The following is a 144,179-nucleotide window of genomic DNA, read 5'->3' as shown; positions in this document are numbered from 1 at the left end:
GTCCTACAGTATAATGGATTAAATAAATAAATTAAAAAAAATTAACACCCCGTTCCCCTGCAGTATTCTACTATTCTACTGTTTTCTCTCCGCCCCCTTCTCTTTCTCTGCATGTTTTATGTAGAGAGAGAATATGGAGAGGTGGAGCCAATCATTTTTTCCATTTTTGGAGGAGTAAACTATAATATATCACGTGGTATCCACACTTGTTTACCTTTGCCCCGGAACTTATTGGGTGGAGCACCCCACACGTCAAAATAACAGTTATAGATATGTACGGATATTTAAAATCCTGAGAATGATTGGAGGAATAGCCAAGCTGGTTATATAGTGATTACATCTTCCCTTCCATGCAAATAGGTAGGCTTAACTTTACGATCTTTCAGGTATTCGGGACTATTAAAGCTATATGCTTTAGCGACATGATAAATATAGTGTCAAAGATACAAATATATGAGAATGGATATATATGGATATTGAATAGATTAGGTATGACACTGTAACAAATCTGTTATTCTGATCTTTAATTATTTAAAAGAATCCTAGGTATGATTTCTCTATGTACGTGCTACGTAGGCCACGAGGGATCGCCCATGTGATCCTAATTACCATAATGATATATATATGGAACAGCAACATTTGTGTAGTGTGTATGCCATGACTAAGAGGTCTCTGCCTCGAAACGCGTTGGCGTTTTTTATTGCTATGGGCATCTAATTTTTTCTGTTTTTGTCTGTTCGTGGAGTATGTCTTCTTTCTTCTGCTGATACATGTATTTTTAAAACGAACCATTAAAAGTTAATTTTTATTGAAAAAAACGAGCCGAAGACATTGCGGATCAACTTTATTACATTGTTCTACTTGGAAACTTCACCCTTTAGGACTCGGGGCTAATGTGATCGTGCACACCTTGGGACTCGTACATATTGGTGAGTCTACAGCTTTTTTTCTACTTAAAGTTTGTGAGTATTCTACTATATCTGGTCCCAGAGGAGCAGGTGTGGTGTAAATAACGTCCCCACATCTTGTCTACTGCTCACAAGACAAAGGGAGAAAGGGATCAAATGGTAAAGCAGGAAGCCTATGACATCCTGCTTCACCACTCTACTCAACTCATCTGTGTCCAAAGGATACAGATTAGTTGAAGTCAGGAAAAACCTTCCACCAACTGGGACAGTGGAATCCAGGACTTTCTCATTGAATATGGAATGGTTGGGAGGTATAATGTACAGTGTCCGAACCCAAGACAAGTTAGCAATGTACACTGTCTACCAATAAGTATTTGGACACCCATGCAAATGAACATATCTGCGGTCAGGATGTACGTCACGCCTTCCGCCGTTATCTAGGAAACAACATTGGCATTAGTTGCATGCAAGATGCCACGAAGTTGCAGAGTGTCACCAGGCATCCAGGAGTATTGTGTCGATCAATCCCATCCATAAGGAAGCATCTGCTGTGTACTACCAACTACTGGATATGAAGAAAAGTTGTTTTTCTATTCTATCACAGGTGGCCAAATACTTATTAGTAGACAGTGTATTATGGTGTTTATTCAATGTTCTTCTCATGTCACTGACCAATGTAATGATGTATCGTTTTCAGCTTGCTATGTTTTCTTGCAGGTGTATTGTGTAAGACAGTACTGTAGTTGTGTTTAGGTATTCTACTATGGGAGGAGTGACACTGGCACATCTCAAGATAAGATCCCATCCTGGCTACATCTAGGTGCTGTATTTGTTCCAGGATTTCAGTCAATGTGGAGAGCACTTCAGAAGGGCCTAGTCTGTGAGTGTTGAAGGTAATGTCACCTTTAAGAACAGGAGTGATGCTCATCGCCTCTTGGAGATTCTGAGTGACCAAGGAGTGCTGTGACTTTGTGTAAACTGGATTTACTTTGTACAGTATGCCTTCAAATAAGCTCAGTAAAATTTCGGTTCCAGTATATGAAATGTCGTGTTTTTTGACGTGACTGCACTACACCACAGAGTGTACGAGTCATGGCCACAGGTAGAACATGCAACCCTTCATGTTGTGCGAGTCATGGCCACAGGTAGAAGATACAACCTTCATGGAGATGTTGTCCAGGAACAGATTCAACCCAAGTGAAGCAAGTAACCACTGAGCCCCTGTACCCAAACTGAAATGTAATTGGTGAAAATGATATAGATGGATAGAAGCGACACCAGCCCTAGGTTGCCCATGTCCAAGCTTATGACATCAGCGTAGGTGGATAACAATAGGTAGGTTAGTTTTAGGGGTCCTACCTAGGTTACTTTATAAAAATGGTACATTTACTGATTGGACAGAGCGGAGCTATACTTTAAAATTTCCAGCACAAAACTTTACTATACACGTACATTAAACTCCTTGGTTCCTTGAAATGTTGTATAAACAGTCTCTCACTGCTAAATGGTGGCCATTGACATTTTTAGTTTCTTGATACTCAGACATGGCCTTCGCCTTGGGCCTGGTCATTCCTCAGTTGGGTCTGCAGCCTAGTCGCCATCTTTCGGGTCTAGGTCTGCAATGTAGTCATCATCTCCATTCTTCTTACTTGCCATCATAATAACACCTAGCCACTGCTAGATCCCTGGGCATGTCTATCGAGTCCATCTATTTCCATTCTCCGGACAAAAAGCCGTTAAAGAAAATCACCAACAAGTAATGTCCAGGGAATAAATGGAGGTCGGTGACCACTTAGGGTGCACATTGACACAGGTTAAGGAGCACACAATTTTATTTAACAGAAAGTGTTGCATTGCTATAGTTAACCAATGACCACTTTCATCAGTACATCAGCGATGGAAATAACCATTGGTACAGGAGTCTTAGGTAGCAGTGAGTATGGTTAATAATGGCAATATAACTCACTGCTCTCCTGTCCACTCCTGTTTTGGGAACTGACCTGCACTGGGTTCTCATGCGGGTGTGTAGAAGTAGATTGTGCACATAACCTTAGCCAAGGTGCAGCATCTGTAGATTATAGCAAATATGGCACCCAAATCACACGCTGCAGAGTGTAACTCCATCCAAGTTCCAGGCCCTCTGCAAAGCGGAGAGTGAGAAGAGGTGAGTAATTTTCTGTAGTCCAAAATTAAATTTCCAATGTGATCTGTGTTCTATATTAACTTGGGATCTGTTCTAGGATCTATGTTAATTTTTGTTCTAATCTGGAGTCTCTATTTGGCGTCTGGTCCAGGGTCCATATTCATTTTTGCGTCTGAAGTGGCGTCTGCATTAATTGGGCAATTGGTTTGCATTCTGTATTAATTTGGGAGTCTAATCTGTGTTCTATAATTTCGAGTCTAGTCTTGGGTCTGTAATAATTTTTTGGGATCTGACCTTGGATCTGTATTAATCAGCTTTTGTTTAGGGCGTGTGTAAAAGGAATTGCCTAGTAATAATTTAAACTTTTTATGAAAACTGCTTATAATTTTATCTAATAATAGAAAACGACCTGCTCACTTTACTGGTTCCCTTGCACCTTGTTTAGGTAGTGACCTCAGTGGTGGTAGAAGGTCACCGACGTACCCAGTGATTGGCTGCAGCAGTTACCTATTCATGCCAGGATGTCGGGATCAGAGGTTTGTGGGGAACCAGGAGGTGTCAGAATGGGAGCAGCAGGGAGCGGTAAGGTGATGACTTTTTTCATTTTTATTAGGTGGCTGGAGAATCTGAATTAATTCTGGGTCCATATGAGTCAGAAGCGTAACCGGAATCTCCTCCGTCCCAATTCATAAACTTTAATAGGACTCCCATAGACCATGTTCCATTTATAATAAAGGTGCCTCTTGTAGCAGGTTCAGGCTCTAGAGACTGTGTACAACTGCATTGTGGGCCCCCATCAGTATGTCTTTGAAGAATGGGAGGAAATCCACGCAAACACGGGGAGAACATACAAACTCCTTGCAGATGTTGTTCCTGGCAGGTTTCGAACCCAGTACTCTGTCGTTGCAAAGCTGCAGTGCTAACCACTTGAACCGCCGTGTTGCCCCCTGGGCAAGAGACTTTGAAGTCTTAAAGGGATTCTACCATTAAAGAACTTTTTTTTCTAGGTAACACGTTGGAATAGCCTTTAGAAAGGCTATTCGTCTCCTGCCTTTGGAAGTGCTCTCCGCCGCGCCGTTCGTTCGAAATACCAGTTTGTACCAGTATGCTAATTAGTTCTCTCGCAGCCATGGGGGCGTCTCCATAGCTGCTCGAAAACCGACTCCAGCGCCGCCTCTGTCTTCTTCTGCCTCCTCCCTTCCTTCTTCGGCTGGACGTCGGACGCCTGCGCAGTCAAGCCAAAGAAGGAAGGGGAGGATGCAAAAGAAGACAGGCGGCGCTGGAGTCGGTTTCCGAGCAGCAATGGGGACGCCCCCATCGCATCTCCTGCGCTGGGGGAAGCCCCAATCACTGCGAGAGAACTAATTAGCATACCAGTACAAACCGGTATTTCAAACGAATGGCGCAGCGGAGTTCACTTCCAAAGGTAGGAGACGAATAGCCTTTCTAAAGGCTATTCCAACATGTTACCTAGAAAAAAAAAGTTTTTTAATGGTAGAATCCCTTTAAGGAGAAATCAGCATGGCAGTCTGGGCCAAAATGCAAATTTAATGACTCTAATTAAAAAAGATGTGACATCAGAATTACTAGATTAATGCTTAATGGTAACACCCAGTTGTCAATTAATTTATGCATTTCCAGGAGGACTAACAGAAGAAAGGTGCAATGCAAAGTTCTAAGAAAAGATGCAGATTGTTATTGTATAGGAAAATAATTTACTAGACGACATGTCAGGAGAGGTGACTGTCTTCTTCACCATATAGATAGTATACATTTCCATAATACGGTTTATCACGAGCCATCCATTCTATAAACTCAACAGGTAATTATTATATTAGCAAGGACTCAGAAAATCTGTTTGTTTTCAAAGGACACTGTTCTTTAATCGCGGAAAGTGCTGAGTCTTTTGTGTTCGGCCATCTGGAATGATCAAGGAAAGTGAGTGAATTTCTCATTTACGTTAACACAGAATTAAATGGGGAACACTTAATGAATTGAAGTAAAAGGCTTGTTATACTTCAATTAATTCTGCAAGCCCAGGTTAGAGCAGTCAGTATCTAAGTGAATCAGTCATACGGCTTCCTAGTGACATGGGCCAAACTGGCATATCGAAACATGACCATGGATTTGACAAAAAATAAAATCCAAAAACGGGACCCAGGTAGTGACTCATTCTGAATCAGGGCAAAGGCTTTGGACTTTTACGGCGTGACTTTTTGTGAACTTTGAAATTGTTAGGCGATTATGACATGGTCATGACCTCTTTAGAGCAAGGATAACTTAACACAGTGCTCCAAAGAGTTCATTTGCGTATTGACAAAAAAGTGATATTTTGGCAACGTAGGCAGCGATTCACGAGTAGAAAATACCATTCGAGTCAGGTGACCGTTACCGATCTGTCTGCAGGGCTTAGATGTTATGCTGGGTTCTGGTGACAGATTCCCTTTAAGGCTACATGCACTATGTCCAAGGTAAAGGGGTTTTCCAGGCTTTATAATTGATGACCTATCCTTAGGTCACTCGTTAAGGATTGGCAGGGGTCTAGCTCTCAGCCCCCAGACGATCCGCTGTTTGAAGAGGCTGCAGTATTCACGTAGCACACACAGTGCTATACATTTGTATACCGGCTGTACTTGGATCAGCCAATTCACTTAAAGGGGACGGAGCTTCAAACAGGCCATACAACCAATGAACGAGAAGGTACATGGCCTGTGAAGCAGCTTCAACCAGTTAACCACAGGGTTAGACCCTCACAAATCTCCAATTGTTAAATTTTGGTTCATCCCTTCAGCCTAAAGCCCGACGTTGCGGAAATGCAGCTTTTTTTGTTGCAGATTTTACTGCGGTCTTTTGAGCCAAAGCCAGGAGTGTATTCCCCCTCCCCACTTGCTTGCTGAATGGGACACTAAAGTATCACAATACTTATGCAGATCAGATAATATGCACATGCTTGTAGAGAATGGACTCAGTGTTATCTGTGTGTTTACATAGAGAGATAACAGACTTGGATTTATCAGAAAATTGCAATTAGCTGAACTGATTGTCCTGCCGACACTGAGTGAGTGACGTCACGTGTCCTATCTCATATAGTTATATCTCATATGGTTATAGCAATGCTTTGTAAACAATGGGAGGAATAAGTTCACATAGCAGGCAAACAAAGCAGCATTTCTAAAGCAATATATTTAGGAAGAGTCTTCAATTTACATAAGCTACCAGTATAGATAGGATCCTTGATATGGCACAACCCCTTTAAGGGGGTTATTCAGCTTTTCAAAAATAATAGCCTATCCTTAAGATAACCACAGTTACCAAATCTTTTCCACATAAGTATGGCTATAATTTTTTTTAAAAAAGACTAATTTTGGCACTTTTCTCAAAATGTATATAGATCTAAATTTTCAATGCAAGTCCAATGCTTTAGTCTCAATTTAAACTTAGGCTAAAGCCCCATATAGTGGGCCACAGTGAAAAAGTGCAATGGGAAAAACCATGGCAGGAACACATTGTGGTTTTACCTGCAGCGCTTTTCACACAAAGTCTGCCAAGTTTTCCTCTGCAGACTGTAGGGAAACCGCCAGCATTTCCGTAGGTATAGTTGACTTGTGGCAATTACCAATAATGCTACGGTTTTGGAAATCACAGCATTTACTCTGTGCATATTTTTCTACAATGTATAGATGGAATTCCCTAGAATCCCATCCGCTTTGCAGGGACTTTTGCCTTGGCGTTTTCCATCGTGGCCAGACTGCGGCATTTATGCCACGTGGGCCCTGAAAAATCATCCCCCATACTGCATCCAAAGGATCACGACACTCTTTTTTCGATCCAGCAGTACACAAATTGTACATATGACTCTCTAGGATGAAACTGGTGGTAGAATATAGATCGGTAATACAGTCGTGTGTATGAAGCCTAATAGTGTAATGATAGGAAGGGTTTTTACTGCGAATCTGTGTCTCCAGGCAGGTATGCGAGTACAGCAAGTCAGACGATCACATTGACAGAGAGCTCAGGTTTACTTCATTAGAGACTTAGAGCACAGGATGGAATTGATTGTTTTCCTTATAGGCGGTAGTATTTTTTTTTTGGCAGAATGCCGTGGAGTGTACGTGGCGTTTATTGCAGCAGTCTCCTCCACTTCTATCAGTCACTCCTCTCTCCTCCTGGTAATTGTTTCCTCTCACCGTCCTGTTCACAGTTATGTTCCACTTCTATCAAAATCTACTAATTTTATCCACGGCTCTGAATTATTTATTTCATTATTTATTTTTTCCCGTGAAAAAAAAATAAAAATCTGTTTTGAAGTTTAAGTAGCGGAAACACTATACATTATTAATTCAATATTGTGTTACTGGAGCGTGTTGCTCATTGCAAATAATCAGCTTACAGGAGATTTAGCCTACTCGGTGGGATCATATCATCAGTCATACATGGCTTTGAAAGTGCACGTGGAAGACTATGGCAAGTCATGTCAATTCATCCTGCTTAAAATGCAGCTTAGAACTATAGATAAGTATATTCAGGCACGTATATACACTATCAGTGGCGTAACTAGAAATGGCGGGGCCCCGTGGCGAACTTTTGACATGCCCCCCCCCCCACACCCGACCGACACCGAAGACCTCGACCGACCCCCTCCTACGCATTTCTGCACGTTCTATTATGCCCCATAGTGGCCAGTATTATGTCCCTTAGTGGCCCCTGCACACAGTATTATCCCCCATAGTGGCCCCTGCACACAGTATTATCCCCATAGTGGCCCTTGCACACAGTATTATGCCCCATAGTGGCCCCTGCACGCAGTATTATACCCCATAGTGGCCCCTACACACAGTATTATGTCCCTTAGTGGCCCCTGCACACAGTATTATCAACAATGGTGGCCCCTCCACACAGTATTATGTCCCTTAGTGGCTCCTGCACACAGTATTATCCCCCATAGTGGCCCCTGCACACAGTATTATGCCCCTTAGTGGCCCCTGCACACAGTATTATCCCCAATAGTGGCCCCTGCACACAGTATTATCCCCAATAGTGGCCCCTGCACACAGTATTATCCCCCATAGTGGCCCCTGCACACAGTATTATCCCCCATAGTGGCCCCTGCACACTGTATTATGTCCCTTAGTCGCCCCTGCACACAGTATTATCCCCCATAGTGGCCCCTGCACACAGTATTATCCCCCATAGTGGCCCCTGCACACAGCATTATGTCCCACTGTGGACACCCATAAACAATTATTATACACTGGGGTCTTTTCAGACCCCAGAGTATAATAATCGGAGACCCGGGGGAATAAAAACATAAAAAAACACTGCTACTTACCTGTCCCCCAGCTCCTACGCGGTCTTCTCCGCTGTCTTCTTCTCTGCCGTCCTTGTTCAATGACGTTGGACGTCACATGATCTGGGACGCAGGCCGGGTTCATGTGACGTCAGAGACGTCAGGAAGGAGGCCTGGCAGGATCGTGGAGAGGTAAGTAACATGTTTTTTTTATGTTTCTTACCTCTCCCGGTCCGCCAATCATTATACTCTGGGGTTCAAAAAGACCCCCGAGTATAATGATAGCAGCAGTAGCGGCTGTCACCGGGCCCCTAATGTCCCGGGCCCTGTGGCAGCTGCCTCCGCTGCTATGGCGGTAGTTACACCACTGTACACTATATGGGGGCACCCCTCTAAATCCTGACTTCAGGTGTTTCGTTCAGTCCCATTGCCTTTGGTATATAAAATCCAGCCCCTAGCCTTGCAGTCGACTTTACAGACAATTGTCATGGAATGGCCTGTTCTATGGAGCTCATTGAATAACAGCGTGGTCTTGTGGCTTCCGCTTCAGCAAGACAGTCCATGAAATTTTTTCCCCCAAAGGTATTCCAAAGCCAACTGTGAGTGGTATTGTTGAAATGGATGTGTTTAGTAAGGATGGGCGGATGATGTGAATCCCCTTTTCGGTTTGGTTCGAACTTGTTTGGATAGAACCAGACCCCTCAGTATAGTAGGAATAGACCCAAACCTTCCCTCACCTCTTTTGGGCTTCCTTTGAGGCCCTGACGTTCTGTTTTTTTCCTCCACCGGACATATGATGCCTTACAAGAGCGCCAGAGTTCTCTTTTGAGAAATCACAAGGTGGCGATCAATGTTGAGGCCCATGATTTGGCCTCAGTGGTGACATGGGCATATCGAGCCTGACGATCAAATCATTTCATGGTTGTCATTTTTGTTCGCCCAAGATGAATCCCAAATCATGATGTGCCCAACACTAGTGTTTAGGAACCAAAGAAAGTTCAGGATACCCATGAAAGGTTACACCGGGGGTGCCGACTACTGAGGATCAATGTCGAAAAGTCACCAACAGTCTGTCGACTCAATAATTACAGAGCTCCATATCTCCTCTTCCATTAACATCAGCAGAAGACCTGTGCCCCACCGTGAGCTTCATGGCATGGGTTTCAATGGTCGTGTAGCCACTTCATTAAGCACAATGCCAAGCTTTGGATGGAGTGGTGTAAAGCACAATGTCACCGCTGGACACTTCTCTATCTGGCAGTCTGATGGACCAGCCCAGGTTTGGCAAATACCAGGATGATGTTACCCGCCATCTGTTTGGCGGAGAAGGGGATAACGTATGGGGTTGTTTTTTTAAGGGTTGGCTTCTCTCCTCTTGTTCCAGCGAAGGGAAATCTTAATGTTTCAATATAGCAAGCCATTGCAGACAATTATATTCTTCCAGTGATGTGGAACTGTATTGGGCATTGCTCCGGCATGACTGTGCCCCAGTGCATAAAGCGAGATCCATAGAAACACGGATTTTGACTCACTGGCCCACACAGTGCTCTGACCTCAATCCCATCCAACACCTTTGGGATCAACTAGAACAGAGATTGTAAGTCAAGGCCTATTATCCAGCATCAGTGTCTGGTCTCAGAAATACTCTTGGACGAAAATTACCAAAATCTTGTAGTCCTTGAGGAGTGGGCACCTTTGCAGGCGAATGGAGACTTATAAAGCCATTTTCGCTCCACTAGGGAATTAGGGGGAATATGCAAATCTGTTTCCCAGGACGTAATTAGGAAAATAGTGCCTCTGTAAACTGCCTCTTAGGACAGCCCCCTTAACATCATGCATGACTTTTTCAATAAGCCTAATGACATGATGCAGGGCTTTGTAAGTCTCCATACACCTGCAAAGGTGCCCACTCCTCAAGGAGTGTTATTATCCCCTGACCCTGGTCTAAAGTGTTTCACCCAGCCAAACCAGTTTCCCTACGCTGTGCTGATGAGATCCAATTAGATTGAAACAGCGCTGCCCACAGCTGGAATACTGTTCCTTTTGGAATGGATATACTGGTTTGGCAATAACCCTGCATCATGTTATTAGGCATATTGAAAAAGTCATGCATGATGTTAAGGGGGCTGTCCTAAGAGGCAGCATGCAGAGGCATTGTTTTCTTAATTACGTCCTGGGAAACAGATTTGCATATTCCCCAAAATCTTAAAATCTAGAAAGCCTTTCTAGTGGGCCAACTCTAAACTAAAGCCTATTGATTTAGAATGGGATGTCCCAATATTTTTGTCCATATAGTATTTTAAATATATATATGTGTTTGTGGTGCATTGTCAATAATGGGGCAGAGGTAGCAGTCACTATGGGTCTATAGTTGACAGTCTTAGTTACTTCTGTTGTGAGTTATCACGCTGCAGATATACGTATATTATAGAGAGTAGATTGGCCTGTCGTGCTCAATAATGGATCTCGTCTCCATTGACACTTGACGTTGAGGTTTCCATATTCTCCATCACTGAGCTGGATGAGAAGAGACATCGACATCAATGGTACTTCTTCATGCATGAGAAGCTGTCACTAAAATCAATCGTTTCCCTGATCCGGTTATCTTCTGACACATCTGTCTAACCTGTCAGAAACCCCCTTTAATAGTCATACAGTACAAATTGTATATGTAGGCGGAGGGATGTTTTATAAAAGCCTGGTAATCTCCCCTCCTCCATCTCTTCCGGCTTACCATACCCCTCCACTTCTACCCATTGACAGTGATGGATATATCAGAGAGATAATGGACGAATTATACCGCTACGTACCACGTTTTCCTCATTTACCTCCCATCAGCATCGCACATGTATATAAATAAGAACCGCTTCATGTGTCATCTATACCGCTACTTACTGCCCTTAATGTAACTTAATGTGCTGCGTCTCGAGCCAGTAATCTATATATTGTGCGGCCAGATCTTAATTTACAAATGGTGGTGCGAGAATTCCCTTCAGCGACTCCCGAGAAGCAATTATTATTGACTTTTTCTGCTCACGCTCTTCCATTCCATTTGGAGGAAAGTCAAGGTTAAAAGCCAGATATGAGGCATGACATTGCAGAACACGAGGAATTTCACAGGGCAGAATTGCTCGCTATTTCGGATGCAAGACAAGGCTTCAGCCTTTATAATCCCCTGAATTGCTGAAATATCGCGCATCAGGGTATACGCAGACGGTTAATTAGTATAGACCTGTATCATTGGCCGTGGTTATAGGGGTTTTCATTCCACTAGAGCGTCGCTGTGTAGAAGCCGGCGTTTAGAGAGAACGGTATTAAATGCTAAATTTTATTACAGTGGAACAAGAGAAAATTACTCTGGGAGTCACGCATTGTGCAAATGAAAATCATTGAAAAGCAAAGACAAGAATGTGCAATGCAGATTTATTCGCCAAGGATTTATTTGTACGTCTTGGGGATGAGCACCATCTGCTGGCGAGGAATGGATAGAACCAAAGCTTACAGGGCTCACTCTGTATATATATACTATTTTATTTTGCTTCGTTGTACAGTATATTGCCAACATATTCCGCAGCGCATTGTCAATCTCTGACCCATGTAGGGTCAGTGTAGGAGGAAACCCACACGACCAGATCATAGAAACTCCTTGCAGATGTTGTTCTTGGTTGGATTGGAACCTAGGACTCCACCGCTGCAAGGCTACAGTGCTTAAAAACCTGCTCTTTACTATTTTGGATGAGCGAATTGATTCTGCAGAATTGGAATTCAATCCAAATTTCAGAAAATCTTCGATTCGCCTAGAATCTGTTTTTCTTCATTCTTTGATGCATCGAATTGCATTTTTTAATAAAATGGCCAGTGCATATGTTAGGACATGGGGCAGGGAACTCTGGAAACGCGGGATCAACCATAATGCCAACCGTGCAGCTAATCAGCAGCCAGCCGCGCCGATGAGGTCTATAAAAACCAGCAGCCATTTTAGGTACAGTCATTTCACATCACTCTTACTGTAGGGACAGACATCCTGACAGCGTCCTAACCTCCCAGTGTCAAGTTAAGGTCGTGTCATGACCAGCGACTTAAAGGGATTCTACCACTAAAACACATTTTTTTCTAGTTAACACGTCGGAATAGCCTTTAAAAAGGCTATTCGTCTCCTACCTGTGGAAGTGCTCTCCGCCGCGCCGTTCGTTCAAAATACCGGTTTGTACCGGTATGCTAATTAGTTCTCTCGCAGCGATGGGGGCGTCCCCATTGCAGCTCGAAAACCGACCGCAGCGCCGCCTCTCTGGTCTTCTGTATCCTCCCCTTGCTTCTTCAGCGTCTGTCGCACGCCTGCGCAGTACGCTCTGTTCGGCGAAGATTGCCAAACGTACTGTGCAAGCGCGCATAATTTCCCACAGTGGCCCCTTCACCAAGTATAATGTCCCATAGTTACACCTCAACACAGTACAAAGATCCATAGTGACCCCTTCACACAATATAATGTTCCATACTGACCACCATACAATATAATGTCCCACAGTGGCCCCTCCACGCAGTACAATGTCTCATAGTGGCCTCCATATAGTATAATGTCCCATAGTGGCCCCTCCCCAGGGCCGGCGTCAGCGCACGGCGTAGTCGGGCAAGTGCCGGGGCCCACAGAGCCTCTGGGGGCCCCCCGGCACTTGCCCACCCCAGCACTTGCCTGTCCCAATTTCCGACGGACGCTGATGAGATGAATACATAGGTGATTGAAGCAGGAGCTGTGAGCTCAGCTCCTGCTTTAACACTGTGGGCCGGCTTTGGTGTGTGTAGGCGTGATGTGATGACGTCACATCGCGCCTACAACTATGTGAATGGAGTGAGAGAGCGGAGAGAGGAGCAGCGGGGGAACGATGGAAGGTGAGTGTAAGTGTTTGTTTGTTTTTTGTGTTAAACATTAAGGTGGAACATAATGAAGGGGGCCCATGAAACTGGGGGGCAAATGAAGGAGAGGGGGGGGAACGGCATGACACTGGGGCAATGAAGGGGGGGGATGGCATGACACTGGGGCAGATAAGGGGGGGGGAGAACGGCATGACACTGGGGCAGATGAATAGGGGAACAGTATGACACTGGGGCAGATGAGGGGGAGAACGGCATGACACTGGGGCAGATGAAGGGGGGACGGCATGACACTGGGGCAGAGGAAGAGAGGGGAGAATGGCATGACACTCGGTCAGAGGAAGGGAGGGGAGAATGGCATGACACTGGGGCAGATGAGGGGGGGAGAATGGCATGCCACTGGGGCAGATGAGGGGGGGGGGAGAATGGCATGGCACTGGGGAAGATGAGGGGGGGAAGAATGGCATGACACTGGGGAAGATGAGGGGGGGGAGAATGGCATGACACTGGGGCAGAGGAAGAGAGGGGAGAATGGCATGACACTGGGGCAGAGGAAGGGAGGGGAGAATGGCATGACACTGGGGCAGATGAGGGGGGAGAATGGCATGACACTGGGGCAGATGGGGGGAGAGAACGGCATGACACTGGGGCAGATGAGAGGGAGAGAACGGCATGACACTGGGGCAGATGAGAGGGAGAGAACGGCATGACACTGGAGCAGTTGAGGGGGGGAGAATGGCATGACACTGGGGCAGATGAGGGGGGGAAGAACGGCATGACACTGGGGCAGAGACAGGGGGACATGAAACTGTGGGCAGATGAAGGTGGGAGAACGGCATGAAACTGGGGACAGAGATGGAGGGGGGACATGAAACTGGGGGCAGAGGAAGGGTGTATATGAAAATGGGGGAGAGATGGAGGGGGGCATATAATTTACGGGTGACTGTAGGAGGATTATACTGTGTGGGAGCACACGAAAAATGAATGAGAATGGGCGGAGTCAACATAAAAGTGGGCAGAACTAAATTTGAGCTACATTCTATCCCTCTTTCTACTCTTCAAAAGTTGGGAGGTATGGCGTTGGTGACGCCACACTCCTGCATGATGTCACTCACTTCATCTGTGACGTGCAGTGTCCCGACTCCCCCGCCTCCTCCACAAGGGGGCCCACTGAGGCTCTGTCGCCCAAGGGCCGGCCCTGCCCCTCCCCACAGTATAATCTGCCATAGTGACCCCCATAAACTATAATGTCCTACAATGGCCCCTTCTCCAAGTATAAAGTCCCATAGTGGCCTCCACACAATACAATGTCTCTAGTGGCGCCTACATTGTTTGCTACAATTTTTTTTTAAGTTGTAGGTCCAGCCAAACCAGAAATTTTTGGGGTTCACCACCCACAAACTATTATTATATTCTGGGGTCTCTTCAGACCCCAGAGTATAATTTTCCGTGGCCCAGGGAAGGTGAGCACACATAAATAAAAACTGTGGTATTAACCTCTCTTGAGTTTCTGCGCAGTCTTTGGGCCTCTTCAATATTGTTAGAAACTACTAAGCCTGTAATTGGGCCTCAGTGGTCAGAGGCGTGACCCATGAATCAAGGTTTACCAAACAGATACTCTAAGTGCCACGGCCCTACTTACTGATCCCTTCTCCTGCCCACAGGCGTCTCCGCTTCCCCTTCAGCCTCCAGGAGGTCATGTCTCATGGAGCATCTGCCCATCCACTCTGTCCCTCTTCCATGTCACCAATCAGAGTGATGGGAAGGATACACACACTCTGGAGACATCAGGTTTACTGTTGAGTTTGGTAACAAATGTTTCTCAGGCCCCATAGTTACAGACGCCATGTGTCACAGTATCAGGATCAGGAGTCCTGTGGTCGGGTAATGCAGAGGGGGCTGGAGACAACAAAGAGACGGTGACCTTGCAGCCAGCAGGTGTCCAGTTCCAAGGAACTAGAGGGTGTCCAGGCTGTATTTGGAATAAACAGAACACGATACCAACACAACAGGAAGTGTCAGAGTCACATATATATATATATATATATATATATATATATATATATATATATATATATATATATAGGCAACCCAATCAGGGTAATACAGGGCGGGTTCCAATCATTAGAAGCAGCTGATGAGCCTAAGGAGTAGGCTCCACACAGAAGTCCATATATTCAACAAGCCCAATAGCTCAGGAAGCAAGGTGACACCGGGCAAGATGGCAGGTCACAGGTTCAAATCCTGACACCATGCTTCTTCTGGAGCATGGGATGTGAAGCATGTCATGGCTGAGGATAGGTTCATATCTGCATTGGAGTCTCCACTGAAAATTCTGTCTAAAATTGGTAGAGAGAAAAGTCCTTCATACAGGGCTTTTCTCTCCAACGTTTTCAGTATCAAACCAGCGGAAATCTGCTGGACACTTGGCATACCCCATTACATTGTATAGGTTTCGCTCGCAGGTAACCATTTTTTTTAGTGGACGGGCTCCCCATTTTTTGGATCCCCTTGTAGACCCGAATGACGGAGAGACAAACACTTGTGAGAACCTAGTGTAAGCAGTATCTGGCTAATGACAATATTATTTAGCTAGACTAAGACATGCTATGTCACACTGTGCCAAAGCCATACCTTGGTCAAACCCCAAACCAGGCGTAAACAAGGGATAAATCCTTCCATTGCCTATCTACATAACTATGTATTCAGCCCAAGGAGAGAACAGCCATCTCTTTAAGGTGTACACCTTACCTTGCAACCCCTACAATAGATCTGATTGAATTCAGCCTGGTAAACAATGGACATTCAGTTAGAAGGTTCTCCAAATACAAAAGAATGCATGTACATGGGCGCTCAAGTGCAGCTCAGAGATACAGAAACCTCCATACAAGAATCTTAGTTCATTTGTTCTGGCAATATCATTGTCCACACAGCGTACACACCTCACTGACACATATACAACTTACACTAGGTTCACACTAGCGTTCGGATCTCTGTCGATCGGGTCCACATGGGGATCCAGAAGATGGAGAGCCTGTCTGCTTTTTTAAGCAGACTATAGCCAGGTGTTTGCTGGGTTTACACTGAAACCAGCAGAGAGCAAATTCTGGTTTTTGGAACCAGTTGTTGTACTGGCGACTGTGTCCCTCTCTCCACAAGCTCTCTGAATGGCTTTTTTTTAGCTCGCCTGACCTTGCTATTTGTTATGCTCCACCAGCGAGCCATCTCTCTGTCTTGTTGAGCCATCTGGATAGGGGATAACTAGCCATCTGGATGATCACAAAAACAGTGTGCCCACTGGCATGTCATGTATCTACCTTGTAATTACCAGAATGCTTCATTAAGGAGACAGCGCCACTCTAGGCCAGCAGTTGTGCCTGGTATTGCAGCACTGTCCTATTCAAGTGAATGGCACAATCCTCTGCACCGCACATTGCAATTCTCAAGTGATTCCTGCTCCATACATCTCCCCTTGCACTTGTTGATACAGTACTTCAATATTTATTTCACCTGACTCTCTCCGTCTTTCTATCTGCTAATGGCTGATGTTAATATCCTCTATTCACATTCCATATAATTGTCGTTCTGCTAATTATCCATTCTGGACGGTGTATTCTGCATGTTGCTTCCGCTTCTGTCATCTGCTCCTCCATCTCCCCTGTCACTCGGATATTCTTGGTTCATGCAGCAGCCATTGCAGTCTTGTTAATTGGGAAAATTGGACCATTTGCTCATTTCACAATTCTGTTTGGATTCCTCACTTGGTTTTCCATCCAGCATTTGCTAATTTGCTTCTCTAACAGATTTTCAGCTAAGCTGGAGCGTGCCGTTCCAGATAATAAACTAGCTTACCTCTGATGAACCCGCACAAATATATTCTGGTGCTTTATAAATAGGAATCCACAGATTCAGCGGTATTATAGAGGTACATTCACAGGGGGTTGTATTCAGACGCATTAAATGGGTTGTACGATGCAGTGATGGAGCCCTGGGTTCAAATCCATCCAAAGACAACATCTGCATATTCAATGGAAGTTATCAGACAGAATCCATGTGAAGATTGAGCATGAAACTTATTCTTTCCACTAGTTTAAAAAATCAGCTAAAGGATAAAATCAGACTCCCATCTAAATCAATAGACGGTGGTTTCAAGTGGAAATTGGAGCAGATTTTGAGGTCTCAAATTCAGTGTGAATATACGCTTACAGCCACTAATACCCAATTTACACCACACCTAATTTTACACTTGTAATCCCTAAACTAATAAAACCTTTATTGTACCACTAAGAAAAAAGATTAAACATATTATCAATGCCATTGTAGACATGTATTTCACTCTATCTTGTGGCTCTACTATGGCATCTGTGGCATGTACTATTAGAAATGATTAGAGATGGGTAGCTCAGATCCAAGATTTGTTTCACATCGAACAAGTTTGATATAACCCATACCTTAAATTGGCTTAAAGCGATCCTATGATTCACACACCATTTTTTCTAGGTACCACGTCGGAATAGCCTTAAGAAATGCTATTCGTCTCCTACCTTTCGTTGTCTTCTCCGTGCCGCCATTCGCCTGCAATCTTGTTTCTTGTCAGTATGAAAATTAGCTCTCTCACAGCACTGGGGGAGGGCCCACAGTATTGTAAGCGGCCATTTTCCCGTGGCCTGTGGGCATGCGCAAACTGCTCTGCCCAAGGACCGAGGCCTAGAAGTTAAAAGCCACCGCCGGAAGAAAAGGCTGAAGATGACGCTGCTGTATAACTGCACCAGTACTGCGAGAGAGCTAATTTGCATACCAACAAGAATCGGGATTGTCGGCGAATGGCGGCATGGAGAAGACAACAAAAGGTAGGAGATGAATAGCCTTTCTTAAGAAAAAAATTGTGTGTGAATGATAGGATCCCTTTAAATCACAGTGTAGAATACTGTCAGGGTTCCTAGAAACCTATCTATAAAACATAGTGTAGAACACTGTCAGGGCTCCTAGGAACCTATCTATAAAACATAGAGTAGAATACTCTCAGGGCTCCTGGGAACCTATTTATAAAACATAGTGTAGAACATTGTCAGGGCTCCTAGGAACCTATCTATAAAACATAGTGTAGAACACTGTCAGGGCTCCTAGGAACCTATCTATAATACATAGTGTAGAATACTCTTAGGGCTCCTAGGAACCTATCTATAAAACATAGAGTAGAACACTGTCAGGGCTCCTAGGAAGCTATCAATAAAACATAGTGTAGAACACTGTCAGGGCTCCTAGGAACCTATCTATAAAACATAGTGTAGAATACTCTTAGGGCTCCTAGGAACCTATCTATAAAACATAGAGTAGAACACTGTCAGGGCTCCTAGGAACCTATCTATAAAACATAGTGTAGAACACTGTCAGGGCTCCTAGGAACCTATCTATAAAACATAGTGTAGAACACTGTAAGGGCTCCTAGGAACCTATCCATAAAACATAGTGTAGAACACTGTCAGGGCTCCTAGGAACCTATCTATAAAACATAGAGTAGAACACTGTCAGGGCTCCTAGGAACCTATCTATAAAACATAGTGTAGAACACTGTCAGGGCTCCTAGGAACCTATCTATAAAACATAGTGTAGAACACTGTAAGGGCTCCTAGGAACCTATCTATAAAACATAGTGTAGAACACTGTAAGGGCTCCTAGGAACCTATCTATAAAACATAGTGTAGAATACGCTTAGGGCTCCTAGGAACCTATCTATAAAACATAGAGTAGAACACTGTCAGGGCTCCTAGGAACCTATCTATAAAACATAGTGTAGAACACTGTAAGGGCTCCTAGGAACCTATCTATAAAACATAGTGTAGAACACTGTCAGGGCTCCTAGGAACCTATCTATAAAACATAGTGTAGAACACTGTCAGGGCTCCTTGTAACCTATCTATAAAACATAGTGTAGAACACTCTTAGGTTCCTAGGAACCTATCTATAAAACATAGTGTAGAACACTGTAAGGGCTCCTAGGAACCTATCTATAAAACATAGTGTAGAATACTCTTAGGGCTCCTAGGAATCTATCTATAAAACATAGTGTAGAACACTGTCAGAGCTCCTAGGAACCTATCTATAATACATAGTGTATAATGCTCTTAAGACTCCTAGGAACCTATCTATAAAACATAATGTTGAAGACTCTTAGGGCTCCAAGGAACCCATCTATCCAATTTCTAGCCGTCTAAGGCAAAGACAGCCAAAGTTATGTCAAAGTGACTTCTGACCTCGGAGTATAATAAGTGGAGGAACAGGGGTGCAAAACAAATGTTCATAGTCACTTTCCTTTACATCTTTTGTGCCTCCTCACGATGTCCACTACTGTTTCTCCAACTCCATGGTGACGTTATGCACCCGGGGTCACCGCCTGTGACTGAGCATCATAACTCTCGGTGTACCCATGTAACCACTGGTGGTCCAATTCCAAGCCTCAGCAGAGACCCTGGGTGAATGACATCACAGCTAGGTGCCACACGGAGGTTCAAAAGAGGTAACAGAAAGTGAGTGTGAAATTTAAAAAAAAAACTTTTTATGGGGCCTACCTCAGAGTATATTGCATGACCATTTTAGTTCACCAGAAACAAATCTCCATTTGTTAAATTTTGTAAAATACAGAACAATTTGGAATGTTCGGGTCAAACCCAGCTGACCTATTGGTTCACACATCTCTAGTTATGATTCATAAGTGATAGTGTTCCAGGTCAGAATACAGTTCTGATCTAGCACATTACAGTTCAGATCTAGCACATTTCATACCAAAGATTTATCTAACAATCAATATTAGTGCAGCCCCCTTCCTCCAACATGTTTCACCAAAAGTGGTGTCTTCAGGCACCATAGACTCAGGGCCATTTTAATGCATATAGGGGCCCTGAGCAAACATTTTGAAAGTCAGCCCCCGAATGCCTCACCATAATTTAGTGTCTCCTGCCCCCTCAACCACTAATTTTGCATTAAAAAAAAAAACAAAACAGTGATACAACACCTGAAATGTGGGACAGTCCCGCTCAATCTGACACGGCTGAGGGGTCCCCCTCAACCACTGGCCCTATGGTTAAAGCGGCACTGCACAGATCCCTGAAGATGCTTGTAATAGGGCAATGTGAATTTATTTGCAATTACCCTCGTCCACCAGGGTCATTATTGGTTGTAATACCAGTTCAAATTTTGCATTGGGGCCCAATAGCTTCAACTTACACCTCACTATCTGTAGCTCCCGCATGCCACACCAGTAAACTCATCCAAAGTCAATTCCTGGCACCCCTCAGCTGTCAGCATGGCGCCTGAGCAATATAGGTTCCTACCATGCTAGTTGTCACAAGAGTATTGCCTGATTACTTGTATACTGAACCCAGCTTGCTACCTGACTTCATTCTTATTAACTGACTTTGCATTGTGTCGATCTTCTGTGTCTGACCCTGACTTGTTCCTGACCCACACACCTATTCTGCCCATCCAGATCTACTGCTGATTTCCAACTATGCATAACTCTCCCTGCCCAGACCTCAGTAATAGAGGTTACTGTCATTACACAAACATAAAACTATAAGCCATCACCAGTTGTGTCCTATAACATACAGATTGTTCCTGGACATATAAAGTTAGCCTGAAACGGCATCATATCATGTGGGGTAATGTGAGAGCAGGAACAGAGGAGGGTTCATTTTAGGGATTCTAATTATAGTATTGAAGGGTTTACATTAGGAATTGTGATAGGCTTGTCTGAGAAGATGTGTCTTTAGTTTGCGTTTGAAGCTGTAGAAATTTTGAATTAATCTGATTATCCGGGGTAGAGCATTCCAGAGAAGTGGTGCAGCTCGGGAGAAGTCTTGTATACGAGCGTGGGAGGTTCTGATAATAGAGAATGTAAGTGTTAGGTCATTGAGTGAACAGAGAGCACGGGTTGGGCGGTACACAGAGATGAGGGAGGAAATATATGGAGGTGCGGCATTATGGAGAGCCTTGTGGATGAGAGTGATAACTTTATATTTTATTCTATAATGCAGTGATTTTCAACCTTTTTTGAGCCACGGCACACTTTTTACACTTAAAAAATCCCGGGGCACACCACCAACCAAAATTGCACAAAATGACACTAAAACAGTACATATTATACATATAGTTAATATTATAGATTCTAAATGGTTGATTCTTTGGTTGAAATAAACTGCCGCAAAATCTGCAACAAAAACGCTGCGTTTATGCAACGTGGGGCCTCAGCCTTACGCCTTCTGCATACAAGTGGCACGCATGTGGTTTTCACTGATATAAACATTAAAAATTAATTGACAGGGCCACAAATGCAGACAGATATAGGGTAGGTATAGGACAGATATAGGGTATATATAGGACAGATATAGGGTAGGTATAGGACAGATATAGGACCTGCTCTATAATTTTCAGCTCTTCAATTTGGCCCAGATACACAGCCACAAAAAGAATGGCTGTATATATGGGTCCTTAGAAATGTATAGGTCTGTACTCTTATCCACAGTTGTGTATAAAAAGTCTGGTCATGTATATTACAGGTTACAACTCAATGTGCCTCATATTAATAGCAGTGAACCCCATCCTGTCCCTCACATTAACCCCCTGTGTGCTTTACATAAGGGATACTGATATGTGAGACATATGGAGGTGATAATTAAGTAAATATCTTCATTATATAGTACCCCCATATGTCACACATGTTATTAACTCTTATGTGAGCCACACAGGAGTTAATATGAGGGACATGATGGGGTTAATTGCTATTAATGTGAGGCACATGGAGTTACTAAAACTAAAGTAATAACCCCAAATGCCTGACATTAATGAGAATAGTTACTAACCTGGTGTTTTTTTTTTTTTACTTTCACTTTGTTCAGCTTCCTCTCCTCCTCTCCTATTCAGGGCTGCAGACGGCAGGAGCTCCTCCTCACGTGTAGCAGCAGGTCCAGGGAGCCCTTATCCTGTGCAGTGAGAGGCTCACCTCTGATTGGTGGGCAGGGAGAGAAGGGGGCGTGTCCTACACCTCAGCTCTAGCAGAGCAGTGAAGGGACGCTCCGTCTACATTTACACGGGGACTGGCTGCTGTGCCAGCAAAATAGGTCTCCCGTGCCAATCTTGGCATGCGTCTGGGGAACTTTCCCCGCGGCACACCCGACCATGTGTCACGGCACACTAGTGTGCCGCGGCACACTGGTTGAAAATCACTGCTATAATGAATAGGCAGCCAATGTAGCAACTGGCACAGACCGGAGGAATCGCTGTAGCGTCTAGCCTGATAGATGAGCCTGGCCGCTGCATTCAGAACAGAGGATTATGAAGCATGTCCTATCTGGATCCATGAAACGGAAATCCCTATTGAAATCAATGTAGCATAAAAGGCCCTCAGATGACATTCAGAAATTCAGAGCCCCTTTTCGCCTGGTCAGGTACATGAGACCTTAGGGTATGTTCACATGGTGGAATCTGCTGCTGATTTTGAGGCAGCTCTGCTTATGTCTCCTTTTGTTTTCAATGGGAGGCAGCGATCGGGCAGTATGCTGAAAATATAGGCATCCTGCTTTATCCTGCTTAATCATTGCTCAAACCATTTTAACAGCATTATAAAGCATTAAGACGCAAAGCATGATATATTGAGTCAGTTGATGAGTTTACATTAGTCACTAAAACTTTCCACCAGATGGCAGTATTGTACATTGCAATTTGTGGCTTGCACCATTGACTACGACTATATCTCCACTGCAGCATGTCATTGCTCATGAGTCACAATAAAATCACAGGACTCCTGCTATGCCACCCTAATATTTCCAGATGGAAAAGGGTCACAAGCAATTTTACAGCACAGTAAATCTGATATTGTTCTTGTAGATCTTGTTTTGCAACAGTTGTAGTCCATAAGAATACACAGAGTTCATGATATATTGTTATATTGCACAAGAAATTTGTCACTAAGGATCAGGCTCTAGGATAACATGGCAACTTTGTTCCCCAATGGGAAGCATTAAAGTTGAAGCCCAGGTCATGCCCAGGGAGAACAGCTACCATTGCCATCAATTAACACTCCCCTTCATCAGTGTCCAGTCTAGCCTTACATGGGCAGACGTACCACTGATACAACCTGTGCTGCTGTTCAGGGGCCCAGGAGGTAAAGGGGGTTCACTGTCACCCTAAATCAGCTTCCTACAGTCTATTAGATTGCATATACCATAAATCCCTGAGATATATATATATATATATATATATATATATATATATATACATACTAGCTTCTGCCCGCGACTTCATCTGCAGGTTGTTGTTGGTGATGAGGTGCTAATAATTAGCCAAATGTGGTTGGCGCTGATCCGCCTGCGTCCACGTGTCGGCTCTGTTACATCTGTGCACATGCGCAGTAGCCCCAGCTGTATGCACATCCATATGGAGAGCAGAGCAAGCTATGGTACCGCGCTGCCTGAGCTCGGCTACATCGGGCAATTTCGATCACAGGGATTGTCTTCTCTGCGTGTCCTAGCAGTGTCTGTGTTAGACACGGCTGAATGGCTGCTGGTGAAATTTGAGACAGTTCACCCTTCCCTCCCCCAGCGCGGTCTGAAGACCAACTCTACAGCCGATATTCTCCTCTTGGCAACACACAGCCTGTATGTTCTGTAGTCTCCTGATCTTGTATGAGAGTCCATTTTCTTCAGCTTTCAGACTGTCCGGCTCCCTCCTGTTTAGCTCCTCCCCCAAATTCATGTGTAGCTCCGCCCACCACATAGCGTGATCCTATGGGACGGCTGAAGGGCATGTGATGACGTCATCAAAGGTCCTCAAACGTAGTGTGTGTGTAAATTTGTGCTTAACGATCATGTAGTGATGTCATTTACCGGGCTAAAAAGTAGCCTATATTTTAATCGGGGTTCCTATCTATCTATGTGCCAAATTTCAGCAAAATCCGTTCAGCCGTTTTTGCGTGATTGAGTAACAAACATACAAACATACAAACTTTTTTATAATATTATTTAATAATATTAATATTAGTAGGATAGGATAGGATAAGATATGGAATATCAAGAGGCCAATCTACTGTTTCTACACGTGGGACTTGGACTGTCCACGTCTGCCACTGAATCTTTTGACATCCTTGCCAACTCTCCTGGAATGTTTGGAAGACTCCAGAAAAAAACAGGTGACTTCCCGAACTCCCAGAAAAGCAGGTCCATCATCTCATATGTGATTTGGGCACTTTAGGTGAAAAAAAGGGGCTTGACCAGCACATATCGTACCATGTCACAAGAAAGGGAGAGTGGCCTTGCCCAAAGGGGCATGAAAAAGTCAGTCTAGAAAAGTCATGGTCTCACCTCTGAATTTTCTGCCAGATGTTAATTCGCTAATGTTGGTATGTCTCTCCAAATACCAGTGCCTGGGTGAGACCTGTACCTTCACCCCCAATGGCAAACATGTATTCTTATTCCTTCATATTTTTGAAGTTTTAAAGATTTTCTCCATCATACCCAAAGTTCACACTAGGGCTGACTTACCAATCGTTCAGGTCCATTGGGGGACCCGAAGAACAGAGAAAACTGCTAAAACTGCTAAAACTACAGTTACACACGGAGCCCAGTGAACCCCATTGACTATAATGGGATTTGTCGGGTTCCAGGCTTTGAAAATGAATGCGGCAGTAAAAAAAGTCACCCGTGCAGGACTGTTTTCTCCGCCGATTTTATGGAGACTCTAACACAGATGTGAACCCAGCCTGTTGACAGTCTTTTTTCCAGATCGGTTGATACAACCATGAATGCAGGAACTTTCTATGATCTGGGATTTGTTAGAAACTTAGCCATGACAAGTCATGTATGAGAAAGTTAACCCTCTCTAATACTAAGCTGTTTTACGTCGGGACCCTGTGTATGGCCACTAGTGTCTGCAATGTCATGCTGCCAGCTTGAAGGGGTTAACCTTCACCTCCCTACATATATACAGTACAGTATACACCAATATCATGTGCACATATGGTGCACCTTCTTATGACACTTTTCAGTACTATCGCAGTAATCCTACAAACCATGAAACATTAGGCACGTGGCATAAATGTAATTTTTTTAACCCAATTTGTAATTCAAGGATTTGAGAAAATCGAATAAAACCGGCCAACAATAAAACCTTTGTACACAAATTTGGTAGTAAATTGAGTTCACGTGCAGCGTGGTATATGACACCCGTCAATGGGAGTACTCATGTTAATTTACTTCGGCCAGTAAATTCCTTATAAAAGTGAAAGCTGCAGAGTAATAGTGATTAATTCATGTCCAATCCCTACATGAATGGGATGCATTGTGGCCCTCGCCATCGCATGTGGCGCATTAGTCATAGAACGACACCGATGAAGAATTCAGCTGGGTTGCCCTTGATAGTAGAAGCAGATGTTGACAAGGGAAGAATCAAAAAAGTCAGTTTGCAGTTTGGACACTTTCCCAGCCTGCGCCATTCTCTACAGGAGCGAGCTGTGCGTCAGATAAAGGGGCCATTCATGATAACTTATGAAACGGGACAACAAATTAAGTTATAGGCAATAGTTTGTAAAAGGCTCCCATTATGTGTGCATGGTATGGACAGTCTATAATCTAGATCCATAGACATATACTGTACTCGCCTCTGCCCGTGACTTCGTCTGCAGGTTGTTGGCATCGATGATCCGGCTATATTCAGCAAATTGCTGCCGTCGATGGTTTGCCTGCTCCGGAGTTTCGGCAGTTCTCAAGCTGTCCTGCTGTTGCGCTTGTTCCTTGCACTGTGTCTGTGATTGTTTCGGCATCTCAGCAGCTCGCTGGAATGCCATATAATGAGCGTGTTGTTGGCGTCGGTGATCCACCTACTCTGGCATTTCGGTAGCTCTGAAGCTGGCCTGTGCTGACCATGTTCCTTGAACCGTGCCTGTGATTATTCCGGCATCTCAGCAGTCGGCTGGGTTGATATACTGGGTTCTGGTGACACTAACCTATCTATCTGTGGGGCTGGGTTGATAGGCTGGGATCTGGTGACACTAACCCAGGGGTGCTGGGTGTGTCTGTGGGCGGGGTCTGGCATGTGGGCGTGGCCGGGCGGATCGCGAGAGCAAGACAGCGGCGTTCTGTGGCTGCCCAGGGATCCCCGGTGTCTGCGTCTTCACAGCGCAGGCTGAGAGTCATCTACAGACACTGGCAGGCGGGGCTGCTGCAGCCCCAGCCTACCAGTGTCCGGAGATGATTCTCAGCCTGCACTGTGAAGAAGCAGACACCGGGGATCCCTGCATCCTGCGATCGACCCATACGTCCTTTGCGATCTACCAGTAGATCGCGATCGACGTATTGGGCACCCCTGCACTAACCTATCTATCTGCAGGGCTGGGGTGATATGCTGGGATCTGGTGACAGTAACCTATCTATCTGCAGGGCTGGGTGATATGCTGGTTCTGGTGACACTAACCTATCTATCTGCAGGGCTGGGGTGATATGCTGGTTCTGGTGACACTAACCTATCTATCTGCAGGGCTGGGGTGATATGCTGGTTCTGGTGACACTAACCTATCTATCTGCAGGGCTGGGGTGATATGCTGGTTCTGGTGACACTAACCTTTCTATCTGCAGGGCTTTATTGATATGTTGGTTCTAGTGACGCTAACCCATCTATATGTGGGGCTGCTGCTGGGGTGATATACTGGTTCTATTGACTGACTCCCTTTAATAATCTACCTGGTCTGATTTAGGAAATGTTACAACTTTGGGGAAAATATGTGTTCATTATCTTCCAGATTTCTCCTTTTTTGTATTTTTAGGTTGTGTGCCCCTTTCACCTTTCAGTTAGATGCAGTGGCTGAATTATAATCTAGAACTTTTGTGTAATATCACTGTTGGACTCACTAATGTATTTCTCATTGACTTCTACACAAACATTGGTATGAATTCCGGCAGAGTCTGCTCTGCATACATTTACATCATTGCAATTATTAAAATAGATGCATATTTCATGTCAGACAGCTGACGCCGCTCATCACACTAAATATATCAGCGCGTGTCGTATACTTGTCATTATCTACATATCTCATAGCCATATTGTTACAATGTGCGAATCATTAATAAGCCGCTTCTATCATCTGCTGAAATTTGTCAAGTCACTGCCACGGAGGGCGAGGACGGCAGCTGATATATTACATGTTAATATGCAGAATATTGGGATTACACAGCAATATATCTCCGGCTGTAACATCAAAGTGTAATAATTGATCATCTATGCGCTATGTACTATATATCCATTATACAAACTAACACAATTCTGAAGATACAGTATTAAAGGGGTATTCCAGGAGTTAAATATTGCATAATATTATTCCAATAATTACATATTGATAACATCTGATTGGGGGGGATATCCAATATCTGGAGCCCCCACAAAATGCTTCCTGAAGTGCCAGTGATGCTTTAGTGAATGGTCCTTCTATTTCTTCAGTGGAGTAAATGCAGGGGTGAACCATGGCTTTCTGCTGCCTTAAGCAGAGGAGGGGACAGGGCAGGGCCGAGCGGAAGGGGGCGGGGTGGGCCGAGCGGAGGGGGCGGGGCAGAGCGGAGCGATCGTCTTTAGCAGGCAGCGAGCAGGCACGGAGAGGACCTGCTCTCTGCCTGAGCATGAGGGGCGGCCGCTGGAGCAGCGCTGCTCCAGCGACCTCCCCAATCCACCGCTCAGAGACGGTGACCCTAAGCCAGTCCAGGACAGCTTGTCCTGGACTGGCTTAGGTCAGCAAAAATGCCGCCCTCCCTGGGGCCCTGGCATATCGCCTCCTGAAGCAGTCGCTTCCAGGGTAGCGCCTACCACAGGGCTACATTACGGGGCTTGGCGGGTCTCTAATTTTTTTTAATAGACCATTACCTACTTGATTAACCCCAGCAGTAAATGGGCCCTATTTACTTACCGCTCCCCGCTCCCACGTCCCCTTCTGTGGAAGTAGAGGCGGCTGTGATCAGGATTGGGGATCGGTAGGTGAGGCCGTGGGCCTGCAAACCCCACAAACACTGCTATCATTATACTCAGGGGTCTTTTCAGAAAGTGTTATGGACAGACGAATTGAAGTTTGAGGTGTTTGGATCACACAAAAGAACATTTGTGAGACGCAGAACAACTGAATAGATGCTGGAAGAGCCTGACGCCATTTGTCAAGCATGGTGGAGGTAATGTGATGGCTGGGGTTGGTAAAGTGGGAGATTTTTAAAGGGATTCTATATAAGGAAGGCTATCATTCCATTTTGCAACGCCATGCCATACCCTGTGGACAGCGCTTGATTGGAGCCAATTTCATCCTACAACAGGACAATTACCCAAAGCCACCTCTAAATTATGTAAGAACTATTTAGGGAAGAAGCCGGCAGCTGGTATTCTATCTGTAATGGAGTGGACAGTGCAGTCACCAGATCTCAACCCCATTGAGCTTGACCGCATGCTACGCAAAAAGTGCCCATCAAGCCAATCCAACTTCTGGAAGCATGGGGTGAAATTTCTCCAGACGACCTCAGCAAATTAACAGCTATAATGCCAAACGGTTACAATTACTGCAAAAGGAGCAATCTTTGACAAAAGCAAAGTTTGAAGAAATTGTAGAAATCATTAGTTCTAACCTTGTCAATGTCTTGACTATATTTTCTATTCATTTTTCAACTCATTTGATAACTAAAAGTGTGAGTTTTCATGGAAAATACAAAATTGTCTAGGTGACCCCAAACTTTTAAACGGTAGTGTATGTATGTTTGTCCCCAGCTTATTCCTGACTATTGAACCTGTGCTAACAGCCATGACCTTGACCTCTATCTTAGGCTGAAAACCAGGGAGGCTACTTAAGACAGTGCCCTTCGAAGTGCCCCAAGCCAAACTGATTTGGTGACACAGTGAATGCACAACCCACTGTCCATTACAAAGCTAGGAAGTAACATGTCAGTATAAAAATTCTGTCTAGATTTTACCCAACGCACAAGGTAACACCAACAGCTTTGCCAATATTACTGAACCTTGCATTTGCGTCTTTTCTTCTACTACTATAAGCAAAATTTAGGAAGCCAATGACGACCAAGGCTCCAGATTTCCATGAGCTAAAAGATACAAACATTTGGCTAGAGGATGCTACTGTCTGAATCGAAGCTGGCCATAATGGTTAGATAAGACTGCTACCAATCATATTTTTAAGGTCAGTTTTGCCCCAACCTTAAAACTCTTCTGCATTTTTATAGGACTCATTCCTCCATTCTCCAAAAGGGGCTGACAAAATTATTATGGAAGTGTTATCTGCACCTGGTCTTATACACTTCTTCAGGGATGAGATCTCTCTCCTAACAATACTAGGATCCTTATAATTTAAGAATTTGATTAAGTTGCCTTCTATAAAGAATGAAACCCAACCATAAAATCTTTTGGTATGTGCATGGACGGACGCAGCTTTAACCCCTTCCTGCACCATGCTGTGCATTTAGAGCATAGACAGAAGGTCCTTAAAGGATCTCAAGGATCCTATCTATACTGCTAGCTTATGTAAATTCAAGAGTTTAACTAAATACATTGCGCTAGCAGTGCTGCTTTACTTGCCTACTATCTGAAATTATTCCTCCCATTGCTTACACATTGTTTCCATTGACTCGGTCCTGTCTGATAAGACAGGACGAATGACATCAATCACTGCTCTCTAAGGAGGCTGAGTGCTCTCACTGTTATTTACAAATATACAGGCAGGACAATCAAGTCAGCTAATGTCAGTTTTCTGATAAATTCCTGTCTGTTATCTCTCTATGTAAACACAAAGATAACACTGAGTCCATTCTCTATAGAAACATGTTAAGTGTTCAATACAAACCTGTGTAATGTAATGTACATTCACTGTGCAAATTATTTCATCTGTATTTATGTAAGATTTCTAGTAATTATAATAAATAATCTCTCATGGTAAAGGCAGACAGACAGAGGGACTGCCCACCTATGAGACATCTTAGACAGCTCCATCCACTAAAATATAAAAAATTAAAGATGTCAGAATATGGTTATTCAAAGGATTTTTATTTATTTTTTTTCAAATTTAGAATTTTGCAAACTTATTAAAACATGAAAAAAATCTATATAAATTGGGTATCAACGTGATTGGTACTGACCTGGAGGATAAAGCTAACAGCATCTTTACCACAAAAAAACCCAAAACCTGTAAGAGAATGGTAGTACATATTTTTTTTTCAATTCCATCTCATTCTGAGGTGATATGGCTTTCAGAAAGTTGCAGTACTCTATACAGTGGATGGAGCCTTCTGCTTTACACAGATAAGCCATTGAGTTTAATGGACTCTGTGTAATGCTTCATCTACCCTATGGGGGCACTGCAGGCAAATTGAACACTTATTGCCAGGTTCACCTGCAGATTACAATCACTGTTGTACTTTGTGACGTTATCTTGTAGGATATCGCATAAAACCTCATTCTAAATGTATTTTAGAGACATACGGATAGAAATTCTGAACTGAAGAAACAGAATGTTCTATTCTGAGGCTGCTATTTCTGCACATGGAGTCGCAGCTTGAGATGTGACCTTGGCAGCAGTTCATTGGTTTGGATATGGAGAATTGTTTGAACAGCTTGGTGTACGAGCTCATAGATGTCTATTATGTTACATTTAGATAGTTCGGTGGTCACTGAGTCACACTTTTCGGGGTGTCCTAACATTTGCATATTTTATAGATTCTCTTCCTGCCCTCCTCCATCTACAATATACATTTTTTTCTTAACACAAAGAGGTTTTCAGAGCAGCCTTATATACTACTGTATTATACTATCTCTCTTGGACCTGACTTTGCAGTGAGCACCTGTTCACACTGGGATGTTCAGTCTTAACCTCTATTGTTGTACAGTACAGACAGTAAAGTTTGGACACATCTTCTCATTCAAAGAGTTTTCTGTATTTTCATGACTATTCCGACATGGTAGGGAGAAAAAAATGTGTTTATATGATAGGATGCCTTTAAGTATCTAATTCCACATGTGTTAATTCATAGCTTTGATGCCTTCGGTGTGAATCTACAAATTTCATAGTCATGAGTGACAAGGTGTGTCCAAACTTTTGCTTTGTACTGTATATTAGATAGATAGATAGATAGATGATAGATAGATAGATAGATAGATAGATAGATAGATAGATAGATAGATGATAGATAGATAGATAGATAGATAGATAGATAGATAGATAGATAGATAGGAGAGAGAGATAGGAGATAGATAGATAGATAGATAGATAGATAGATAGATAGATAGATAGATAGAGAGATAGGAGATAGACAGATAGATAGATAGATAGATAGATAGATAGGAGATAGATAGATAGATAGGAGATAGATAGATAGATAGATAGATAGATAGATAGATAGACAGATAGACAGACAGATAGATGATAAATAGATATGAGATAGATAGATAGATAGATAGATAGATAGATAGATAGATGATAAATAGATAGATAGATAGATAGATAGATAGATAGATAGGAGATAGATAGATAGATAGATAGGAGATAGATAGATAGATAGATAGATAGATAGATAGGAGATAGATAGATAGATAGATAGATAGATAGACAGATAGATGATAAATAGATATGAGATAGATGATAAATAAATAGATAGATAGATAGATAGATAGATAGGAGATAGATAGAGGGGCTCTCTATACTCTTTGCACATATTCTGGCTAGTTTCGGGGTGTGCGGTATGTCTCTGGCAGGGCGTGCCTCTCGCCTCTCGCCTCTCTCCCTTTGTGTGGGTAGTGGCACTCCGTTGGCTGTTATGTTCCTTGCTCTTGGTTACCATAGAGATACGTGTAACTTGCTACAATCCATCTTCTCCTTGTTACTATTTGCAGGCTATATGACCTGAGTGCGGTGTATCTGCTGGGCAGCCTGTCCTCTGTATACATACAGTATGTTTTCTGTAGTTCTGCCCAGTCATCTATTAGAACCGCTCAGGTAAGAAATCAATAGGTCACGTTGGATATTGGCTGAGGATGCGGCCAGTCTGCTAATGCACAGATACATCTGCTACAATGTCTACAATAGCAATTGATGTCAAGTTTGGAAAAGATTTCATCAAGTGCCATAAAACTGCTGTAAGGTAGTTCAATAGGGGCATAACTTGAATAGGGCTGATGGGGTATGTGCCCTGGGTAATGGGTGCTGGAGGAGGTATACTGTATGAGGGCTTATGTTTTGTGGGACAACTTCTACTTCTTAGTGACACCATTTATTATTCCATACAATGTGCTGGGAAGCTGGAAAAAAATCAGAATGCAGTGGAATTAGAGAAAAACTGCCTTTGCACCACTTTCTTACGGATTTTATTTTTACAGTGTTCATAGTGCAGCCAAAATAACATGTTACCTATAGTCTGCTGAACAGCACAATTACAGCAAAACCAAATTTCAATGGCTTTGGTTATGTTTTAACACCTTGAAAAAAATCCAAAAAAACCCCCATTTCTTGTAGTTGGCATAGTCTGACACCTGTATCGTTATTATATTATATTTATGTATATGGGACTGCATAAGGAGTCTTTTCTTTGCAGGGCCAGATGTACTTTTTATTTATACAGTTTTGGGGAATGTCTGAAGTTGTGATCGCTTTTTGTTAAAATTTTTATATTGTACTAGCTTCTGCCTGCAACTTCGTCTGCGGGTTGTTGGCGCCGATGATCCACCTATATTCATCAATGCTCCGGCATTTCGGCAGCTCTCAAGCTGTCCTGCTGCTGACTTTGTTCCTCACACCGTGCCTGTGATTGTTCCGGCATCTCAGTAGCTTGCTGGGACGCCACATAATGAGCGTGCTGTTGGTGTTGATGATCCACCTGCTCTGGCGTTTTGACAGCTGTCAAGCTGGCCTGCTGCTGAACTCATTCCTTACGCTGTGCCCGTGATTGTTGCAGTATCTCAGCAGCTTGCTGGGACGCCATATAATGAGCGTGTTTTTGGCATTGATGATCAGCATGCTTCGGCGTTTTGGCAGCTCTAAAGCTGGCCTGCCGTTGAACTTGTTTCTTGTACTGTGCCTGTGATTGTTCCGGCATCTCAGCAGCTCGCTGGAACGTGATATAATGAGCGTGTTGTTGGCGTTGATGATCAGCATGCTTCGGCGTTTTGGCAGCTCTCAAGCTGGCCTGCCGTTGAACTTGTTTCTTGTACTGTGCCTGTGATTGTTCTGGCATCTCAGCAGCTCGCTGGAACGTGATATAATCAGCGTGTTGTTGGCGTTGATGATCTGGTGTTTCAGGAGCTGTCAAGCTGGGCTTCCGCTGAACTTATTCCTCGAGCTGTGCCCGTGATTGTTCCGGTATCTCAGCAGCTCGCTGGGACACCATATAATGAGTGTGTTGTTGGCGTCGATGATCCCCCTCAGCTCTACTTGAGGAGAACTCTGTGACTTCTGGCTACGTTCATAGCTCTCGTTGTTTGCAACAAATTAGATTTTCTTTTTCCAGGCATGTTGAAAATTGGCAAACTGCCAATTTGGATTGAAGGTGTTTGCCCATGTCAGTTTGTCAGCACTGCCTGGAGCAGATCAGATAATATGCAAATGAATTAACACTGAGGGTTAGTGTGTGTTTAGAGAGATAACAGCCCTGGCTTTCTCAGAAGCTGGGATAAGAGCAGTGTAATATAGTATGTGAACATAAATTCATAACAGTCGTGAAGCCATGTTATTTATAAAAAGTAACGTATATTTTCATTGAGGTTACAATCTATGTACCAAATTTCATCCGAATCCGTTCAGCCATTTTTGCGTGATTGAGGAACAAACATCCAAACACACAAACTTTCACATTTATAATATTAGTAAGATAAGATAAGATAAAATAAGATAAGATAATACAGTGAGGGCCCAGCGGCTATGGCAGTTACTCAACTCCATATTTAAAGATTCAAGATCCGTTGTACCATTGTTTTAGATGTCAGGAAGGGGTTAAAAACCACATGAATTTTTTTGGCCAAAAAAATCCTGAGTGAGATCAGTCTTAGAGTTTACAATGTCAAGAAATACGCCCTATTGCCCTAAGAGAACAGTGATAACCAGTTGTCAATTTAGCCATACATTTCCAGGAGGAACAACAGAGGAACGACACAATACAGACTTCTAAAAAATGGCTGTGCATTGTCAGTGTTTAGGTAACAGACATGTCTGGAGAAGTGACCCCTTGGTTTTATCAATCTTCATAATATCAGATTATTGCCTTGGTGGGATAGTGATCTGCTAGAACAAAGGAGCCACCAAACTAGAGGGTCACTGCAAATGACAAACCTACAAGATGACAGCATTGCATGTACAGTGATGGGATGGTTACGGGTGTGTCATCTCCGAGCTGTGTTTTTTCTTTGGCTTCGGCAACATTAACAGGTTTGGCTCCATTCCCTCATGTACCGGATAAGTCCTTCCTGACATCTGCTCACTATTTTTCTATTGAGGGAAGACAACAATTATAAGTGACATAAATCTTCCTGGACACTTCTCTATGAAGAAATAGAAGAACGAAAACATATAAACAGCAATAATAAAAACCTGTACAGTATTACCTATACTGGACTATCTATACTGCACTACCTATAATCTACTACCTATACTGCACTTCCTATAATGTACTACCTATACTGGACTATTTATACTGGACTATCTATAATGGACTACCTTTACTGCACTACCTATAATGTACTATCTATACTGGACTACCTATACTGCACTATCTATAATGTACTATCTATACTGGACTACCTATACTGTACTACCTATAATGTACTCTCCATACTGGACTACCTATACTGCACTTCCTATAATGTACTATCTATACTGGACTACCTATACTGCACTACCTATAATGTACTATCTATACTGGACTACCTATACTGCACTACTTATAATGTACTATCTATACTGGACTACCTATACTGTACTACCTATAATGTACTATCTATACTGGACTACGTATACTGGACTATTTATACTGGACTATCTATACTGGACTACCTATACTGCACTACCTATAATGTACTATCTATACTGCACTACCTATAATGTACTATCTATACTGGACTACCTATACTGCACTACCTATAATGTACTATCTATACTGGACTACCTATAATGTACTATCTATACTGGACTACCTATAATGTACTATCTATACTGGACTACCTATACTGCACTACCTATAATGTACTATCTATACTGGACTACCTATACTGCACTACCTATAATGTACTATCTATACTGGACTACCTATAATGTACTATCTATACTGGACTACCTATACTGCACTACCTATAATGTACTATCTATACTGGACTACCTATACTGCACTACCTATAATGTACTATCTATACTGGACTACCTATAATGTACTATCTATACTGGACTATCTATACTGTACTAGCTATAATCTAATATTTATACTGCACTACCTATAATGTAATATCTATACAGCACTACCTATGATGTACTATCAATACTGCACTACCTATACTGTACTACCTATAATGTACTCTCCATACTGGACTACCTATACTGCACTACCTATAATGTACTATCCATACTGGACTACCTATACAGTACTACCTATACCTCTTTATTGTTTGATATATACTGCACTACCTATACTGTACTTCCTATAATGTAATATCTATACTGCACTACCAATAGAGTACTATCCATACTGGACTACCTATATTGTTCGATATATACTGAAACACCTATACTGTACTGCCTACAATGTACTATCCATACTGTACTATCTATTTTGTAATATTTATACTGTATTATTTATACTGCACTATCTATACTGTACTACGTATATTTTACTACTTGTACTAACTATACTATACTACCTACTTTACTACATATTAAGATCTGATAGACCTCATGATAATTATCCTATTAATATTATAAATGTGAAAGTTTGTGAGTTTGGATGTTTGTGGGTTTGTGTGTTCGGATGTTTGTTAGTCAATCACGCAAAACCCGCTCGACCGATTTGGCTGAAATTTACCACAAACATAGTTAATACACCCCATTGCGCAATAGGCTACTTTTTGTCACAATAGCGCACATACGTTTTTCCCAGGACCCCCACAAACCCCAAACTCACATCACCATCTCTGCAATCTCACACACTTTGGACCATAGCAAGCCACAAAATTCATATTGCCCTCTACAGCCTCACCCCTAACCCCACACAATCTCATATACATATACTTTACCACTTTGCCCCTCACCTTAACGATACTCCAGGAGGCGCTCTTTAACGCTCCGGAGCAGCCATGTTTGCCAACCCCCACCGCTCTGACAATCCGCGACACCGCCCACCCATGTCAATACCCCTAGGCGGTCTAATAAATGCAAAAAAAAAAGTTTAAAAAAAGTAAAAAAATATTAAAAACAAAAAAAAAAAGGATTAAAAATTAAAATCACCCCCCTTTCCCTAGAACACATATAAAAGTAGTTAAAAACTGTGAAACACATACATGTTAGGTATCCCCGCGTCCAAAATCGCCCGCTCTACAAAGCTATACAAATATTTTTCCTGTTCGGTAAACGCCGTAGCAAGAAAAATGGTCAAAAGTGCCAAACCGCCGTTTTTTCACTGTTTTGATTCTGATAAAAATTTTAATAAAAAGTGATCAAAGCAATAACATTTCCTGAAGATGGTAGAACTACAAAGTACACCCAGTCCCGCAAAAAAAGACGCCCTATACATCCCCGTACATGCACGTATAAAAAAGTTACGGCTGTCGGAATATGGCGACGTTTCGCACTCACCCCCAATGTGCACTTAAGGCTGAATTGTATATTTTTGGTCCTAGAGGTATAAAACCGCATGTGCCTGAGGACATGAAATGTCCTCTTTAAGTTTATACCACTAGGTGTCTCCCTTCTAGCTAATTTACAGTTCACTCCCTGTTGCTAGGTAAGGTTTGTCCATAGATGCAAAACAAATCACAGTGAGTGTTTGGGGGAGGGGCTGGTCTGCTCACAAGGTAAATGCAGATGGGGGGTGAGTCTCCTCACAGCTTGCACACATATCTGCAAACAGCTTCCTCTGTGCACTGGACTGAAGATTCTGCACATCTTACATTTTACAAGGTAAGAAAAGTCTTCTATGTTGCTTCTACTTCTAGCTGTTTGTGTGATTGCAAATGGGATATTATTAGCAGAAAGCAAGCAGCTTTTCTGACTCTGCTCATATATTGCTCTTTTTCCTGTGCCATGCCTGCATATATTTGCCCTATATTTGCAGTTCAGTGTTCCAGGATCTTGCATATGATGATCACATGGAATTTGCTCAGTTATTTCTTTGCTCTTGTACAGTTACTTCTGGCAGAATTAGCTTAGGAGTCCAGTGGGCGGTTCTACTCAATGATTGTCATCTATTTCTGGATATCATTGAGTTGAACTGCCCATTGGACTTCTCAACAATACATTTAAGTTACTAAATCTCTTCCCATTGAACTATGTACCAGTCTGCTCAGCTTCTCCTGCTCTATAACATACCGCTGGCAGATTGGATTGTATTTTCAGGTTGACTGGTTCCCTTTAAAGGGGCTGTTTCATCAACAGATTTTACCAGGGGAAGCTGCGGCCAGTCAGACATTTCCCCTTAGCAGTCCCTGTAGGGGAAATGTAGTATTACATGGCAGCTATTCAGATGGGATTTTTTGTTTTGGCTCATAGAAGGGAACTCAGTACAATACAGTTTACGACAGAACATCATACTGTAGCCAAAGATCTGTCAGACAATGACACAATGGGACAAAAGTGAAAACCTGGTAATGTCCCATTGCGTGATAATATGACACACTGTACTAAGCGGCCTACAGGAACTGATCCTACTGATAACCAAATAGATAAATAGGAGGTAGATAGCAAAATGGGGCTTATGGATTAAAGATTCACTTTTTTTGCATTGATAATTGGAGAGCTGCCCATTTTTTTGATTATTAACATATACTGTAGATAGATAGATGCGAGATAGATAGATGATAGATAGATGATAGATAGATAGATAGATAGATAGATAGATGCGAGATAGATGATAGATAGATAATAGATAGATAGATAGATAGATAGATAGATAGATAGATAGATAGGAGATAGATAGATAGATAGGAGATAGATAGATAGATAGATAGATAGATGATAGATAGATAGATAGATAGATAGTTATTAGACAGATAGATAGATAGATAGATAGATAGATAGATAGATAGGAAATAGATAGATAGATAGATAGATAGATAGATAGATAGATAGATAGGAAATAGATAGATAGATATACTAAATAGATAGATAGATAGATAGATACGAGATAGATAGATAGTTATTTAGATAGATAGATAGATAGATAGATAGATAGATAGATAGGAGATAGATGATAGATAGATAGATAGATGATAGATAGATAGATACGAGATAGATAGATAGTTATTTAGATAGATAGATAGATAGATAGATAGATAGGAGATAGATGATAGATAGATAGATAGATAGATAGATAGATAGATAGATAGATGATAGATAGATAGTTATTAGACAGATAGATAGATAGATAGATAGATAGATAGATAAATAGATAGATAGATAGGAGATAGATAGATCATAGATAGATAGATAGATAGATAGTTATTAGATAGATAGATAGATAGATAGATAGATAGATAGATAGATAGATAGATAGGAGATGACAGACAGATAGATAGATAGATAGATAGATATGAGATACTAAATAGATAGATAGATAGAGTTAAGACAGAAGCGGCAATCCAAGGGATCAAAGAAAGTGTTTTATTCTAAATGCGATGTTTTGGTTCCTGGACTGGAACCTTTCTCCAGGAACTGAAACGTTGCATTTGGAATAAAACACTGATTTCTTTCATCCCTTGGAGTGCCGGTTCTGTCTTTAACTATACAATTTAGGAAAGTGGCCGTACCCCTCCTGGATTTACACCCGCCATTGGTATAGTGCTGTGCTTATTTTTTTTTTTTTTCTAGATAGATAGATAGATAGATAGATAGATAGATAGATAGATAGATAGATAGGAGATAGATAAAATATATATTTTAATGTGTAGATAGATAGATAGATAGATAGATAGATAAGAGATAGATAGATAGATAGATAGATAGATAGATAGATGGATAGGAGATAGATAAAATATATATTTTAATGTGTAAAAAAAACAAAAAAAACAATGATACTGACTGGTTTTAATGTTTTGGCAAGTCAATGTAGAGCTAGATATGAAACAGACTATAGACGGATAGATGAATAGGTTAATGTGGCTGGCACGGACTGCAGTCTAGACGTTGTTGGATAGTTAGAGCTCAGTCACATTGATTTGTGTTGATATGCAGATGTAAAGTAGCTTGCAATTGTCAGCACTGCATCTCATTTATCACAGGTCAGCCAGGCAGCAAACCCCTGCCAAATCCTGCTGTGTCCCATAGTTTTATGTCATCAGCAGATTCACCCGCCACATTTCACAGCTGAAGTCCTCCTATTCCAGGTCATCTGTCCCTAATCACTACAATGTTATATCGCTGTCTAGCCGCAAGTGGCAGAGATCTGGGGCCCCAGGTATTAAAGCTCATTGGCCCCTTGCCAGTATACAGCTATGGCATACTTGGTTTTGTTAATAAATTGCACCTGAAGAGCACATATCACTATTTTTTGCTCTTAAAGGGAATTTATCGCATTTTTTGTTTTTTTTTATTAAAAGCAGATTAAGGCTAGGTTCACATCTGTGTTCGGTGAACATTCGGGGACTTGTCCCCATTCCGCATGAAAATGTGGAGAGAAAAGTCCTGGTTCGTATTTTTTAGAAGGAAACCCGGCGGACCCCATAATAATCTATGGGTTTTCGTGGGTAACCACTTTTTAAGCGGACTGGGTTTCCATTTTTTCAGTCCTCAAATGGACGTGAACGGAAACCCAAACGCTAATGACAAGTGCACTGGTGCTCCATTCAAATGGAGGCTTTAGGGGGACTTTTGGTCCCCCGTCCTCCTGTTAACAGGGGACCTGGCGATAGGGGCCGCAGTGATCAGACACTTTAGCCCCTGTGGATAGAGGATAAGTGTCCAATATGGCAGCAGCCGTCTAAATTCCACCTCCACATTAGCCCAACTTTAGGCAAGGTTCAAAGTCACACCACTTTTCAGACTGAGACTGGGACACCCCCCATTCTCAGCACCATTGGGGGTCTCAGCGATCGCATCCCCACCGATCATCGATTCATCCTCAAACCTATTTACAAAGAATAAATATGCCTCATGACATAACGCCTTTAAATTTTCCCCAACAGCGAAGGGAACGTCACTCAAGCCTCGTTGCATCGTCTGCGGCCTTGACTTTCGTTATTGCAGTAATGGCTGTATTGTTCCACTTTCCTTCGCTGAAGCCATTCAGGATGCCCTGATACTGACCCTGGTCACCATGAGATACTGTTTGTTTCAGACGCTGAGACAGAAAACATCCGATCTCTAAAATCTGCCTCTAATTCCCTTGGGCGCATAAACTACACATTGATCTCCGACTTGTCACAATAAATACATGCAACACTAACCATTCGCTTTGGGCGGTAAACTATTCGGAACCAGCGCTGTTTATATCTATGATGGAAAACTACAAGATGTGTAAGCGACATTGCCTGAGGCAGGGGCGGAATAATAGGAGGCGCAAAGGCTGCACCCGGATTCTGGAAGGGGCCTTACAAGTCCCTCTGCCCCATAGGAAGAGACCAGTACTGTATATGGCCTGTGATGGCTGGGGGGTCTGTTACAGATTTGCACAAGGGCTTCTACACTTCTGGCCTAAAAATCTGTTCTGAATATTTCATTGCTTGTGTGTAAGAGGATGATGAAAAACAACAGATACTAAGTGGGCAGAAAGCAAGTAAACAGAGGAGATAGTGGAATTGTATTACACATTACACTGGCAGGAGCAGTATCACAGGCCGTGGGCCGGGGACCATCTATAACAGTGATGGCGAACCTTTTAGAGACCGAGTACCCGAACTGCAACCCAAAACCTACTAATTTATCACAAAGTGCCAACACGACAATTTAACCTTAATAATGTGCGGATCCACAATTGCACTCTATTACAGACCTGCAAAATATGGTCATACGAATGGGGCTTTATAGAGCTTTCTGCTCCACTGTGACCCCCACACAGTACAATCTGCTCCACAGTGGCCCCCACACAGTACAATCTGGTCCACGGTGGCTCCCACACAGTATAATCTGCTCCACTGTGACCCCCACACAGTACAATTTGCTCCACGGTGGTCCCCACACAGTACAATCTGCTCCACTGTGACCCCCACACAGTACAATTTGCTCCACGGTGGCCCCCACACAGTATAATCTGTTCCACGGATGGGTGCCCAAAGAGAGGGCTCTGAGTGCCACCTCTGGCAACCGTGCCATAGGTTTGCCATCACGGATCTATAACATCGATTACTTTACAGGGACCTCACATATAAGCTGCTCAAAGCATCTGTTTGCAGCTCAGTCTCATTCAAGTGAATGTGGCTGAGGCTAGATTCACATCTGTGCTGGGCTCTCTGTCGTTCGTGTCCGCTGGGGGACTCGAACAATAGGAAGCCCAACCGTCTTAAATAGTCATTACCCGCAGAAACCGGCAGACCCCAAAGACTATAATGGGGTCCACCAATGTTACACTGCAACTGGTGGAGAGAAAACTCCTTCATACAGGTGGTTTTTGTGGCGAAGTCTTCAACAGAGACAGATGTGAACTTACCCTGATCTGTAATACCAAGCAAAGTCACTATACAAGGTATGGCGCTATACAGTGTACAGTACTGTGCTTGGTAAGTACGCTGCAGCCTTTTCATACATGTATGTAATGCCAACTAGTCTTGAGGAATTTCCTCTTTTGTTTTATTTATATATTGCATATAGAGATGAACACATTTTTCAGAAATTTGATTAGGCAGCTTCGCCAAATTTTTGGATACAATACGATCGCTATTAATTTGCGGTGAATCACGTTAAAAAAACCTGCTATTGCATGCATGGCATTATGGGTGATCCTGCATTCCCAGAGTTCATTTCCCCATGTCCTAACATGTGCAGCAGCCATTTTTAGAAAAAAATGTGGAAATCTGGATTCAACGCAAATCAAATATTTCCTAAAATTTGGATTAAATTCCACTTTGGCAGTTTCGATTCGCTCATCTCTAATTGCATTCTATGTTAATGATGTCCCAAGCGCTGATGCTCACATGGAGGAACTTGGCGCTAATTTTGAGGAAAACTCTGCTTCAAAATAAGCACCAACTTTGATCCTTAATCTGCTTTCAAATTGTATTTAAAGGGATTCTACCATTAAAACAGATTTTTGTGGATAAGACCTCGGAATAGTCTTTAGAAAGGCTGTTCGTCTCTTACCTTTAGACGTGGTCTCCACCGCAACGTTCCTTAGAAATACCGGTTTTTACCGGTATGCTAATGAGTTCTCTCACAGCGATGGGGGCGGGCCCCAGCGCTCAAACAGCGATGAGGGCATCCCCACTGCTGCCAGAGAAGTGTCTCCAAGCACCGCCTCCTTCTTCGTCCGCCGCGTCATCGTCAATGTCTTCTTCCAGCGCAGGCTCGTAACTTCTAGCAGAGCAGAACAGACTGCGCAGGCGCACAGGTCACGGGAAAATGGCCGCTTGCAAAGTATTGTTTTAATGGTAGAATCCCTTTAATGTGATGCAGAGACCAAAGGAGGAAGATGAAAATATAAGCTAGAGGTTGCCACATTGTTCTAAAGATGGACCAGAAATGCCTCGTGTTTATGCCAGTGTCTAGTCCTAACAACAATTGTAAATCTGGGACAATGTGTCTCCATGTATAATTTGTGATAAGGTCACCATAGCCTTTGGGGCACAGAGAGGGAATGGAGAGGTTCATCTTTTTTTTTTTTAAATTATTTCATCCTATTCCTTTCTTTTAACTACAGTAAGTCTACAAGTTCCTTTATATCAAGATTTACTGGAACTTCTACACTGCATTTACCACTGCCAAAATGTTTATGTCACGCCATATTCTGGGCCCCTGCTGCTCTCCCATCCCCTTCGCATAGTCGGCCGTACGCACAACCCAGCAGGTGTCAGGCATTGTTCATGACTTCATTCAGTGGGGGGTTAGAGTCACCCCTACATGAGTTCAATCATCTGGTAAAATACACAGGAAGCTCATAGATATAGGCTTCAGAATTACACTATACACAGCTAAAAGGGATTCTTCATGTTAGGCTAAAGCTCCACGTAGTGGGCCGCAGCAAAAAAAAACGCTGCCAGAAAAACTTTGGCGTAAACATATCGAACTTTTCACAGAAACTCCGCAGACTTTTTGCTTCCATTATGCCTATAGGGAAACTGTCGGCGTTTCGTTTCCGTAGGTATAATTGATATGCTGCGATTTCCAAAAACGTGACGGCTTTGGAAATCGCAGCATTTCCACTGCGCTTATTTTTCTGCTATCCCTTCCCCACTTTGAGGAAAAGATCGCAGCGCGGACACGCTGCGATTTGCAAACCTGTTGCGGCATAGAAGCTACGTCATCTCGCCGCTGGCTTTGCATATGAAACCCCGCCCACCAATTGACGAAAGAAAACCAGTAAGGAGGAAGAGTTTACAGCAACAAAGACTGGTGAGTAAGGGACATATGAATACCTCTTTAAGGGCCTTGCGCTTTTAACCCATACCTCCCAACTTTTGAAGATTAGAAAGAGGGACAAAATGTGCGGCGCGCTGCAGCAAACTTGGCTCCACCCACTTTTATGTTGACTCCGCCCATTCTCACTCATTTTTCATGTGCTCCCACACAGCATAATCCTCCTACAGTCACCCGTAAATTATATGTCCCCCTCCATCTCTCCCCCAATTTCATATACACCCTTCATCTGCCCCTAGTTTCATGTCCCCCTTCCATCTCTGTCCCCAGTTTTATGTCCCCCAGTTTCATTCTCCCCGTTTCTGCCCAGTTTCATGCCATTCTCCCCCCTTCATCTGCCCCAGTGTTATGCCGTTCTCCTCCCCCTTCATCTGCCCCAGTGCCATGCCGTTCTCCCCCCCTTCATCTGCCCTCAGTTTCATGTCCCCCGTCTCTGCCCCAGTGTCATGCCGTTCTCCCCCAGTTCATCTGCTCCAGTGTCATGCCGTTCTCCCCCCTCTCATCTGCCCCAGTGTCATGCCGTTCTCCTCCCCCCTTCATTTGCCCCAGTGTCATGCTGTTCTCTCACCCTTCATCTGCCCCAGTGTCATGCCGTTCTCCTCCCCCTTCATCTGCCCCAGTGTCATGCCGTTCTCCTCCCCCTTCATCTGCCCTCAGTTTCATGTCCCCCCGTCTCTGCCCCAGTGTCATGCCATTCTCCCCCCCTCATCTGCCCCAGTGTCATGCCGTCCTCCTACCCCCTTCATTTGCCCCAGTGTCATGCTGTTCTCCCCCCCTTCATCTACCACAGTTTCATGGTGTTCTCTCCCCCTTCATCTGCCCCAGTGTCATGCTGTTCTCTCCCCCTTCATCTGCCCCAGTGTCATGCCGTTCTCCCCCCTACACCTTCATCTGCCCCCAGTTTCATGGGCCCCCTACATTATGTTCCACCTTAACGTTTAACACAAAAAAAACACTTACACTCACCTTCCATCGCTCCCCCGCCGCTCTCTCACTCATCCATATAGTTGTAGGCGCGATGTGACATCATCACATCGCAGCTACAAATGCCAGGCCGCAGCGTTAAAGCAGGAGCTGAGCTGTGACAGCTCCTGCTATAAACACTTATGTATTCAGCTCATCGGCGACCGTTTTGTTAGGTCTGGGCCACGCCACGGGGCCCCGCTGGGCGCGGGGCCCCGGGCGGTTGCCCAGCTCGCCCAGCCCTGGATCCGCCCCTGCCCCAGGTCCTCTCTATCCATCTCAAGTTCCATGGTAGATGCTACAAAGGAAGGGGTAGAATCAGTTGATGCTTGGTCTGCCGTGGATCTAGTAGGTGGCGCTTCCTACTTTGACCGTTAGTATGGGGCACAAGCTGCTGTATCCATATCCAGGTGAGTTAAGGTTGCCTATAGGAGAGACACCATGGACCAAGCTGCACCCAAAATGACGACGCAGATGGTTCGTTAGCTGTGACCGGCCAACTAGATTTATCCCAGGTTCCACCACTTTAGCCATGGCATCAATGGCCCCTTGAGTGACCGCTTCAGCCAATCGCTGGCCTCACAGCCTTGTGTATGGATGACACACCCGAGACACGAACACACATCACACAGTGTAATATACAAATCTAAATATAATTCTGATAAAAATAGAGAAGTGCGGTGTATAAATATCCACTTAGCATGTTGAGAACACAATAGCTAATCATGTCACCAATGGGAAATACAGGGGGCCGCGATTCTCTCTATCACTAGCAGATGGATCACTTCCTTCTTCTGTTTCACTGTGTGCTGAGAACAGATGATCTGACGTTTATTTCCATAGCTCATAGCAAATTTACATTTTCATGGGACGTCAATGACATTGTTGGATTGTAATAACACTGAGGTCAGTGACACCACACAGGCCATACAGTGTGAACACGCTGCAGAATTTTCACAGGGTGATTCTATAGCATGTATACCATGTTTGCATACCCCCTGAAATCGGTATTTTTTGGCTGCTGTTCACCTGCATGGTTTTCATCCTCCCTAATATTGGACCCAGTGATCAAATATTGATGATCTATCCTAATACTTAGGGGCGTAACTTGAGGGGGTGCAGACGCATCGGGGCCCAGGATCCTTAGGGGGCCCATAAGCACTGGCATCAGTATTGAGATTGCAGCTTCCATCTGGCCCATAAGCCAAGGAGACCAATAGATTACCCCTAACCACACTAAGGTGGATGAAACGTCTTAGCACCCGTAACCATCACTATCAAGAATTCGCTGTAGGGATGAGGCAGGGGGCATCTACAGACAACAGATTGTACCGCGGCCCACAAGACTTATGCGACTGCTAACACTGGAACATAATCATACTTGCCTACTCTCCCAGAATGTCTGGGAGTCACCCAAAATAAGGGGTGATATCCTGAAATCTGAGAAGAGCTGGCAAATCTCCCACTGGGCTTTCTGTCATTCCATATGTCATGTTACATTATGTATGTTCTGTCATATCACAAAACCCCCCAAAATGGGCCTGGTTTCCCGGAAATGGGTTGTCCTCCCTCCGTACCCAACATGAGAGCATATGTTTGCAAGTATGCCATAATTCACATGCACAAAAATTGTATGATTGTAAATTTGACACCTACAGTTAGGGCCAGAAATATTTGGACAGTGACACAAGTTTTGTTATTTTACTAAAACATGTTCAGAAATACAATTATATATATAATATGGGCTGAAAGTGCACACTCCCAGCTGCAATATGAGAGTTTCCACATCCAAATCGGAGAAAGGGTTTAGGAATCATAGCTCTGTAATGCATAGTCTCCTCTTTTTCAAGGGACCAAAAGTAATTGGACAATGGACTCTAAGGGCTGCAATTAACTCTGAAGGCGTCCCCCTCGTAAACCTGTAATCAATGAAGTAGTTAAAAGGTCTGGGGTTGATTCCAGGTGTGTGGTTTTGCATTTGGAAGCTGTTGCTGTGACCAGACAACATGCGGTCAAAGGAACTCTCAATTGAGGTGAAGCAGAACATCCTGAGGCTGAAAAAAAAGAAAAAATCCATCAGAGAGATAGCAGACATGCTTGGAGTAGCAAAATCAACAGTCGGGTACATTCTAAGAAAAAAGGAATTGACTGGTGAGCTTGGGAACTCAAAAAGGCCTGGGCATCCACGGATGACAACAGTGGTGGATGATCGCCGCATACTTTCTTTGGTCAAGAAGAACCCGTTCACAACATCAACTGAAGTCCAGAACACTCTCAGTGAAGTAGGTGTATCTGTCTCTAAGTCACCAGTAAAGAGAAGACTCCATGAAAGTAAATACAAAGGGTTCACATCTAGATGCAAACCATTCATCAATTCCAAAAATAGACAGGACAGAGTTAAATTTGCTGAAAAACACCTGAAGAAGCCAGCTCAGTTCTGGAAAAGTATTCTATGGACAGATGAGACAAAGATCAACCTGTACCAGAATGATGGGAAGAAAAAAGTTTGGAGAAGAAAGGGAACGGCACATGATCCAAGGCACACCACATCCTCTGTAAAACATGGTGGAGGCAACGTGATGGCATGGGCATGCATGGCTTTCAATGGCACTGGGTCACTTGTGTTTATTGATGACATAACAGCAGACAAGAGTAGCCGGATGAATTCTGAAGTGTACCGGGATATACTTTCAGCCCAGATTCAGCCAAATGCTGCCAAGTTGATCGGACGGCGCTTCATAGTACAGATGGACAATGACCCCAAGCATACAGCCAAAGCTACCCAGGAGTTCATGAGTGCAAAAAAGTGGAACATTCTGCAATGGCCAAGTCAATCACCAGATCTTAACCCAATTGAGCATGCATTTCACTTGCTCAAATCCAGACTTAAGGCGGAAAGACCCACAAACAAGCAAGACCTGAAGGCTGCGGCTGTAAAGGCCTGGCAAAGCATTAAGAAGGAGGAAACCCAGCGTTTGGTGATGTCCATGGGTTCCAGACTTAAGGCAGTGACTGCCTCCAAAGGATTCGCAACAAAATATTGAAAATAAAAATATTTTGTTTGGGTGATGTTTATTTGTCCAATTACTTTTGAGCTCCTAAAATGTGGAGTGTTTGTAAAGAAATGTGTACAATTCCTACATTTTCTATCAGATATTTTTGTTCAACCCTTCAAATTAAACGTTACAATCTGCACTTGAATTCTGTTGTAGAGGTTTCATTTCAAAACTAATGTGGTGGCATGCAGAGCCCAACTCGCGAAAATTGTGTCACTGTCCAAATATTTCTGGCCCTAACTGTACATCTGATTGAGGTTGTTTTGGCAGTCGACATATGACTTTCTGGCAGACCCATTCAGATGGACGATGTAGTCGCAGAAATTTCTGCTGCATATGAATTCTCTCTAAGGCTGACGCCACACATTGCGGAAATGCTGCTTTTTTTGAATGCAGATTTTTGGACCAAAGCCAAGAAGGTCTACAAAAGGAATGGGGAATATCTAGGAAGTTCTTATACTTCTACTTTCTGCTCAATCCACTTCTGGCTTTGGCTCAAAAAATTGCAACAAAAAAAGCTGTGTTTCCGCTAAGGGAGCCTTCACACGGAGTAAACACGCGTGTATTTTTGCAAAATACACCTATAAAAATAAGACTCCCATTGACTTCAATGATATTTTTTACTCATGTAAAAATACGCCTGTAAAATGTCATTGAAGTCAATGGGAGTCTTATTTTTACACGTGTATTTTGCAAAAGTACACGCGCCTTTACTCCGTGTGAAGGCTCCCTAAGTCCGCGTTCACATACATTGTGGATTTTTGGTGCCTATTTTGTACAATGCAATGCATGCAAATGGGATTTTACTAGCGATGAGCGAGTACTATTCTATACTCCCGTTTCGAATAGCACGCACCCATAGGAATAAATGGAAGCGTCCGGCCGCTTAACCCCTTATGTGCTGGCTGTGTACATTCATTCCTATGGGAGCGTGCTATTCGAAACCGCCATTTCGAATAGTATTCGCTCATCTCTAGATTTTACAAAAATAGCGCCTTTCCTTTTATGTTACTGACTCGCCATAGATTTTTGCAGTGGAATTCTGAACCCCAATCCCAGGAGTAGGTGCAGCCAAATCCTCAGCGGAAGATTTCCACCATCTTTAGCCATCACTGTTAGTTTGTAGTCAGAATTCACTAAGGCTGAGTTCACATGGTGGTATTTGACACTGATTCTGCGCCAAATTCCATCCGGTATCTATCCACCATTGTGTCCAATGGTAGGCAGTGATGGACGATTCTCTTTTTTCAGGACGCTCTGACGCATTCAGCTTCAAGGATCAAGAACAGGCATTACATCTCACGCTTTGGTTTTCCACTGTGGGTTCCACGCAGTCAGAATTTGAAGAGGAATCCGTGGGGTAGTGGGCTGCAACAAAAAAGCGCTGTGGGAAAAAAACATGGCGGCAATGCATCGCAGTCCTCCTAGCAGAGGTTTCCTCTGTGGACTTTCTGCTTTAGTTATATTTATAAGGAAAAACGCCACATTTCTGTAGATCCAATTGACATGCTGCGATTTCCAAAACCACAACGTAAATTGCTGCGTGTCCGCTGTGCGTATTTTAGCGCAAAGCAGGGATGTGATTCATTAGAATCCCATCCATTTTATTGTGACTGTAAAAAACCACAGTTTACGCCATGTAGGGCCCCGGCCTTAGGCCATACATACGTATTAGGACTCAGCAAAAAAGCGCTGTAGGAAAAACCGTGGTGGCAACTCATCATGGTCAGTGCATTTCAAAGAAAGTTGGCAGAGATTTCCTCAGTGGGCTTTCTGCTTTAAAGGGGCGCTATCAGCAAAATCATGCTGCTAGAGCCCCACATATGCGTGCATAGCCTTTAAAAAGGCTATTCAGGCACTGTAAAAGTTAAATTAAACTACCCCCCCGTTTTAAAATAATAACTTAAAAAAGAATGTTCTCTACTTACGGATCATGCACGCTGGGTGGGCATTCAGGGTGTGTCTTCATCTTCTTCCCCGCCTCTTCTTCCTCCGATGTCTTCGGGTCCCGTCCTCCTCCGGCGCTTGCTCGCGGACACTGATAAAAAAAAAAATAGCCCGGGCGCATGCGCAGTAGCCGTAGTAGAAGCCGCGTGCTACTGCGCATGCGCCCGGGCTATTTTTTTTTATCAGTGTCCGCGAGCAAGCGCCGGAGGAGGACGGGACCCGAAGACGTCAGAGGAAGAAGAGGCGGGGAAGAAGAAGACGGCGCACCCTGAATGCCCGCCCAGGGTGCACGTTCCGTAAGTAGAGAACATTCTTTTTTAAGTTATTATTTTAAAACGGGGGGGGGGGGTTGTTTAATTTAACTTTTACAGTGCCTGAATAGCCTTTTTAAAGGCTATGCATGCATATGTGGGGCTCTATCAGCATGATTTTGCTGATAGAGCCCCTTTAATTACACCTAAAGGGAACCAGTCCATATTTAGGCTAAGGCCCGACGTGGCAAAAACTGCTGCCGCAACACATTCTTCCCGCACGCTTTAGACAGACATTTTGCAGAGGTTTCCTCTGCGGACTGTTTCAATAAGGGGTGTTGTCGTGGCTTGGGGCGGATTTCACCCCCGAATCCTGAACAGATTCCTCCCAGAATCGCCTCCTTTGTTTTCAATGGAAGCCAGAGATTGCAGCGGGTCGAGGACAAAAGGAGTGTCCTGCTCGATCTTGCCGTGAACATATCCCTATAACCGCCGGTGTTTCCGTAGGTATAACTGACATGCTGCGATTTCCAAAACCGCTCCGATTTTGGAAATCGCGGCGTGTTTGCAGCACAGTTTTTACCGCACAGTGGGTATGGGATTTGCTAGCATGCTATCCACTTGCTCTGATTGTAAAATGCAACGATTTTTCCGGTAGCGGAGATCGTGCCGTTTACGTAGCGTAAACTAGACATGCAACGATTTCCAAAATCCCAATGTTAAGCCTAGTCTTTAGTTTTCACACGGCCCCTCCTCCCCCACACTGACAAGCCTAGCTGTGTATCCCCCGACAACACGACTGCAGCTCAGCGCCATTGGACTGATAGCACAGCTGCTTCCTGCAGCAACCAATCTCCCTAGTAACCTGTGACGCAGTCTGTATGCGCCCGCCTACAGCTTGACCACACCTCCCCTGCTGCGCCGGCGCACTGCAAGGTATCGGAGAGGAGGGGGGCGGCTGGTCACCACATTGCGCATGCGTAGTCCTCCCTGCTCATTCCAGCGGCAGCAACAAGCCGAGCAGTAGCGGCGAGGAGAAGAGGAGCGCTGAGCCCGAGCTGTGAGTAACCGAGCGCTGTGCGCCCCTCTACCGTGTCCTGTCTCTCCGTTTAGCGGGTTTCTGTGTCCTTCCCATCACTGCGTACCGGGGAGAAGAGCTGGGCACGGCGAGCGCATCCTCAATGCGGCCACTGCTCCACCCACACACATTGCTGGGAGCCTTCTCCCGGCATGGCGGGGGTTAATGGTGGGCACCCCGTATGGCTGGGCAGCGGCGGCCATTGGACTCCTCTAGCTGCCTGCTGCTATTATGGTGGCATTATTCTCATACCCCACATAGCTGAGGGCTGGGGATTCCCGAATAAGATGCTTGCCCACCATGTCACACCCCATTTAGGGTCACTGCTCAGTATGGGGTGTGAAATCTTGTGCTGTTATCATGTCACTATGTTGCATTGTCTGTCTGCTCCAGGGAAAGCTGGGTGCTGATACAATAGGACTGTGATCATCGCTCAGCATTCATTGATGTGCCCGTTGTTGCGGTACTACAACTCCCAGCATGTTCCTTGTTGTTTTGTCATAAAGCTAAGAGTGTCAATAAAGTTTATGGGGGGCGGCGTATGACATCACACTTTTGTCACGTGATGTCACTCCGTTTGGTTGCCGATTTTTGATCCCAGACACGGTAACTAAAGCCGTGTTCACATCGGTGCTGTGGTACTGGATATGTCACATGTATCCAACGTTGGGAGATCTATGGCGGATCTGCCGGGAGCCAAAACAGCTCCCTTAAAGGGATTGGCTAGTTTTTTTTTTTTAAATTTAGGATAGAGTATCGATAAAAGAATTTGAGGGTCCAACATCTGTGACCCCCCTATCAGAAGGTGCTGTAGTGCTTGTGCGTACGCCGTGACCCTTTCACTGCGAACCAATGGTTTATGGCGCTCGTGCATTGTCATTATAGCCCCTATACAAGTGAATGGAATCACGTTGGTATTATATTGCGCAGCCGCAAAGAAATAAACAGAGAAGGGGGTCATCAGTACTGCAGCCTCCTCAAACAGCTGATCAGCAGGGGTCCCTGGTGTCATAACCTATAATAATAAAAAATTAATTGGACCCCTTTAAGGGTGCTTCTATATGGTTTATAGACGTGGCGCTAGGACGCTGCGTCCTTAGATTTACATTTGTGCAACGTAAAGAGGCCACGGCTGTGATTAAAAAAAAAAAAATGCCCCCACAATCCCCCTCCTCCGAGACAGCGGCCACAGAAGATTGGCAGATGTACTGATAATGGTGTTTGCTATGGTGGGAGAAATAGTCATTGCACGTGCAAATCAATGAGCCTCATGTTCTGTGGCAAAGTCTGAGCATATATGGCTCTGGGAAACTTTACTTTAGGCAGTCATGGATGTCCCCTTTAAGAAGAAGCTCGGTGACAACCATTAGGGTGCATGCACAAGATCAGGACTTGCATGGAGAAAGTCTGTACATCTGTAAGAACACCGCACATGATAGTGGAGTCTATGTACCTATAATAACTGAGCATTTGGTGTCCGTCCTAACTTTGCCCCCTTTGTAGGTTCCTGTGCCCCCATAGAGGATGCACATGGTAGCTGTTGTCCCACCCTCTGGCGGACCCTCAGTGTGCTCTCCCCCGTCCCATCTGTCTGTGCGGTGTCACATATTGTGCAGGTCTGGCTATTGTTTTAGCCTTAGCTTGGGGGCCTGTGTTTAGTCTTAACAATAACATTCCCTGTATTGTAGGATCAGGCGGCCATCGCTGCTCCTGCTCATTGGCCTCGTTCACACTCTGAGAACTGCAGCGCATCTTTTACCTGCGGGATTTAGGGCATAAACAAGTGTTTTATGGCCATGCAAAAAAATTGTCATTGTGGAAATTGGGCACATACTGTACGCTGAGGATTTTCTGTATAAGTGACACAACCTGCCTAGATTTACCCCCTAAGGTGTCAATTTTCATTGCAGATTCTGCATCAAAAATCATCAGCTAATGCACTGTGTGAACGTATGTCTATGTATGTCAGTATATGCAGCCTCTATTTACCCATCCTTGGCATAGGTCATCAGCTAAGGATCAGCGGGGGTCTGACACCTAGGACCCTTGACGGTCACAGCTTTTGGGTGAGCACTGAAAATCAAGAACAGCGCTGTAGATAGTATGGTGGCTGTGCTTGGTATTGCAGCTCAGCCCATTCACTTTTAATGGGACTGAACTGCAAACGGGCCATGTGACCGATGAACATGACGCCGCTGATCCTCAGTTGTTGACCTATCCAAAGCCCGGAAACCCCATTTAAAGGAATTTCCCATGGACCCCTCTTTGAATGATGGCTGTCCAGGTGATCTCCGTGTGTGTGGCTTCGGTGACCTCACAGTCACAATGATTAATTGTATTTCTCTGTACACTACACTGGCTGAAGTGTAGCATGCTCAGTATCCACCTACTGCATCGGATACAGGGTTGTAATTTTGAGATGACCCCTTTAAGTGGGCAGTCAAGGGTTAATATAACAAATAGCTGCATTCTTCCAGAAACAGTGCCGCTCATTGAAGTGAATGGAGCTGAGCTGCAATGCCAGGCACAACCTGTGCACAGGTGTGGCGCTGTTTTTACAGGAAGCAGGCATTTTTATTTCTACCTCTGTAGTTCTTGTAAGTTTCTCTCAATGTATCTGGATAAACACACTGGATGCAGCATTTTTAACGATTTTATAGGCTCTCATTCACACAGGGGGTCAGGTAGGTCAAGTAGTACCTGGTGCAGGGAAAAAGCTGCTCCTAACAAGCTATCTGATTCCAGCTTTTATAAGAAGCAGCCTGGTTGTCTTGTGTGACTTCTCTAGGATCTTGCTTGTTGTTCGGTGCAGTGTTTTGGGCTCGTGGAAACTTCCGCAGTCCCTTATTTAGTTCTCATCATTAATATTAATCCTCATCATCGATTGTGAGCGTAACAAGAAGTACACAGAGTCTGGAAATGTCCGGACAATCAATAGATACTCGGTGCATGCGGGCTTCCGTGCTGATGGCCGGAGCGCCTCCTTTGCTCTGGCGTTGCTCGCTGTCGCCTCCTTTTCCCTGCCGTTGCACGCTGGCGCCTCCTTTGCCTTGCCGTTATTCGGTGGCGCCTCCTTTGCCTTGCCGTTATTCGCTGGCGCCTCCTTTGCTCTGCCGCTGCCCGCTGGCGCCTCCTTTGCCCTGCCGCTCGTTTGCTCCGCCGTTGCCTCCTTTGCTCTGCCGCTCGTTTGCTCCGCCGTTGCCCGATGGCACCTCGTTTGCTCCGCCATTGCCCAATGGCACCTCGTTTGCCCTGCTGTTGTCCGCCGATGCCTCCTTTGCCCCGCCGGTGCCCGCTGCCGCCTTCTTTGCCCTACCACTGCCCGCTGGCGCCTCCTTTGCTCCCTGCATGCGGGGCAGGGTCCTCACTCACATATTTGCTCTGCAGAGCAGATTAATGGCTGCCCTGGTGACAGCAGATGGTGGGGGGCTGGAAACACTCCCCGCTCATTCACGCTTTTGCATTTTGAATGGGTGAAGCGTCCATTGTGTCAAGGGTCACACGAGGGGCATTCCTATTATTTGTGGATTAGTCGGCGTACATGTGACTACTGGGGTCCTGGTATTAATACACTGAGGGTTGTAGTGCATCTGCTTCTTGTCTATGGATAGCTGAGGAGTGTCATTGTGTTATATGGTTTGGGGCTGGGGGCTTTGTCCTAATTTTCTATGGCCTAATAAAATTTGCATCTGATTTGGGGGGTGATAATGACCCGTATGGAGCCGTCCTCTTGTGTGCAAGTGTCTGAAGATTTGTTTCATGTCTTCTCCACTCAACTCGGTTAAGTAGTTACTTGATGACTTCCAATGAGGTGGCCAGACTGTGTTGTCACCCATCTTTCCATACATCCTGACTGTCATAAATCGACGCTTTGTCTCTGTGCCCTTTCTTAAAGGGATCCTATCATTCAAACTCATTTTTTTCTGACTTACACGTAGGAATAGCCTTAAGAAAGACTATTCTTCTCCTACCTTTAGATGTCTTCTCCACGCCGCCATTCAGTGGAAATCTGGGTTTTCTTCGGTATGCAAATGAGTTATCTCGCAGCACTGGGGGTGGTCCTCAGCGCTCAAACAGCACTGAGGGCGTCACCAATGCTGCGAGAGAACCCTCCAGCGGTTCCCTTGGGATATGACCTCGGCCACTACCCAGTGAAATAACCATGGCTGAGCCGAGCATGCATGTTAATGGCGATACTAATGTTAGATTGTGATCTCGTCTGTGTGTGTGCGGTCAGTTTTAGAAAGTAAAAGTTCCTGAAATTAGTTCCTGTTTTTGGTTTTGTGGTCCTCCACATAGTTCCCCATACGGCAGGATTATTACCACGCACTGGTTTCAGTCCCGGCGCTGATGACTTTTGGGTAGGGGGTGATATTTTGTAACCTACATAAATGTGAGATCTCTAACTATCTCCCAACCCCCGTGTTATCCCAATAGTCGTACATCTGTGGGTGCAGGAAAACATTGTCAGCTGTCTGTGGATAATCCATTCCCTCTGGACGCCGGACCAGGCCTTTTATCTCTTTTGCAAATTTTGTTCACCAATTTTTTTTCTTCCCCCAAAAAGATTGAGACCAAAGTTTTTGGATGGGACCCTCTTCAGTTATAGAAGACTGTATTGGAGATATATTACCGGAGTCCTGCACTAAAAACGCTCAAGCCTGGAGATTAGATCTGTCCACAGAGTCCAAGGGAGTGGTCTCTGTCATGGTGGGATGTGGCACCTCTGCTTTCTTATACCCAGGGTCACTGCAAAAAAAAAAAAAAAAGCACGTAGTATACGACACACTTTTTCTTTACAACTGTAGTGAGTGGGTGTTGTATGTACAGAAGAGCCTTTTTTGGGACTGCCAAATCTTCCCACTGCTCACTCGCAGCGTGCACACAGACGTAAGGGCTTTTTGCAGGACCTATACTCAAATATGTAATCGCTGGGTCCCAAAGATCAGTAGGTTGAAGAGGCCATAGCGCTCATCGGTGATATCACGTTCATCAGTCACTTGATACAGCAGCAGCTCAGTCCCATTCAAGAGAATGGGGCTGAGCTGCAGTGTCAAGTATTCATCTGAATCTGTGGGCTTCCTAGACCCCCACCAATCTCTTATTGATGACCTGTCCTATGGACGCCATACATGTGGAATTCGTATCACTCGCTGCCGTTTTTTTGTGTTTGGGGGCCTCCTGACCCTTAAGTTTAGTACGCTTGTACATCTTGGCCAAACATGTATATGTATGGGAGAATTGATCAAGATGGCTAACAGTTTGGGCTGATGGCTATTTAAATATATGCCAGCTTTAGGCATATCCTTGTGGCTGCCTACAGACTTTGCTCTAGTTCATTATTGTCTATTATTGATCTTTGTTGTGTCTCACCATAGTGGCCGCGGTGAGGGGATCTTTGTATAGGGTGGCAGATAAGCATGTGCCTTGACAGTCCATATGGGCATAGCCGGGCGAAGCGCCACTTGGGATTTCTGGCATTTGGCAAACCTTGCCATAAGCTGATTCTATTGTTTTCAATGGGATTGCGTTTTGCACCAAAAGTGACCTAAGTGGTGTCTTTCTGTCTCCCATTGACCTATGGGAGATGGCAGAATGCTAACGAGGGTCTTGAGGTGGCCGGGTGGCGGTGTGGCCTCCAGATGTATATACCATACATGATACCTCCATTACCAAACTCCACCAGTATAAGGTAAGTGCTGGCAGCTGCAGCGCTGGGCAGAGATCCCGGCATTACTCAGGTCCTGTGACTTACTGTATATAATATAAATAATATACAATCTCGTCCACCCTGCCGCACGCTCTTACTATGTCATTCAGGTCTAGTCTCCTGCCGGCGGCCCAGGCTTGATGCTTTACAGACCTATAATCACATAGGCTTGTTAACACGTACAATTACTGTAATACCATTCTGCACAGCCCATTAAGTCTATGACTCCAAGCCCCGATTGGCGTTGGGCAGTCGGCCCTGTTTACAGCACATCTTCAAGTCAATGTTTTATTTGTCTGAACTTGGAAATGTGATGCATATACACCTAGACCAGAGCTAACCCGAACTTCTGCAATGGGTTAATCCTCAGCAACGTGATATCTGATCACCGAAGACGACAAAAAAACCCAATGAAGAGTCATCGGAAAAACATGAGACTCATCGGCATCAAAAATTGCAACAGAAAACCCTGTTTCGGCTTTCAGGTTCTATAGGGCCGGGTTTAGGGAGGATTTGAGGAGGAATAATTCTTTTCTATCCTATCCTACTAATATTATTAATGTGAAAGTTTGGATGTTTGTTACTGAATCGCGCAAAAACGGCTGAACGGATTTGAATGAAATTTGGCACATAGTTTGTAACCTCAATTCTCACATCATCCCAGTAAATGACACGGCTTCACGACTGTTATGAATTTATGTTCACATACTATATTACACTTCTCTTATCTCAGCCTCTGATAACCAGGTCTGTTATCTCTCTATGTAAACACTCAGCTAACCCTCAGTCTATTGTGTACCTGCATTTGCATATTATCTGATCTGCTCCAGGCAGTGCTCACACACTGGATGGGAAAACCCCTTTAATCCAAACTGGCAGTTTGCTACTTTTAAACATGTCGGGAAAAAGAAAATCTAATTTGTTGCAAAATTCTAAAACAACGAGATCTATGAAGGTAACTAGAAGTCACAGAGTTCTCCTCAAGCGGAGCTGAGGGGGATCATGGGCGCCAACAACATGCTCATTATATGGTTTCCCAGTGAGCTGCTGAGATACCGGAACAATCACAGGCACAGCATAAGGAACAAGTTCAGCAACAGAACAGCTTAAGAGCTGCCGAAACGCTGGAGCAGCCAAACCATTGACGGCAGCAATTTGCTGAATATAGGCGGATCATCGACGCCAACAACCCGCAGACGAAGTCACGGGCAGAGGCTAGTTATATTATAATGGCTATATACATGTCTATGCATGGGACAAGGCTCCAGCCAGGGCTTATACCTGTCTAATTTGCCGCCTGGGCTCATTGAAGGTTATGGGGTCCGTAGGGGCACAGGCACTACTAAGTTATCATCCATGAGCCATTTAGCCACAGGTAATGTGCTCATAGCCCAAGACATCCCGCACCCCTGGCTGCTACCTTAGATCAGGATGTGTATTCATTTCCCCATTCACTGACTAATGGGCCAGAAAGGTGTCATATGGGGAGAGTTTTATTTACATGCACCCTTTAATCCTCCTCACCACGCTGGGGGTTGCAGTATGGTAGCGTCCGCATAGTAAAAGCTTGCTTACGACCTTGCCCTTTTAATTTTGGTGCGTACATGGTTCACAGCTTACATTTCACACAGGATATCGCTTGCTTTGTCTTTGAAGAGGCATGGCTGCAAGGTAATACTGACAAAGGAGAGGTCACGGCCTGGTGCGAGCTGCCCCCTCGTCTGTCATCCTTCCTTTGTTGTCGGCTCTCGCTCACCAGGTGTGCCCGCACCTCTTACGTGTGACTGTCAGTTTTGCCTCCAGTTCTGTAATAGTTCCATGTGGTTTCTAAAAGCTAAGAAAATAGCATTTTTTTTTCAATGTAGATTGTGAGCCCCATATAGGGATCACAATGTATATTTTTTCCTATGTAGAATGGGAGGAAATCCACACAAACACGGGGAGAACATACAAACTCCTTGCAGATGTTGTTCCTCGCGGGATTCAAACCCAAGACTCCAGCGCTGCAAGGCTGCAGTGCTAACCACTGAGCCACCGTGTTTTAGGTTTTCTATAAATTTTCTAAGAATGAAAGAACTGACCTGACTAGATTGGATTGTCCACAGCAGTGCAAAGTATTTCAGTAGAGTATGTAGATGCCACTGAATCATCATATTGTAGTGATGGACAAGATACATGAGCACCAGTTTCAGGCACCATGCACACAAGGGGTGCTAGCCATGTTTTCGGGTAGCACACTGACCCATTATATTATACTGGCCCCAAACACGTGTCCATGTTTTATCACAGGTTCATATATCGGGCCATGAGACCATGGCCAAATTCGTGACAGGTGCTATACCTATCTGTTGTGCTCACTGACGAAAGTACATGTGTCTGTGGAGACATGCGTTTCAACCATGGACTCTGCACATGTTTGTAGGTAGCCTAAGGGTAAGTTCACACAGTATTTTGGTCAGTATTTTGGGGCTGTATCCGCCTCAAAATCCTGACCAAAAATATGGCTCCCAATGAAATCAATGAGAGACGGTCAGTTCTTTTTTTTTTTTTTTGTCTGGGAGCCGGAACAAACGAAGAAGCGAGAAAAGAAGTGACATGCTCATTCTTTCAGGCAGATTTGCCTTGCAACGTCCGCCTGAAGACACTCCCTCCTGACTAGGCCCATTCATTTGGGCCTAATCTGGAGCGGAGTGCGCGACTGGATGCCGGGGCAGTGCACCGGCATCCAGTCGCAGCTATCCGTATTTTGGTCCAGAGCCTCCGTCACAGATTCCGGACCAAAAAACCCCATGTGAACTTACCCTTAGGCTAAAGCCACATGGACATCCCACAGCAGTCCCGCCCAAGGCAATAGCCAGCCGAAAGCTGCGTGCTGTCTCCACTGGTTTTACCTCTATGGTTGGGCTCAGTTCTCAGTCTTTGCATTGCTGAACCCACTGCAAGAAATTGACATGCTGCGTGTTCAAAGCCTGCAGCACCAAGACACTTTTGCAATATGGATATTTTCAGCAGTGTGAGGATGGGATCTATTTTTTTTATGCCATGCAGTGTGTGGTGAACATTTTTGTAATGTACTTTATTAACCTATCTAACTTCCTTTTAGTAGAAAACAGGCTGCAAAGTTCCCATTAGAAGTGATCTAACCAAGCACAGCTAGGGAGACTGTATACCTGTACACGATGTAGTATGTACAGCTGAAGCATTTACTAAAGGGAGGGGTGGTATCTACGGTTTTATACCACCTAGAAGTATCACTACTAGAGATGAGCGAATAGTATTCGAAACTAAGTGCCGCCCGCTTAACCCCTTGCTATACGGTCGCTCCCATGCATTCCTATGGGAGTGAGGGATTCGAAACTCTAGTTTCAAATACTATTCGCTCATCTCTAATCACTACCTATAAAAGAATTAGAGATATCACTAAAAACACAGGCGTCTATGTGATATATATATTTTTTTTATATGCAGCTTCTATTCTAGCTAGTACTTCTTGGCAGAATCTTATCTTTCTTCTGATACCAGAACCATTTTTTTTAGGTGGTATAGAACCAGAGATACAACCATTTGAAGTGACCTCAGCTCTGCATATTCTCAATGTAACTGTGTACAGACTTTCCTTAGTAACAGCTCACTTAGAGGGATGCAAAGGAGAATTTTTTTAGCCTGTTTTATAATAAAAGGAAAGTTAGATAGGGTAGGTTACTAAAGCATATTATAAAAATGGTCACCACTCCCTTGACACAGAAGCAGAAAAAAAAATGGGAGTCACACTTTAAATTTCATCTACTGCAGTATGGCACATTCGGCCTCGCAAGAAAGGGTTAGCAAGTGGGGAAAAGATTTTGGTAAAGGGCTTAGCGTGGGTTAAGGATCAACAGACTATAGAAGAGGCAGTGTTCTTCTCACAGATTCCTCTGAATCTGTCTGAATTTTCACCAGTTTCTGCTTTTTTTGGCCTGTCTTGAGTCACGGAAATGTCAAAGAAAGATGCTCGGCCAATTGCCACAGCCCTGACCTGCCCTGTAGTAACTGGGTAAGTATCAGGATGGTAGAGGCACGGCAAAAAAAATCTGCAGCTCTTTGCATTTTGTCCCTCTGTTACACCTCCAGGAAGTAATAGGAATAAACTGAAAACTCTTCTAAGCTCTATTGACATGAATGGGAAAAACCTCCGCAGTAAATCACCGCATACCTATGGACCTGTTTGCACGACTGGTTTTTTTAGAGGACTGTGAGTGATCGATCCAAAAATAGGATGTGTTATTTTTGACTGTTTTCACAGATCTCTCAGTAGATAGGTCCCGCTTCTACAGGCAGGTTGTATGTCCTTTGTATGTGTATGGGGAAGGTGGGACAGCACCTATCTGGGGCCACAGAAAGATTGGGCATGTTGGATTTCAATATGCCCTCCCCTTTCTTCTCATGTGTAAGATGAGCCATTACCACCGGTGTCAGGCACCCACATACTCCGCTCCTCTCATTGAGATCCCATGCTTTTGGCTGGGCCAAGTGTGCCTGTGTATGGGGGTAGTTGGGTTTATCTGAGAGCTATCTAAGAAATACGGCCGCCTTTAAGGGGGGATTCACGTGTGGCTTTATTTTTCATAGCAGATCAGGTGTAAAAAAAAAAAAAATCTGCATTTTGAGGGGCCACACTGTGGCTCAGTGGTTAGCCTTGCACCGCCGGAGTCCTGGTGTTCAAATCCCACCAAGGGCAAGAAACCATCTGCAAGGAGTTTGTATGTTCTCCCCGTGTTTTGCGTGGATTTCCATCCCATATTCCAAAGACATACTGATAGGGGAAAATGTACATTGTGAGCTCTATGTGGGGAATCACAATCTACTTTAAAGAGAAAAAAAAAAAATCTGCATTCTGTGGATTTCACTCTTTGCGGAGATAGCTGTACCAAAATTTACATGGAATCCTAGATCTTGCAGAGACTTTCATGTCCATGTTGTACTTGATCCGGCCCAGGATCCTGCAGATGACTACAGGTTAACTCCGTTGTCTCTGCGGCTATATGGCAGGTAAAACCGCCGGGGAAAGTACAGAAAGGAAAAGTGAAGAGGAATCTGAGGCGGAAAACTGCCCGAAATACCTCTTCACTTTCCACCATGTTGACCCTTTCTGGTCTGGTGGGGATACAGCACAATACTATAGTATACAGTGAATACACCTGATATTATAGCGCTGCATGTATTTTATCAGTGACTTACATATTATAGTGGAAATATTTTCCACTTTTTTTTTTTTTTGATTACTCCTTCACTTTACACACACCCCCGTGAGAAAATACCAGCAGAAGAATGAAGCCGTGAGTTTCGTTATATGTGGTTTACCATGTGTGACAACCTGCGCTGTACGGGTGTTGTATCCTCTGTGATCTGTGGATATGCATTTATTTCCATTTACCGTATTTTCTGGACTATAAGGCGCACATAAAATACTTCGATTTCCTCAGAAATCGAAAGTGCGCCTTATAGTCCGGTGCGCCTTATATAAGGCTTGAAGCGGCGGCACGCGAGGAGTTAAGCGGCGGCCGCCGGCAAAGTCTGCATGCCGCTTCCATACATTGCAATGGGAGCGCGCTATTCAAATAGTATTCGTTCATCTCTAACTATTTGAATAGCGCGCTCTCATTGTAATGTATGGAAGCGGCATGCAGACTTTGCCGGCGGCCGCTGCTCAAACAGATTCTACTAGAGATGAGCGAGTACTGTTCGGATCAGCCGATCTGAACAGTACTCGCTCAACTCTAGATTCTACCATTAAAAGAACCTCTTCCCCCTAACCACGTCGGAATAGCCTTAAAAGACTATTCGTCTCTTACCTTTCCCATAGCCAGCGCCGCCTTCTCCCTGAGCTGTGTTTGCGCCTTCCGTGTCGTCTTCTTTGGGCCTCATGGATGACGCATGCGCAGTCGGCTCTGGCTGCGAGAGCCTGTTAGAGCCGACTGCGCATGCGTCATCCATGAGGCCCAAAGAAGACAGAGACGGAGCTGCGGAAGAAGGCGGCGCTGGCTATGGTAAAAAGGTAAGGAGATTATTCCGACGTGATCAAGAAGGAAGTTCTTTTAAAGGTAGAATCCCTTTAACTCCTCGTGTGCCGAGCGCTTCCATTCATTTCAATGGATGCGTACCATTGAAATGAATAGAAGCGGCTGGCACGCGGGGGGTTAAGCGGCCGCCGGCAAAGTTGGTGTGCCGCCGCTTTCAATCATATAAGGCGCACCGGACAGCGCTGCGCTTTTAGTCCGGTGCGCCTTATATATGGACCTAGGCAGGACTATAAAGCGCTCATGGGTAATGCGCCTTATAGTCCGGTGCGCCTTATAGTCCGCAAAATACGGTATGTATAGCAGGCCAATATATAAGGGCATGTTCACATGCAGGATGTTAATAGTAGAAGTTTTTTGCAAGTGCAGGTCCTTTCCATTCATCTGTATAGGGTTATAGCTATAGCACGTGCATGGACTTCTGCAAACTCGGTTCACATGAATGGGGCAGTTGCAAAATCTTTGTAAATGTAGACAGGAGGACCAGAACGGCGGACACCAATGGTACCCAGTGGACCCCATTGACTATAATGGGATCCGTCAGGTGTCCGTGCGAAAAATCTGACCTTATACTAGGTTCTAGTGTTCAGGTCTGCATGGGGACCCAAACAATGCCTAAAAAGGGGACCCCATACTACTATAATGAGGTCCGCCCAGTTTCCGCCTGTTGTATACTGAAACCAATGAAGAAAAAAAATCTTCCTTGTAGGACTTTTCTCTCTGCCAATTTTAAGCAGAGTCTTTTATGGAGACTCTAACGTAGATGTGAACCAAGCCTTAGATTTCCGTTTTTTTTCTCATTCACTTCAATTTTATTTATTTTTTAATAAGCTATTAACCCTTCTATTTCTAAAAACATCTTTAGTTTGTATCACACGCACACCTGCCTAAAACTTGTGCACGGCGCTGTATGTGTCCTCCACTGTCCCGTTTTTTTTTTTTTCCGCATTGCTACTTGCCCTCTAAGCTTGTGGATTTTGCTGTGACGATAAAAAGGATATCTGATAATTTCCTGTGTACAAATCTCTCCGTATCTAGTTACAGAGACAATAGGAAAGCTCTGCACGGAGCGCCTCGGAGCAGATCATTTATCATTACGCTGGCTCCTTTGCAATGGGCCCCAGTGTCCGGTTACAGTCCCGTCCCCCCGTGGGCAGCTTACTGGGGTGGGGGGATTCATTTGCCTGACAATTTCTTAATTTCAATGTGATAGCGTGTGTAGGAATTAAAGGGATGCCACGCAGTAGCAGGGAGCGTCTGTGCATCGTAGTACTTGCACTCAGTCACTTATTGGTGGTGCACAATATTGAGAATCGTGTCTTCGGGGCGGGTACCTATTGGGTGAGGGTTCATCATGAACACCATGTGACAGAATCATTGATCCCTTCTCATGGCGGAGGCAGTCACAAAATGTCGCAGGACGCAATCGATGATGTGCAGCATTGCCTGGAGCCATCACCTATGAAACCTGTGAGACGCCAAGGACAGGACTGTGAGATCCTATGTAATGTGTGAAAGAATTACTGAAAAGGAAAAATTGTGTATTCTCTTCATCGTTCAGGAGCTCAAAAGTTGTTTGAAGCTCCCTATATTCGGGGCCTTTTTCAAGTGACTCTCCCTGTCATATACACTTAACTCTTTCACTACACTATTTAGTAGGTGTCGCTCCACTGATTCTGGCTTGGTTGGATTTTTTTCTCTAGCCCCCACCATTCCTGAGCAATCAATGCTGTTAGTTTTGGTGCCTGATATACTATTTAGACTCTGTAGGGGGCGGTGTCAGGCAGGAGCAGGCTCTGACACTGGCTGCCTCTTATTGGAGCTCTGAATCACGCCCCCTGCCTGACACCGCACATATAACAGTACACAGCTTAAATACCACATCAAGAACCAAAACTAACACTGCCTGTTGCTCAGGAACGGTGGGGATGAAATTCCAACTGCACTGGAATCAGTGGAGTGGAACCTATTAGATGCCAAGAACTAGAATTGGTTGGGGTGATGAAAGGTCCTCTTTATTTCCCCCTTAGTGTTCAATGTTTATAGCCAGATTTTTAATTTGATTTTTTTTTTTTTTTTTTGAGACTTTAATATTGTTGACCAATCCGTAAAATAGCTCATCAGTCTCAAATTGGTGGGGCCTGACACCAGAAATCCCAGCCGGCAGCTGATTGAAGTAGGAGCCACAGACGTGTCATGACCCCCAGATCATGTAATTAAAAGCGGCCTTCAGCCTACGGTTCGCTCGGCCCACTTCTCTATCAATCTCAAATAGTGAAGGAGGGGGCAGAGTAGACTGGGAGGCGGAATGGTTTGGGGGCTGAAGTCCGCTACTGATCACATGACCTGGGGATTGTGATGTGGGAACCCCCCTCCCCCCAGGTCCATTGCCTGCAAGAGCCCGGGACAGGTAAATAAATTTACAGTCCCCGGACAACTCCTTTGGAACTCTGCCCCAGGAAGTGGTGATGGCGGATTCATTAAACAAGTTCAATGGGGGCCTGGACGCCTTTCTTGAAGAGAACAATATTACGGGTTATGGACTCGATTTTAAGGACACGTTGATCCAGGGTTGTTATTCTGACTGCCAGATTGGAGTCGGGAAGGAATATTTTTCCCCTGAAATGGGGCAATTGGCATGAGCCAGTTGGCATGAGCCTCATGGGGTTATTTTTTGCCTTCCTCTGGATCAACACTGTAGAGATTGTAGGGTTATAGGTTGGACTTGATGGACTGATGTCTTCATCCAACCTCATCTACTATGTAATATGTGATCAGTGGGGGTCTAAAAACCCCACAAATCAGCTGGTTGACGATGCTACAGTGCTTCGGCGAGTTCTGGTGCCTATTTGGGAATGCCAGTGGCCTCACATGTTGTAGGGGCTTTGTTTGGTATTGCAGCTCAGCTCCATTACTGTTGTTTTCCCATGAGTCGTCCAAACCATCAATTATTATCAAAATCCCAAATTGCATCGTTACTAGTTTTTGAGGTTACAAGGGTTAGAAATGGGTGAGCATTGTGGGGGCAGCTTTTGACGTAGGCTGAGGCTCTGTGGCTCACTTGACTAGGATGCTCCAGCAGCGCTTGTCTACGATTCTTACCATAGGCTTTATCTTAATATCCCAAATGTCAGAGCATGGAGTAAACAACCTACAGTATATATGGCTGACATTATGAAGACTCTAGTGTCATTCCAGTGTGTCGATGATGGGAGGGTTACATAACAGTTCTTCTGTGAGTCACACATGTTCCATATGTCTGGCATCATTCGTTCCCATTTGGTCTTGTGCGTTCTGCCAGTGGTTGACATAATGAAATGGCGGTGCCTTGATGTGGAACTTGCCTTGAAAGCGTGTCACTGAGTGAAGCATGCCAGATATAATTGATAGTTTATGCCGCGCCACTTATGCTGTTACTTTTGGAACGGGTGTACGTAAACGTCACACATTGTCAAAGACACTGATCCTGGAGGCCATAGTCCGGATTTCCTGCTGGTCTAGCACTAGGCAAAAACAGCCATAAACAGTATTGGCAGCAAATCATTCCAGTTGGTCTGGCAATGTGATTGAGCGGTCAACAAATTTTGCATAAAGCGTACCAAACCTTACAACAAATATTTAATAACTCAATAGCCTAGTGTGTGCATGAATGGGGAAAAAAATCTAGTTATGGCCATTGTATGATTTTTGCAGGCTGTGACTGTAGTTTGTGGAACTTGCTTAACTGGTGGATGGAAATTAGCTGCTATACACTACACACAGTAAGTAGAGGGGAATCTTCTTTACACCGCACACAGTAAGTAGAGGGGAACCTGCTATACACTGCAGACAGTAAGTAGAGGGAAATCTGCTCTACACTGCACACAGTAAGTAGAGCGGAACCTGCTGTACACTACACACAGTAACTGGAGGGAAATCTGCTATACACTGCACACAGTAAGTAGAGGGGAATCTGCTGTACACTGCACACAGTAAGTGGAGGGGAATCTGCTGTACACCGCACACAGTAAGTAGAAGGGACACTGCTGTACACTACACACAGTAAGTAGAGGGAAATCTGCTGTACACAACACAGTAAGTAGAGCGGAATCTGCTCCTCAATTCCAAAACAATCCTAGGACAATGGAGGACATATGTACCGATGTGAATAATGAACTTTGGTTGTGATAGAAAGCTCCTATTTAGTTCTAGCATCACCCTATACCTGTGCTCTGCTACATGGACAACATGTATACTGAGTCAGGTGACGCTGGGTTCACACCTGCGTTTGGGGTCTCCGTTCTATGGTTTCCGTCTTCTGCATGCCAGAAGACGGAAACCATAGACCGGGTCTGGCCGTGAGCGGCTGTGAGCGTTTTAGGCTCTCCGCCGCGAAACCGGATTTTTTTATCCGGACACAGAGTACTGCATGTCCGACTCTGTGTCCGGATTATAAAACCCGGTTTCGCGGCGGAGAGCGCAAAACGCTCACAGCCGCTCACGGCCAGACATCTCTCTCACCCATTCAAATGAATGGGTGAGAGAGACTCCTGCAGGTTTCCGTCTCCTGCCTGTGTTTTAGGCAGGAAACGGAAACCTAAGTACGGAGACCGGGCCGCAGATGTGAACGAGCCCTGACCTGTAGTCTGTCTTGAGGTGGACACAGCAGAGACTTGCAGGGTTGACAGCTACACTGCTCAGCACTTGTCAGTAATGTTACTCCTGCTGCTGCTTTTCTTTGTATGTAATATAATTAGAGGATCCGGATCTTCTCTTCTTTGTACAGTGTATGGGAGACCAGGTCAGCCAATACTCAAGAGCTTGCAGAGGGCAAACTTGTGATCTACATTGGATGCATGTAAGGCCTGGTCAACATCTGTTTTCGGGGAGTCCACTTGGGAACCCCCCCGAACGGAATAACAAACGCATTGACAAGCAGTGAGCTTATGACAGCACACAGACAATGTATAGCGCACCGCCGGGGGCTTTGTATCAGTGGCATGTGTGAGATTTCAGGAGTGCACCTCAAGGGTAGTTTGTATATTGTGTGTATATAAGGCATGTCCTTAAAGCTATATACGAGCGCGACTCCCCTTGCTGCTCATCAGTTTAACCTGCAAAAATCCGGAAACCGGTTCCCTTTAAAATGTCTACAGGTATCCTAGTGGGGGGGATTATCCCGGAGCCGATCTAGGTCAGGTCTGGACGAAACCTAGTTGCCATAGTAACTAAAAAAAAAAAAAAAAAAAAACCGTGTTCCTGGCGTTCCGTGGGTTTGGCTGCTGGATGCTTCTACCTGTTGCCAAGTGTGTGGAGCCGCTATCAGGACAGCATCTAGTTTCATAGGTCCTGGCCGAGGCTCTGACAGGCCGCAGATGGTGACTCTGCTGGCATCGGCCTCTGCTCACGTATAGCACAAGTGCATGGGGAGGGAAAGAAGTAACCTGCCGAGGATGGGGGGGGGGTGCCCTGCGGCGCTTCTTGGGGTCATTACAGTTCTCTGGGGGTATTTTGCAGCAAAATCTTTTGTTTTCTGCAATCACCAGTCAGGCAGGGTGTGGAGATCAGTACATAATAGTAGTTCGGCTTTCTCCTTAGACCTTATGGTGTCAGTGGCCCAGATTATACAGTATTAGCCCCCATGCACATGGTTGTAGTCATGGGCAGGTCCATGGAAAACGGAACAGATGGCGGCACAGATCGCAACAATTTGTAGTCAGTGTTTTCCATGAGCCCTATTAGTGGAACAGACCGAGCACAAAAATGGATTTGAATAGGGGTAACGAGGTGGCTCAGTGGTTAGCATTGCAGCCTTGCTGCACTGGAGTCCTGGGTTCGATTCCTGCCAGAAAAAACATCTGCAAGGAGTTTGTATGTTCTCCCCGTGTTTGCGTGGATTTCCTCTCATTCTACAAAGACATACTGATAGGAAAAAAATAATAATGTACATTGTGATCCCTATATGGGGCTCACAATCTACATTAAAAAAAAAAAAAAAAAAAAAAAAAGGATTTGAATAGTAAACCCCAACCCCCTGTATTTTACCTCTCCGTGGTACGGCTCCACCACGTTGTACGGCTCCACCACGTTGTACGGCTCCAGCACATTGTACAGCTCCTCCACACAGGCCATGGGTCTGTAATAACGGATTACACACAGACCAAAACTGAATTCATGTGCATGGTACCTTACTCTAGGTTCATGCAAGTGTTGACAGGCGGACAGCTAAAATGGCGCTTACATATAGAGTCCAATGGACCCCATTGACTATAATGGGGGTTCCTCGTGTGTCAGTTGTTGTGACAGACAAGCGGTCCTTACAGGGTTGTCCAGTAAATATAGAAAATACTCACTTGTCCCTTGTCCAATGTCCCCCCTAAACACACACACACTTCCCCCACCAGCTCTCTGTGTTCATGCAGCAACCAAGGGCTCGTTCCAGCAGAAGTCCTTGCCATGTGTGACCATTGAGGCCAATCATCCTGGGCCCTTTCCAGTGACCCTGGAGGCCACCGATTGGTCACATGGGCTTAGGGCTTCCTATAGAACAAGTCCCCGGGTGCTGCAGGACCAGATAGCGGTGGGGAAAACAGAGCTCTGGGAAGAGGTGAGTATGTTCTGTATTTCCTAGACAACCCCTTTAAGGACTGTTCACTCATCAGGAGGTCTTTTTGCCTACAACAGGAAGGGCTAGTTCACACAGGGGAGGAGACCGTGTATTTTGGTCCTGATTCTGATGCGGGAAGTGCATCAGAATTGGACCAAAATGCGCCTGTCGCGGCTTCCGACAGTTGCGGCTTCCCGCTGTGGAGTAGGCCCAAATGTGAATGGGCCTAGTCCGGAGGGTGCTATCGCGAGGCGGAGGCCGGGGCTGACTCAGCCGCGGAGTGTTCCTGAAGAAGGGGCAACTCGCTTCTTTTTTCTGTGACCCACAACATACCGCTCACGGAAAAAAGGAAGCTATCGGTCTACATAGACCTCTATTGTGAGGGGGGCAGAGTCTGAGGTGGATTTGGCGTCAGAATCTGCCCCCTGTGAGCGAGCTCAAAGTTTTTTCCGTGGCGGTTTTGTGTGGCAGGGTTTGCTGCAGAATCCGCTGGTCTTATTGCTTATGGCTATGGCAGCAGGTACTGTAATAGTGCGCTGCTTTCTGCATAATACTAGTGATGACGATTCTGCAGTGATTGACAACTGTACTGTGTGAACATGCCCCAAGCTTTAATGCCTCTACCCCCCTCCTGCTTCTGTCGGCATGCTGGGGGTTGTAGTGTCACAATAGCTGGTAAGGAACAGGTTGCCGCCCGCTGATATTCTGGTGTGTTTGTCCTACCGTGTCATTAATGGGGGTCTTCCACTTCAGTAGCGTTAACTAACAGGTGTGGGGGGGTCTTTGTATTAACCTTTTATTATCCAAAACCATTGATTTCATGGAACATTTACATGGTGCCTTCTCCGGCAGCAATGGCTGAATCGGGGGGCAGTCAGAGCCCGTGTAACGTGGAGCTGATCATTTAAAGGGGATGTTCCCTCCGATCACACGACCAGCCTGCAGTTAATCCATAATGCAAAAAGGGGGCAAAAAATGAAATAAATCCTCTCCCCTGCCGTGCTTACATTGTGCGAATCTTTGTCTGCGTCTGCCTGCAGTGCTGATAACGCCGCCGCGCCGATTCCCGTTTGATAAAGGATGTTCCCTGCCATGTGAGAGCCTTCATGCCCATATATGGTCACTACCATAGGCAAAGACTTTCTATTGGGACCGTATGATTGTCACTAGGGTTACCTACTGATTCTCCTGCTGGTGACATTTTTTTCTCTTCCCTCCTCCTCCTCCCTTTGAAGGACGTTGAAGTGAATTAGCGTCCGGCATGTGAACAAGTGGCTGCATTGTACGGATTGCAAAACAGGGATCACATTGTAGCCGCCGGATTTAATATCAGGATCTGCAGCATAAATCCTCCGAATTTTAAGGTATCCTCTCCGCTTGGGTGTGCAGGCGTCAGTGATGCGTGGATGGAGCGATAGCAACGCCGCCGTCTCCTGAGCAGTACTGCTGGATTAACTCTTTATTTTTCCAGATAGTGAATGCAGATCTGTCATTGCTGTAGGTGAATAACAATGTCTCCTCTTTTGACAGCTTTGGGGAACTCATGTTAAGAGAGGAAATCCTTTGAAGTGGTCATCCGGAAACTTGGAGGAAAAGGTAAGCTCTCGCTTGTCAGTAATCTGGTTTTTTGGGGGGCTTTTTAATCTATATAGATTAGGGTAACAGCCCCATATGGAGAATTTGTATGGCAGCGAGATCATTGTCATGTTAAACATGGCAATATATATTTATATTTGTTGGGAAATATTCCGTATAACCTGCAATTTATTAGGAGTTCAGTGGGCAGTCCCACCCAATAAATATATATATATATATATATATATATATATATATATATATATATATATATATTCATTCATTCATTCATTCATTCATTCATACATACATGGAAGGCTGACAGTCACTAGGTAGGTCCAAGCGCTGGATTCCTAATAAATGAAAATTTATACTGACTCTTTTCCCATAAAACCATATATCCATCTGCTCTGCTCCTCCTGCTCTATAACATGCCACCTGCAGGTTGTGTGATATGAATTCTAGGTATCTAATGGATGTGCAGGGCTTTTTTGGAAGTATCCAACCCTTTCCCGACCTTCAGATGCTGTATAGCATTGCTATGTTCATATTAACCTATTGAGGACCTATCTTAAGCATAGGTTATCAGTTAGAGATCAGTGGTGGGCCGACACGTGATCCCTTTACTGTTTGCCTGCATGTCCTCTGTTTGTTAGCAGCTGTGTGACGTAATTTAAGCTTTGTCCCATAGAAGTGAATGGGATGAGGCTGAAATTACATTGCACGACCGCTACAAAACAGGGTGGGCTAGGTCAGGTCACTTCTGTATAAATGAGTTAATATCTGTGCTTGCTCTTCAGTAGGAGCCTTCATTTTTTATTTTATTAAAAAAAAAATTATATATATATATATTGTATGTATGAATTTATAATTTGGTTTTGGTCATGTGACTATTACACCGGTGCAAAGCTTGTTACATACTACACTGTAGTAAGCCATGTACTTTCATGTCCTTCACTTCTGATACCGGTACTGTTACGAGTTGTGCACCTGTATCCTGTCATAAGTGACACCTGTACTGTAATGACTGCTCACCTCTGTCCCATCACGTGTGATACTTGTACTGTAACGAGCAGTGCACCTGTCCATCACGTGTGATACCTGTACTGTAGCGAGCAGTGCACCTGTCCATCACGTGTGATACCTGCCCTGTAACAAGCAGTGCACCTGTGTGTCCACCACATGGAAAGAACTAAATACTTTGGAAACAGACCAGAAAGATTTCAATTTGATTAAAATTTCTTATACAGGATTGTACTATTGAAGATCTGTTCTTGGGGTAGGCATTCATCCACAGTGTTTGGATGAGTGCTACAGCCATTGTGTAGTGGCTGTTCTTGGTACTGCAGCTCAGACCCATTGACTTGAATGGGACTGAGCTGCACACTGGCTACCTGACAGATGGCATCGACCTGTGAAGCAGAAGGGGCCTGTACACTAAAGATGAGTTAACATTTACTTTGCAGAAAACCTTTTTATATCTAGGCATTTTCTGATTTTCTTTTTTGACTCCCCACCTTCTATAGCTTTTTAATTTTTCCGTTCACAGAGCCAAACGAAGGCTTAATGTTTGTGGGACAAATTGCACTTTGTAATGGCACCATTTAATATCTGTATGATGTACTGGGAAGCTGGAAAAAAAATTCAGAATGGGGTGGAATTGGGGAAAAAAAACTGCGTTTATGCGACTTGGCGGTGGGACTTGTCTCCCCCACCCTCCCCCACTATGGTGTTCACTATATAGGGAACAAAAAGGGGTTATAGACTGGACATTTTCGGACTCAGGATACCTAATGGTATGTGGCACTACAAATTGTGCAGCTCCCAGCATGTCCACTGTACCGGGGCCACGCTGTCCACCAAACGGGTGATCTGCAGGGGCCATGATTGTTAGACCATTGCAGATCTAATAATGATGAACGTTTCTAAGGGTAGGCCATCGGTATTAAAAACTGGACAACCCCCTTTAACCATAGGTTCTACAACTCCCAGCATGCCCTATTCACCCCAAACAAGTGTGCATGTTGGGAGTTGTAGTTTCACCACTACTGGATTGCGGAAGGTTGCTGGTCCTGGAGCACCTAGATCCGTGATGGTGAACCTATGGCACCCGTGACAGACGTGGCACCCAGAGCACTCTCTGTGGGCACACATCTGTGGAACAGATTATACTGTGTGGGGGCAACTTTGCTTAAGATTACACTGTGTGTGGCCCACTGTGGAGCAAAGTGTACTGTGTATCTGCCACTGTGGAGCAAATTGTACTGTGTGGGGGCCCTTCACCGTTTCTATCACACAGTATCTGTTTTATAGCAGACAAGTAATATTCACTGACTTGATGGTGCGTTCAGCCGATTTTGGTTGTTCAGCCGCTACTTCTCCATTTCAGATGCTTCTTCCCCTCTCACCAGTTCCCTATTTACCTGATAACAGTATACAGCCACATGATTCATTTCCCTTCTCTCCTGCCCAAATAAATCTCACATGACAGCGTGGCGTCACATCTTATATGGCTTTCTCATGGAGTTGATGGATTTCTATAGTAGGTGTGAGATTTTTTTCAGTCTTCTGCAGATTTCATTGTGAGAGAATGAATTCCCTGTGTATACAGATGTGACCCACACTGGTACAGGAATATATACTGAAATACAGTGCTGTATAATAGATCCAATACATGACACTGCAGAGTTCTTACCATGTGATGGGATCCTGTTGAAGTACCTAAAGAATTTATGGGGTCTGATAAGCTGCCATGGAAACAGCGCGGCAGGGTTCACATACTTCATCAATACTGACACCCATACTGCTGCATCAACTCCCCCCTAGTCTGGGTGCAAGTCTAGTGATCAGGAGTCGCACCAGCACTTGGGGAGGCCGAGGAGCACGCTTTCTGGCCTTCCTGGCTACCCTCTGCAATGGTAATAAATGGGCTCAGGGGGACTATGGTGCATGTTAGTAAGAAAACTTAAAAGAGGCCCTTTCATGTCCTCACAGATCAGTGCTATCATCGCTAGAAAGATGCCAGTGCGATGAATGTAGCACCTGTCGGCTCTGCCAGTATATGCCCATGTGCGGGAGATATCGGTGATGTTAGTTTCGGCACTGACATCCCTCCACTGTCAGAAAGGTCTTTACTGCTCAGCATCATCACTGGTCTGTGAGGAATGCAATTGTAAGCTTTATTGTTAAATCGTTAAAGAGGCCCTTTCACCATCTCCACCCATTCTAGTTCTTAGCATTCTCTCCACTGATTCCAGCACAGTTGGATTTTTTTCTCTAGTCCCCACCATTCCTGAACAATAAGCAGAGTTTGTTTTGGAGCCTGATGTGTTATTTAAGCTGTGTAATGCCAGAAGGGCGGTGTCAGGCAGGGGGTGTGATTCAGGTCTATCAAAGGCAGCCAGTGTCTGAGGTCAGAATCACACCCCCTTGTCTGCTCCTGCCTGACCCCGCCCTCCTCACAGTACAAAGACTAAATAGTATATGAGGCACCAAAACTAACAGCATTGATTGCTCAGGAATGGTGGGGGCTAGAGAAAAAAAATCCAACCGTGCCAGAATCAGTGGAGCAGCAGCTATTAAAGGGGTTGGCCACTTCCAGACCAATATTGAGTAACAAAATTTGTTTGTATAATAAGAAGTTGTACAATTTTCCAATATACTTTCTGTATCAATTCCTCACAGTTTTCTAGATCTTTGCTTGCTGTCATTCATTCTGTTACTTCTAGAGGATAAAAGTCTGATCATGGTCATGTGATTTACAGTCCATGGTCATGTGATTTACAGTCCATGGTCATGTGATGAGCACACAGGTGCACAGCTGATTACCAGGCAGATGTCTGATTACTGTGCTGTGACTATAACGAGCGGCACCTGTGTGCACATCACATGACCATGAACCGTAAATCACATGACCATGGTCAGACTTTTATCCTCTAGAAGTAACAGAATGAATGACAGCAAGCCGAGATCTAGAAAACCGTGAGGAATTGATACTGAAAATATATTGGAAAATTGGACAACTTTTTATTTTACAAACCATAACATTTGTGTCTCAATATTGGTCTGATAGTGGCCAACCAGAGATGAGTGAGTACTGTTCGGATCAGCCAATCCGAACAGCACGCTCGCATAGAAATGAATGGACGTAGCCGGCACACGGGGGGTTAAGTGGCCGGCCGCCGTCAAAGCGGAAGTACCAGGTGCATCCATTCATTTCTATGGAGCGTGCTGTTCGAATCGGCTGATCCGAACAGTACTCACTCATCTCTATGGCCAACCCCTTTAAAAACTTTTTTTTTTTTCTCCTTGACACGTCAGAATAGCCTTAAGAAAGGCTATTCTTCTCCTACCTTTAGATGTCTTCTCCGCGTCGCCGTTCGGTAAAAATTCCGTTTTTCGTCAGTATGCAAATGAGTTCTCTTGCAGCACTGTCCCCAATGCTGCGAAGAGAACTCTCTAGCGCCGCCTCCATCCTCTTCTGGAACGTCCTCTTTATGCATCTTCTTCCGGTGCTGGGGTAACACTGGTACGCCTGCGCAGTCGGTTCTGCCATCAGACCACATGCAGAGCCGAATGCACATGCCGGTGGCCGTATTTTGTGGCCACTTACATGAGCATGCGCAGTACGCTCTGTACTCCTTTTGGAGTGTACTGCGCATGCTTATAATTTGCATACCGACGAAAAACGGAATTTTAACCGAACGGCTTGGCAGAGAAGACATCTAAAGGTAGGAGAAGAATAGCCTTTCTTAAGGCTTTTCCGACGTGTCACAGACTAAAAAAAAAAAAGTTTTTAATGGTAGAATCCCTTTAAGTGATGTAAAGAACTGGACTTGATGAAGGTGGTGAAAGGTCCTTTAAGTTTTGCCCCCTGCCCAGTCTTGGCAAGCCCAGCTGAAAGTGTAGGTAGGTTTTTGGCACAAATTAAACCAGAGTTTACCTTTAGTATATCTGCCCAGTGTGCACAAGGCATGTGCTGCTGAGATAGTGGAAGTGTATGGGGGAGGAATAATGACAGTATTGATGGTTCTTTCCTCATGCAGTTTGCCTCGGCCAGTGCAAATTATTTTGCCACCGTCATGTAGGTGTCAGTTTAATCTGCCAGCGCTCCTGTCCGTTCTAACGAATGCTTGTTCTTTTACAATGAATACGCTATTTGACCCTCTTTGTGATAACCCTCTGTTGTTCCTCCTGGAATGAGGAATTCAATTTGTCTGCTCTTCCTGGTGCAGTTACCAATCCTCTTGTCCTTTAAGGTGCCTGTACATACTATAACACAATCTATTCAGGACTGAAAGTGTCGCACTTCCTCTTGCACGGTTTTCATTTTAATCCTACATTGTCAGGAGGAATAACAGAGGTAAAGCACAATTCAGAGTGCAAGGAAATGGTGTTACAACACTGTTATTTCAGGGGAAATGAATTATTTTTTTGTCTGTCAGGAGAAGTGAGGGAGGGGTTCTCTGCTTGGAAAATCCGTACTCGGAGGGTCCTTTTTAAAGGAGTTGTCCAGTTCTTCCTTGTAGTAAATGCATTGTCGTCCCATAGAAGTCAATGGAAAGAGTTTGTAATGACATTGCTATGAAACCATGTGCAGTATAAACAGTGAAGAGGTCATGGCGCTGATCGGCAGGGTTCCTGGTGTCCTGAGGATAGATTGTCAATAAAAATTAGTTGGACAACCCCTTTATGTAAGCTGCTCTATTGTGATTGGCTGTGATCTGTAGGGAAAGCTAGCAATAAGTGTTTAATATTTCTACAGCACCACCGCAGGTGAAATGAAGTACTGCACAGTGTCCATTGAAATGAATAAATTGTGTGTGTGTAATGCAGAACAGGACCAGTCCTCCAGAACAAGAACTGCTCTGGGATGAGGATGGTGACCAGGAGACCCCTCCCCCATATTAACCCAGGATTTCTGCATCCCAGATATTCCGGATATAGCATGCCGCAGCATTTTTTCTCCGCTACAGGTGAGTAGTCAGAGTTACACGCTCAAGCCGATGGGTCGGCTATGCGGCGTCAGGCCTCGACTACCTACTCAACCTCTCTTGAGCTGGTCGTGACTGTGATGTCGCACTGGACGTTGCGCTCTCCCTACTTTTTCCTGAGTCGTCTTCCTGGCCTAATGTCATTCCCTCTCCCTGTGTGTCCTCTAACCCACGCTGTACTGCGCTGCCAAGAAGACAAGTGCTGTTTGTGAAGTTCCCTCCATGGATTTTAATTCCTTTTGAGAGACACCATTATTATGTTCTGAGGGGCGGTCGACGTTCTCCTTCTGCTGACTGTTCATTGTGAGGCCGGGCAGCCCCCCCCCCCCTCGAAATTTAAAGAAATCACTCCCTAAAATATCCATTCTGCAATTCCTTGCTTCAGTATGAACCTGTGAAATCCGGATGACAACCCGTGCGTGAGCTGTAGTGGAGAGAGAAGTTGTCAGCAAGGTCTCTGGTCCCATGTGATACAAGTGGCAGGTTCTAGAAGTGGTCACCCAACTTTCCCAGACTTCTGTAATGGGCATTATAATACAGATTTGGTAGTGTCCACCCTTGTGGGATTTATTGCCACCTATCCCCATATGTCCTGTATGGATCGCAGATCTCCTGCGTACGCACTGGGTGAGGGCACCACAGCATGACTTAGAGGAATTACTCATCATTGTTTGGCATCGTCAGCCATAACCCATAAAATGCCACTGGGAAGAGACAGATCCCAAGGCGGCTACTAATTTGGATGAGGTTATGTCTGCACAAGAAGTGGCCGTGCGGGATACTCCCTGCTGCACGGGACATACGGGGACGGGTTGACCTCTTGGCAAGTGATTCCAGGTTTTGAAGGGAAACTTTAGGGAGAGAAAAGTTTTCCTTTTACCTTCTCCTTCAGACTCGGACAATGTCTTCAGGACCTGGACAGTATCTAAAATAACCATTCAGGTTCTTACAATTAGTCGGTGACTACTCTGCATCTCCACACTGCTCCTACAGAGTAGTCGCCGATAACCTTGCAGAGCATATACGTGTGCATTGTGGTGGACCTGAAAGATGAGGGTGACATGTTATAGGTCCTGGTATGGACACGAATATCTGATAGAAGTCCTACATTAGGGTTTAGGACAAGCCAATCTATCTTACCAATCAAGATCTGTCAAAACGATGGGAGCGGGCCTCGCTGCTGTACCCAGGGCTGTGTAGTGGGTCGGCCAAAGCATCAACTCCTCTATATTTCCACAGTCCAACTCTGACTCCTTCATCAATGGCCGACAGACACAGATTCACTTTCATAGGAATCTAGCTAATGACCTAATATGAATAAATAATAAGTATATCCATCATTTTATTTTGACATTGGAACCTTCTTTCTAACTCCACTCCAAACTGGCCCCAACTCCGACTCCACCTGACCACGGGCACCATCTGTATAAGCTTTGTATGTTCTCCCGGTTGGTATTGTAGGATGGAAGCCACAAAGCGTCTCTTGCTCTGGAGGACCAGACCCAATTGCAGATAACATCAATAGCCCATTGTTTTTAATGGACACTGTGTAATGCTTCGATTCTCCTGCGGAGGTGCTGCAGGGACATTAATCTCTTATTGTCAGCGTATCCTCGAGGTGACAGCTGATCGGGGGCGGGCGATATTAGGTTTGGAACCCTCTAGAGGTGAGGAACATTTCTATACAGTCCTGTGGAATATTTCGGCAACAGTAAGACCATGTAGTAATGTTTATCACAAATGTCTCTTGTTCATGAATAGAATGCCAGTACCACAGTGACCACTGACGCACTGACTTTGGTCCTCCAGTGTCTGCTCACTTTGATCTTCTTGAGTTTTCTGCTTCTTTCAGCACAAAAGGTCAACTTCTGGCCATCCCGAATCCGCAGCGTCCATACACTATTGTTATTACATTTTGTGGTATTAAAGTATTTTGTGTTCGTTTTAGGCTGCTTTCACACAGGAATTTGGTTAGGAAAAATCGGCTTCAGGAGAATTCATGAGGCGTTTTTGAAGCATTTTTACAGACATTTTGAATGCAAGTCAATGGGAGGCGGAAAGTCTGCTTGCTGTTTTTTGAGGGTTTTTTTCTTTGCCGAAAATGCGCGGAAAAACTCTAGCGGTTTTTCCGCCTCCCAATGACTTGTATTGATTTCCTGAGGCCGGAATCAGCTTGAAGAATGGACATGTTCATACTTTTTTCCACTAGCGAAAAAACCGCTAGCGAATTTTTCTGCTACAGAAAAATGCACTAGCGTTTTTTTTTCTGCTAGTGGAAAATCTGCTAGCAGAAAAAAAAAAATTATATAGGACTGTATAGTGAGGTGTTTTTTGGTCAGGATTTTGACGCAGATTCCTGACCAAAAAACTCTGTGTGAACACACTGAGTAAACGCATGTGTATTTTTGCAAAATACATGTGTAAAAATAAGACTCCCATTGACTTCAATGACATATTTTACAGGCGCGTTTACTCAGTGTGAATGCAGCCTTATTGTAGTTTATTAGTAGTTTTTTTCCTGTTACTTATTATATAGCATATTTATTATAGCATTTTATATTAAAAAGATAGTTTAGTGCTTTGTATTACCGTATATACTCGAGTATAAGCCGACCCGAATATAAGCCAAGGCCCCTAATTTTACCACAAAAAAAACTGACTCGAGTATAAGCCAATGGGGGGAAATGCAGCAGCTACTGGAAAATTTCAAAAATTAAAATGGTCGGAGTTTTTGGGTGCAGTAGGTGCTGGGGAAGGGGAGGGGGTGTTTTGGTTGTCTGTCTGCCCCTTCCCTGAGCTTGAGAACTGAGTATTTTTTCCCCACTTGGAATTCAGCCTGGCTGAATATAGGGGATCTGCAGTGCTCCTATTAACCCCTTCCCGACGGAACAGGAGCACTGCAGATCCCCTATATTCAGTAGACCGGGCACTGTCAGACACAGGGATACCTATTGTGTTTGTGTTTCACAGTCATTTTCTACTTTTATATGTATTCTAGGGAACGGAGGGATTTAGAACTTCTATTTTTTTTTTTATGTTCACTATTTTATGGGAGATTCTATACATTACTATTGCGGCTGGTCATAGACCCCCCCCCATCCCCCCCCCCAATAAATAAATAAATAAATAAAAAATTATATATTATAGTAGGTGTTATATAATATTTATAATATTAGTAATTTTTTTATTACTATTTTTTTGTATTTAGTTTTAGAAATATACCGTATTTTCCGGACTATAAGCCGCACATAAAAACCTACGATTTCCTCAGAAATCGTAAGTGCGGCTTATAGTCCGGTGCGGCTTATATATGGATGGAAGCGGCGGCAAAGACTGCGTGCCGCTTCCATACATACATAAAAGGCACCGTAAGGGTGCATTCACACTACCGAACGCTGGCGTGTATCACAGCCGTACACGCTGGCGTGTATCACAGCCGTACACGCCGGCGTTACAGCAGGGCTGCCGGACACTTCCCATTCATTTCTATGGGAGCCGGCATGAGAGCGCTCCCTATAGAAATGAATGGAAAAAAGCAGTCCATTCATTTCTATGGGGAGCGCTCGCATGCCTGCTCCCATAGAAATGAATAGGAAGTGTCCGGCAGCCCTGCTGTCACGCTGAAACAGAACGTGAAACTTACCCAGCGGTGCAGGGCGGGCGGGCGGGCATTCAGGCCTCCTCTGCCTCCGATGTTCCGTCCTTCTCCTCCGGCGCTCGCTGATAATGGCCTGGGCGCATGCGCAATATCATAATGCTTCTACTGCGCATGTGCCCTGGCCATTATCAGCTTGCGAGCGCCGGAGGAGGACGGAACATCGGAGGAAGAGGAGGCCTGAATGCCCGCCCACCCTGCACCGCTCGGTAAGTTTCACATTCTGTTTCAGGCTTTTATTTTAAAACGGGGGGGGGGGGGGGGTTTAATCTAACGTTTACGGTTGGGCTCTATCAGCATGATTTTGCTGATAGAGCCCCTCCTCGCCTGCCGAGTGCTTCCAATAGAAGCGGCTGGCACGCGGGGGGTTAAGCGGCCGCTGGCAAAGTCTGCCTGCCGCCGCTTTCAATAAGATATAATGCGCACCGGACTGCGGCTTATAGTCCGGTGCGCCTTATATATGAACCGAGACGGACTATAAGGCGCTCATGGGCAATGCGGCTTATAGTCCAGTGCGCCTTATAGTCCGTAAAATACGGTAGTGTGTTTCTTTTTGTAGTATAAAGTTATTTTGGGGCTCGTTCACACTGGGGCAAGAGGGGGCAGATTCTGACACACAATACAAGTCTATATAAGCCGCTGACTTTCTTTTTTCCGTGAGCGGTATGTTCCCACTGACGGAATAAAGAAGCGAGCTGCCCTTTCTTCAGGCGGTTTCCGCTTCGCGACAGCACCCTCCGGACTAGGCCCATTCATTTGGGCCTACTCTGGAGCACAGAGCCGCGACTGTCGGAAGCCGCGGCAGGTGTATTTTGGTCCCACATCAGAATCCGGACCAATATACGCCTATTCCGTTCCCCGTGTGAACTAGCCCTCAGTATTAACCTATTAGTGTCTTGTATTACTTTCATTCGTATTGTCAGTGTTCATATTTTCTCTTAGTCATGTAGTATTTTAGTATTTTCATTATTCTCTGAGCGTTTTGAATATTAGTCTGGTATTAGTATGTTAGTCATAGTTTCTTAATAGTATTGACAATTATATGAATATATTATGGTATTGATATTTATTAGTATTTATTTCCATATTTTCCGGACCAGTTTTATTATCGCTACGTCCTTTTCTACTCCCTTTCCTGCAGCTCCGCCATGACGTAGAATTGTTTTGTGCTGCATACATTAGTGTGACACAAGGCCCCATTGTATAACTGTGTGAGCGGCCCAGTATGTGGGGGAACAATCGCACCTCCCTCCTTTCAGAGTTAAAGGCAGAGAGCGGCCGCTGCTTTTTGCTGGGATTTCCCGCACGGTTTGCAGAGCTTTACAACAACGGCTTGGAACGCTTCCTCCTTTCCTATAGCGACGACTGCGGCGACGATTATGTGTATAATAAGTTACGTGAAGACCCCGGGGGGGCAGAGGGTGGTGGGTCTGTCATAGAGTAAACACCAGGCACAAGGTCCATAAACTCCACACAGGAAATCCCGCAGCTGTGACAGTACCTTGTAAAGGGCCACAGATGGGAAATCATACCCCCCCTCTTCTGCTGGTTTATGAGGCGGTGGGATGGGCAGACTTATTTGTATAGAAACGGAGTGGTGGGCCTCAGTAATGGCTGCCTAATGTCTTCTCCAAGCTGCTGCATGACACAAGGCTTACAATCTTTCCTCTTCCTGGACTTCATCAATCTTGTCCTTGTATTTCTGTATCTGGAGGATGAACTTAGAGAGTCACTGAGCGAGAAGCCAAGTGGTTTCTAGGCAACCTGAAGTAATTCGCTCCACGGCGTGCACTAGGCCGGCGTGATTGATTAGTCCGAAAATAAAAAAATAAACTAAAAAAAGAAAAAAAAATATATATATATCAATTTTTTTTAATTTTTTTTTTTTAAACCCCTCCCGACATCCTTCTAAGCTTTGCTGTGATTACTGTTCCACCATGACATGTTTTCCATGGTGTCACATCAACATTAAGCAATCCCGAATAATGTCACTATGAGCTGTGCCCCATGAGAGCATTAGAGGGCCTCCCACTTCCCTCTGCCAGAGTGATCATAAGAAGAGTCCCTTCATTTGGATCCGTTTTTTATAGTCTGATAACACTTTAATTTCAAGAAGAAATGTGCAATTCTTCATTTTCCCTGTTTAGGTGCTGCCCAATAGCTGCTTATTGTGAATCTTTCAGGTGATTTCTGCTGTCATATGTGGGAAAGGTGGGGGTTATGATAGTGGGACAGAATCTGAGCTCTGTGATATAGGATTGTATAATAGAGGAGAGAAGCTGAGCTCTGTGATATATAGGATTATGTGATAGAGGAGAGAAGCTGAGCTCTGTGATATATAGGGTTATAGGATAGAGGAGAGAAGCTGAGCTCTGATATATAGGGTTATATGATAGAGGAGAGAAGCTGAGCTCTGTGATATATAGGGTTATATAGGAGAGAAGCTGAGCTCTGTGATATATAGGGTTATATAGGAGAGAAGCTGAGCTCTGTGATATATAGGGTTATATAGGAGACACGCTGAGCTCTGTGATACAGTCCTATGAAAAAGTTTGGGCACCCCTATTAATCTTAATCATTTTTAGTTCTAAATATTTTGGTGTTTGCAACAGCCATTTCAGTTTGATATATCTAATAACTGATGGACACAGTAATATTTCAGGATTGAAATGAGGTTTATTGTACTAACAGAAAATGCGCAATATGCATTAAACCAAAATTTGACTGGTGCAAAAATATGGGCACCTCAACAGAAAAGTGACATTAATATTTAGTACATCCTCCTTTTGCAAAGATAACAGCCTCTAGTTGCTTCCTGTAGCTTTTAATCAGTTCCTGGATCCTGGATGAAGGTATTTTGGACCATTTCTTTCTACAAAACAATTCAAGTTCAGTTAAGTTTGATGGTCGCCGAGCATGGACAGCCCGCTCTCAAATGATCTGAAAACAAAGATTGTTCAACATAGTTGTTCAGGGGAAGGATACAAAACGTTGTCTCAGAGATTTAACCTGTCAGTTTCCACTGTGAGGAACATAGTAAGGAAATGGAAGACCACAGGGACAGTTCTTGTTAAGCCCAGAAGTGGCAGGCCAAGAAAAATATCAGAAAGGCAGAGAAGAAGAATGGTGAGAACAGTCAAGGACAATCCACAGACCACCTCCAAAGAGCTGCAGCATCATCTTGCTGCAGATGGTGTCACTGTGCATCAGTCAGCAATACAGCGCACTTTGCACAAATAGAAGCTGTATGGGAGAGTGATGAGAAAGAAGCCGTTTCTGCACGTACGCCACAAGTAGAGTTGCCTGAGGTATGAAAAAGCACATTTGGACAAGCCAGCTTCATTTTGGAAACAAAAATTGAGTTGTTTGGTTATAAAAAAAAGGCGTTATGCATGGCGTCCAAAAAGAAACAGCATTCCAAGAAAAACACATGCTACCCACTGTAAAATTTGGTGGAGGTTCCATCATGCTTTGGGGCTGTGTGGCCAATGCCGGCATCGGGAATCTTGTTAAAGTTGAGGGTCGCATGGATTCCACTCAGTATCAGCAGATTCTTGAGAATAATGTTCAAGAATCAGTGACGAAGTTGAAGTTACGCCGGGGATGGATATTTCAGCAAGACAATGATCCAAAACTCCGCTCCAAATCCTCAGGCATTCATGCAGAGGAACAATTACAATGTTCTGGAATGGCCATCCCAGTCCCCAGACCTGAATATCATTGAACATCTGTGGGATGATTTGAAGCGGGCTGTCCATGCTCGGCGACCATCTAACTTAACTGAACTTGAATTGTTTGTCCAAAATACCTTTATCCAGGATCCAGGAACTGATTAAAAGCTACAGGAAGCGACTAGAGGCTGTTATCTTTGCAAAAGGAGGATCTACTAAATATTAATGTCACTTTTCTGTTGAGGTGCCATACTTTTGCACCGGTCAAATTTTGGTTTAATGCATATTGCGCATTTTCTGTTAGTACAATAAACCTCATTTCAATCCTGAAATATTACTGTGTCCATCAGTTATTAGATATATCAAACTGAAATGGCTGTTGCAAATACCAAAATATTTAGAACTAAAAATGATTAAGATTAATAGGGGTGCCCAAACTTTTTCATAGGACTGTATATAGGGTTATATAGGAGAGACGCTGAGCTCTGTGATATATAGGGTTATATAGGAGAGCAGCTGAGCTCTGTGATATATAGGATTATATGATAGAGGAGAGAAGCTGAGCTCTGTGATATATAGGATTATATGATAGAGGAGAGAAGCTGAGCTCTGTGATATATAGGTTATATGATAGAGGAGAGAAGCTGAGCTCTGTGATATATAGGGATATATGATAGAGGAGAGAAGCTGAGCTCTGTGATATATAGGGATATATGATAGAGGAGAGAAGCTGAGCTCTGATATAGGGTTATATGATAGAGGAGAGAAGCTGAGCTCTGTGATATATGGGATTATATGATAGAGGAGAGAAGCTGAGCTCTGATATATAGGGTTATATGATAGAGGAGAGAAGCTGAGCTCTGTGATATATAGGTTATATGATAGAGGAGAGAAGCTGAGCTCTGATATATAGGGTTATATAATAGAGGAGAGAAGCTGAGCTCTGTGATATATGGGATTATATGATAGAGGAGAGAAGCTGAGCTCTGATATATAGGGTTATATGATAGAGGAGAGAAGCTGAGCTCTGTGATATATAGGTTATATGATAGAGAGAAGCTGAGCTCTGATATATAGGGTTATATGATAGAGGAGAGAAGCTGAGCTCTGTGATATATAGGTTATATGATAGAGGAGAGAAGCTGAGCTCTGATATATAGGGTTATATGATAGAGGAGAGAAGCTGAGCTCTGTGATATATAGGATTATATGATAGAGGAGAGAAGCTGAGCTCTGTGATATATGAGAATATATAATAGAGGAGAGAAGCTGAGCTCTGTGTTATATAGGGATATATAATAGAGGAGAGAAGCTGAGCTCTGATATATAGGGTTATATGATAGAGGAGAGAAGCTGAGCTCTGTGATATATAGGGTTATATGATAGAGGAGAGAAGCTGAGCTCTGAGATATATAGGGATATATAATAGAGGAGAGAAGCTGAGCTCTGATATATAGGGTTATATGATAGAGGAGAGAAGCTGAGCTCTGTGATATATGGGATTATATGATAGAGGAGAGAAGCTGAGCTCTGATATATAGGGTTATATGATAGAGGAGAGAAGCTGAGCTCTGATATATAGGGTTATATGATAGAGGAGAGAAGCTGAGCTCTGTGATATATAGGGATATATAATAGAGGAGAGAAGCTGAGCTCTGTGATATATAGGGTTATATGATAGAGGAGAGAAGCTGAGCTCTGTGATATATAGGATTATATGATAGAGGAGAGAAGCTGAGCTCTGTGATATATAGGGTTATATGATAGAGGAGAGAAGCTGAGCTCTGGTATATAGGGTTATATGATAGAGGAGAGAAGCTGAGCTCTGATATATAGGGTTATATGATAGAGGAGAGAAGCTGAGCTCTGTGATATATAGGGATATATGACAGAGGAGAGAAGCTGAGCTCTGTGATGTATAGGGTGATATGATAGAGCTGTATGATATAAATTGCTCTCCATTCTGGCCAGGAGATGAGGACCCTAAACATAAGACCTCCACTGTGAACAAATGGTTCTTGTACCTGTTATACTATGCCCAATATGCAGTGTCCCTATGTATGGCTCTGTATATTCAGATACATGCCTGATACTCTCCCCCTACAGGAGAATTGTAGTATTACATGCCGCCTAGTCACTTCTTGTCAGTGTCATCAAGACATCATCTCTGCTCTGACTCTTAAATATAGTGTTTGTGTCATGGATATAAGACAACACATTTTATTTTTCCTGGGGGAGGACTGTAAAAAAAAAAAAATCCCCCCGGGTAATGCAGAGATTGACTCTGCAGCGGCCGTCCAGTCACCGCTCCTCTGCAGCAAACCTCATTACAGTGTATTGATCGCCTTCTAGATTTAGAGTTGACCTTTTATTGTGGACGTAAAATAGATTTCTGCGCAACCGGATGACCGCCCCGAGGAAGGCTTAAAGTGGCCGGCACATTATAGAGTCTAGTGAAGACCTGAGCTCCTACATAATACATTACCTGTATACTCCATGCACATTGTGGTGGCTTTTTGGTTGGGGTGAAAACCCTTGACCCTCCAGCGCTGTAAGACAAACCTATATACAGAGAGATTAGAAGGCAGGGGAATGCCCCTCTCCGAAACAGCGCCACTATTATCCACAGGTTGTGTCTGGTATTACAGTTGTAGTGAAATGGACTTTAGCTACAATTCCAGGTACAGTCTGCAAATAGGATGAGGGGGGAGCTTATAACCTGATTAGAGACAGCATTTTTATTAGGACATCCGTCTGACCATCTGACCAGTGATATTTTCCATTGCCGGCCTGTGACGAGGAAATAAACTGGATCCATCTCAATTTTGTTAGTCGGTGCTGTCCTGTCATGCAGATTTGTAAGCAATATGCTCCACCTAGTGGACATCTTATAAAATAGCACCTGAATATACATGGTAGCTGCTAGAATAGAGTGGGTTAGAGTTATTGGGTAAGCCATTGATATGTCTGACCCCCTGCAGATGGTCCAGACAGTGCTGCGCTATGCGTTGTGCAATGGCCAGTGTAGGTTTTGCAGGACTGTCCCATAGATTTCAATACCGGGGATCTTTTCCCGGGAGTCCACATGGGAGTAGCGGCCAAATTGGTGTTTATTTTGGAAGATAGTGCAATTTAAAAAATGCATTTGGCATGAAAACTTCTTTTGTTTTTTAAAAAACAAACAGGACATTAACTTGAACCTTAGGAAACCCCTTTAAGTGTCAATACTTGGGACTAGAGATGAGCGAGTAGGTATTCGAACAAATACTACGGTATTCAAAATACTCGTGCTCGTTTGAATACTATCGCTATTCGCAGTAAAGATTCGCTTCTATTCAGTGTACAGTATTCAGCCAATCAACGCTGGTTCTGCTGGAGGCTCGTCTGAGAGGAGGCGGAGTCAAAGATCGGACCACAGCAGTCTCCATTGTGGACAAATCTTAGACTCCGCCTCCTCACAGACGAGCCTCCAGCAGAACCAGCGTTGATTGGCCGAATGCTGTACACTGGCCAATCAACGCTGGTCAATACATTCCTATGAGAAAAAGTCAGCTCCGCATAACCGAAAGCTGCCAGCTCTCCTGACTAGCAAGGACTAGCCTGCTGCAGAACCAGCTTTGATTTGCTGAACGCTATACAGTGTTTAACATTCGGTCAATCAATGCTGGTTCTGCAGGACAAGTAAGGGCCGGTTAAAATTATCGTTTGCTTCCCGTCTGGAAGGACACCTCCCCCCAAGCGGAATATGAGCACAACTGCAAGCGCTGGACAGTTAAGGCGCACAGACCCCATAGACTATAATGGTAGCCATGCGCTTTAACTGCACAGCGCTCCTCCTAAACACTCTCCTCCTGCTACTTGTGGACTTAGTGACTCTTCTTTAGTCAAATAGTGGTTTCTCTTGAAATGAGCATTTTTTCCCCATAGATTCGATATATATTGAATCTTGAATATTTCACTACTCGCTCATCTCTACTTGGGACCAGATACAATACAATAGACTTTTAATTTCTGATTTTTTGTTTTTGCATTTTCCTCCAGCAAACAGCAGGGGGCAGCAGATGATAACACATGACCCTCTCGCCTCCCGTGTAAATGTCTATGGGGTAGTCTGTGAGTTGTATGCGTCTCCTTCTCAGGAAATCCACAGAGTAACATTGCAGGGTTGTCAAAACAGCTGCACAATGTCTGCTTTTATATATATATATATATATATATATATATATATATATATATATATATATACCGGTGTGTGTGTGTATCCTATTAATAAGTTTTTGGGTTTGTGAGTTTTGGATGTTCGGATGTTTGTTCCTCAATCACGGAAAAACCGCTCCACCGATTTGGCTGAAATTTTCCACAAACATAGTTAATACACCCGATTGCGCAATAGGCTACTTTTCGTCACAATAGCGCACATACGTTTGTGCCAGGACCCCCACAAAACCCAAACTCACACCACCATCTCTGCAATCTCACACACTTTGGACCATAGCAAGCCACAAAATTCATATTGCCCTCTGCAGCCTCGCCCCTAACCCCACACAATCTCATATACATATACTTTACCACTTTGCCCCTCACCTTAATGATACTCCTGGAGGCGCTCTTTAACGCTCCGGAGCAGCCATGTTTGCCGACCCCCACCGCTCTGACAATCCGCAACACCGCCCACCCATGTCAATACCCCTAGGCGGTCTAATAAATGCAAAAAAAAAGTTTAAAAAAAGTAAAAAAAAATATAAAAAAAATAAATAAAAAGGATTAAAAATTCAAATCACCCCCCTTTCCCTAGAACACATATAAAAGTAGTTACAAACTGTGAAACACATGCATGTTAGGTATCCCCGCGTCCGAAATCGCCCGCTCTACAAAGCTATACAAATATTTTTCCTGTTCGGTAAACGCCATAGCGGGAAAAATGGTCAAAAGTGCCAAACCGCCATTTTTTCACTGTTTCGATTCAGATAAAAATTTGAATAAAAAGTGGTCAAAGCAATAACATTTCCCGAAAATGGTAGAACTACAAAGTACACCCGACCCCGCAAAAAAAGACGCCCTATACATCCCCGTACACGGATGTATAAAAAAGTTACGGCTGTCGGAATATGGCAACTTTTCAAAAAATAATTTTTTAACAGTTTTGGATTTTTTTTAAGGGGTCAAAATGTAAATAAAACCATATAAATTTGGTATCCCCGGAATCGTAACGAAACACAGAATACAGGGGAAATGTCATTTTGGTTGCACAGTGAACGCCGTAAAACCAAAGCCCGTAAGAAAGTCGCAGAAATGCATTTTTTCTTCAAATCCACCCCATTCTGAATTTTTTCCCTGCTTCCCAGTACATTATATAGAATAAATAATGGTGGCATCATGAAGAAAAATTTGTCCCAGGAAAATTAAGACCTCATATGACTCTGGGTGCGGAGAAATAAAAACGTTATGGGGTTTAGAAGGAGGGGAGTCAAAAACGAAAATCAAAAAATGCCATTGGCGGGAAAGGGTTAACTTCAAATCCCTCTGTCCCAAAGTCACTATGTAAAGTTTCTCACAACACCGTATATATAGCAGCTCAAATACAAATTAGCTTCAACACAAAAGTCTCACGTATTCTCTGAATTACAGCAAACACAAGATACAAAGTTACATTTCATATCCCATACCATATACACAGTACGAAAACTTTACCCGCGCCTGTATATACCCACTGCTACAATCACCGCAGACTAAGTCGCGGGTACCAGCTAGTATATAATATCTGTGTGTTTCGCTTTGCTGGCTTCCCGGGACAATGCCTGGCTTCATCCATGGCTTTGTACTGCGCTCCTCTCTGGTTGTGGCTATAACAAAGCAGTTCACATACCGTCCTATCTAAGCCCATTACAGTTGGCTCTTGGATGATAAAGACTTGTTCAGAAATAGTCCGCCATGTTGGATGGGAACAACTTGTATTACAAGTTGTTGTTGTGTTTTTGTTTTTTTTTTAATTATTATTTAAAGGGGTTTTCCAAGATTTGCATATTGACCTATCGTTATGTGATCGATGGAGGTCTGACATCCAGGGCCCGCACCGATCAGCTGGTTGGAGAGGCCACAGCATTTCGATGAACACGGCAGCCGCTTTCAGTCACAGCGCCATTCATGTTTTTGTGGTTGTGCCAAGTATTGCAGCTCAGTCTCATTCACTTGAATGGGACTGAATCGCTGGAGTATAATGTGACAGCAGCAGCCTCTTCAGATAGCTGATCGGTGAGGGTTCTGGGTGTTACCTAGGAATGGCCATCCTGACGGAAAACTCCTTTAATAAATCCATTATTTTTGCCAACTGTATCATCCACATAATGCCACAAACATAATGTCACGAAGGTTTTTTTTTTGTTTGTTTGTTTTGTTTTTAATCTTTATCCTGACAGTCTGGTTGTCAGTCAGTGTACTGCTGTGGTGTTAGGCTATACCTCCATATCAACAAGTCTCCATTCACTGCTTATGGAACTGATAGAGACAAGTACAGTGCCTGGCCCGGTCTATCAGTACTTTAGTTACACGTGCACTATATACTATATACTGCTTGAGCCCCCCTACCGATCAATCAATGTTCATGGGCTCAACCCCATACAAGCTACAAGAAAAGTTGTGTATTTTCTTAATTTATTTTATATTATTCTCCAGAGCGTCACTGATTGGACATGGAAACAGTCATCAAGTTTGTGACACATCCTTAGCCAATCCGTTGAGCTCTTTTTTTTTTTCTTTTTTTTTTTTTTTTTTTTTTTTTTTTTTTTTTTTACATGATACTATACAGTGTCTGGTGTAAACCGCACTCCCTGTATATAGTCACCATGCCAGTCTTGGGAGATATCCGCTCCAAATTCTGAAGAGTTTTACATGTTGCCCAGTATTATAGACTTAAAGGGATACTATCATTAAAAGTAAAAAATTTTTGTCCCTAACCTGTAGGAATAGCCTTCAGATAGGCTATTCGTCTCCTACCTTTAGATGTCTTCTCTGCGCCGCTATTCGGTAGAAATCCTGTTTTTTATCTGTATGCAAATGAGTTCTCTCGCAGCACTGGGGGCAGGTCCCAGCGCTCAAACAGCTCTGGGGGCGTCCCCAATGCTGCAAGAGAACCCTCCAGCACTGCCTCCATCTTCTTCAGGAACGGGTCTTCTTCCGGCTTCTAGACCTAGGGCAAAGCAGAATGCGCATAGCCGCTTACAATACTGTGAAAGCGGCCATTTTCTTGTGGCCGGCAAGCATGCGCAGTCGACTTTGCTCTAGGTCCAAGAGCTTGTAGTTTGAAGCCACCACCGGAAGAAGACACAGGTAGAGGCCGTTTCTGAAGAAAATGGAGGCGGCGCTGGAGAGTTCTCTCGCAGCTTTGGGGACGCCCTCAGTGCTGCAAGAGAACTCATTTGCATAGTGACGAAAACCGGATTATATACCGAACAGTGGCCTGGAGAAGACATCTAAAGGTAGGAGAGGAATAGCCTTTCGTAAGGCTATTCCGACGTGTTAGGGAGAAAAAATGATTTGAATATGATTCATGGACTATCCCTTTAAATGTAGGGGATTGGGGTGAAAGTTAATTTCCCTCTTCTGTTCACCTTGGCTTTATAAACAAGGCTCAGATGTCCGTGTGTGACAGTATACATGTACAGAGCCATGTACACAGGGGTCACCTCCTTCCTGCTTCTAAATACATCCATTGACAAGAAATAAAGCAATGTTTTTGGATCAGTCTGCCTAGGTTCAGGTCACAGTCCAGGCCTCGTACCCACGGGCACATTATCTTTCATGAAGTCTGACATGCCAGGTAGAAAAAGCTTATTGACTGGGAGTCCTTGCTCCCGGTCACGCCTGGAAGCCACAGTCTCCAGCTCCTGTCTGCGCCGTAATGTGGCCGCGTTTATTACATTTACAAGGGCCCGGCGATTTACTAAACAAACGTGCGGCCTTAATTCACATGACTGCGCCTAATCACATCAGCAGCGAGCCCCCGGGAGATCCTGCCACTGCTGAGAAAGTAAACAAGTCCTACCCACCGCTGTCCCCATCCAGATCCTGTTACACATTGTGAGGCTTTATTAACTGAAAATAAAAACAAGGTTGCCTTCGGTAGACAAGCGACGGCCTTTTCTTTTTATGGTTGTTCGGGCCGGAGAGACGTTCGTGTGACCGCAGCGTACGGGGAAAATAAACAAAATCTAACCTGCATGATCTGCTGCCTTTTCATCGCTGGAAGTTTGGTGGTTTATTTTTTTTCGGAAAGGCTGGAAGTATCCGGGTTATCGCCTTAATCTCTTGGCCCTGGCAGGAGAGCTGTGGCTTGTTATAGCCATAGGTGGTCAACTGGAGGGCGCTTGGAATAGTCGTGTGTAGAGATGAGCGAACACTATTCGGAACAGCCGTTTCGAATAGCACGCTCCCATAGAAATGAATGGACGTAGCCGGCACGCGGGGGGATTAAGCAACCGGCCGCCGGCAAAGTCTGCGTGCGGACAGCTTCCATTCATTTCTATGGGAGCGTGCTATTCGGAACGGCTGTTCCGAATAGTGTTCGCTCATCTCTAGTCGTGTGTTCTGATTCTTATAGAGAGGGGATTTTTGCATTAATTTTTTTGAGGGGGGGGGGGGGGGGGTCCCCAAATGGTCATTATTATGTGATCTTTGGGGGTCCAACACACCTGGATCCTTGCTTCTGATACATGGAGGCTGCTATTGGAGAGGGATTGCGTGAAAAACTGCTCCTATTGAATGAATAGAAGCGGGACAGAAGCCCCATGGTTTCAGGGAACTGCAGTGCCATTCCTATTGCTTGAATAGAACATGAGAAAAATATGCAAATCTGTCTTCCATGATGTAATTAGGAAGTCAGCTGCTGCCTCAGTGTTGCAAACCAATAGAGGGCGCTCACTGGAATGTGCAAGCCTGTCTTCCCTGATGTAATTAGGAAGACAGAATTTCAGTGAAATAACCCAATAAAGGTTTGCTCCCTTTAGCATCATGCTCGACCTTCCAAGAGGGCTTTATTTTGCAATGATGCTGGGATTATTACCAGGTATAGTCTCTCAACCGAGGACGGCCGTTTCGATGTACTTGCATCTCGTCAGCCCGATGTAGAGAAGACTATAACCTGGTAGAGGTGAGAGGCTTAGACAGGGTTAAGGGGATATTGTCACTCCTTGGGGAGAGACCACCATATAGGTGTGTGGAGACTTATTAAGCCTTTAGCACTCCACTTCGCAAGGTAATAATCCCAGCATCATTGCAAAACAAAGGCCTCTTGGAAGGTTGAGCATGATGCTAAAGGGAGCAACCTTTATTGGGTTATTTCACTAAGATCCTTTCTTCCTAATTACATCAGGGAAGACAGGCTTGCACATTCCAGTGAGCGCCCTCTATTGGTTTGCAACACTGAGGCAGCAGCTGACTTCCTAATTACATCATGGAAGACAGATTTGCATATTTTTCCCATGGTCCCTTGCAAAGTGGAGTGCTAAAGGCTTAATAAGTCTCCACACACCTATATGGCGGTCTCTCCCCAGGGAGTGACAATACCCCCTTAACCCTTGAATAGAACATGTGCTACATGCACTCCACTACCAAAACAGCTGAGCTGTGCAGGATCCGAGTGTTGCACCTAAACACTTAGGCAAACTTGGAGACTCCACTGCATAATACACCAGAAATTGGTAAAGGAAAAAAAATCCTTCACAGATTGCGCTTTCAGTATAAAAATGGCGGACACCATTATAGCCAGTGGGGTCCTCGTGTAACTGCTGTTTTGGACAACAGATAGCCCTGTGCGGTTGTGAATATAGCCTTACTGAATATAGGAAATAGGTCATCAGTTTGAAAAATACGTTTGGGACTGGAGAAACCCCCTTTAACTCCTTGAGGACACTTTGATTTTTTTTTCAATTTCTTCCCCTCTTCAAGAAGCCAAATCTTAAAAAATAAATAAATAATTTTATCAACATAGCTTTCTGAGGGTTTGTTATATGTAGGACAAGGTGTATTTTCCAATGGCACCAGCTCATACTCAAGCTGTAGTTTTCATTGTGATACATCTAACGTTTCAATGACTTTTTATTCCAGTTGTTTAAGGCGGATTGAAGAATGGTGACTTGAGCCTTGTGATTGTTAAAGTATTGTAGTATAGGGTATTGTTGCATGGGTCCAGACCTTCACTAATCACAAGGTCTCTGGGATCGAGGCCTCAGGAGACGGAACCGTTGGTATCTCAACTACTGCTTTGTTCTGTCGCACATTAGACATCACAACAATCTACTCTGTGGTATGAAATGCCACCAATGTCTTCAAGACAACCCTTTAAAGAGGACCTGTCTGAAAAGCCCAATGATATTCATCATCTGATCAGCATTGTCGCCCTGAGCATTTTGATTTTGGTCCAAATCTGTTCAGCAATTCCAAAGATATAAGCCCTGTTAGATTTGATGTATTTTGGGGCCTACTAGCCAAGTGGGTGGTTTCTTTAGGAAGGACGAGGGGGGCAGAGTCTCTGTGCTTTGTCAGGTAGTGTTAACGCCCACTTGGCTATTGGACCCTAAAGTGCATCAACACTTAAAGGGCTTATATCTTTGGAATGGCTGAACAGATTTGGATAAACAAAACCCCAAAATGCTCGGCGCCGATCAGATGATGTATATCATTGGGCTCAGACCTGGTGACAGACCCCACGCCTGCTTTAGTAAAACTTGTATTCCTCATGTAATCATTTTAGGATCATCTTTTCTTATAACTTTTTTTTTTTTTTAAATGCAGTTCCTCTGTTATTCCTCCCAGTAATGTATAGCTAAATGGACTTGGGTTTTACCAATTGGGGTGTGTGTCCCAATAAGTGTCACTCAGTGGACGCACCCCCTTCTACAAGGCAAATGGTATTGCCTTATGTATTCAGCTACTGCTAAGAGGAGCAACAGAGGAACAGCACAAGGCAGAACTGTAAGAAAAGATGCCCAAGAATTGTTGTCTTAGGACCGGTGTCAGGTCCCCTTTCAATCTGTGTATATGTTTTGCTCCTTGCCGTTAACCCTTGCATTGACCATTGTGTACTGTTCTGTATTATGTCCACCAGGTTTGCTGGGATGGGTAATCTTCTTAAAGTGCTAACCAGGGAAATAGAAAATTATCCACATTTTTTCCTGGATTTTGAAAGTAAGTTTTCTGGTGAAGGTGCGAGAAGACACTAGGTGACCCCCTATGGGGTGAGGAGGCAGGGCGTGACCCACCATCTCCGCACCGGAGACCGCAGTCTGCTTGCATGTTACTTCATATCTCACCACTTAGCACCTCTTTCCTTTTTTTTCTCTTTTTTTTTTTCTTCCTTTTTCAGGAGCCAAATGGGAAATCTTTTAAAAGTTCTTACATGCACAGAGCTTGAGCAGGGACCAAACTTTTTCCTTGACTTTGAAAGTGAGCACATCTCTTGCTTTGGCGGTGACGATTTCTTACTAACCCTGTCGCATGTCGACCTATGCATGCTTTCTGAAGATTTGCTAACAACTTAGGTGTCACAAGAGCGTGTTGGTACGTTTGTACCATCCTGTAGATCCTGATCGGGGTGGTGTGGGAGATGGGGTATCTCCATGATCAGGTTGGACATCTGTTTTTGGCTGACCTAAGATTGCAATTCATGATAAGGTCAGGGGCACATGTCCGATTCGTAGCAGGGTACATTGCTGTGAAATAGTCAGTGACTAAGCCACTGTGATGTACAGCAGCAATGTAGTGGAGGAGACTTAAAAAGGACCTTCCATGTCCTCAGGCGCATGCGGTTTTATATACCGCTAGAAAGCTGACATTGCTCTGAATTCAGCGCGCTTTCAGCTTTACCGTATATCGGTGCCATTACTGATCTCTACCCACTGTCAGAAGGGCGTTCCTGACAATCTAGGGCTGTGTTCACACAGAGGAATTTGCCATGGATTTAGGGGTGGATTTTGCCCCTGAATCTGGAGCAGATTCTTCCTAGAATCTGCCATTGTTTTCAATGGAAGGCAGAGATCGCAACAGGATGTGGAAAATAAAAGAAGTGTTCTGCTCAATCTTGCCACAGATCCCGCCCGCAAGGTCCACGACTCGAGACTCCCTTATCATTAGGCCCATTCATCCAGGGCTAATCAGGAGTGGGATGCCGCAACGGAATGCTGATGCACTTCATTGGCGTCACGGCTCGACTGCAGCGAAAATGCCGGCGGTGGAAAATTTCTGCTGTGTGAACATACCTTAGCTGGGCTGTGAGGAATGCGCCCCCTGACAGCACTCGTCTTTTCCCCGTCCAAATCTCAGTACTAGTCTATAGGCAAGTACAATTGGAGAGGTGTTTCTCACAGTCCAGCTAGACTGTCAGGAACGCCCTGCTGACAGTGGGCAGAGATCGGTAACGGCACTGATATCCCTTGCCCCGGGGCACATAACGGGAAAGCCGACAGTGTGCTGAATTTAGCGTACTATCTGCTTTCTAGCACTATATAAAACCGCATGTACCTGAGGACTTGAAAGGGGTTGTCAGTAGGGTTGAGGGATCGGAAAAGATGAGATTCGAATTGGCGATCGAGTAAATTTCATGATTGCGATCGGAATTCCAACCCTATCTTTTCCAGCGGGATCGAGATCAGAGGTTATCTCAAGATCGGCTCAACCCTAAAAGTGACTTTTCCCATAGAGAAGCATTGACTAGGGTTGAGGATCGAGATCGGATTCCGATCGGCGATCGAGCAAATTTCACGATCAAGATCGGCTGGAAAATGATCGGAAATCGGATGTTAAAATCGATCTTGAAATCTCAAGATCGGCTAAACCCTAGTTGTCAGAGATCCGAGCAAAATGGGTACTGATGACTTATAAACAGGATAGGTCATTAGTATCAGATCGGTCGAGTCCAACGCCTTGGCCCACACTCTGATCAGGAAGTGGTATACAAGGTATTCAGCCAGAAGTTAATGGCGTGAGGCAGCAGTTGTAAGCGCCACCACTGTAATGTACAGAGCTCTGTATACAGCTTCCAGTCCGTATACTGTAGTCTACTGTTGAGTAGCAGCAAAACCGCTTTGGGCCTTATACTCTGTATATGGTTTCTGGTTGCCAAAACTGCTGATCGGTGCAGAATCCGAATGTTTGACCCCCACCACCAATCAGAACTAATGACCTCTCCTTTAGTAAGGACATCAATATCCACTGTCTTATGGGTCTTAAGCACACGTCATGTCCATTATTGCTACGTGCTCGTCCACAGCAATACAAAGGCTGAACGCTGGAGCCAGTGGCCAGGGAATAGCATCACATGATGTGTGGCCTTAGCTTACAGCCAGGACGAGTCGCTGGAAAGGTTGTAGTCAACTTGCAGCCATCAAAAGAATTATTGGAGTGATTTCCGCCATAGGGATAGGTTACGGTTGTGCGCTACTGCCACAATGTTACTGGGACTCTGCTCTCTAATTCCAATGGAGAACATACTGTAGGGTGTGCACGGTGGGGGCCCAAGTGAAAGGAATAGCTGTTAGCCATCAGATTGACGCTATTCGGCCATTTACACTGCACCGTATGTGCCGAGATGCTAAGTTGTTGCAAATCTCTTTTTTGCATGCGCCTTTCTTCTTGCCTGTTTTGGTCTGTTAACAATTTTCTCGATTTCACTAACTTTGAAGGCAAACATTCTGGAGGTATGAGAATATCAAAATGGTTTATGTCGTGCCAAAATTGCCAATACGGTATGCTATATCCTTAGCTCTCTGACATGTCTGCTTAGTAAATACTTGCATTTTCTATGAAATAGCCATTTTGTACAGCGGTGTGCCTCTGTTACACCTCCTGGAAATGTATTAATGAATTGGCAGCGGGTTGTTACTAGTCGCCGTGTGCCTATAGTGTTAGGCTGGGTTCACACTTGCGTCTAATCTGTTTGTGATCTTTCAAGAGATCTTAAAAACTAGTTAAAACGGGTCACTTAATTGATTTCAATAGCGTTACCCTGTCCATTGGGTGCTGAGACTATGTAGGGTTTCACTGTATTGTCTGGAGTAATGGTAACACCCAGATGTCAATTTATTCATGTATTTCCAGGCAGAATAATAGAGGCACAATGTAACAGGTAAGGCAGACAAGTTAGGAGAGGGGATTTTGGAGGCATGACGTTAACCATTTCTCATTATTTCACGTCAAATTTGTGCCCGGAGTGTTTGCGCCTCCTTGTCTCAGTCTCTTTTGGGGGAAGTAACTGAGTTTTCTTTCTTGGCAGTGACTCCTTGCATGTCGCCTCACTAACCTGCATGTCTAACATGTTGCATGACTTGTATAGAGAATGACGGCAGATTTAGCCTTGTTACTGCGGTCACAAATCTGAGACGTCCCCCATGAATGTGTCCCCCGAATTACTGATCTTGTAATGTTCGGTCCTTGTCCTGACGTGTTCATGTACAGACTTGCCGCATACATCTCATGTTATCTGTTGTGCACCATGGCAGGGGTTGTGCCACCAAAAATATCCATGTTAGAGGATAAATAGCAGATCGGTGGGGGGCTGACTTTGGAGACCCCCACGGATCCTGAACGGGAAGTGTTTTACCCTGGTTGTGAAGGTAGCTCCACGCCTGGTGGCGCAGTGTCGTGGCTGCCCTCACAGATGGGGTAAACCCCCCCCCCCATTCACAGGCTCAGTGGGTAACCCCGCTGTCAGACACCCGCCTGCCCCCTATCTTATGACTAGAGGATGAATATTTTTCATGGCATAGCCCCTTGAAGTGATGCTCTGGTTCTATGAAATTGTGGGAAATACTGCAATGTGACCACCATGTTTTCCTATGCTTCTTTTTAATATTGGTTCTCAAGGTCATTCACAGCCCCCCACCCAATAGGGAATCATTCCAGTCCTAGAAGTTTACCTTTAAGAGTTTGTACCAACACATTACCTATTCTCAGGACACTAGGGCTCGTTCACAAGGGGGGCAGATTTTGGCACCGAGAGTGACGCGGGGAGTACGTCCTGAGCGTCATTCTGAGCATGCACACTTCATTTTTATGGGACTTCCAAGGCCAAGGAAGTGCTCTTGTGTCTTTGGTAGTGTCTTAGAGATGAATGGATCAGCTGCATGCACTGCCGCCCAATGGATAGGAGGGAAACTGGTCCATTCACATGACCACTGAGACACTGAAAAGGTGACAAGTTTGTACAACCCCTTCAAAGGAGAATTACTGGATAAAAAAAAAAAAAACATTGCCACCTTCTAGAAACGGCGCCAGACCTATTCAGTAAAGTAAAGCTGCAATGCCAGGCACAACCTAGGGGCAGCTGTGGCGCTGTTTCACGTTACAATTTGCAACCTTGTGAGACAGAGAAAATCCAAACGTCTTGGATTTTGGTCGCACGTTGCATTTATTTATTTATTTTTATTTTTTTATACCATTGAAAGTTGCACGTGCCCATGGTTATACTGTTTTTGCAGCCACTCAAAAAATAAAAAATTTGCACAACACTGAGGCCCAGTTCACATCTGCACATGGGTTTCCATTTGGGGAGTTTGTTTGGGGAAACCTAATCCGCATAAAAAATCAGTTACCTAAGGGAACCCGCGGACCCCATAGACTATAATGGGGTGCGTGTGGTCTCTGCACGAAAAATGCAGAGAGAAAAGTGCTGCTTGCAAGACTTTCTCGCCACGTTTTTCATGCGGAGAGGGGAACGAAATGGCCCAAACGCAGATGTGAACAGGGCCTACGTGACAGAAAATACCCTTCCAAGAAACAGCGCCACGCTGCCTGTATCCGGTATTGCGCCTTAGCTTGCCCATGGACAAGAGGGCTTTATTAGAGTTAGTTCTTTCTAATCCCTCTTCAGAATGTGTTCGCAGAGGTGATCTATGGCCATAGACATAAATAACGTACTACGGGGTGCAGGATTTCGCTGCAATTTTGGGCGACTTTATATGATGAATAGAAGCACAGTGGAGGGCGATATCCGAGTGGCCATTAGACACGTACAGGACTTTCCTGGTCTGTGGCTAGTAATGTATAGATTGTGCCTGTAGAATGGCATGAAGTGTGCTCGCAGCGAGCCGGCCTGGGACGTCTTGAAGTTCCTGGCAGCCGTACAGGGCGGACAATGTTACCTGAGAGGCGTCCTTGTCAGAAAGCTTGAATTGTTCCCAGCACGGCAGAGCCAGCCAAGATTCCTAGAAAATACAAATAGCGTGTTTGACTTGAGGGCCAAGACCGTGTCCTAGAAGGCACCTCGGAGCCCTCCCATCAGATTGATCACACATGTTTCTATTCAGCCCAGATCAGATTGGCACTCGGTAGCACATGTAACGTATGGAGCTGAACCGCAGCCATTGCCCCTCCAGTCATTGCTCTGCCCGCCCCGGTCAATCACTCTGCCATTATTTGGGGCACAACGGGGACTGAATAATCTGCAGATTGTAGGACAGATCTGCATTGTCTGCGATCAGAAGATTAAGGGTTAAATGTTTCCCTGAAACTTTGGTTAAAGGGGGTTTTCTAGACCTTATATGTGTAGGTCTGACACCCCCACAGCTTAGCTGGTTGAAGAGGCCACTTCATTGAATACCATGCACTGCACCTTTCATATTGTAGGGGCTGGGCTTGGTATGGCGGCTCAGCTCCGTTCACTTGAATGGGACTGAACTGCTGCTTTATCGTTGGCACAGAGAAGGGGTGGCACTGCCCACGGTCTCTTCAGACTGTTTGGTTGTGGTCCTGGATGTGAGACCCCGCATCGATCACCTATTGGTGACCTACCCCAAATGCATGTTTCATACTCATGATCTATCCAAAGCATAGTATCTGATCTGTGGGGTCCGACACCCAGACCCAACACACATAGGTCATCAGTATCTGATCTGTGGGGTCCGATACCCAGACCCAGCACACACAGGTCATCAGTATCTGATCTATAGGGGTCCAACACCCAGACCCAGCACACATAGGTCATCAGTATCTGATCTGTGGGGTCCGATACCCAGACCCAGCACACATAGGTCATCAGTATCTGATCTATAGGGGTCCGACACTCAGACCCAGCACACACAGGTCATCAGTATCTGATCTATAGGGGTCCAACACCCAGACCCAGCACACATAGGTCATCAGTATCTGATCTGTGGGGTCCGATACCCAGACCCAGCACACATAGGTCATCAGTATCTGATCTGTAGGGGTCCGACACCCAGACCCAGCACACATAGGTCATCAGTATCTGATCTATAGGTGTCCGACACCCAGACCCAGCACACATAGGTCATCAGTATCTGATCTGTGGGGTCCAACACCCAGACCCAGCACACATAGGTCATCAGTATCTGATCTGTAGGGGTCAGACACCCAGACCCAGCACACATAGGTCATCAGTATCTGATCTGTGGGGTCCGACACCCAGACCCAACACACATAGGTCATCAGTATCTGTTCTATAGGGGTCCGACACTCAGACCCAGCACACACAGGTCATCAGTATCTGATCTATAGGGGTCCAACACCCAGACCCAGCACACATAGGTCATCAGTATCTGATCTATAGGGGTCCGACACCCAGACCCAGCACACATAGGTCATCAGTATCTGATCTGTGGGGTCCGACACCCAGACCCAACACACATAGGTCATCAGTATCTGATCTATAGGGGTCCGACACCCAGACCCAGCACACATAGGTCATCAGTATCTGATCTATAGGGGTCCGACACCCAGACCCAGCACACACAGGTCATCAGTATCTGATCTGTGGGGTCCAACACCCAGACCCAGCACACATAGGTCATCAGTATCTGATCTGTAGGGGTCCGACACCCAGACCCAGCACACATAGGTCATCAGTATCTGATCTATAGGGGTCAGACACCCAGACCCAGCACACATAGGTCATCAGTATCTGATCTGTGGGGTCCGACACCCAGACCCAACACACATAGGTCATCAGTATCTGTTCTATAGGGGTCCGACACTCAGACCCAGCACACACAGGTCATCAGTATCTGATCTATAGGGGTCCAACACCCAGACCCAGCACACATAGGTCATCAGTATCTGATCTGTGGGGTCCGACACCCAGACCCAGCACACATAGGTCATCAGTATCTGATCTATAGGGGTCAGACACCCAGACCCAGCACACATAGGTCATCAGTATCTGATCTATAGGGGTCAGACACCCAGACCCAGCACACATAGGTCATCAGTATCTGATCTATAGGAGTCCGACACTCAGACCCAGCACACATAGGTCATCAGTATCTGATCTGTGGGGTCCGACACCCAGACCCAGCACACATAGGTCATCAGTATCTGATCTGTGGGGTCCGACACTCAGACCCAGTACACATAGGTCATCAGTATCTGATCTATAGGGGTCCGACACCCAGACCCAGCACACATAGGTCATCAGTATCTGATCTATAGGAGTCCGAGACTCAGACCCAGTACACATAGGTCATCAGTATCTGATCTATAGGGGTCAGACACCCAGACCCAGCACACATAGGCCATCAGTATCTGATCTGTGGGGTCCGACACCCAGACCCAACACACATAGGTCATCAGTATCTGATCTATAGGGGTCAGACACCCAGACCCAGCACAAATAGGTCATCAGTATCTGATCTATAGGGGTCAGACACCCAGACCCAACACACATAGGTCATCAGTATCTGATCTATAGGGGTCCGACACTCAGACCCAGCACACATAGGTCATCAGTATCTGATCTATAGGGGTCCGACACTCAGACCCAGCACACATAGGTCATCAGTATCTGATCTATAGGGATCCGACACCCAGACCCAGCACACATAGGTCATCAGTATCTATTCTATAGGGGTCAGACACCCAGACCCAGCACAAATAGGTCATCAGTATCTGATCTATAGGGGTCCTTCACCCAGACCCAGCACACATAGGTCATCAGTATCTGATCTATAGGGATCCGACACCCAGACCCAGCACACATAGGTCATCAGTATCTAATCTGTGGGGTCCGACACTCAGACCCAGCACACATAGGTCATCATTATCTGATCTATAGGGATCCGACACTCAGACCCAGCACACATAGGTCATTATGAAACAAGTAGAGCAGAAAACCTCTTTAAAGTCCCAGAAAATCTCTTTCTATGATGTGACCTCTGGGACGCCTACCAGGCCTAATAATTGGGGTACCTTGCACCCCCAATTTGAATGGTGTGTCACTCACTCAGACTAGAGATATCTGATCACTGGATTTCGGCTATTTCTGGCTGTCCCATAGAAATAAAAGGTTTGGCATTACACGCTCTTAGGGTCCCTGCATTAGGGGAATAAGTTGCATTTGTAGGAAATCCTCCCAGAGATAATTCCATTCGGATTGACCCAAGTCCCTGTGATAGACCATTTAATAATGTGTTACATTTGCAGTATTTCCCATCAGTTCATCCACCTTCACTACTTACAATCTTACACATGTTTTAAAGGAATTTTCCAGTTTGACATGTTCACGTGTCCTTGCAATGGTATTGATATGTTCTTGTGTTTCTCTTCTAGATGCTCAGCCGACCGATTGTGAGAGGGAAGTGTGGAACCAAGTCAACGCCGTCCTGCAGGAATCTGAGAGCATCCTTTCAGATCTGCAAGCGTACAAAGGAGCCGGACAAGAGATACGAGATGTACGGCCTAGTCTAATGTTCTAGAAAGTCAGGTGTATTACCGCCACACGACACTATACTGATATATGTGGTTCTGTGGCCCATTCGTTTACTGCTGTTTGGTGAGACTTCTGACGTGTCAGAAATCTTTATTTATGAGGATTCAGGTGTCGAGACCCCACCAGTCACAAGACGGGCTCATATAAGCATTGGGCCTGGTTGGCTGTGATCATCTCTGCTCAGGTAGATTGGGTTATGGGTGTACACACTTGTAGAAGTCTACGAGACCATCTTCAGTCTACCCATGGAGAGCCAGGCAGAGGCGGTCACAGCTAGAGGTGCAGGGTTTGGCTTAAACAGTACACAGGGCGCCTTGTTTTATTCACCCACCTACCCACTAGTGACTGATGGGGCTACCATATATGTGACGGCCGATGGTGTCTGCTGGGAGGGTTGTGCTCACCGTGTGACTATTGTGGCCTGAGACTCCATTGTTTTGGGTTTTTTTTTCTTTTTGTACATACAGTTTTGAAAGCCACATCTTCCCCCCTTTGTCGCACCAATAATCATTGAATCTTTAGTTCGGTGGTACATAGTTACATAGGGCTTTATTTGTAGGTCATTTTGGATTTTTGCAAGTTTATCTTTACTATTCAGGAAAAATTTTTGTATACTTCTGTCCATTGTCCTGGTCCTCCAATGCACCTAGCATCACATGCTTTGCAGGGCTGATCCAGGCCTTCTATGACTTGTGTTCTGCGGCCTCCATACCTGTATTTGCAGTACTTATTGAGCACTGTGTACACAAGGATCAGGAATGTAGGGATGGTATTAAGCCGCCCCTGTCTTCTCTTTGGGGTGTCTGGATCTTGCTGATACCTAGAGATGAGCGAGTACTATTGGAATAACACGCACCCATAGCAATGAATGTAAGCGGCTGGCACGCAGACGGGGCCGACGTCCTGCCGCTTAACCCCCTGCGTGTCGGCTGCGTCCATTCATTCCTATGGGTGCGTGCTGTTCGAAATAGCACTCGCTCATCTCTACTGATAACCAGTTTCCTGCTCCTGCAGCTCCAAACTCTGCAGAGACATACGGCTATCTAGTATCCATGTGATTTGCCAACCCCATGATGTATATAGTCAATGGGCTGCCGGCCTGGGGTTAGTAAGTGCTATAAACCAAACAGCGCAATATAGAAAGGGATCAGCTTGTTGTCAAGGGATTGTCCAAAGCAGCGAACCTGATCCAGTGTTTACTCTCTTGTATTCTGTACATTTTAGGCTATACAAAATCCTAATGACATCCAACTTCAGGAAAAAGCCTGGAATGCCGTGTGCCCGCTTGTCGTGCGGTTGAAACGGTTTTATGAATTTTCTCTAAGACTTGGTAAGTCCCCCCAATATACGTATAGTCCTCTATAGTAGTCCCTGGCATAGACTCCTGCGCTGACAGAATAATGTATTCACGTTTCCCGAGTACTGAGGTCTTACTACCTTTCTATAAAATAAACAGGTTTTATACAATTTACGGTTTTTTTGCCAAATTTGACACTTCAGCTATTCCATTACGTTGTGAAAAGTTGAATCGCACCCAGACACGTTTTATGAGATTCTGTTCTTCCCTATATATAGCTGTGACTCTTCTCGCCACACGGTGGCGCCCTGATTGTGGTTCACACCCAAACTGCAGATCTGTTGTGCCTGCTGTAAGCATCCATACTTTTTGGATTACCATGTTGGTACAAGAGAGACCCCCAATTTTCAACAGGTCAGCTGCTACAGGCGCGAGAACTGGCTATAAAGTACAAAGGGACATTTTTGGCTTTTTTTAAACAATTTCCACAGAAAAGATTATTCTTGCGTGGATACACTTCATAAAATAAATACCTATATATGTTAAGCCACACCCCCATCTTGCAAGCCACACCCCTCACCAGAATAATCCAATAAGTGTCTACAAGACAAGTTCTACTGTTTGTTCTTTTGCATTCGTGTCAATTTCAATCTTTTTATTCCGACAGAAAAAGCTTTGCAAAGTTTACTGGAGTCTCTAACCTGCCCCCCTTACACCCCTACACAACATCTGGAGAGGGAGCAGGCCCTGGCGAAAGAGTTTGCTGAAATTCTGCACTTTACACTTCGCTTTGATGAACTGAAGGTAAGAGTGATGTGACTAGACACACAAGATGGCGGAGGGAGGATGTAACATTACATGACGGAGTGTCTTCTGTTTTAGATGAGGAATCCGGCAATCCAGAATGACTTCAGCTACTACAGGCGGACGATAAGTCGCAACAGAATAAATAACATGCATGTGAGTATGTATGATAGATAGATAGATAGACACATAGATAGATATGAGAGAGACTGTATGGACTTCTGATAAAGCTATGTTGTCCATAGTCTTATTTATTAAGACTGATTTGTCAGGACTGGCATTTTCCACATCAGTCTCGATAATCCTTGTCACTCCAGAATTGGTCCCTTATTTATAATGAGTAAGACCAAAGGGTTAATCCTCCTACCAACTTAAACTAATAAAAACCAAAAGTGGAAAGTCCTATACCCACAGACAGAAGAGGTAAGTATATATATAAAAACCCCACTAGTTCCAAGGGGGAGCGGGGACTATATGAAATGGCTCTTCAAATTATTTACCAATGAAACTTGACTTACCGTATTTTTCAGACTAAGGGTGCATGCACACTACGTAACGCCGGGCGTGTATGAGAGCCGTACACGCCGGCGTTACAGCAGGGCTGCCGAACACTTCCCATTCACTTCAATGGGAGCGCTCGTAAACGCCGCTGTTACGAGTGCTCCCATTGAAGTGAATGGGAAGTGTTCGGCAGTCTGCCGTAATGCCGGCGTGTACGGCTCTCATACACGCCCGGCGTTACGTAGTCTGCATACACCCTAAGACGCACTGAGGTTTTAGAAGAGGAAAATAGGAAAAAAAATTTAGAAGCAAAAAATTTGTAAAATAACAATAATATACCGTATTTTTCGGACTATAAGACGCACCTAGGTTTTAGAGGAGGAAAATAGGGAAAAAAAATTTTGAAGCAAAAACTGGTAAAATATTTAATATATGGGAGTTGTAGTTTTGCAACAGCTGCAAGGCCACATTGACAGGTGACCCTGCAGCTGTACGGGGATGTATAGGGCGTTTTTTTGCGGGGCCAGACGTACTTTTTAGTTATACCATTTTGGGGGATATCTATTGCTTAGATCACCTTGTATTGAAAAAAAAACAGGAGGTGATTTAGAACTTTTATTTATTTCATATTTTTAAAGCTTTTTTTTTTTTTTACTATTTTATTCCCCCCCGGGGGCTTGAACCTGCGGTCACTTGATCGCAGGTCCCATAGACGGCAATACAACTGTATTGCCGTCTATGGGACATTCTGTCTATTAGTATTACGGCTGGTCATAGAGACCAGCCGCAATACTAATACAGCAGTGACAGGCCTGGGAGTCTCATTAGGATCCCGGCTGTCACCTGAACAGGTCGGCTCCTGGGATATCGCCGCGCAGGAGCCGGCCTGCAACGTCACAGGTACGGGGCCGGTGGGGACCGGCCCCGGGGGAGAAGGGGCCACGGATACTGACCCGGCATCCGCTGTACTAGAGAGGCGGATGCCGGGGAGGGATAGACGCCGGGGCCTGAGACATCGCTGCCCTGCCCTGCATGAAGCCAGCGGCGGGGGGACGGAGGAGCGGAATAGCAGCATCACTCCTCCCGCTGCTGGCTTCATGCAGGGCAGAGGAACGCAGCGATGTCTCAGGCCCCGGCACCTGTAATGGCGTCTATCACTTGCCGGCTTCCGCCTCTCTATTACAGCGGATGCCAGGCGCCACCTTCAGACTATAAGACACACCCTTCTTTTCCCCCAAAATTTTGGGGAAAAAAGTGCGTCTTATAGTCCGAAAAATACGGTAATATTTCACCAATGTAAATAGAACCGGGGATACACAGGGACACCTAATGTGTATGTGTTTCACAGTAATGTTTTTGTTTCATATGTATTCTAGGGATATGGGGGTGATTTGAACATATATATATATATATATATATATATATATATATATATATATATATATATATATATATATAATTTTTTTTTTCTTTCCTTTATATTTTATTTGCCCCCTCCTGGGGGGTTTGAACTTGCAAGTTGATTGCAAGTCCCATAGACTGCAATACAACTGTATTCCTGTCTATGGGAGATGCTCTATATGCTGGACATAGACCAGCCGTAATACTAGTAATAAACCTATGACAAGCCAGGGGAGCCTTCATAAGGCTCCCGCGTGGCATAGAAACAGGTCGGCTCCTGCAATCTCGCCCTGCGGGAGATGGCCTGCAGCTGTACAGGTACCAGGAGCGGTTTCTTAAAGAGGACCTTTCACCACTTTGCAACCTGTGCAGCTTTCTGCCCCATGTTATAGATGCAGCTGCATAGACTGTAGTGCACTTTGAATTACCTCCCTAGCCCCCCTCGTTTTGGAGCTGTGAGCCCCGTAAATTTTGGCGCCCTGTATGGTAATTAAGGCTTTAGTGTCAGAAGGGCGTTTCTGACGATAAAAAGAAAAGCTACGTCAGTCTGACACTGTCCAATTAGCAGTGGACAGTGTCGGAGCTGCTTCTCCTGCCTAATCTCGTGAGTTCTCGTGAGATCAGGCAAACGTCTCTTCACAGGGCTGCACAGAAGACCCGGAGAAGCGATCCAGGCTGAGCACTGAAGTGGATGAAGGAGAACTTCAGTGACATCTTCACAGGTAAGTGAAGAAACCCCTAAGCAATGAGCATAACTGCCCTGTACACCCTGTGGTCCTAGGTCTAGCCCCTATACAATGAGCATTAACCTCTATAGCCCCCTAGCAATGAGCATTAACCCCTATAGCCCCCTAGGCAATGAGCATTAACCCCTAGGGGGCTATAGGGGTTAATGCTCATTGCTAGGGGGCTATAGGGGTTAATGCTCATTGCTAGGGGGCTATAGGGGATAATGCTCATTGCTAGGGGGCTATAGGGGTTAATGCTCATTGCTAGGGGGCTATAGGGGTTAATGCTCATTGCTAGGGGGCTATAGGGGTTAATGCTCATTGCTAGGGGGCTATAGGGGATAATGCTCATTGCTAGGGGGCTATAGGGGTTAATGCTCATTGCTAGGGGGCTATAGGGGATAATGCTCATTGCTAGGGGGCTATAGGGGATAATGCTCATTGCTAGGGGGCTATAGGGGTTAATGCTCATTGCCTAGGGGACTATAGGGGTTAATGCTCATTGCCTAGGGGACTATAGGGGTTAATGCTCACTGCCTAGGGGGCTATAGGGGTTAATGCTCATTGCCTAGGGGACTATAGGGGTTAATGCTCGTTGTATAGGGGCTAGACCTAGGACCACAGGGTGTACAGGGCAGTTATGCTCATTGCTTAGGGGTTTCTTCACTTACCTGTGAAGATGTCACTGAAGTTCTCCTTCATCCACTTCAGTGCTCAGCCTGGATCGCTTCTCCGGGTCTTCTGTGCAGCCCTGTGAAGAGACGTTTGCCTGATCTCACGAGAACTCACGAGATTAGGCAGGAGAAGCAGCTCCGACACTGTCCACTGCTAATTGGACAGTGTCAGACTGACGTAGCTTTTCTTTTTATCGTCAGAAACGCCCTTCTGACACTAAAGCCTTAATTACCATACAGGGCGCCAAAATTTACGGGGCTCACAGCTCCAAAACGAGGGGGGCTAGGGAGGTAATTCAAAGTGCACTACAGTCTATGCAGCTGCATCTATAACATGGGGCAGAAAGCTGCACAGGTTGCAAAGTGGTGAAAGGTCCTCTTTAACTTTCTACGGGAAGGTGGGGGAGGGTTAACTCCAGGGGTTAACGCTCTTAAGACTTGTGGCCGCTCTTGCAGAGTGAGTGACATGGCTATCGGGTCTCCTGTACAACGGAGACCAGGTAGCTATGGCAACCGCTCTGCAGGAGCGGCCGCCATCTTTAAGACCCAACATCTACCGTATTGAAACGGCAGATGTCAGGAAGGGGCTGGAGTGTAGGAGCAGCATAAACAAGTACAGGCGCTACAGGCTTTCTTCTGCCTGTGTCGGCTGTAGCCTTTCTCTGCTGTTATGGAACCTCCTTTTGCTTCACACAGACGGGACATTCGGACTATAAGACGCACCCTCTTTTTCCTACCATATTTGGAGGAAAAAAAGTGCGTCTTATAGTCCGAAAAATACAGTACACCTCTGATGAAAAGTTATTTCAATTAACTTAGAAAGGTGTTAGGTGTCTTTCTCTCCGAGGTCTTTACTATGTAGCTAGGGATCATCTGTAAATGTGTATCGGATCCTTAGTATAGACCATGAGAGTTTAGTGTTAGTATTTCCACTAGCCACTGGTTACCCTCATTAGGATCAGTAGCATTGAGGGTAGTTTGGTGCTGTTTTTGGATCGTGTCTATTGCCTTTTCAATGACATTTAGGTGATTTCTTCTCCTTACAGTTAGATATCGAAAATGAAGTCAACAATGAAATGGCGAACAGGATGTCCTTGTTCTACGCTGAAGCCACGCCAATGCTGAAAACTCTTAGCAACGCCACCACCAGTTTTGTGTCTGACGTGAGTGTCTGGATTGTGCACCATTTTCTATATTCTGTCTGAATGTGATTTTCATTGATTTTTTTTTTTTCTCCCCTCACATTCACAGAACAAAACTTTGCCCATTGAAAACACAACAGATTGTTTGAGCACAATGGCCAGCGTGTGCAAAGTCATGCTTGAAACACCGTAAGTCTCTTATCTAGTGTACAAAACATACCAAACACTCCCACTTCTCATATACCTTTAAGGATATTTTTAGCTTAAAGGGGTTGCGCCTTTAATGACTCTCTATCCCCAAGATGGGGAGTTGGGGTCTGTTTGCTGGAGGACTGGCCCAAAAAGTTCAAGTGCTCGCTCCATCACTCCATTCACTTTTGTGGGGCTACCAGAGCCCACCTACCCTACAGAGGGACCCCCAGCAATCCGTAGGGTATACGCACCCGACAGCGCAGGAGTGAGAGGCAGCTGTATTATTGTCAGATACAGAACTATGAAGAGGAGGAGAGGGAACATGGCTGACTCAGATTATTTCTTTATATTCATTATTGCTCACAAACAGGAGAAGATGAGGGAAGGGTTTTCCTTTTTGCACATTTTCCAGTTTTTGAGAGAGCCTAAGAATCGGTTCGTTCACTCTTATATAATGTCTGTTGCTCTCATCCCTCACAGGATGAGAGTAAGAGACATATGAAATGACAGATACCATCAGAGCCCCTCAGTGTCTGTTACTTTGTCCTATGACAGATGACAGCAACAGACTCTAATAACAGTAGTGTGAAATTAACCTAAGACTTTGTTTGTACTGACATATTAGTGCGCCATGTAAGAGACAGAATGGACGAACCAGATTTGACTCACGTATTCCAAATTGTTCAGCTTTTAGCAAAACTGAACAATTGGTGATTCGTTTCAGATGAACAAAATGGCTATCGTATGATACTTTTGGGTCTGTTCAGTCTGACCCCAGATTATAAAAGGTGGAGTAGCAGAGGAGGTTTAAACCAGAGGTTCCCAAATTTTTTGTTCTCGTAGACCACTTTCAAAATTTTACTGGTTACGGTGGACCCCCTGCTGCTACATTTCTACCATATTCCCAAAACTTGTCAAAAAATGTGAAGATTAGATCTAACGATGTAAATTTGCGTCGCAGCTGAGACCCCTGGGGACACCTGGACCACTTTGGGAATCACTGGTTTAAACAAACAAAAAATAACCTAATACTCTCCTTCCGTTACCTCCTTGCTGTGGTTGGCCCTCTCCTGTGATGTCATGTGCTCGGGCCACCACTGAGACCAATAATGAGGGAAGGTTTAAGTAAGAGTGTTTTACACTAGGTTTTATAGATAGGTTCCTAGGAGCCCTGACAATGTTCTACACTATGTTTTATAGATAGGTTCCTAGAAGGCCTGACAGTGTTCTACACTATGTTTTATAGATAGGTTCCTAGGAGCCCTGACAGTGTTCTACACTATGTTTTATAGATAGGTTCCTAGGAGCCCTGACAGTGTTCTACACTATGTTTTATAGATAGGTTCCTAGGAGCCCTGACAGTATTCTACACTGTTTTATATATAGGTTCCTAGGAGCCCTGACAGTGTTCTACACTATGTTTTATAGATGGGTTCCTAGGAGCCCTAAGAGTATTTTATACTTCGTTTAAAGCCAATTTATGGTGTGGCTCGTGCTGAACTACTTCAACCTGAAATAAGTTCCTGAGCCTGAAAACAAAATGAGTTTTTTCAGATATTTGCTCATCTCTGGTAGGAGCCAAAGTCTAAATAGTCTATATCAAAACACTTAGGAAATTGCCTCCACTTTACTAGACATTGGACCACTGGGTTTAACTACAGTAAGCGGCCAGTTGTTGGCTTGTAGTGTAGGTAAAAGTCTGAAAACTCCGCCATATTGATATATTTTCTTTTTTATTTTCTTCCCAGTGAATACAGGAGCCGGTTCACCAGTGAAGACACGCTCATGTTCTGTATGAGAGTAATGGTCGGTGTTATAATTCTCTATGATCATGTACATCCAGTAGGAGCGTTCTGCAAGACATCCAAGATTGATGTAAGCTGTCAGATGTCGCTGTTTTCCCTCGTGTAGGGTTGAGTAGGTTGCTGACACATCACACGGCTGCCTGTCAGTTGTCTGTCACTTTGATGTGACATCCATTACATAGCTCCCCCTCCTCCACAGTAGTGTGAAGAGAAGCCATGTCATGATGCACAGCAGCTCCAGGTGAAACACTGCTTTATGTGGATTCCTGTATACAGAAAAACGTCATTTATAATGCATGGACCTGGAAATGGCTCATTATAGTGTTTATGAAGTCATGCAAAAGAACATTTCCGGAAGGATCATTCATCCCTTACCCAATGACTGTAAGGGCCCATGCACACGACAAAGTGGCCATCTGAGTATGGGGTCGGGTTTATCCCTGAATGTAGTCAGATGTCATCCAAGTACATACCATGATGCTTTCTCCACTATGGGGCCTCTGGATCCATTCTACATGTCTGATTGTAGAGCAGGTCATATTTTGCTCTTTGTTAATGGATTAGATGTGGATACAGAAGCCCCATAGACATGAATGCCTCACAGAATAAATTTGGATGTTGCTCAGTGTATCATCCGACTGCATGTCATGATAAATTTGGGCAGCTCTGCTGATGGGGACATAAACACACACAAAAAATTACTTACGTCTGGCCAGCGGCATCAGCTCCAGTCTTCGGATGTCACCAGTGATGTCCCATTTTTGCTAGGGGGCCAAAGCAACCAATCACAGGCCTTAGCGGTGATCTCTACACAAATGGCTCATGACTGCTGCAAAGTGCTAACTGTGAAGTGGTGACTGCTGAATTCTGTCATTGGCTACATTGGTCATCTGGTGTAGTCCGGGGACCTTTATGTTTATGGACCCCTCAGTAGTGCTAAATAATAATAATTATTACTAGGATTATTATCATTATTATTATTACCAAAATTATAATCCCAATTATCATAATAATAAAATAACTAATAAAAAAGGGAGTTGACCAACCTCTTTAAAGGGATCCTATCATTAAAACTCCATTTTTTTTTTGCCCCTAACACGTTGGAATAGCCTTAAGAAAGGCTATTCTTCTCCTACCTTTTAGATGTCTTCTCGGCGCTGCTGTTCGGTAGAAATCCCGGTTTTCTTCTATATGCAAATGAGTTCTTTCACAGCACTGGGGGTGGGCCCTACGCTCAAACAGCACTGGGGGTGTCCCCAATGCTGCGAGAGAACTCTCCAGCGCCGCCTCCCTCTTCTTCAGGAACGGATCTTCTTCCGACGGTGGCTTCAAACTTCTAGGGCAAAGCAGACTGTGCATGCCCACCGGCCACAAGAAAATGGCCTCTTACACAGTATTGTAAGCGGCCATTCTCTTGTGGCCGGCAGGCATGCGCAGTCTGCTGCCTGAGGCCAAGAAGACACGTGAAGAGGCCGTTCCAGAAGAGGATGGAGGTGGCGATGAAGAGTTCTCTCGCAGCATTGGGGACGCCCTCAGTGCTGCAAGAGAACTCATTTGCATGCCAATGAAAACTGGGATTTATACCGAATGGCGGCCCGGAGAAGACATCTAAAGGTAGGAGAAGAATAGCCTTTCTTAATGCTATTTCTACATGTTAGGGACAAAAAATTGAGTTTTAATGATAGGATCCCTTTAAAGAGGACCTTTCATCAGATCGGGCACATGCAGTTTTATATACTGCTGGAAAGCTGACAGTGCGCTGAATTCAGCACACTGTTGGCTTTCCCGATCTGTGCCCGGTGTAAAGCGCTATTGGTGCCGGTACCGTAGCGCTTTACAGTCAGAAGGGCGTTTCTGACACTTAGCCAGGAACGTCCTTCTGCCTCGCGGCGCCTATCGCTCTGTACTGTGTGAGCGGAGAGGAACGCCCCCCTCCCCTCCTGATAATACTCGTCTATGGACGAGCTGTGTGAGCAGAGGGAGATAGGCGCTGCTGTCCCTGGCTAACTGTCAGAAACGCCCTTCTGACACTAAAGCGCTACGGTCCCGGGATCGATAGCGCTTTACACCGGGCACAGATCGGGAAAGCCGACAGTGTGCTGAATTCAGCGCACTGTCAGCTTTCCAGCAGTATATAAAACTGCATGTGCCCGATCTGATGAAAGGTCCTCTTTAAGTCAGATGAGTTTTCGGCCGTTATACCGTAAAATCTGGATTTGGAGTCTCATTGATCTGTTTTCTCTGCAGATGAAAGGCTGTATAAAGGTTTTGAAAGAGCAACCCCCAGATTCTGTGGAGGGCCTATTAAATGCACTCAGGTATGCTATGTAGCTTTATTATTATTATTTTTATATTGTGTGTGTTTTTGTGTTGTGACCTATATATAATATACAGTGAGCTAGGGTCATATCTGCTCCAGTCTCTACGTTGTCCGAGTCCTCCAGGGATATCCAAACGACAGAGACGGACCCCAGCAGTCTCCATTCTCTATAATGGGGGACATCTGTGCAGGACTTTCTCAGTCTTTGGCAGAGTCTCTGTCACATACAGTCCTATGAAAAAGTTTGGGCACCCCTATTAATCTTAATCATTTTTTTGTTCTAAATATTTTGGTGTTTGCAACAGCCATTTCAGTTTGATATATCTAATAACTGATGGACACAGTAATATTTCAGGATTGAAATGAGGTTTATTATACTAACAGAAAATGTGCAATATGCATTAAACCAAAATTTGACCGGTGCAAAAGTATGGGCACCCTTATCATTTTATTGATTTGAATTCCCCTAACTACTTTTTACTGACTTACTGAAGCACAAAATTGGTTTTGTAACCTCAGTGAGCTTTGAACTTCATAGCCAGATGTATCCAATCATAAGAAAAGGTATTTAAGGTGGCCAATTGCAAGTTGTTCTCCTATTTGAATCTCCTCTGAAGAGTGGCATCATGGGCTACTCAAAACAACTCTCAAATGATCTGAAAACAAAGATTGTTCAACATAGTTGTTCAGGGGAAGGATACAAAAAGTTGGCTCAGAGATTTAACCTGTCAGTTTCCACTGTGAGGAACATAGTAAGGAAATGGAAGACCACAGGGACAGTTCTTGTTAAGCCCAGAAGTGGCAGGCCAAGAAAAATATCAGAAAGGCAGAGAAGAAGAATGGTGAGAACAGTCAAGGACAATCCACAGACCACCTCCAAAGAGCTGCAGCATCATCTTGCTGCAGATGGTGTCACTGTGCATCGGTCAACTATACAGCGCACTTTGCACAAATAGAAGCTGTATGGGAGAGTGATGAGAAAGAAGCCGTTTCTGCACGTACGCCACAAATAGAGTTGCCTGAGGTATGAAAAAGCACATTTGGACAAGACAGCTTCATTTTGGAAACAAAAATTGAGTTGTTTGGTTATAAAAAAAGGCGTTATGCATGGCGTCCAAAAAGAAACAGCATTCCAAGAAAAACACATGCTACCCACTGTAAAATTTGGTGGAGGTTCCATCATGCTTTGGGGCTGTGTGGCCAATGCCGGCATCGGGAATCTTGTTAAAGTTGAGAGTTGCATGGATTCCACTCAGTATCAGCATATTCTTGAGAATAATGTTCAAGAATCAGTGACGAAGTTGAAGTTACGCCGGGGATGGATATTTCAGCAAGACAATGATCCAAAACACCGCTCCAAATCGACTCAGGCATTCATGCAGAGGAACAATTACAATGTTCTGGAATGGCCATCCCAGTCCCCAGACCTGAATATCATTGAACATCTGTGGGATGATTTGAAGCGGGCTGTCCATGCTCGGCGACCATCTAACTTAACTGAACTTGAATTGTTTTGTAAAGAGGAATGGTCCAAAATACCTTCATCCAGGATCCAGGAACTGATTAAAAGCTACAGGAAGCGACTAGAGGCTGTTATCTTTGCAAAAGGAGGATCTACTAAATATTAATGTCACTTTTCTGTTGAGGTGCCCATACTTTTGCACCGGTCAAATTTTGGTTTAATGCATATTGCGCATTTTCTGTTAGTACAATAAACCTCATTTCAATCCTGAAATATTACTGTGTCCATCAGTTATTAGATATATCAAACTGAAATGGCTGTTGCAAACACCAAAATATTTAGAACTAAAAGTGATTAAGATTAATAGGGGTGTCCAAACTTTTTCATAGGACTGTATATGATCTTCGCCTTACCTGTGTAGCTCTGCAGACCGTAGACATCCAGTTAGCTATACGATGCCTGCGAGTTAATATGTCGTCTTCTTTTCACCGCAGGTTTACTACAAAGCACCTGAACGACGAGTCGACTTCAAAACAGATCCGAACGATGCTTCAGTAAAATCCTGCGCTTGAAGAGGATTCTTTTACTGACCTCAGAAGATGTATATGTTTACATAATTTAATACAGATTGATGTTAATACTTATGTGTATTTACATAGCCATTACCTTTTCGTCACTGAATCTTAGACTTATATACTTGTCTCTTGAGCTCTTCGGGGGCCGGTCGGCTCCTCAGCTTGCTGGGCGGCGAAGTCCGTCTTGGCCCCTGAAGGGCGATTAATCTGACTGATTTAGCACAACCTTACATTTACATACACTCTATTATTATTATTATAATAATTATTATTTTTTGGATTTGCAAATTGAACAAATGTATGTTTTTGAGGGTTTTTTTTTTTTCTTTTACCAAAGTGCTTAAACCATACTTTAAAACTGTGTGAATTGGTTGGTTGTATCTGCTGTTGTGTTTTACTTGTCGGTTTGTCCAATGATACAGTTTAGGCACTGTTAATTATTTTTATTATTATTATTATTATGAGGCTTGTTTCATCTCCGATGTCAGGTCTGCGGCCTTAAAGTGCATTACTCCAAAAAAACAGGATAAAATCACCGGTAAATATAGGTAATCGCCATCATCGGGTGTCACTGCCATAGCTAAGCTATATATAGCTCATCAGTCTGTGGCATTGGTGTGTCTGCCGTTGTAACTGGGCTGCTATCCAGCTTTTCTGTGCTCCAGAATGGCTAGAGCTGATACGTTATGCAGTGATACATCCCTTACTCCGCTGTTTGGAGTAGGGTGTATGGCAGCCTAGGAAGTCCTGGTGGCTGATGTTATGGGGCCATATGCACCCTGTATAAGACCATGGTTCTAGGGAAGAACATCTCTGTAATATGACATGCCATGTAATCCAGCCTCCATTTAAAGTATAGCAAGGCCCCATACGCTTTTAGCATCGTACTTGGACAATGTATGTGCCTGAGACCTTTCTAGGGAGATTTGTAGTGTAAAAACCTAATCTAGCTGGCTTGACAACTACATGGGGAGCGATAGTGGTAGCCATATTGGTTGCCACCTAGCTTTCCCGGGAACTGAGTGTTGCATTTTTAATAACTTTAAAGAAGAAAAGAGAAGGTTTATTCTTAGGCTGGCCATATGCATCAGATGACTGTCAGCACTCCCCTCTTTAATACATGCATACTCAACTTGGCCAAGTGTGCATGTGTTTTCTGTAGGCATGCTGAAATCCAACATTTCCTTTGACATCTGCCATTGGGGAACAGTCAAGCCTCCATGCATAAGAGATAATAGGTTGGTCCTACCGGACTCTGCTTTAGGTTTTCTGTAAATGCCTTTGTAACATCTTTAGTTGTACCGACGCCAGAAAAAAATTAGCTAAGCGATGGAAAAGAAAGTAAGTGTGCACTGGGGACATTAGACGTCCACGTTCACCCCCCTGTTGTAGAATAGTGTTGCTTTTTTATGCTCTCCCCGTTTTTTTTTTTTATTCTTTTGTGGCCAGTTTTGACGTAAAGGTTGGCTGGTTGTGGATCAGTGCTGCTAACAGATGTCTGCTTCTATCGTACTCCGTTACAGAGCATGAGTTAACACTCCCTATACAGTATACAGAGTCACAGATCTTATATATTAATGCTCTATCTAGGAAGACCCTTTTATAGTTTTCCTCATGGCTACTCCACTGCAGTACCAAATAAACTGAATTGTAATAGACATCCCTGATTTATAGTTTTCTTTTCATAGCTTGCTGCTAAAACAGGTATAATATTGATATTTATGGACCATGGGCCTCTACACTTATGGACTCTACTGAACAAATATGCCGCAGAACATTGTGTCTGGCTACATGCCTGGCCTGTGGTAAAACGGCACACATGGCGCATGGATGACGTGTGCCGCCCATGCCTCCTCCGGAGTCCTTCATTACATCCAGGCAGCAAAACAGACAGGTATAGGACTTGGCCTGAGTTTTGCACCATTCACGGGCCTATGATAGTACACTGACGTTTGTATGGGGCCATAAAAACTAATGGGTCAGTGTGCTAGCTGTGAAAAACATAGCTAGGACATTGAGAAAGCACATGGTGGTGTACATGGAGGCTGTAACAGTAGCATCACAGTGGATGACATTTAAGCCCATTTCCTACGCTGTGCAAAAAATATGCATCGTACATTGATCTGCAGGCTGGGTTCACAATAATGTTGAAACCCTTTGCTCTCATCCAACATAGGATCAGAGCAACAGACTTAGACCGGGTTCACATAGGGTTTTATGGTCTGGAACCTGAGGCGGAGGCTGAATTCTGTGCACGAATAGCTTTGGTATATTGGTATATAGCATTCCCTGCATTTAGAGAACATGAAAGCCCATCTTTAAATCCTGATGGGGTGACTGATAAAGATTGAACCCCCTAAATCTGTGTCTGTACCCATTCACTCAAATGTAACAAACACGATGGACAGTCCTGTCGTGTGTGCGCGCTGTTCGGACAGCGTGCAGAAAGCTTCTGTCATGTTAAAAAAAAAAAAAAAATAGTGGAAAAAGGTACTTTAGAGGGGGCTCCATCTGCATCAGTCACTCTATTAGCATTTAAGTCCGTTGCTCTGATCCTGTGATGAACCTACCCTTCCTGTTTGTCTGTGGTGCAAGTTTTCATTGTGGATTTCACCCTTTCCAAAGCATAGATTTCCATAGTAGCTATGAACATGAAACGAGACTTTTCCCAGGAGAAGATGAAATTCTCATTTTATTTTGTCTACCCCAGTCGCTGTCAAAGCTGAGCTGAGCATGCGGAGTAGAATTTTGAATGCAGCTCTGTGTGTGACTGGAGCGGAGAAAATTCTGTAAGTAGAGATGAGTAACAGACAGAGATTATATTTAAGAATAAACTAGAAAGTGATGTTAATAGTAGAATTATGGGTAAAACCACTGTAAGACCCGTCTTGAGGACTGGAGTATCCCGATGATAAACAGATCACTGGGTGTCGCAGGGCACATGCCCGACAGCTCCACCTAGCTGCAGTCTTACACTGCCGAAATAGAGAAGTATGATCCCTGGTTCTGGTGATCGGTGCGTTCCAATGAGTAAGTGGTAAATATACATGTAAAGAGCATATTACACTGAGAAACCTCATACCTTAGTTATGTAACATGGTGGTGGCAGCTGAATATGCTTTGGGCAGGTGGTAGACAAATGGTTATTAAAGGGGTTTTCCTGCCAAACTGTAACACTCAGGGGGTGGGGTAAAGTCTAAAAGGGGTCCTCCATTGCAGTGTCCGGTCCCTTGATCTATATCATGCCTGCACTGGTTGAGCTTGGGTGACTACTGCAGCTAATCACTGACCTAAGCTGTCACATTTTGGGAATGGTGACATCTTGGCATCGACGACACCGGTACCCGACATGTGACTGCCGAGGCCAGTGATTAGCTTAAGTGGTCACCTGAGCCCCTTCACTTCTGGCCTGACCAATGGGGCTTATAATAGAAAGGGAGACGTGTTTGGTAAGGGTAGGCGAGTATCCATTCTTTTTATATTTTACCCCCCACCCTTGACTCCTCTTTTACCCCCTTTCCCTTTTGCTATGCTCTGCTGTCTTTGTCAGTCTCCTGCAACCGATTGAGCAAATCAGTAGGAATAGGTGGGGGACTTTTCTCTGTATATGCCTTAATAGGGAGCCAATAGAAGAAAAAGAAAAGATGTTCTTATTGCCAGGTTCTGCAGGGGCGGTACCTGGCAAACCTGTATCTATGTCCCGCCCCCTCAGATCCTGCAATAGGCATTTCAGTGTTTTAGTTTTTACTGGAGTGTTCCTTTTAAAGTAAAATTTTAATACAATCATGTATGGGATCCATATTAAGGAAGGAAGCTTATAATGCCGCCTCCATGTTTGCATAAAGCTGTCATGCGTTCCCAGCGGAGTATTCTAATATCTATTACTGCTTATTTAGGTTTTCAGTTGCCTTTCATTTTTTCCCAGCATGTGTCCGCCCTATGGGATGATAGGAATACGGTTTTTGTGACAGTGGTAACTGCTTTAAAGAAGGTTGATGCCTTGTTCACGCTGCATTTTAGTCGCCCATAGTGACCAATGTAGAAAAAAAAAAAGTGACCCCTAACAGCTACAATACCCTATATTCCGGGTCTATGCCATATTATATTGGTGTCTATGGGTGACTGATTACATAAGAAATACAAATGACCACTTTTGCCATTTTTGTGGTGCTATTTAGCGGCGGTGTGTGAACTGAGCCTTATGTGTATAAACTAAGCATCAACACGAGAGACAAACAGTGATGTCATACTGTCAGTATTACAGAATTTACTCTATTTCCACATTTTTAAAAGAAATTATTGCAAAGAAAATGTTAAGTCCTTAGTAGTGGAGGAAATTGCATTGTGTGGCCTTTTTTTTTCTTTTTGTATAAAAGTTTGTGTGAAATTGAAATAAAAAAAAGGTAAATTGTAAACCAGTTACCGGGCTTACTTGTGTGTCTTTTCTTATGTCATACTAGCTTCTGCCCGCGACTTCGTCTGCGGGTTGTTGTTAGCGATGAGCCGCTTATAATTAGGCAAATGTGGTTGGCGGTGATGCACCTGCGTCCGTGTGTCGGCTCTGCTACATCTGTGCACATGCGCAGCAGCCCCAGCTGTATGTACATCCGTATGGAGAGCAGAGCAAGCTGTGGTACCGCGCTGCCTCAGCTCAGCTACATCGGGCAATATGGAGCACAGGGGTTGTGTTGTCTGAGTGTCCTATCAGCGTCTGTGTCTCTTTCCTTCCTGGGTTTCGATCTTCGAAGCCTCAGGCAGAGACGACTGTGCATGCTCGGGGAACAAGAAAATGGCCGCTTACACCAGCTTACTCTGTAAGCAGCCATTTTCTTGTGGCCTGTGGACATGCGCAGTCGGTTATGCCCAAGGCCTAGTAGATTGAAACCCAGGAAGGAAGGAGACACAAGGAGAGGCCATTCCAGAAGAAGATAGAGGCGTCGCTGGAGAGTTCTCTCGCAGCATTGGGGACGCCCCCAGTGCTGTTTGAGCGCCGGGGACCGCCCCCAGTGCTGAGAGAGAGCTCATTTGCACACAGAAAAAAAAAAACAGGATTTCTACCGAACGGCGGCGCGGAGAAGACATCTAAACGTAGGAGAAAAATAACCTTTCTTAAGGCTATTACTACGTGTTAAAAAAAAGGGAAAAAAAAGGGAAAAAGGGAAAAAAAAAGGGAAAAGGAAAAAAAAAGGGAAAAAAAAGGGAATCCAATGATAGGATTACTATCCTATTGTACATGTGAATAAAATATATCTTATTAAAGAAATCTGATCTTTGTTTCCTTCTCCACTTATTAAAGGGATCCTATCATTGAGAATGAATTTTTTGTCCCTAACACGTTGGAATAGCCTTAAGAAAGGCTATTCGTCTCCTACCTTTAGATGTCTTCTCCACGCTGCCGTCCCATAGAAATACTGGTTTTCACCGGTATGCACATGAGTTCTCTCACATTACTGGGGACGGGCCCCAGCGCTCAAACAGCACTGGGGGCGTCCTTAATGCTGCCAGAGAACTCCAGCGCCGCCTCCATCTTCTTCAACGTCATCTTCCTGTGTCTTCTTCCGGCGAGGGGCGGTGAAACTTGTCGGCCTCGGGCAGAGCCTACTGCGCATGCCCACAGGCCACAAGAATATGGCCAATTATCCCCAGTGCTGTTTGAGAGCTGGGGCCCGCCCCCAGTGCTGTGAGAGAACTCATTTGCATACCAGCGAAAACCGGCATTCTACGGAACGGCAGTGCGGAGAAGACATCTAAAGGTAGGAGATGAATAGACTTTCTTAAGGCTATTCTGACGTGTTTGGGACAAAAAATTCATTCTCAATGATGGGATCCCTTTAAGCTGCTCTTGTCTTGCTTATCCTCACTCAGACTACTTGTTTACATAGAAACTAGAGATGAGCGAACACTGTTCGGATCAACCGTTCCGAACAGCACGCTCCCATAGAAATGAATGGAAGCAGCTGTCACGTACACTTTGCTGGCGGCCGGTCGCTTAACCCCCCGCGTGCCGGCTACGTCCATTCATTTCTATGGGAGCGTGTTGTTCGGAACGGCTGTTCCGAACAGTGTTCGCTCATCTCTAATAGAAACCTATCCATATCCAGAACTCTATGGAGAGGGGAAGAGGAGGAGGCTGTTAATTGATTACCTAATTCTCTGCAATAGTAGAGTCTAATCTTGAAGATATAGAAGTGTCAGAAGAGTTCCCTCACAAAGTAGCCTTGTTTGTTCCAGCATCCCCCTACCCCTCTCCATAGACTAAAATATATAAAGTAACTTGGTTTAATAAATGGAAAAGGAAACATATTTCTTAAATGAGATATATTACAAATTTTCTTATATTCACCTGTACTATTCGATTTTTACTACTGAAGGTTCATCTTAAATATTAAAATTTTTCACGTTATACGAATTTGTGCACCATTTTTTAATAATAGGATTTTCACATTCTCTGCAGGTTGCCCATAGTATCTGTCAGTCAGCTCCAATAAGAGCAGGAATAAAAAGCAGATAATGCACCATCTGTAGTCTGGTGATGGGTAACAAGGAAGCTGCAGAGATGCTAAACCTGACTCCTGCCCCTGATTTCACCTATTAGAACATGACAGGGATTTGCAATGAAGTTTCCAAAATAACTGCTGGAGTCTCTAAACATTGGCGTAAGGAGAGCATGTACCCTATTGTGCACCGTTTAACAGGGTGACCTGAAATTGCCCACAGCCAGCACATAATACCTTGTAATAAATGTACATTGAAACAATATGTCCCTTTACTTCTTACCTACTGGAGGTTTCTAAAATGTGCAAATCTGCTTTTCCTTCCCGTGAAGTGGGTCTCCGGGCAGAACCCCCGTGTGTTGCTTTTAGATTAAAGGATAAAAAAAATGTAGGCTTTACAAAGTAATGAAGAGCGTTTCTGTTCACAGGCATTCCTTCTGTATAATAGATTGCATTTCCGTGGGCAAATGTATAGAACGTGGGTAACCTTATGCACCATGGACAGGAAAGACAAATGTCTCGTGTAAAAATATCCCGTACAGGAGCGCATTTTATAAGGTAGGCTACCTATGATAAGGCTTGTAATGCTTCCCAAATGTTCTCCTCTGGCCTGCTGCCAGCTTGACTGGACTGGGGTTTTATATGTAATTTTTAATTCTAATTCTCAAAAAAAATACTTGACATAATCTTACTGGAATGTTTCCCCCGTCAGTAAAGTTGTATCCAATCTTAAACTGGTCACCAACTTTTCAGAAAACTTAGTCTCATTTCATAGAACATAAGATTCTAGACCAAAATGCAATGTACTTTATTAACAAATGTTGCTGTTTTCTGCCTGAAAAACCTCCCTCAAGTTGCTGCCACTAGGTGGCTCCCTCATTCTTAATTTGCGGTTCACTCCCTGTTACTATGGAAGTCCGTCTTTAGAAACCAACAAGCTCAAGAGGAGAACACGATAAAATGACGATAAAGCCATGGGGGCACCATATTGTGTCATAATCTGTTTTAACTAATTTTTTGTGAAGAAAGTTTTTATTGGTACCGTTTTCTGGAATGTACAGATTTTGATCACTTTTTATTTCTTTTTGAGGGGAGGGGAGCCAAAACATTTTAATATGAATATTGTGCTATTTTTTTTTTTTTACAGCTAATTTTGGATATTTTAGGGGGCATTCACACGATGTAACGCAGCGCTGATTCTTGCATGATAACTCGCGGAAGAATCAGCGCTGCAAAATAGAGTCCCATCGACTTCAATGGGTTCCGTTTAACGCGCGTTCCACATTGAAATCAATGGGAGGCTTTTTAACCCAATGTGTTACACGCGCTAAACGGAACCCATTGAAGTCGATGGGATTCTGTTTTGTAGCGCTGATTGTAACCCGAGTTATCACGCAAGAATCACACTTACAATGATTTTTTTTTTTTTTTTGCTGTTTACATTATTTTTAAATGTACAATTTAAAAATAAATGTTTTTAGTGTTTTTTTTTAATTACTTCACAATAATATATTTCACTTTTTTAAAAAATGTTTATTTTTTTTGGGGGGGGGGTTTGTTTTGTTTTTTAATGTCCTCGCCAACCGGAACCTGGTATCACTTGATCGCCTGTACCATACACTGCTATACTTCTGTTTTGCAGAATATGGTTCATTACTGCCTTTGTGTATTAGGCCAAAGTATCTAGGACACTAGGGAGCAATGTGCTTGCCACCATTAAATTGACCATATCTTAATATATCTTATTACTGATGTACATGACCATGAACCGTAAATCACATGACCATGGTCAGACTTTTATCCACTAGAAGTAACAGAATGAATGACATCAAGCCGAGATCTAGAAAACCGTGAGAAATTGATACAGAAAGTATATTGGAAAATTGTACAACTTTTTATTATACAAACCATAACATTTGTGTCTCAATATTGGTCTGAAAGTGGCCAACCCCTTTAATGCATCTATCTTTATCAGCCAATTTTCCTCCCCCGCCTCCTCCACTCTCAATGAACTGCTAATACTTCTTGAGAGGTATGACGATATTTTCAGGTTCCCCAAAGTATCAGGGTACACCTGTTACCCATAGAGGTCTATGGAGTGGAAGAGGAAGGGGAGCGACTGCAGTAAGAGAGAAGCAGAAATGCTGCTGCCTCTAGTAAGTGTTTTACTTGTTTCTCTCAACTGCTGGATTGACAGCGATGCTGCTAATTGCTGCTGTATAATGACCCACATGCTGCTGCTACATCCGATTGGATATTGAAAATAGGGGAATAGCCTCTGCCCAATTTGGTGCTTGGTTCATTTGGAGTCTACAGAAGGGAAAACTGATGATACACGTTGGACACAAGTCACTTAGTGCTCACATATAATGTAGAGCAGTGGTCCTCAAACTGCGGCCCGTGGGCCACATGTGGCCCGCCAAGCACTTCTGTCTGGCCCCGCTGACAACGCCGGCAGGCGTGCATTTATAATGAAGCTCCTGGGGAGCTCGGGCCAGGCCATGGAGCGCACTTCACTTTACGTATTGGAGGGCACTGCTCCCGATGTCTGTGCGACCTGCTCTGCCTCCGGCCCACTGTTTAAAAAGTTTAAGGACCCTTGATGTAGAGCTTATTCTGAAAAGATAGTTATCCTTCAATGTATAGGCTGTATGCAGTAAGTTCCTGAGCTCCCTCTAGTGGTGGCTGCATGTTTTAAATTTCTTTCCATGTAGTGGATTTAGAGCTCTGTTTTGGGAAAATAAAACTGGACTTCTATAAAGAGTCTTAAGAAATTAAAGTTTCTTTCAGGGGTCGGTGGGGGTTCAATACCCGGGACCACTGTGGATTAGCTGATTGGAAGTTACAGATTCCTCTTCTTAGGCCCTGTCATGTGATGTTCTTTGGTCACATGGCCTGATGACTGCTCAGTCCCATTTGAGTGAATGGGTTGAGCTGCAATACCATGCACAGCCATTATAAAAATGTATGGCACTGTGCATGGCATGTACTTCTATAATGCAGCCTCGTCAAACTGCTGATCGGCCTGGGTCCTGGTGTCAGATCCCTGCAGATCAGTAATTACTAAATCCTGAAAAAAACTGTTTAATCAACCCAGAATATCGGCTCTAAAAACTGGATATTTCAGGTGGAGATTCATTTTAGGGCAACAATCAGCCTAAGGGGTTAAACATTAATAGAAGACACCAGAGGTTGGAGTTTTGCTTTAAATAAGGCCGGGGAGCCCCCGGCTATTAAAGCCTGTTTCAAGCAATAAATAAAATTAAAATCCTATTTTACAACCAGTTTAGTGCTGATTCCATAGGAATGTGGCTGTTCCTTTTGCACAACGGTTGTGATGAAATTTACTAGTTCCTATAAAGTCGCTGGCCTGGTACCCTTCATGCTTTTGTTATAGAGAGTCTGAAATATTTACGAATTGTGAACTCGCCATGTGACAGAGAGAAAGGAAATGGTCATCTTATAAATGTCTCCACCGGCCTGCTTTCAATTCCTTTCCTTTGACGTTAACTCACAACATATGGATCGTGGAAGCCAATACCGGTGTGGTCATAAAACTGCACCCCGTGCTTCTACTTTATGTCCCGTAGAGACAATCCATTACTGCCAACGCCAACGAGATCATCACAAGAGGCCGAAACATTAACATTTTAGCTTTATCTCCTAGTACATTTGGGGACAAGACTTTATATTATCAATATGTCAAGGTTGCAGTTGTGCCTAGTGTTGGACTAAGGTTCCTTGAGTCCACCAGATAAAATTTCCCTGGGGAACTCCATCCATCCACCCCTAGGAAATACATCATAATACTCTTTAAATTTGTGTGCCGCCTCCTGGACATTTAGGGAATTACACCCTGGGCCAATCAGAAGATCGGCTGGAACTCTTGTGGCAACACCTTCATTACACATCCTTGTCTCTTCCAGGACCATTTCCAGGTGCCTAGCAGAAGGAATATTTGGAGTCACCGCACCCATTGTATGTCCTAACATTTTTACAGTGGTGTCATAAATGAGAAACCTGGAATTTTTTTTTAATGTAGATTGTGAGCCCCACATAGAGCTCACAATGTACATTTTTCCCTATCAGTATGTTTTTGGAATATGGGATGGAAATCCATGCAAACACAGGGAGAACATACAAGCTCCTTGCAGATGGTTTTTTGCCCTTGGCGGGATTTGAACATCAGGACTCCAGCGCTGCAAGGCTGCAGTGCTAACCACTGAGCCACCGTGTGGCGCTGAGAAACCTGGATTAATACAGACTGGAATCATATTGTCTGTAGCAGTAAATTTAGGATCTGTTTGGGATCTGACAGTTGGATTCGAGTGAAGAGGCTTCATGGTGCTGAGGAGTGGCCCCTCTGCTGGTGTAATGTTCTGGGGAGCCATTGCATACGGCAGCCGGTCATCCCTAGTAGTGATATGAGGGACAGTAACAGCTCAGTGATATGTACAGGACAGCCTGTGGCCACATGTGTTACCTCTCATGACAAGGATTCCAATTGGTATTTTTCAGCAGGATAACGGTCACCCAAACACAGCAAAGGTCTACCAAACTGCAACATTTCCTTGGCCTGCCCGGGCACCAGCTTTATAGTCAAATGAACCTTTATGGGATCAGATAGAGCGACAGCCGTGGGAACCTAAGAATGTAAAGGATTTACAGGTCTAGCCGCAACACTTTTGGGTTACCATATGGAACCTGTATTCTTCCATGTCCAGCCATATCTCAGGCTAGACAGGGTCCTAGAGCCTCCACCCACTTGTACAGTTTCCCCCAATAAACGTCTCCTTTCTCTTTAATATTACCAACACTTTCATTTATCTTCTACATTCACACTAAGAAAGTTTCATTCCCTTCCAACAACTCCTTATGTTATTTTTTATGTCAAGGAGTAAATGTAATCCCTGTACCTATATGCACCTATTGTAGTCTGTATATCTTCTATTTCCAGAAAGTGAATCCAATGTATCCCCTCCAAGCGGACACTGATCCATCAAGGAATGTTTCCAAATTTATATGAAATATTATTTGTATTAAATATATTAATTTATATTATTCTGAAACCTGCAGAATTGTGAATGCTGCTCTGGAGTATAGTACTGTCAGTACAAGAGAAGTCATGTCATGTATTTTAGTATTTAAAGGGATTCTACCATTAAAACCCTTTTTTCTATGGCTAACACGTCGGAATAGCCTTTAGAAAGGCTATTCGTCTCTTACCTTTAGATGGGATTTCCGCCGCGCCGTTCCTTAGTAATACCGTTTTTTACCGGTATGTAAATTAGTTCTTTGGCAGCGATGGGGGCGGTCCCCAGTGCTGAAAATGCGATGAGGGCGTCCCCACCGCTGCCCAAGAACAGGATCCTGCGCCGCCTCTATCTTCTGCTGGATCCTCCCCTTCTTTCTTCGGCGGCTTCACCTCTGTCGGCTTTGACACTAGTAGAGCCGACTGTGCATGCGCGGCCATAGTTCCGAGGCCGGAATTGAGCGCATGCGCAGTCGGCTCTACTAGTGTCTCAGTGGCAGAGCCAACTGCGCAGGCGTCAGAAGAAAGCCGAAGAAAGAAGGGGTGGATCCAGCAGAAGATAGAGGCGGCGCAGGATCCTGTTCTTGGGCAGCGGTGGGGACGCCCTCATCACATTTTCAGCGCTGGGGCCCACCCCCATCGCTGCCAGAGAAGTAATTTACATACCGGTAAAAACCGGTATTACTAAGGAACGGCGCGACGGAGATCCCATCTAAAGGTGAGAGACGAATAGCCTTTCTAAAGGCTATTCCGAAGTGTTAGCCAAGGAAAAAGATTTTGAATGGTAGAATCCCTTTAAGATAAAATAAGAAAGTCCTTTAATAGTCCCACATTGGAGAAATTTCAGGATGTTACAGCAGCATAGTAATACAGATACAGGATAATAACCAGTAATATATTATGCAAGTAGACACCCATATGCTGAGAAGAGAAGATATACTAGGAGTCCATAGCAGCTAAGGAACAGAAGAAAGAAAGAAGGAAGACTTCAGGATCATTTCGTTTTCTGTGTGGAGTGATCTTCGCTTGGTCTGATGTAGATTATACAGCCTGGTCGTGGTTGGAGGGAAGGATCTCCGATAGCGCTCCTTCTCACACTTGGGGTGAAGTAGTCGGTCACTGACAGTACTGCCAAGTGCCATCAAGGTCCCATACATGGGGTGGGAGTTGTTCTCCCGCATGGATCTCACCACGGACAGTATCTTTCTGTCACCCAAAGCCTGTACTGGGTCCAGGGGGCTCCCCAGAACAGAGCTGGCTCTTCTGATCAGCCTGTCAAATCTATTTCTGTTATTTGTGAACCTTAGACCTTAGTGACAAGTGACTGGCTCTAAAGTCATCTCACCAAATCGGGTTGTCCTCCGCTGGAGCTTTGAGGTACTCCATTGTATCAAAGCTTGGCCCCCTTCGGGATCACCTGATTCTATGATAGGGCCAGTTGAACAGTCACGTCAACATATCCAGCTTATCAGATATCGGACTTAGGTAAAAGTATATTGAATTTATTGAGGTGAATTTTTAAGAGTTCTGCTAATTTGTAGTTGTATTTTTTTTAGACCCTGAGAATTTCCTCTCTTATCTCGCTGACTGCTAATGGACTCTGAATTGGTAATGATGAAAGCGATGATGTGATCCATCCTGATTACAGGGCACGGGGTAATTACATTACCAACAGCTGGCACAGATCAGCTCGTCTGCTAGAATTAGCTCCTACAACCACTGATATTCCCAATGCTGTCCTTCTAAGCAAATAGGTAGACAAGTCATTTTCTGTGATCAAAGAATGCGGTGTCCGGCCCAGACAGGATAGTCAATGAGCGGTCCGACCAGACAGGACATCACATCAAAGTCTGGAAGACCCTCCACTTACCTCTCAAAAGCATTAAGTAGAATTACTGTTAAAGTATAGACTCCCTATAGACGGTAACAGGTAAGATGGTTTTAATATCCCTTTAAACTAAAAGGTTCTCACGATGTGCCCGTGGTGTCATGCCGGGATTTGGGCAAAAAAAATTTTTTTTCACTTCTCTTTTTTCTTTTTTAGTGCCAAAAGGGAAAATGAATTCAAATATTATCAAAGTTGCAAAGTGTGAATGGATAGATAGATAGATAGATAGATAGATAGATAGATAGATAGGAGATAGATAGATAGATAGATAGATAGATAGATAGATAAATAGATAGATAAAGATAGATAGATAATTATATTTAGATCTATAGATAGATAGATAGATAGATAGATAGATAGATAGATAGATAGATAGATAGATGATAGATAGATAGATAGATAGATAGATAAGAGATAGATAGATAAGAGATAGATAGATAGATAGATAGATAGATAGATAGATAGATAGATAGATAGATAGATAGATATAGGAGATAGATAGATAGATAGATAGATAGATAGATGATAGATAGATAGATAGATAGATAAGAGATAGATAGATAAGAGATAGATAGATAGATAGATAGATAGATAGATATAGGAGATAGATAGATAGATAGATAGATAGATAGATAGATAGATAGATAGATAGATAGATAGATAAATAGATAGATAAAGATAGATAGATAATTATATTTAGATCTATAGATAGATAGATAGATAGATAGATAGATAGATAGATAGATAGATAGATAGGAGATAGATAGATAGATAGATAGATAAATAGATAGATAAAGATAGATAGATAGATAGATAGATAGATAGATAGAAGATAGATAGACAGGAGATAGATAGAAAGATAGATAGGAGATAGATAGATAGATAGATAGATAGATAGATAGATAGATAGATAGATAGATAGATAGATAGATAATTATGCGTATATAGATAGGTGAACGATGATAGATAGATAGATAGATAGATAGATAGATAGATAGATAGATAGATAGATGATAGATAGATAGATAGATAAGAGATAGATAGATAAGAGATAGATAGATAGATAGATAGATAGATAGATAGATAGATAGATAGATAGATAGATAGATATAGGAGATAGATAGATAGATAGATAGATAGATAGATAGATAGATAGATAGATAGATAGATAGATAGATAGATAAGTGATGGACAGACATGGGATAGGTAGATGTGTGATGGGTGTTTAAATAGATGAGATAGCATGTTCATAGCTATCTCTATCTATCTATCTATAGGTAAATTGATATGGGATGGATTGATACATTATGTATGGAATTTTTAATAGATATAGGACAGATAGTAGATGGAGTAGATAGATAGATAGATAGATAGACAAGGGATGAGTGAATAATAGCTAGATAGATCATAGAGATACAAAGAAACATAGATATTAAATAATTATATGTATATAGATAGATATGAGACAGTAAATAGATAGATATTAGATAGCTATTGAGATGGGAAGTTAGATGGATGGATAGATATGGGATAGATAGATAGATAGATAGATAAAGATAGATAGATAATTATATTTAGATAGATAGATAGATAAGAGATAGATATGAGATAGATAGATAGATAGATAGATAGATAGATAGATAAGAGATAGATAGATAGATAATTATATGTATATAGATAGGTGAATGATTAAAGATAGACAGACAGACAGATATATAGATAGTAGATAGATAGATAGATAGATAGATAGATAGATAGATAGATAGATAATAGGAGATAGATAGATAGATAGATAGATAGATAGACAGACAGACATGGGATAGGTAGATGTGTGATGGGTGTTTAAATAGATGAGATAGCATGTTCATAGCTATCTCTATCTATCTATCTATCTATCTATCTCTCTATCTATAGGTAAATTGATATGGGATGGATTGATACATTACGTATGGAATTTTTAATAGATATAGGACAGATAGTAGATGGAGTAGATAGATAGATAGATAGATAGATAGATAGATAGATAGATAGATAGATAGATAGACAGATAGATATTCCAGGTCAATCACATTTCTGCACTGCTGCCATGTTATGGGTTTCCTTGCTATTCTCTTCCATGGCTGCGGGGTAACCTCTGCTGCAGTAAATAATAAGTGAGATGTCATTTATTCATAAGAACTTCCTTTCTTCAGAGCTGGTGCTGTAAAACATCAGTTATTTGATGACTAAACATCCACTATGAATAGAAGGCAAAAAATATTACATACAAGGGAAATGCTATTAAGGGAGAACCCTGCAGGATTGTTGTCCTTTTATAGATGTATGGTAATGGGATGTGTGATTGTATATTACACCTATGGTACGTCTAGGGACTAGAGATGAGCGAACAGTGTTCTATTGAACACATGTTCGATCGGATATCAGGGTGTTCGCCATGTTCGAATCGAATCGAACACCGCGTGGTAAAGTGCGCCAAAATTTGATTCCCCTCCCACCTTCCCTGGCGCCTTTTTTGCACCAATAACAGCGCAGGGGAGGTGGGACAGGAACTACGACACCGGGGGCATTGAAAAAAATTGGAAAAAGTCATTGGCTGCCGAAATCAGGTGACCTCCATTTTAGACGAATAGTGGATTTCAAATCCGGGTCATATGAGAATGTGAACTTTGTGACTATGAGACAGGGATAGCTGTACAGGCAGGGATAGCTAGGGATAACCTTTATTTAGGGGGGAATGTTATTAAAAATAACTTTTTGAGGCTCTATCGGGTGTGTAATTATGATTTTTGTGAGATAAACTTTTTGCCATAGGGATGCATTGGCCAGCGCTGATTGGCCAAATTCCGTACTCTGGCCAATCAGTGCTGGCCAATGCATTCTATTAGCTTGATGAAGCAGAGTGTGCACAAGGGTTCAAGCGCACCCTCGGCTCTGATGTAGGAGAGCCGAGGGTGCACTTGAACCCTTGTGCACCCTTGGCTCTGCTACATCAGAGCCGAGGGTGCGCTTGAACCCTTGTGCACACTCTGCTTCATCAAGCTAATAGAATGCATTGGCCAGCGCTGATTGGCCAATGCATTCTATTAGCCTGATGAAGTAGAGCTGAATGTGTGTGCTAAGCACACACATTCAGCTCTACTTCATCGGGCTAATAGAATGCATTGGCCAGCGCTGATTGGCCAGAGTACGGAATTCGGCCAATCAGCACTGGCTCTGCTGGAGGAGGCGGAGTCTAAGATCGCTCCACACCAGTCTCCATTCAGGTCCGACCTTAGACTCCGCCTCCTCCAGCAGAGCCAGCGCTGATTGGCCGAATTCCGTACTCTGGCCAATCAGCACTGGCTAATGCATTGTATTGGCGTGATGAAGCAGTGCTGAATGTGTGTGCTTAGCACACACATTCAGCTCTACTTCATCGGGCTAATAGAATGCATTGGCCAATCAGCGCTGGCCAATGCATTCTATTAGCGTGAACTGAGTTTGCACAGGGGTTCTAGTGCACCCTCGGCTCTGCTACATCAGATTGCTACATCTGATGTAGCAGTGCCGAGTGTGCATCAGATGTGTAGTTGAGCAAAACTGACTCAGCACTGCTAAGTCTCTGCATTCGCATAGGAATGCATTGGCCAGCCTTCGGCCAATCAGCGCTGGCTCTGCCGGAGGAGGCGGAGTCTAAGGTCGGACCTGAATGGAGACTGGTGTGGAGCGATCTTAGACTCCGCCTCCTCCAGCAGAGCCAGCGCTGATTGGTCGAGTTCCGTACTCTGGCCAATCAGCACTGACCAATGCATTTCTATGGGGAAAAGTTAGCTTGCGAACATCGCAAACTGACAGGGATTTCCATGAAATAAAGTGACTTTTATGCCCCCAGACATGCTTCCCCTGCTGTCCCAGTGTCATTCCAGGGTGTTGGTATCATTTCCTGGGGTGTCATAGTGGACTTGGTGACCCTCCAGACACGAATTTGGGTTTCCCCCTTAACGAGTATATGTTCCCCATAGACTATAATGGGGTTCGAAACCCATTCGAACACTCGAACATTGAGCGGCTGTTCGAATCGAATTTCGAACCTCGAACATTTTAGTGTTCGCTCATCTCTACTAGGGACAAATGTGACGTGACTGAGGAGCACCAGTAGCTGATGTGTATTATTGAGTCCTGTTGCTTATATGGCGCTGCCTTAGTCTGCTGCGCTGTACAAAGATCCCTTAAAAAGCAATTATAAAGGGGGACTCTCACTCTAGAGGGCTCAGCATATCTGTGCATTATATGGAATACCAATTGATTTCAATGAGAACTCTGCAATGCCTTATTTCTCCTGTGGTGGCTCTGCACGGTAACTGATCTGTTGCTGTTGGGTTCCCCTTTAGATTAGAACTTGATATAACATATATATGCAATGGGGAAAGTTCTTGGTTCCTGTTTTTATTATACACTTTTAGTATTTCATTTATAAAATTTCTCCATAATTTGAAAATAATCCAACACAGTAAAAGCTCGTAATATTCAACATAATAAAGTAAAGTGAGGCGCCCCTTTCACCGAGCGGCAGGTGTGTACCCGCGCAGACCTCCTATAAACCTGAGGATTTCGTGCCTCTCCACCTGTTCGGCTGTAACATTACAAGCACACCATTGATCCTTCATTTTCTGCATAGAGCTCTCATATTTACAAGGTGCTTATTGGCAATGTGAGCCGACCAATGACTCCCCATCCATGTATGTGATATAGTCGGAGCCCTATAGGTTTATAGAAAGATTTCTGAGACTAAGGATTTAGAAATAAGAGAGTCTAATGAAATCCATTCACATGATATACCATATAACGGGGACTTAAAGGGGATCTCCAGTTATTTAACTAGAGCTCAGTCACTATGCGAAAAAAAAATTCTATGACTTTCTAATAATATTTGAGGTTTTAATACCTCTCCAGTTTCAAGATCTCTGCTTGCTGTCAGTGAATGATACGAATAACCCTGTATATAGGTGTATATTTTTGGCTGGATAACCTACTTAAAGGGGAACACTTACTTGGCAGTTCTTGTTTTTTTTTTTACTAATTTTACTGAAGAGTAACCACACATGGAACAACTATTTGCACGCTTGGGCCCCAAACCATTAACCTATTATTGGATATCTAGAATGCATCTTGTTGACATGAAGTGGTTAGAAAGCCCCTTTAGTCACTGAAAATCTCTGAGATTGGATTTCGGTAGACTTAGCTGGTCAGTGGGGGTCTTGTTTTGGAGCAATGTATCAGGAGAACTGAACACCAACCACTGTATAATACATTTTTGTAATATTCTTTATTAATTTTTAATATTTTTTCCCCTTTTCGTAAAACCCCCCCAAAAAAACAAAGGCTCTAAACTAAACCCTAGCAAGACTCTATCCACTGCAAAGGAGAGTCTGTCCCATACACCCCTATACATTGTGAATTGTGAGTATGTACAGAAGACAGAGACATCACTCAAGATGTCATTTTTATATGCAACAGTTCATATATACTGGTGAGCAAAAGGGTAACAATGTTTAGAACTGGTGACTTTCAGGCTCCATTTCACGCACCGTCCACTACAGATTAGAACGTGAGACTACCATCATTTTATAGACAATCATCTTGGTTATCCCATATATAAATTTGACTTACAACTATTTAGCATATGATTAGTTATGCAAGAAAATTGCCAAATTGTATCATGAAGAATACGAAATGTAGTCTGTCCATCCATTCAAAAGCCAAGACGTCCAGGCAGAATTTCAACAAGTCAACAAGATGACTCATCACAAGGTCTATCAGTTCTGACTAGGGTTGACCGATCATGTTCGGAAAAGATCGGATTCCAATCAGCGAACGAGAAAATTTCGCGATCGGTGATTATTTCCCACAATGCTTTGCTACTGGCCAAGCATTGTGGGAAAAGCTAACAATGTTAGCCTTCACACTGAGTATACGCTCCGCTCATTCTGAGCGGAGCGTATACCCAGTGTGAAGGCTCCGCTGCGGTTCCATAGGAATGAATGGAAGCAGCCGACACACAGCCTTAAGCCCCTGCGCACCGGCTGCATCCATTCATTCTAGTGGGAGACTAGCTAACATCTCTATTAGCTACTTACCTGCAGAGATGGCTGCTCCGGTGCCCGGTGTTCTCGTTCTTCTTCACCTCGCTGCCCCCGCCTCCCAGGTTAGTGTTAAAGAGCTAGGAAGAAGGCAGGGCTTGTGGCTTAGGAGAATGTGGGCGGGTACAGGGCGGGGAGACGTGACATGTCCCTGCCCAGTACCCGCCCACACTCTCCTAACCTGGGAGGCAGGGGGCGGCGAGGCGAAGAAGAACGAGAACACCGGGCACCAGACCAGCCATCTCTGCAGGTAAGTGGATACCAGGGGGGACTAAGTAGCCAGAGGATTAAAAAAAAATCCTCTGGCTACTTAGTGATTCACTACACAGCATGGATTCTAACAATTAAAGCGTTCAATTGTTAGATTCCATGCTGTATAGTGAATAGGATTGCTTTTAAAATCCAATCTCCGATTAGTAAAAAAAATCCCATTGTCTTGCATTGGGATCGGAATTGGGATCGAGATCGGGTTCGAATGAAAAATGATCGGAAATTGGATTTCAAAATCGATCCTGAAAAGTCAAGATTGGCTCAACCTTAGTTCTGACGCAACAAACAGCAGTGGAGGTGGCTCGTATGCTTTGTAATAGTGAGATCACGGATGTGCATGTAAGCGCCATTAAACGCGTATTACAGAAGTCTGGGATGATGGCCCAAAAAAGGCGAAGAAGCCTGAACAGCAATACTGTCATGGAAACGATGGAAACGATGAGACGACAGTCAATAAACTGGGCTGTAATGGGTGCAAATGGGTGTGAAATAAACAAGGGAAAAGGGGTTAATGGATCGAGAAATTGAAGGAACTGTCAAGTTTGGTGATAAGTTTCAGATCATTGGGGGTATTACCACTGGGACCCCCAGCGATCAGGAGGATAGGGGCCTGAAAGTCCCCCTTTATTCTCCATGTGAATGAGGCGCCAGTGAGCTTGCTTGATTTCTATGGAGTTGTAATATCTGGAAGCCCCATAGAAATGAAGGGAACATGGAGGAGGCAGGGGGACTTTTCCACCTTTTTTCCTAATGGATGAGGGTTCTTTAACCTACCTAGGTTTTAAACAATAGCGTTTAACGATAGAAATTCTCTTTATGTGACCCCCCTCCAATTTCTCCACCCAATGATACAATTCTCCTGCAGACACAATGCGGTTTTCCCCTCGATTGACTCTCGGCAGTCTTCCACCCTCCATTCTGACACATTGCCTCCTGAATTCAGATAATTGCATTAACATCAAAGTGTCCCCATCACATTGTTTCTTTCTATCCGTCCGCTCTATGAACGCATTTTACGGCCTAGAAGAACTTAGCTCTCCATCGAGAAGTCATTGATAGGGTAGTGGCGGTGGAATGGTTTCTGAATTCTGAGGAACAGTCAGTGAGATATTGTCTGTATTGTATCCTAAGTAAGTGTGACACGCTGAAAGAAATAAAGCGCCCGGAATAAAGTCACTATTTTGTGGGTAGGTTGCAAACCCAACGCTATCACTTTGCTACAGTGGTCATTTGTTAACTATCTCTCAATTGTGTCCTAATAACCATGTCGCTTGCATTGAGGACTGTATCTCCACAGGAAGCTGTCGTGTGACCACCAAATGACCTTGCTCCATAGTCCACACCCCGTCTGATATAACTCTCTGTTATATTATCATTCGTTTCACCGGGAGACGGAAAAAAATGTCGTCAATATATCGGTAGTTAGTATTCGGAACGGTAATTTTATTTTCACTTATATTCCTAATGTTATTCTTAAATATTACTCTCGTGAATAAGTGGCGTGACATGTCATAATCAGTTTTCATCTCTAGATGGCGCTGGTGTATCAGAAGCGGAACTGTCTGTCAAGCGGTTTGTGTCTGTCTGGCACCAGCCTGTGAATGTGTCTGACTATTTATACATAGATGCAGACAGTGGAAGACAAAGGAAATTGCAGAGAGCAGCGGAGCTGGAGCGGACGCCTCAGCATCAGCAGCTAATCTGGCTCTAGTGATTCATCTGCAATGCAGATCCTATCAATTTTCTTGCTGTGACAGCAGCCAGCTAGATGCTGATTAAGGAGATTCTGGGGGGCTCTTGGGGGCATAGGAACTCAGGGAAGGATTTAGTAACAAGGGGAAAGAAGTGGATGAGGCATAACCAAGGCGGCGGGCGGTGGTAAAGCGACTACAGTTTACTTTAAGGCACAAAGATTCCGCCCCCTTCCCAAATCTTCATCTGACAAGGGTTCCGAAAAAGCATTCGCTAAAAGAGTGGTCACAGATATTTCGCTACCATGGGAACAATTTTGCTACAGAAAATTTTTCACTGATGGTAAAATTGAGAATTATTCAATGTGAGACAATATGATGGGAGTGATAATGCTAATAATATATAATAATATATGACTGATGGAGACGACTGAACTTTATATACGTTACTTTTCCAGTAAAATGCTATTTTTTTCCTATTTCAGTTCTATAATGTGCAACAACCATCCCTTTGTAATTCTCTATAATACTACTACTAAGTAGCTCTCGATAGTTGCATGAAATTTCGCAGCAATCTGTTGAAGGAACCTGGAGACTGGGAGTAATAGTTCCCGGACTTCTCATGGTGGGTAGATGATTCCTTCACCTCTCTACCTGAGCTGGTGCGGAGATGAGGGGGCCTTCTATGTGCCTGATGATGGTAGGAGTCTCACCCCTGGAGCACATCCTAATGGTCTTGAGCTCTTCTGAGCTTGATGGTGGTTGGGGTGCCCATGATGGTCATGCAGGAAACAAGTCACACAAAGATTTATTTGCAAAATGGTGCAGTAAGGCAACTAATAGTTTTTGAGTGTTAAATAAGCCCGATGTATGATAATTCCAACAACCTGTGCGTGATTCTCACTTTCACTCAACAGGTACCAATATCTTACCTTTTTAATATAGTGGGTGCGCTGTCCTTCCTGTGGCTCAGTCATGGTCAAAGCCTTGTTCTACTTATCCTCAGATTCTAGTAACAGCACTTTTTGACTCCAAAACTTCCCCCTCTCCGTTTTTAGGTAACTATGTATTCCCTGTATCAGGGTTGCCCAGTTGCAGTTGTCTCAGGCACCAATCTACCCTCCATACAACTGTCCAGTTTGTAAGATGGTTGAAGACTCCTGGTCTCCTCCCATATTCCAGAACTTGCTAGCTGGATCATACAAATACTCAGTTCTCCTGCGCCCAGTGAATAAGCCCATTTAAGGGGAAAATACTAGTATTTGAAGTCTATATGCAGGGTTAGGCAGGGAGATATGGATGATTTGAACGGGGCGCCACGCAAGGTGGGGATAACCTTGGTGGATAAAGAGTGGGGGTATCTGCTCGTCAGCAGCCGCCATTTCAGTAGCAATGGAGACGTGGTTGATAGAGCATTGTGTGTTCGTGTACAACACCTTTATTGAAACGGGCCGTTCTGTCATTCAAACACAGAGACGTTTCCGGAATCATTTCAACGTTGGCCGTCATGGTCGTGTTCTGAAGTTTGACACGATAATGAAGTGGGTGAATCACTTTCATGGAACAGGTTCTTTGGACCCCAGAACTGCATGAGGAGGTGACCATAATGGTATGGACCCCGTAATACATCGAAAGGGTGCGTCAAGCAGTTGAAGCCAGCCCTCAACGTTCGGCCGTAATATTGTTTTAATATCGTTTTTCTTTTTTTCTTCTTTGATTTTTGTAATAACAACATCCAAGCTACACATTGAAAAAAATATTGAGTTTCGTTGAAAACTGAGTGTGTAACTGTTATTTCAAATCAACCATATCTCCCTGCCTAACCCTTGTATATGGATTTGGATAGAGACATGACAAAAGCAATACATGGTATTTCCAATTTTGCAATGTCCACTAAGATACTGCAATAGTTCTTATGGCCCTATGCCCCTGTTTGGGATGGAACATGACCCACCGACAAGTCAAACCTGAGATCAAAATAAAAAATACGGTAATTTTCATATAGAGTTAACATATCCATTTGAGCACATGGAGTGTGAGGGATCTAGTCAATTGAAGGGACCAAAGGGGGTTAGTGTCAGTATGTCCACTGAGCTATGGCAGATTCTCTGGTGATCAGTTAATTTAGGGTAGTGTAGGTTTTTTGTTCATAAGATACTAGAGCTGTATTATGTTCATGTCCTGTAGTCAGGTCCTGTACAGAGGGGCATTACTCAATGTAAAAACTAGAGCGTATAATAGAATTATTTTGTGGTCATGTCTAGTGGTCAGTTCATGTTGGAAGGAGTTGCAGCACTACCGCTGTAGCAGCCATTTCCTCTGCTTCCCCTTCAGCCCTCCAGGGGCCCCTGTGCATCTCCTATCACATAGCTGATGCTGAACAGTATGGAACCCAATATGGAATGCAAAGGCCCCCTGAGAGCTGATAGGGAATCAGAGGTGGCTGTGGGTAGGAGCGGGGATCCGTAAGTAGGACCACAGTACTTGGTGTTTGTTGGGCGAACCTTGTGTTTGAACTAAAACTGCTATTATTATACCCTGGAGTATAATGATCGGAGGCCCAGGGGAGGTGAAAAAAAAAAAAAAACTTACCTCCCCTAGGCTCTAGCAGGATTCCTTGCTGTCATCAGACTTCTTCAATGACATCACATACGTCATGTGTGTCAGGCTGGCGAGAATTATCCCGATGTAACCCATGTCTGTGATGACATCAGAAGCGTTAAAGACAGCAGGGAGTTGCTCCGGAGCCCAGGAGAATTGAGAGAGTCTGATTTTTTTTTTCAACTCCCTTGAGCCTCAGATCATTGTGATCCAGGGCCTGAGACCCCAGAGTTTAATAATAGTTCATGAGTGCTCAATCCCCAAAATTTTGGGTTCTGCCGAACCTGAAATTTTTGTAATATTTGCACCAAACACTGTAGAGACCACTATGGGACATTATACTGTGTGGAGAGGTCGCTATGGGACATTATACTGTGTGGAGGGGCCACTATGGGACATTATACTGTGTGGAGGGGCTGCTATGGGACATTATACTGTGTGGAGAGGTCGCTATGGGACATTATACTGTGTGGAGGGGCCACTATGGGACATTATACTGTGTGGAGGGGCCACTATGGGACATTATACTGTGTGGAGGGGCCACTCTGGGACATTATACTGTGTGCAGGGGCCACTCTAGGACATTATACTGTGTGCAGGGGCCACTCTGGGACATTATACTATATGGAGAGGCCAGTATGGGACATTATACTATGTGGAGGGGATACTATGGACATTATACTGTGTGGAGGGGCCGCTATTCGACATTATACTTTGTGGAGGGGTCACTGTGGGACATTATATCTTGCGAAGAGGCCACTATGGGACATTATACTGTGTGGAGGTGCCACTATGGGACATTATACTGTGTGGAGGGGCTGCTATGCGACATTATACTTTGTGGAGGGGTCACTGTGGGACATTATATCTTGCGAAGAGGCCACTGTGGGACATTATACTGTGCGGAGCTGCCACTATGGGACATTATACTATGTAGAGGTGCCACTATGGGACATTATACTGTGTGGAGGGGCCGCTATGGGACATTATACTATGTGGAGGGGCCGCTATGTGACATTATACTGTGTGGAGGTGCCACTATGAGACAGTATACTGTGTGGAGGGGCTGCTATGGGACATTATATTGTGTGGAGGGGCCGCTATGGGACATTATACTGTGTGGAGGGGCCACTATGGGACATTATACTGTGTGGAGGGGCCACTATGGGACATTATACTGTGTGAGGGGGCCACTATGGGACATTATACTGTGTGGAGGGGCCACTATGGGACATTATACTATGTGCAGAGGCCACTATGGGACATAATACTGTGCAGAGGGGCCACTATGGGATATTATACTGTGTGGAGGGGCCACTATGGGATATTATACTGTGTGCAGGGGCCACTATGGGACATTATACTGTGTGGAGGGGCCACTATGGGATATTATACTGTGTGCAGGGGCCACTATGGGACATTATACTTTGTGGAGGGGCCACTATGGGACATTATACTGTGTGGAGGGGTAACTTTAGGACATTATAGTGTGTGTAAGTGGGGTATTATACTGCCTGTGTGGCAAGTCATAAGTTTGCTATAGGTACCAGTCTTTGCTAGTTACGCCACTGGCTGGAAGATAGTCCAAATATACCTAAGTGTCTGTGTCTTTTTGCTGGTACATGTTACTTCAAAAAATTTTCTTGCCAGCTTTTTGGCACATTTATAAACAGTTTGCTACAGAAATTAGGGGCAGGCAATGGGAATGCTCCTCCACTGTAGGCCTGGTGAAAGAGACTGAACCCAGACCCAGAAGGTAGGTTAACCCCCCACTTGCTGAACTCTGCTTTCACTTTCCACATCCAGTCACTCCTCCATCCTAACCTTTTCCTGTTTACATGACCCTAAGTCTCTCTTAACCCCGTCACTGCAGCCTCCCTTTACTGTCCCAGTGACAATATGGCCTTTGTTACCATGTTATGAGATCCTGTAGCTATGCCATGGTGGAGTGTAATAATAATATAGCTATTGTCTTGGTCAGGTCTATGTTTGGCATTTAATAAGGATGGTTGTATGATCATTTGCAGGTCAATAGACAATGCTGTGCAAAAATTTTAGAAAAAATCTTGCAAAGTAAGAATGCTTTCAAAATTAAAAATTAATAGTTTATTTTTGTTAATTAGAAAATGTAAAGCAAATGAAGGAAAGAGAAATCTGAATCCGATTAATATCTGCTGTGACCTTTGGCCTTTGACTTCAATCAATTCTTCTAGGTACAGTTTTTGAAGGAACTCGGCAGGGAGGTTGTTCCCGCCATCTTGGAGAACTAAGCCCAGATCTTCAGTGGATGTAGACTTGCTCCAATCCGTCTGTCTCTTCATGTCATCCCAGACAGACTGGATGATATTGAGATCAGGGCTCTGCGTGGGCCGTATCATCACTTTCACTCCTCCTCCAAAGGGCAAAAGTCACACCAAATATTGATGGGATTTAGATTTCTCTGTGCTTAAATTTTCTTACTTTGCAACATTTTTCCACACCTGCCTTAAACCTTTGCACAGTGCTGTATAAAGTGTCAAAAAAATCTATAGGGAAATTTCCTATATCGCAGTGCCCTGTTCTACAAGCGCTTCCTTTCGGCGCCATCCCTAGTAGCTGTGTACCAGGCCAAATCTGAGCGCGCAATGCCTGAGTAAGCAATGTAATCAACCGTGGTTCAATGGTTGTTCATGAAAGCAGGCATCAGGAGTCGCCCGGGGAATGTTGCAGGTACTGGATACAGCAAGTAGAATATTTTTTCCTGAACAGATCCATATTGGCGCCAGCATTTTTGCTTGATCAGTTCATGTGTTCCTTCCTGACTTGATACGAAGTATTGAATGGCGGCTTCCACCCCGTGTAGGTGACATGTACACGTTAAGGAAAAGTAATCATTAAGGTTAATGCACCGTGCCGGCATGTAGGATACTTACAGCATATGGGAATCAGCCCTGAGGTCATACTTCTCCTAATATATAA

The 144,179-nt window shown here is 44.2% G+C and overlaps 1 protein-coding gene across 2 annotated transcripts; it reads left to right on the top strand.

The window, feature by feature from the left end:
• Positions 1 to 51,179: 51,179 nt before the first annotated feature.
• CYRIA (CYFIP related Rac1 interactor A) lies at positions 51,180 to 118,827 on the top strand. Of its 2 annotated transcripts, none has more exons than XM_075269172.1 (12): positions 51,180 to 51,250; positions 71,151 to 71,216; positions 95,874 to 95,953; positions 104,066 to 104,187; positions 105,450 to 105,555; positions 106,190 to 106,326; positions 106,405 to 106,482; positions 110,677 to 110,793; positions 110,882 to 110,961; positions 112,713 to 112,839; positions 115,017 to 115,087; positions 117,046 to 118,827. In XM_075269172.1, exons 3-12 carry the CDS (start codon positions 95,881 to 95,883, stop codon positions 117,107 to 117,109), a joined length of 975 nt encoding a protein of 324 aa, XP_075125273.1. In that variant the 5' UTR covers positions 51,180 to 51,250; positions 71,151 to 71,216; positions 95,874 to 95,880; the 3' UTR covers positions 117,110 to 118,827. The 2 variants fall into 2 exon arrangements, with proteins under 2 accessions (XP_075125273.1, XP_075125274.1); XM_075269173.1 differs by lacking the exon at positions 95,874 to 95,953 and adding an exon at positions 95,616 to 95,695.
• Positions 118,828 to 144,179: the final 25,352 nt, after the last annotated feature.

This window comes from Leptodactylus fuscus, chromosome 3, assembly GCF_031893055.1.
Source record: "Leptodactylus fuscus isolate aLepFus1 chromosome 3, aLepFus1.hap2, whole genome shotgun sequence".
NCBI classification, from domain to species: Eukaryota; Metazoa; Chordata; class Amphibia; order Anura; family Leptodactylidae; genus Leptodactylus; species Leptodactylus fuscus.
The sequence above is the reverse complement of the archived record's forward strand: the minus strand, read 5'-3'. Positions and strand labels throughout refer to the sequence as shown.

Bases quoted from the DNA above. Each gene is read 5' to 3' on its own strand.
- CYRIA (XM_075269172.1), top strand. From the start codon at position 95,881: ATGGGAAATCTTTTAAAAGTTCTTACATGCACAGAGCTTGAGCAGGGA. The intron at 104,188-105,449 runs GTACGGCCTAGT...TGTACATTTTAG, and splicing joins CCGGACAAGAGATACGAGAT to GCTATACAAAATCCTAATGA. The intron at 112,840-115,016 runs GTAAGCTGTCAG...TTTTCTCTGCAG, and splicing joins GCAAGACATCCAAGATTGAT to ATGAAAGGCTGTATAAAGGT.